The 144,179-nt window shown below is 43.7% G+C and overlaps 1 protein-coding gene across 2 annotated transcripts; it reads right to left on the bottom strand.

Moving 5' to 3' along the window:
* Positions 1 to 27,990: 27,990 nt before the first annotated feature.
* Positions 27,991 to 118,536, bottom strand: LOC146809774 (CD209 antigen-like protein C). 2 transcript variants are annotated; one of them, XM_085614384.1, is made up of 6 exons: positions 118,156 to 118,508; positions 104,937 to 105,047; positions 103,009 to 103,086; positions 85,380 to 85,531; positions 54,545 to 54,651; positions 27,991 to 28,558 (listed from the first exon to the last, which is right to left on the bottom strand). In XM_085614384.1, the coding sequence occupies exons 1-6, from the start codon at positions 118,304 to 118,306 to the stop codon at positions 28,417 to 28,419; spliced, it is 741 nt and encodes a 246-aa protein (XP_085470510.1). In that variant the 5' UTR covers positions 118,307 to 118,508; the 3' UTR covers positions 27,991 to 28,416. The 2 variants fall into 2 exon arrangements, with proteins under 2 accessions (XP_085470510.1, XP_085470511.1); XM_085614385.1 differs by having other exon boundaries at positions 28,274 to 28,558; positions 54,545 to 54,636; positions 118,156 to 118,536.
* Positions 118,537 to 144,179: the final 25,643 nt, after the last annotated feature.

Below are 144,179 nucleotides of genomic sequence, written 5' to 3'. Positions count from 1 at the left end.
ACAAGCAGAAATATCGCGAAGATGCGGAAGTTTTTTTCCGGCATGTTCGCGCGATTTTCTGCATGGTTGCGGGTCGCCAACTTACCCATGTGGCTGCTTGCGGGCGCGGCCATCTTGTTTTGAGTTGTTCTCGCGGTGCATGATCGCGAGAAGAAAGACGTGATCGCGCGACGCATGACGTCACTGCGGGCGCGAACTGTCGCGAGACAGCGCAAATGGCTAAAAACAATACAACATCTCATGGAGAACGCGACCGGATCAAGAAAACTTGTCGGCGAACGCAGGGATTCAGGTAAGGCGATCGCGCGCGCGCGAGAATGTATCATTTTACAGCGCGAGCAAGAAACAAATTATCGCCAAGCTGCGGAAACCGGAATTTTTGACATTTTCGCGCTCTCCGCGGAACGCAAAAATGTCAAAATATCGCAATTTCCGCGAACGGAACGAAATTTTTGCCCAGGCCTAGTTATTGTTAGGATTCTAATTTGGAATCCATGTAATTGGGGTATTACCGTTTGTTCTGCCATCAGCACCCTGGTGGTTCACAAATTTGATGGAACACTTGGTGAGGGTGATCATTTACCAAAACACCATGATGTTCATTTCTCAGGACCAGTTGGTATTGAGGACCCACTTGGCAATAGATTGGGAAAATTTAAGGTTCCTCCTCAATCAAACCAAGTTGTACTTGAGGTCCAACGGACCATAACGTCCTGAGGGTTTTCCACAGACTCAGAGGATGAAATCTTGAAACTTCTAGAGTTGAAAATAATTTGAAGAAGGAATTAAGAATGGTTCCGACAGCAAATTTAATTTCACTGTGACTCTTTGCCTGGATAGTGGGAATTCCTGCTCTTCCCATTTGAGAAATTTATTTTTGTGGGTGGTTATCTGAGTCATCAGGTGTTTAAAAATTGTGCACCACTTGAAAGCATTGATGCATTCAAAGGTTTTTGCCCTCTCCGAGGAAAACAGGTTAGAAATGTAGTGCTGTGTGTGTTACATGGATAGTTGGAAGGGAACAGGCGTGATAACATTGGATGTCAGCAGACTAAGCTGGGGTACTGGCCATGGAGTAGTTTCTACAGGAGATAAGTTGCATGTAGGAATACCTCATCAGATGTTGCATCCTGTTCAGTAGGAACAGTAGCGCCTCACACTTGGGGGGTCACCAGATCCAAACAGCTACCAAATCTGACCAAGGATGTCTGGTACATTTTTCTGGACTGGGAACTCTTGTTGACATTAGAGTACCTGTCTAGCAAATCCAACATTTTCACTGATTTTAAATCTCAATTTCTCAAGACTTCAGTAATATGAATTTGGATATGGGATTGTTTGCTGGACTTGTAGCTGGTTAAGGACAACCGACCTGTTTGCTTTAAAGCCTAACATCAATCTTCCCTCCTTCTTCAGCTGGAGTCCAGATTTAGAATGACAGAAGGGTTACCTCTCTCCAGGATTAGAGTAGAAATCTCAGCCTTGTGCTCTTTCTGTTCATTGTGATACCAAGGGTCTCAGTGCAGGTCAAGCACCAGCATTGTAGATTTGATGCAAATAACCCACATTTGGAATGTGCATGTGAGGTTTTCAGTTCTTATGGAACTTCCTTAGGATTTAAATGTCATAAGCTGGTCTGAGTGGGTGCTCTTTACCTAGTGGCATGGTTGATTTCTGGGGACTTTGGCAAGTTGTTCACAATAGTAACAATCTTCATTTTTGGTAGGTGTTAGAAATTGGGTTTCTGGCTCGCAGAGGTATGCACCCTGTCCATGCAGGAACCAAAGTCCTAGCCTGGTTAAATCAGATGCACACCCTAAGTTAACTTGTGCTCACCCTCAGGTAGCTTGGCACAGCGCAATCAGGCTTAACTTCAGAGGCAATGTATAAAATATTTGTGCATCACTTAAAATAGTAAACTAGTGAAAACACCAAACAAAAATATACCACACCATAACAAAACAAGTCCAAAGTGACAAAAATCCAATAAGTAGAACCAGAGTTATGAATTTTGTAAAAATATACTGCTTGAAAGCATAAAGTGCTAAGCCGGGCTCTCTGGTCGTGCTAGACTGGGTCAAACCCAAAAGTTCATGCCGACCATGATGGAGTACAGGTCCGATACAGGGTCCAACCTTGTCTCTCTGCAAAATACCTTGTTGCGCCATCGACGGAGGCCTGATGCGTGAAGCAGTGGAGGCAATCCATTGTCATTGGTCCCTTTGGATGTAGGCAATGGTTCACTGACACAGCATTGATGTACAAAATATCGATGTTAAAAATAGTGAGAAAAAAATATCGACAACGAAAATATCAACTCCTATACCGAAACAGGAAAGTACAAAAATATTGAGGTAAAAAATGGGAAAGAGTCTTTACACCGCAACCGTTACAATGCATGCATTTACCCTTCATGCTGTTGCAACGAAAAAGGGGTGTAGCAGTGGGTAGAAGGTGTTGGATTTAACTCCAACACCATCCCTACTGTTGGACACACTGGAGATCGAATAGAAATTATTATTTTCCAACTTCCAGTACTCCCCCAATAGCAAGTCGGGTAAAGTTTTGAGTTGCAACAGCATGCGGGGTAGTGGCATGCGTTTTAACGTCACATAACCATAAAAAAATATCGATATAAACAATATAGATCTATAAAATATCGACTTTTATATAAATATAAAAAAAATATATATATAAAATATTTTTTATATTAAATTTCATTTTAACAAACTTAAATACATTTAATATACATTTTAATAAAATATAAAAAATAAACTTAATTAAAAAAATAAACACACAAACATAATAATTTATACATATATATTTGCTGTAAAGCAATTAATAAAAGACACACAATTGATGGATGGAATGCAGAACAAATCAAAACATTCACCCCCAGTCAAGAGATCTGGGTTAAATCCATCATTCTTTTGCTCACCATGCCACCCCAGTTTAGACCTGGCCATATGCAAATCAGTCTTGAGCCTGTGCCTCATGGGAACAGTCCAGCCCGAACTGCCAAGCCAGGTCCTCCCTGGACCAGAAACTAGCATCCTAGGACCTCAAAGCAGCGATGCATTGGCATCAAAGGAGATGCGCCTGTTCCAAGCCACGGAACTGACGTTCCGTGGAGTTTTACAGTTGTAGCACTTTAAACCCACATCCAAAAGCCCAGAGTTAGATTGGCACCACTGGGCAGGGAAATACTCTCAGATGGCAGATTCCAGGTGCTGTTGGAGAGTTGTTTGAAACTTTGGATGAGACTTCAGATAAAAAGGAGACAATCCAGCAAGCCCTTGGAGTCAATTTGGTTCTCGTGTGGAGGTATGCAGGTCCAGTCCTTCTCCCTCACAGGCAAGGATGGCAGCAGGCAGCAGGGCAGACACAGCAAAGCAGGAGTCCAGAAAAGTCCAGCAAAGTACAGCAGAGTCCAGCAGAGGGACAGTCTTTACAGCAGCACAGCAGTCCTTCTTCCTGGCAGAGTATCCGTAGGCCCAGAAGTGTACTTAGATGGTGGTGTCAGAGGTCCAGTACTTATACCAAGTTGTGCTTTTGAAGTAGGGGAGACTTCAAAGAGAGGTCAATTTAATGTTTTAAAATTTGATTGTTGTTTCCAGTTTACAGAAAACTTTGTTCTTTTGAATATGTTTTTTAATGTAGTTTTGTAGCAAACGAGTAATGCTTATGACTGTTGTTTTAGGGTGGCCATTTGCAGTATGAAACACCTCATGCAAGTAGTGCATTCAGGTTCGTATGCTCACTGTAGGAAATGTCTGAAGCCTAGAGTAACTGCTTTGTGAGGCATCAGCACTGCTTGAAAAGCAAATGGTGTATCACGCCATTGCTGCCTGTCAATTCCATTCCAAGGTTCAGTCTTGTACAGTGAGAGTTTTTTAAATACTTTAGTGCCAGTCTGTGTACACCAGGATACAGTTGGTGAAATCCTTTAAAGTTGTTGACTAGTTTAAACAATGCCATGGAAACACTAGGTAGTGCCTGGCCTGACTTTTTCAGTTTTAGGAGAGAAATAATTTTTTCCTAAGCAAAAAAACGGGTATTAAGCTTAGTTGGGTTTTAATTTACATACCACTTTTCATACAATTTCAGAGACTAAATATAAGATGTCAGCTACAAATATACAGGAGAATATCATTCAAACAATTCTGAAAAGGAAAAGAAAGTAGTACGGAGAGGGCAATGATGAATTTTGGTCAGAGGATGATGATGTTGCACAAGAAATCAGGAGTCAAATGTTCTAAGAAAAAGAACCATATGGATGTATCTGGTGTCCATAGCGGCATTCATGAGATTAGCGCCAGGTGGCACACAGAGGATAGCACATCTTGGATGGTGCTTTACATCAGGCTTTTATACAAGACAACATTATTTCAGATATTGATTAACATATTTTACATCTACACAGTGAGGAATTCATTTGAAATGAATTTGAAGATGTTTAGATTAATAGGTCTGATAAGACCAGATTCTTGCCTACCTGGTTATCTCCAAGAATCCTCACAGGTCGCCAGGATCTTTTTATCTGCCAGATAGCGTGGAGGGGATGAACACAATTATCAAAATATATCTACCACAATTAGACTTCATTTGGAAAGGACCACTGATTCCAAATCTAAAATTTGTAGGATTTTATTACAATCAAAAACAACTGGACATACAAACACCTTAATACAAGGTGCAAAAGGTAAATGGGCACTAATACAAATGCAAGTCTACGTAGGATTCTCATCCGACTCAGAACGAAAAGAATTACAGATTCCAAAATCATCAAAAAGTCTATGGTTAATCCGATGTCTAAATTAGGAATCATTAGTCAAAAGAGAAAACATTAATCTATCCCTACTTTACCTCTAAGGTGACATCCCTACTTAGCATTCCCATCCCAGGCAAGAGAATCAAGAAAAAGGTGTCAGAAGTGAAGACTTCCTAAGAAGTACATTCACTTAGTTAGAGCTCGATCTAAGATGCTCCTTCTAGCTTTCCATCTAAACCTCTTCTGCTTCACCCACGGGGTACTGTCCCTAATACAAAACCCCAAATTCGTAGAACACGCCCTTTGACACACCTCTTCAGCCAGGTCTTCTCTCGGTACTTTTCCATCAGAAATTGTCTGTCGTCCAACGTCCGTTAGCTTGACCTTGGGTCCCAGGCACCTTCCTCGCTAGGAGTAACTTCTTCACATTCAAATGCACTACCCTGCTGGCTTCTCACAGTATCCTAACTCCTAAAACAAAGGCTTATTCTCACTAACGAGCTAAATGTCCTTGCACCTGCAACAGAAACATGGGAACGAAAAACCAGTTCGTCTCTTTAAAGATTTCACATTTTCCTACACCCAAAGCCTTTACCAAGGGAATCATTTTTCGGCCTACAACATTAGCTAACATAAGAAAATGAACAGGCCTTCTCTTCTAACGTATATGCGATCAGGCCTCTACAAAGTTAAATCACACTCTAAGCATTAGTTCATTACTCTCATGTACACAAATAAACAATCTACACGTATAATTTTAACATGGCACACGTTTAACCTAATGCATTACATTGCACGAAACTAATCATTATGCATTTTACTGAATACATTCACAATGATCTGCAGCGTTACTCTTCACGAAAAGCATTATTACATTTTAATCAACCCTATGTTAAACGATTACAGCAAATACATTTCTATGGCACTTCTAAACATACATCGATTAATATGCGGGTGCTGACTAACGGTGAATATAATGCACCCCTACAAATTTCCAGAATCTCATGGCGCTCTATCAGTTCTCCCCTTTGATGACAATTGTCATACCACCATCACAAAATATATTCCCTTGGATAAAGAACCGACCTAAACAGTGCTAGTTGCCATTCTCCCCTGTCGGAAGCTCTCCAGTCTCTTAAGATTCTGGTATTGACTGTCCTGCAGTCTAGCCATTCGCCTCTCACTCGCTCTAAGAGCTCTTTCAACTCTGTTTCCTCTGTACCCCTTACAGGCTCTGATGAGACACCACAAGCAAATCACACAAACCACAAAAATAATGAGTGGTTTCAACACAAATCCAAGGAATTCCTTTCCCAAATTCGCAAACCAACTTCCCACAAGACCAAATCCTTTACCAATCTTCTCTCACACACCTTCCTCAGTCAAATCCGTAATCTCTTGATGAATGGTGGTAATGTTGTCTATATATTTCTCCAGATCTTTGCTATTGTCTGGAATATACGTACAACATTCCTGAACTTTCAACAATTTACAGACTCCGCCCTCTTTTGCCAATAATACGTCTAAAGCAAGACGATTTTGCAAAACCATCGTCCTTATCGACAACATCTCTCCATCCACCAACAGCAACGACCTCGCAGTTTTCATTGACAACTCATCAACCACAGTCGCCAACTTTCCTATTTTCACATCATTCAGAATCACACCCAAACTCGGTATCAATGCTCCAAAAATATCACCAATCACTGCTCCTGCACTTGCAGCTCTCCGTACTTTAGAATGATGTCCAGTCTCCAAGAGATTTAAATCTTCCGCATGATAGATCTTCGGAAAAATGATAGCCAAGTAACATGTACCATACCAATTCGCAGGCAATCTCAAATAGGCATTCCTTCCGCACACATAATAATACACAGTTGGAATCACTTGCACCGGACCTTGCAAAATTTTCTTAGCAGAGTCCTCCATAGTAAAAGTATGGTCACACGTACTCTGTCCTACCGAAACCTTTTCATAATAGGTCTGAGGATGTCTCACACACAACTTCCCCTTTTGCGTCTGATCTAACGCTATGGGTCCATAACTCCTCATCAGTCCAATCTACTGGACTCTCACCTGTATTTCGTGTCTGGGTTAGTTTTCTATATCTATCTTCTTCTTGACCTATAAACTTCTTCTCAGTGTCTGACAATAAACATGTCAAATTATGTCGGTGAGCAGAAGCCGTATCCAAATTCAAAGTCAATATGAAATACTTCCGAAGTCTGTCCTCTGACTTATAATAGTCGTAATTATTCAAATGTTTATAGGCCGGAACTTCAGGAAGTACTGCATCGTAGTTGGAAAAGAAATACTGAAACTGTCTCCTCTCATAGAAGATGCTAAGCAATAAACTGCAAGAAATCCCATAGGTTAGTGGAAGATGATGGTATCTAATACCCTCATCCACGGAAGAAGGTAGCTGCATGCACACATAGCAATCTTTCGCATCCGTTGCATCCACATACTCATACAACAGCTTTGCATAAGCATTAAGTTTAAAGTCACTTCTAGACAGATCTACATGGAACCTACTACTCTCTTCAAGTAACAAAGCTCTTTGAGCTCCTATAGTTACCTCTTTCTGGCTAGAGGTGTAGGTGTCCCTTGTTCCACCCCTCCTGCTCATGTGAGAGTATATATGAAGCTAAAACTATCGCAACTATGGCAACTATCACTACCCCTAAGAGTGTACCTATCACTAATTTAGCCCTACGGTGGGTATTTGCAGCGTCGGCCATTTTTGCAAAATTCTCAAAATTCAGTTCAATAGCATCGTATAAGAGTCTCTTTCCTCTCTGAGTATTGCTTGTCAAACCAATTCAAACAACGCCTTGAAGCTGAAAATCCCCTTCTAATTTCAGTTCCTTATTTACACAGTCCCCGAAAAGACTTCCTTAGCCCTCCTCCTTGATCTTGATAGAAAGTCCCTAATTTTATTCTTCTTCCACTAGGGCCTAGGTTATCTTCTTTTTGACTTATGTACAACAAAAGAGTTCACCTTCAGTCCAGAACAATATTCGCTCCCAAAAGCTCTAAGACCCCTTGCAAAATTTCGAAACGAAGTATCACCAGCTCCTGTTGTGGCGGTACAACACCAAAATCTGGAAAAACCAGCGTCTCCAGAATCAACTCACGAACTTTACTCAGAAGCGGTGGATTCGGAATATTGAGAGTCAGTATTCCTTCGATTTCCAATCCTGGAACTCTCAGCAACACTTCTATTTTCAAGTTCGGAGAATTGTTGACCAGTGTCAAGGACCTCAGCCTCCCCGTGCTCGGTATACCTGGCATCAGTCACAGCGTATGTCCACTCTGGTGAGGCGTACCTTTGATACGGCACTCTTGCTCTCCTTGACCTTCTCATATTAACTCGAACTCAGATTCAGATGTTTCAGAAACTGGGGCAAGGTCTCTTCCTGGTGCCAATCTCAAGTTTACACGGGCCAAACTCTTTCTGCTTCTGTGACACCTCTGCTCTCCCTTTGACTACCCTGTGCACTACTTCCTTCTTCGGCAGAATTTGACACCACTCCACCCACAGCAACACATTCTCTGTCTGAGTCAAATTCGGGGCTTCGACTTGTGCATCCCATTTCAGCTCGATCTAGTGCACAACCAACTGCATCAGCAACCCTTACAGCTTGGCTTGCCCTCTCAGATGGCTCTGCCAACTCAGCTGGATTTTCATTCACGAGAGGGGCTGTATCTTCCAAGGGTGCTGGAACTCTGTGGGTATGGGAGGCATGCACCCAGTTTGGCAATCCCCCACACTTTACTGCCGTGTTCGTGACCAGTATTACTTGGTACGGAACACGCCAACAAGCATCCAGGCAACTCTTCCTTGCGTGTTTACGCACAAGCACCCAACCAATCCCTGGGCACAATTCGTGGCACAGGTCACTTGCGGCTGGAACAGCTGCTGCTTGCACCTGCTGAGATACAGAACGGACTACATCAGCCAGGCCCTTACAGTAGTCGAGAATTTAGTCATCAGTGATGTTGATCAAAGCAGTGGCAGGTATTACTGGCAATTGCATCGCTCTCCCCATGAGTATCTCAGGCGGTGACAACCCAGTCCTCCTATCGGGAACACTACGGAGGCTCATGAGAACTAAGGGTAGTGCGTCAGGCCATTTCAGAGATGACGAAGAACACACTTTCGCCATCCGTGCTTTCAAAGTCCCATTAACTTGTTCCACAATCCCAGAAGCCTCTGGTCGATAACTGCAATGCAACCTTTGATCCACATTTAAGGCAGCTCAATGCAATTTCATGATCTCACTATGGAAGTGTGTCCCTCTATCTGACTCCAAAGAGGTCGGGAAACCGAACCTCGGTATAAGCTCTCTCAGTAACAGCTTAGCTACAGTGAGTGTGTCACATCTACGTGTTGGGTAAGCCTCTACCCATCTTGAAAAGACACATACCACAACTAAAATGTACCTCAACCCATTGCACTTTGGCATCTCAATGAAATCCAACTGCATCCTATTGAAAGGTCCTCCTGACCTCCCGATGTGGCTCAAAGTCACAGCAGTTCTCTTCCCTGCATTCATCTGCTGACATGTAACACACCTCTGACACACAGCTTCGGCTACTGCACGAAACTTCGGATTGTACCATGTCTGTCGAAACACTCGCATCATCGCATCTCTTCCAAGATGTACTGCACCATGTATCAATCGTGCCATTGGGTTCAACAGGCACTCTGGCAACACAGCTCGTCCATCATTCGAAATCCACACATCCACATCTCCCTTCTCACATCCGGCTCATATCCAACTATCCCGCTCTTGATCAGAAACTTCATCCTGCAACCGTTTTAATTCCTCCCATGTATCAGCCATGGCTAACATCACGCTGAGATCGGTTCCTTCTTGGCTTTCTCCTACATGTCCTTCAGTAAATATGCATCCTTGTTCTGCACAAAACCGGGCAACTTCATCCGCGTAGCTGTTTCCCAGCGACACAAAATCATTCCCCTTGCTGTGCGCAGAACATTTGACAACTGCGATTTCCTCTGGACATTGCAATGCTTCTAACAACTGTCTCACATATTCCCCATTTCTGATAGGTGAACCAGAAGACGCCGTAAACCCTCTCTGTGACCATAACTGTCCAAAGTCATGAACGACACCAAACCCATACTGACTATCGGTATAAATCGTTATCCGAATCTTGTCAGCGGCCAAACAGGCACTGGTCAAGGCAATGTATTCAGCCACTTGTGCAAGTGTACTCCCTCTAAACAAGCAGCTTCAACCATCCCAGTGATGGTACATACAGCAAACGCTGCTCTCAGTCGACCAGCACTGTCTCTTAGACATGAACCGTCCACAAAGAAGATTTCATCAGGATCAAGGAGTGGTTCATCAACAATGTCTGGTCTCGGTTTGGTGCACAGTTCAGTCACATCGAGACAATCATGGTCCTCACAATCTTCATCGTCTACATTTGGGATAGGCAACAATGTGGCAGGATTTAAAACAGAACACCTCTTCAGTGTCACATTCTCTGCAGCAAGGATGACTTGCTCATAACGCGTCAACCTGTTGTTCATGAGGTGCTGTGTTTTAGCACTTGTCATTAACAATTCAACAGAATGCGGTACATAGATTGTAAGCAGATGATCCATTACAATGCTCTCACATCTTTCAATACTGACACCTGTTGCAGCAACGGATTTGAGACATCCGGGCAAAGCAGAAGCTACTGGATCTAAAGTAGCTGAAAAGTAGGCAACTGGTCTACGGACACCTCCATGACTCTGAGTCAAGACTGCCAATGCACAACCTTCTTTTTCACAGCCGAATAGGGTGAATGCCTTGTTGTAATCCGGCATTCCCAAAGCTGGAGCGCAACACAAAGCTTCTCTCAGCCTCAAAAATGACCTTAAACAGTCTTCGTCCCATGGTACCGGATCACTCACATCCTTGCGCGTTAGCCGCTGTAAAGGCTTCGCTTCAAAGGAGAAGTTTGGGATCCATTGGCGACAATAGCTAACCATTCCCAAGAACATTCTAACTTCTCTCTGAGTGGTAGGCACAGGCATATTCATAATAGCCTCAATACGGTCTGGGTACACCTTTTTTCTTGCCTTTCTCAATTCTGTGACCCAAATACTGCACTTCGCTCAAACAGTACTGCAATTTGTTCGGAGACACAATGTGTCCATTCTCTGCCAGATAGTTCAGCAAGGCAATGGTATCGATCCTGCAAGCGTCTTCAGTTTCTGACGCAACAAGCAGATCATCAATGTATTGCACCAGAACAGAATTCTGCGGCAACAGAAGACCTTCAAGATTCTTCTTCAAGATCTGATTATAGATAGACGGGCTCTCCGTATACCCCTGTAGGATACGACACCACGTTAACACACGATTCTCCAGACGGAAAGCAAAATGATATTGGCTCTCCTCATGTAGAGTAATCGAAAAGAATGCTTGACACAAATCAATCACTGTGAACCATTCAGCTTCACATGGGATCTGAAACAAGATCACAGACGGATTCGGTACCACTGGACAACATGGGACAACTATCTCAATAATTTTTTGCAAGTCTTGTACGATCCTGAACTTCCCACTTGGTTTCCATAATCCCATGATAGGTGAGTTGAATGGGCTACCCATGATCTCCTTTAGAATTGCCTGCTTGATCATAGACTCAATTACAGGCTTGATCCCTGCAATAGTTTCTGGCGACAAATTATACTGGGGCGTTCAAGGGAACTCTACATTTGGCTTAACCTGGATTTTCACTGGGTCTACAAATCCGACCAATCTGAGCTCTTCTCCACTAAGATCCCACACATTAATTGACACGCAGTCTCTCAAATCAAGTGGAAGTTCCTCCACTGTCAACGCTGGATACATTTATATGCACACCCGCTGATTTGCAACCTTAAAGGTCGCATCATCATCCCTCGTCTGTACTTCCACTCCCTTCGGGGTACAATAGATAATGCAATTCAGTTTGCACAACAGGTCTCTACCTAACAGGCAAACTGGACTTGTCGCACACCACAAACTGGTGCCGATCTCAGAAATTTCCTCTCTTCACTGGAATTGGCTCTGTCAATAGGCTAGTCATTTTCTTATTCGCTACACCAACGACTTGGATTGATTGTTCCGAGAGGGGTAGGTTAGGGACTACTGCAGATCGTACAGTAGACCGGGTAGCACCAGTGTCAACCAAAAAGGTTGTAGGGTGACCATCAATGTCGGCTTCCTCAAATGGTCCCCTCTGATCTGCTTCTAAGACTGCTCCAAGCGTGCCTTCCTCTTCCCCTCTCAAGCACGGTCGTGCCAACGGATCTGGGCCAAATTCCTCATTCCCCTCAAACATGGGCATCTGTAGGTAAATTCGGACTCCCTGTTGTATATTCTGTATCTTTGGTGGTTGAGGAACCTGCACCTGCGGAACACCAGGCCTCCCTTTGACCATCTTAGGTCGAGTCACTGTAGGAACCATTTCCGCCACAGGAACCTGAACTATCTCTCCTTCTTGCTGTATCTGATTCAACGGGTTCAAAGGACACTCTCGTTTCCAGTGTCCAACCTGGTGACAAAGATGACATGCAGTGGTATTTTTTAATGTCGCCACATCCATCCCCGTCTTAGGATCAATGGATTTCGGTCTTCCCTGACCTTGGACATTCTGATTTCCTCCTTGGTTATTTCCCTGTTTTCTTCCTAACGTCCCTCCATTAGGCTGTCCCTGAGCTGTTTGCATCTGTACAAGCATCAATTTGTCTTTCAACTTCATGTGCTTTGATTCTATCTCATCACTACAGTACCTAGCATACCTTAAAATCTCATCCACTGGCTTATTCTGCCAACAAATCAAATGCTGCTGTATCATGAGACTAACTTCTGGCCTCAATCCCAACACAAACTTCGAAATGAACTGTCCCATATCCTTTGTGTCTAGCACATCTAATCCACTGTACTGCTTAAAAGCCTGCAAAGGTCTCTCATAAAACTCATGCACCGTCTCCTTTGGCTCTTGCACTGTCCAATCTATCTTCACCCAATCAATATCCTGAGGTGAGATTTTCGACTTCAACCATGTGATCACCTGTTTGAACTTTTTCATCACCATGGGCGACGGATCATTCGAAATTGGGTCTCTATCAGGTTCTGAGGTTGGCCACTCAACAGCAATTTTACATGCCGACCACAAGTCACTCGGAACCACAATGTCAAACAATGTGTTCAAATCAACCCACAACACCTTCAGGATTTTGACAAAACGATCAACCTGCTTGTACCATTCCACAGGCTTCTCCCTTAACCGGGTAAAATCATTTGTAAAGGCAGCCAAGTCACCCCTACTCCAAGGTACATGCACATATCCTCCATTCTGTACCTCTCGCAGAGGGAAATTCCCTACCTCCGTCATCCCCCCACCTGGAGGTGGTGTCTCTCCTATTGTTCTCCTAGAGCTTTTCTTCTTGGACCACCTTTCTTCCCACTTATCAAGTATGATCCATGCACGCATTGCTATGATCAAATCCTTGATATGGGTCCTCAAACCTATGACCCTTTTCTCTTCCAATTCTAGATCGCTATACTGCAGTCTATGACTTCCTTGTAATGATTTTGGTTTAGACAAATCCACATCATACTTCTTGGCCAATTCTGACAACTTCTCATGTGCAGATCGTGCTTTGCGAGTCACATCCTTCGCTACAAAGAGTAACTCATCTTGTTCATACATGTCTGTCCTTTCGAGAGGCAAGTTTCCACTTATTATCTCATCTACTTCTGCCTTCAACCTTACAACATCTAACATTCTCCCTTTCAGGGCTCCCTTCATTACTTCTCGACAAGCTGCACCATCTCTTTCATCATAATCGCATTCCCGTTCCTGAGACCTACTCTCTTCTGACATACTCATAGGAACTGAACAATTCACTATTGTGCCTTGTTCGCTTTCTGCTGTTCTCACACTCTGGTTCTGATTTCTCACTGGTGGTGCCCACATCCGCAAGTCTGATCTTGACTCAGCCAAAGACTTCGGCCTCACTGGTCTCAACTCTCCCTGTCCCCTAGAGGAGTCTGCTGTAGCTGGCAATGGCGTACTCCATTCTATAGGCTTTGGAGTTTGTTCCATTCCACTCACTAATCCATTTCTTTCAATCACACTCCTCGCTCCTACAACTGACTGCACTGAGCTTCCAACCTTCTCTTGATCTGGGTCATAAACAGAAACAATGGGTCCAATGGTAACCGGTACCTTCAGAGCATCCGGTAACCTCACACCTCTCCCAACATCTGCGCTAGCTTCAGACTGATATCTAGTACCCTCAGCTCCTGTTGAAATCTTCCCTTCTACTCTCACTTTTGAATGAGTTGGTACTCCGCTAGTCCCTCCTGCCTGAGACAATTTTCCCTTGCAAAGATCGGGATTGTATGGAGGTGGTCTCTCGGACAACAACCTCTCTAGTAGACTATCGTCTGTATCACTGTCATCATCATCATCTACACTCTTTACCTTTGAGCCATCCGTTTTTACCAATAAGGGATATAACCTGTCTCCTTCTATTGTTTGTACTCTCCACCTTTTCTCTTCTGCATCCCATCTTGCATTCTGAATTGCCTTAATCGACTTTTTAACCCTCTCCTGGCTTCGATCTCTTTTCCTATCATGCGCTGCTCTAATCCACACATGCAATGCTTCAAACTGGATTGGTCCCGGCAAAGGTCGTAATGCCGCCATCACAGATTTCAACACTTCTAATCTGAATGAGCCATATTGCGGGAAAGCTAATTCTCCATCACCCTGGGTCATTATATGCCAATTTTCAAGCCAAATTATGGTATGCAACCCCACATTTCTTGCCATATAATGCGCTGGAGTATCCTCGGGAGGAGCCTCTTCTCCCCCACGAGTAACCACATGTTTATCACCTCTACATAATTCTCGGAAAACTTTAAAACATTTCATGATGAACAAATTTCGATCGCACGCAATGTTTTCGTCTACTTTCTGATGTCAAATCCACCAATAACAGCACGACACACAACAACAGGCCTATTGCAGCGCGGCACCTTCTGACGTCACTCTTCCTCCACTCGCAGTCAATCAATCAATCAATCAATGCATTTGTATAGCGCACTACTCACCCAGAGGGTCTCAAGGCGCTAGGGGAGGGGGGTCCGCTACTGCTCGAACAGCCAGGTCTTGAGTTGTTTCCTGAAGGCGAGGTGGTCCTGGATCTGGCGGAGGTGGGTCGGGAGGGAGTTCCATGTCTTGGCGGCGAGGTAGGAGAAGGACCGTCCTCCTGTGGTGGCTCTTCGGATGTGCTGGCGTGCGATGTCTGCGAGGGTGCTCATGTAGACGTTGAAGAGGGTTGGGCTGAGCGAGGACCCTTGAGGAACGCCGCAGATGACTTCGGTGGCTTCAGATCTGAACGGGGGGAGGCGGACTCTCAGTTCCCCCCCGAACGCAGCAGTTCCCCTCCTCACGTCTCACCCTTGCATTCATCCCATTCATACGCTGAAATAACTGTTTGTCCCAAACAAGTTACTTCTCTGACTGTCCGTCCACAGTCTCTTGAAATTGTCGACCTCGGTTGGCAACCGTCTGTCCACGACCGGCCAGACAATCACCTCTGATAGGTTACAAATACTCAAATTCCACGTACAACAACCCACGACCAGCGTCGGTTCCTCACGCACTCACACATTCACTCCCCCTATCTCGGTCCAGGTGATCGATGATGTCTCACGATCCCGTTTCAGTGGTCAACAAAATCTACCTCGGGTGTCTTCTTCTACACCACAATTGCATAAGCTACTCGTCGAGCCTAAGACTTTCCCGGGCTGCGCGCGCTCACAGCCTGATCTCACAATCACTCAACACTCACTCCAACTCCGCATGACATCACACAACAAATCAACATCGCAATCTACAAACATCTCACCCTCTTCATACTCACTCCTCCTAGAACTGCTGCTTTCTGCCACACCGCTACTCTCCATCAATCTCCATCAGCCGCCGTTGTCCGCTGCTCGCTCTCCAATGAGTCACCATCACTTGACTTCTATGGGCCTCAAGCATCTCTTATCCTAATCTAGATCTCCCCTCGCTATCGGAAATAACCATCCTACTCTGCTACCAACTGATAAGACTGGATTCTTGCCTACCTGGTTATCTCCAAGAATCCTCACAGGTCGCCAGGATCGTTTTCTCTGCCAGAGAGCGTGGAGGGGATGAACACAATTATCAAAATATATCTACCACAATTAGACTACATTTGGAAAGGACCACTGATTCCAAATCTAAAATTTGTAGGATTTTTTTACAATCAAAAACAACTGGACATACAAACACCTTAATACAAGGTCCAAAAGGTAAATGGGCACTAATACAAGTGCAAGTCTACGTAGGATTCTCATCCGACTCGTACGAACGAAAAGAATTACAGATTCCAAAATCATCAAAAAGGCTATGGTTACTCCGATGTCTAAATTAGGAATCATTAGTCAAAGGAGAAAACATTAATCTATCCCTACTCTACCTCTTAGGTGACATCCCTACTTAGCATTCCCATCCCAGGCAAGAGAATCAAGAAAAATGTGTCAGAAGTGAAGACTTCCTAGGAAGTACATTCACTTAGTTAGAGCTCGATCCTGGATGCTCCTTCTAGCTTTCCATCTAAACCTCTTCTGCTTCACCCACGGGGCGCTGTCCCTAATACAAAACCCCAAATTTGTAGAACACGCCCTTCGAGACACCTTTTCGGCCAGGTCTTCTATCGGTACTTTTCCATCAGAAATTGTCTGTCGTCCAACGTCCGTTAGCTTGACCTTGGGTCCCAGGCACCTTCCTCGCTAGGAGTAACTTCTTCACATTCCAATGCACTCCCCTGTTGGCTTCTCACAGTATCCTAACTCCTAAAACAAAGGCTTATTCTCACTAACGAGCTAAATGCCCTTGCACCTGCAACAGAAACATGGGAACGAAAAACCATATTGTCTCTTTAAGATTTCACATTTTCCTACACCCAAAGCCTTTACCAAGGGAATCATTTTTCAGCCTACAACATTAGCTAACATTAGTAAATGAACAGGCCTTCTCTTCTAACGTATATGCGATCAGGCCTCTGCAAAGTTAAACACACCATTAAATCACACTCTAAGCCAGAGGTCTTCAAACTTTTTCACTCTGAAACCCCCCTAAGCAAAATGTTTTGAGGTCAGGCCCCCCTCCAAAACTTTATGACAAGGATTGGGGGAGAGGGAGGGACATGGCTGCGTGCAGGGAGCGGGGCTTATGAGATGATTTCAGGAGTACTTTTTCTATAGCTTATGAACTGCACCAAATATGAGACTTAAAAAACAGCAAATGTATCAAACAAAAACAGATATCCCACACAAACTGCTCCCCATAATTGGGGTGTTGTGAGCCTCTCACACTCTTTGACCCCAATGCAACTATACCTGCTGCACTAATAATAACTGCAGTCCTGGGTAGTAGGCTATCTCCTTTACCTCTTTTACCTCCTCCCCTCCATGATGGATCATCACCTCTGTCCTAATGCTTGAAAGGACAATAAGCTCTGATTCCCCTTTTTTTAAAGGTAGACAGTCATAATTGTGATCCAGTGGGCCCCACAAATCCCTGGGCCCCAGTCCTGCTGCATCTGCTCCTTTATGATAACCAGCAGTAGCCACTTACACACTTGGCAGCAGTACCAGCTTCACTAATTAATGTCCCTTTTAAAAAAACAAAAACACTTATATTGTCCCCTTCTTTGGGGTATCTCGCTGAAGAAGCTGTCTCAGACCATAGCATTACTGCACTATTTTGCTATTTTTACACTTGTTAACCCCATCCTGGCTTTTATTGCCCCTCATAAGTACCACATTAACACCCACATATAGCAGTAAGCAACAGAAAGGTGACCAGTCAACATTTAGAAAGGGCCTTCCACTGTGAGGTAACATGTGTTGCTGCATTTTTCAATCTGCAAATTATACAGCAGATGATGGATTGTGTGGCAAATGCGGGAAAACCATAACTATGCGCTGTGAGTGCAGGGTGAGTATGAGGAGTGAGTTGTCTGAATGCAGGGTGAATTCCCAGACACTTTAAGTTAATCAGCATGTTATTGACGGGGCGTAGGGTTTCAGATATAAGTTAAACTATTGCCACTATGGAATTAAATCAGGGAATCGAGGGTGAAGGAAATAAATAATGTGCTGATCCTGCAACAAACTTCCAGTCTTATGATTAGGGTTGCCAGCTCATTATTTTGATGTTGCAGACGGTACAAAAATAAACAGTCACCTAAAGCCCTATTTTCAGCACTTATCTGTGCAAACTTGGAAAAGCATATATAAAGCACTTTTAAATGTGTTCTAGGGCTGCCTGAATGTTTCATGACTGAAAATAAAAGGAACAGACAGAAAGTCAAATTACAAATGAATACATACTTTTTAATTTAAGACCCTATTTAGCGTCAAAGCAAGGTCTTTGCAGGCTCTTTAAACATACACGGCTGGCCTTTTTTCTATTGGCAACCCTTTTTTATACTCATTTTCATGAAATGTATTTTCACACTACAGCAGTATATGTAAAATACAAATGTAAGGAGGAATAGGCAGAGTCGGGGCCCAGGGGGTACTGGAAAAAGAAGAAAAAAAACAGCCTCCATAACCAGTTTCCAAAGGTATGCAAATGGTCTTTAAAGACCTGTGAAAAACCGGGGCGTGCCGGAGTCTTAATAAGACTCCAGACACTGCCCAGCCGAGCCCCAAGCAGCACACTCACTGACCTCTGGCCCCACGGCACTCTGAGGGCTTCGGAGTAAATGAAGACAGCCTGGAAATGCAGCAAATAAACATCGCTGCACTTCCAGGCGTCTTCATTTACATGTCCTTGCAGAGGCCTTCGCGCCCCCCTGGGAACCCATCCACGCTCCTCCGGGGGGGCGTGCCCCACAGTTTGAAGAACTGTGCTCTAAGCATTAGTTCATTACTCTCATGTACACAAATAAACAATCTACAAGTATAATTTTAACATGGCACACGTTTAACCTAATGCATTACATTGCACGAAACTAATCATTATCCATTTTACTGAATACATTCATAATGATCTGCAGCGTTACTCTTCACGAAAAGAATTATTACATTTTAATCAACCCTATGTTAAATGATTACAGCAAATACATTTCTTTTGCACTTCTAAACATACATCGATTAATATGCGGGTGCTGACTACCGGTGAATATAATGCACCCCTACAAATTTCCAGAATCTCATGGTGCTCTATCAGGTCAAAAGCAACAAAATCTGTGAAGGATACTGGGGGGAAGCATTGTTAAATCCTAGGGATAAAAGACTACCCCACAGTTCAGAATGGTGGCCATTTTAACATGTAGTGGAGTATATCTGCCCTATAGATAAGGCTATTAGTTAAGGAAGGGGTGTAATGAGAGTAGCATTGTCTTACTCTGTGGTTGTTGATAAAGAATGTTTTACCAAGAAATGGTACCATGAGTTAATTATTACATACTTATTTAGCTCAGAAGGGTTCCCAGGAAAAGTCTAGAATTTCCGCCCAAACTATGCTAGGATACAGTGGTGGCTGCCACAAACAAGGGGTGTTGGGCGGGCGGAGGGAGCATGGGAGAGAAATTGTGGGGGGGCTAACATGGGGGTTAATAATAATTTTATTTTAAAAGGGAACTTACCTTAAGCTGCCAGCCACCTCCCACGTCACACCTCGCTTCCTTGTTCTTCCTGGTCTCAGAATACACTGGGACAGACTCCCTGTACAATCCCCGCGCTTCTGTCATGCTATAAGAGCAGCGTGGGGATTGGCCTGAAGAGGCTGAAAATATCCTCCGCTTAGGACAGGGAATCTGTGATGTTTCTCCAGCCAAGCTGTTCAATACAGTCGGGTTGGAGAAACCTAAGTGCGCATGCGTGTTTGTCCAGCCTGAGACGGCCTGTCAAACGCACATGCACACTTTGAAGTGCACATAGAACTCCTCCTTCCCCCTCCCATTGCCCGGCCCACCCCTTCCTACACGCGCTGGCTCAGAGCTGGCAAATGAAAAATAAAACAATGATAGAACATCGTTTTATTTTTCACTTGTTGGCTCTGTGCCAGTGGGGCAACACTCCTCCGCCATTGCGGAGGAGCTGCCCCTGCCAGGATAAGATCCTGGATGCCTTGGAGCTTCTTGCATACTATTTGATTTGGTGGGAGGAGCATAATTCAAAGGCAAGGAGAAGATTTAACATCTTAAAGAGAGTGATGCCCATGAGCCATGTGTGTTTTTGGAAATCCACATGCTGGCCTGATTGTTAAACAATGTAAGTCTGTTTTATTGAAAATCAAGTTGGGTCTCCTACCTATAAAACAGTCTAGTGAGGAGGCAAAAGGACTCCTGTTTAGCAAAGGCATTGCATGTGACGACTTTTACCACTCCAGATAAGGCACACATTTTTGAAAGGGGCAGTTTTTTTAGCAGGGCAGATAAGAGATGGCAACCTATCGGCCGTGGATAGTTTAAAGCCTAAATTGGTGAAGGAGAGGCACTTATTGAGCCATCCAGCATAACTAGGAAGTGTTCCCACAGAAAGACAAATGAGGAAGGAACAGAGCCTTAAGAAATTGAGGCGAGCAAGCGAGGGCCATTCAACATAAGCATGGGGACTTCTTTTGGTTCTTCCTACGAAAGAAGGGGAAAAGGTTGGAAGCAGATTAAATGATTTTATGGCAATTTGGCAAGAAATAACTGGAAAACATCGGGTGGGGATACAGAAAAGAGTTAGTTTGTAAGAACCAGGAGAGGAAATCCTTACTTTTAATGAAATTAGTTAATCAAAGTTCTTGGGTTTTTGGTGGTTTGGGGGTGCCACGGACCTAACTATTATATGAGATGCTAGGATACCCTTATATTACTTCTCCCCAAATTAAACAAATTCTAAAAAATAATTTTTCAATAATAGATATAGATGGGCATTTTTGTACCCATTGAGTACATATTCATGTTTTTGGAGATGCTCTATTTAGGACCTCTGCCCTAATGCCATGTTACAACTATTGACCTAGAAATAAGACAAATGTATACTTTTTGATCTATACATCACTAAACAATGCACAGTTTGGGGATGATGAGTGCATACTCAATTGTTTCCTTAATTGAGACTAGATATGTCTCCTCTGACGTAGCCAAATATTTCCATGCTGAACTTTCTAGAACTCAGTGGCAACAATTTAAAAGGATTGTAATTTTACTTTATATATTTAACGCTAATCATTTTAATATATAGTCATTCCAATGTTTAGTGCTTTTCAAATGTAAATAGTCAATTTGATTGAGTAATAAAATAAGCAAATAATATCAGTGCATTTGGTGCAGGCATACCGAAAGGCAAACATGCAGTAATATATCCATTGTACATTTCTTCCTAAGATTTGGATAGATTTATGTCTATCTCCAGGATTAACAACATCCAAAGGAGCAAAAGTCAGAAATCTACGCAACACATACATTACAAGGTGAATATCTGCTCACCCACCCTTACTACTGTGAATTGTTTGTTGCACATCTACTCCTGAATAGTAAATATTGCAGAAATATGCATTTGGGGAGATGAGGTGCAGCATAGACCACTGACACCAGCTTTGTGTGGAAAAGGCCACTTTATTGAAACAGATGCTCATCACAATTAAAAACCCTGGGCCTTACTATGCCCGACTTTACACAGCCGGCTTGGAAAAGGAACCGGAGGCACTATGTGCCTTTTTTGACATCATCCAATTGCTATGGATAGATAAGGGACACAGGGACTACTTGGATTAGCCAATTACACCACGAGACATACCGCAGGTTTTAGCCAGCATGCCAGCGGACATAGCCCCTGGATTAGACGGACTCACGCTTTCTACAAGGAATACCCCCCCATCTCATTGAAATGTATCATGAGTCACTCACGATTGGGAGACTCCCTCCCTCATTCTGCGAGGCAGTAATAGTGAGCATCCTGAAACCAGATAAGCCGCTGGAGCTTTGCGACTTCTATCGTCCGCTTTCCCTCAATAATGTCGACAACAAGATGTACGTGAAAGTCCTGCCGAATCGCACAGGCACAATGTTTACACCACTGGTTCCACCCAACCCCTTTCCAACCACACCTGGTGATTACGCACAATCAGGTGGAACTGTGGCCGCTCAGAACTGCAATATTCCAGAAATACACGCCCCCCCCCCCATAACAGAAATCAGCACAGTTGAATGCCTGCGATGGGCATGGACTGGCCTCGGCAAAAGAGCGGGCCTTAGGACGATGAATGCATCAACCGTCCCCTGGCAGCTAACCCTGCATTCCCCCCACTGCAAGATCAAGGTGAGGCCTGGCGCCCTGGAGCGCGAGGTATTAGGACATATGCCAATTTATATCCAAGGGGAGACTTTACCCCTAGCTTGCCAAACCCTGGCCCAGGGGAGCAGCCGCTTTCAGACGCAATACTATACTACCAAATCCGCTCTGCCTGCCGCGCAACACATGAATTATGTTATTTTATGTTATCACTATTTATATAGCGCGACAATTACCCGGAGGTGTCCTGGCGCTGAACCACTAATTCTCTGAGAACATAAACAGGAGACTAGGATTAGCGTGTAAAAAGCCAGGTTTTCAGTCCTCTCCGAAAGGTGAGTAGATACGGGGCCTTTCTCAAACTAGGGGGAAGCTCATTCCACGCTTTAGCTGCGCATACCATAAAGCTTCTCCCTCCCCATATGGCTTTTTTAACGAGTGGCACAGTCACCAGCTTGGCTCCTCCGGAGCGCAGGGTTCTTCCGGGTGTATACCACTGCAATTTCCGTTTCAGGAAATCTGGGCCAATTCCGTGGAGCGCCTTGAACATGGTACTAAGGGGCTCATTTATGAGCCCCTGCGTCACTTTTGCGCCACCGGTGCGTCACTTTTTGTGACGCACCAGTGGCGTAAAACATGCGCCATGTTGCACCATATTTACAAAGTGACGCATCTAGGTAGATGCGTCACTTTGTAAACCCCTGCGCTACATTATACCTGCGTCAGGTATAATGTATGCAGGGTGGGCGTTCCCACCTAAGTAAGCATCGTAGAAGTAACACAGTGAAATCTACAAGATTTCACGGCGCCACTTCTAGGGTGCAAATGCGTCAATATCTTGCGCCTGCCTCACAGCAGGCGTAAGACTGACGCAGGCCCTTTCACATGGGGCTTGCCCCATGTGAACGGACACATTGCTGGAGTTGCGTCACTTTTGTGACAAACTCCAGCAATGCGGCACTTTTGCGCCTACAGATACGTCAGAAATACTGACGTATCTGTGACTCCTTGCGACATGATGCGTCATACTGTAAATACGACGCATCATTGGAGTCGCAGGAAGGGCGCAGTGGAAAGTGACGCATCACTGCTTTCACGCAGTGATACGTCACTTTTCATAAATGAGGCCCTAAGAGTTTTAAAAAGCACTCGATTCTTGACTGGCATCCAGTGCAGTTTTCTCAATTCTCAAGGAGTCATTCCCATCCCACCCCATCACATTTAAGGCGCTTGAAAACATGTATGCAACAGCTTCCCCGCATAAGTTCGTAACGCACCTCTATGCCATAGAGCAGGCCGAGCACAGTGCTGACACCACGAGGGCTAGAGCAGCTTGGGAGGGAGACCTTAATTCGAACATACCGGAACCACAATGGGCGTATTGCTGCGCACAGATAGAAAACCTTCCACCCAACTACAGGCTACGCCTGATACATTTTAACTACCTACAGAGGACATACAAGACACCAGCACAGTTACATAAGATTGGTTTAAGAGGCAGCCCTCACTGTGCACGATGCTGAGCCCCTGAGGCCACTTTCCTCCATTTAGCCTGGTCCTGCCCCAAAGTGGCAAAGTTCTGGTCCGACATAGGCACCACACTGATAGATATTGTGGGGAGGCAAATCAAATTAGATCCTTTGAATTGCCTACTGGGTTATGTGGAAACCATTCTGAGACCACACCGCAGACTAGCGGCGCTCCTACTGCTACTGGCCAAACGCAGAGTGGCAATGCACTGGGGCGGCGCCCTGCACGTACTATACAGGCCTGGATGGTTGATGCCATTTACTGTCAGGAACAATTCTCGGTTTATTGGGACCTGATGCAAGGACATTTGGTAACCCTTTGTAACTCACTTGAGAAGTGTATCTGGGGGAGGAACGAGTATGCCCAGTGCGCCTGCCAGGGACACTAGTTAGCTCCACGTGGCTCACTACTGCTGCACCGTTACTCCAATCAGGAGGACATGATGAGACTGTTGTCAATGCTTGATACAGATGTAACGGCCACTGTTAACTGTCGCTCTAGAAAATACCTCACCTTACGCAACTGCTGGACAACCAGAATACAATGTATACTGTAACCAAGGGGAAAGTACACTGTATGCCTATGAATGGCGATGTTTCTTTGTGAATTGTGTTTTTTCAATTGGAAAATCAATAAATATATTTTTTTTAAACCCTGGGCGTTACGCCTTACAAAACTGAACCTCACTATACAAAAATGTTCATCCATGTCAAACTACCCCCACCGATAAATGTCCCCCCCTACAACTTAAACCTGCAAGCCTCTAACTTTGTCTTGGCTGAACTTCAGCAATTGAGACTTTTAACCTCCCAACCAGTTTAACTGCGGCTTTCAACCTCTACCTAACTTAACTTCATAATGAACTTATCTCACTGCCTCGTCCAGGCGTGAGCTAGACCCCCCCATTCTCCCTGGGCCTGGATTAATGCCGTCAGCAACAATCAAAGAGGCGTAAACTCATGACAACTTCTCTGCTAACCGCCTATGCACCTGATTCAAAGCAACGACAATCATACATGCTTCCCTTCCCTGCACACCTGTTCCAACTACTGTGAGCCTAAGAGGTATAAGTAACCCTAGAATCAAACCCCACAATGTGCCCCAGAAAAAGGAGAGGGCAGGTGGGGCACATTTTCCCTATTTGTCATCAGCCACCGTGTCACTGTTAGACCTGGCACCTTGGCGTGAGTCTCCCTTCCACTTTTTGTCGCTGTGCCTCATGTGTTTTTATGGTGTTGGCCGCTCAGAGCACTGTGCCACTGCCAACCAGTGCCACAGTGCAAGTGCTCCCTATGTAAAATGTATATGTTGGTTGGGTTCCATGATTGGCTTATTTGGTTTACTATCAGACCCCAGTAAAGTGCACCAGGAGTGCCAGGGCGTGTAAATGCAAATGCCGCTGGTGGGCTTGCAGCACTGATTGTGCCACCCACAGAAGTGGCCTGGTAAAATATGTCTAGGTCTGCCATTGCAGAACCTGCGTGCAGTCTGGTACTGACATGCTGACTGGGCAAGTGCACACACTTCCCAGTCCCTAAACCTTCCCTTAACTTCATGTTAGTCACCCCTATGGTAGGCCCAAGGTCAGGGTGCATTGTAGCATAAGGTAGGACACGCCCTGATGTGTGTGGCATGTCCTAATAGTGAATTACAGCCATTTTCGTTTTTCACTATTGTAAGGCTACCCTGTTCTCATAGGTCAGAATGGGCTGTTAAGATTGTTACATCCTATGATCCTAACAGGCCCAGGGAACATGGTAGAAAATCGAGTTTAGTATGCCTGAACTCAGAATAATAAGGTACGTCTTTTAGTAAGGTTTATTTTAATATTCTGCGTTTGCAAATGCCACTTTTAGAAAGTTGGCATTTGCTTGCCTAACCATTTCAGCCCGCCTCTGCATGATGTGTATCTGCTGTCTGGCTTGTGTGAGTGACAGGGCTGGGGAAACCCAGATGGGCAGGGCTAGGTAGCCTGGTGGTGAATAGGAAGATTGACAGATAGATGGGTGGGAGGAGTACACCTGGACTCTGACTAGGGCTGTGCTCTGCCACCACAATGCTGGCTTCGCCCCCTGTGGAGCGTCTGATGGCTCTGCCCTGCACCCTGAAAGAAGAAGCCTGCATCACATCAACAAAGTGCTCCAGAACCGGACTGAACTAGGCAAGGGCCCCCCTGGCCTGAGAGAACAAATGATTTGTGGTATAAATGTAGGAGCCCTGCTCCTAAGAAACTAGATCCTGTCCTGCCAAGAAGAAACCTTTGTCCGACCTGAAGGAACTGGAAACGCTGCATGGAGGAGTACTGTCCCTGACCTGGGGGATTGGCCTGCAGTGGTTGCCTTGCTGCTGAAGAAGAGGAAGAAAAGACTCAAGGAACTTTTATTTGACTTGTGCTGAGAGATCTCCAAGGGCTTGTGAGTGAGCTTGCCCCCTGAACGAAGTCCCAGGACCAGTAGACTTCACCGCCGTGATATCGCCTTGGAAAACGGACCGTTTTCCCCGCATCTTCGACTCAGACTGCTGCGTATGTCTCGCTGATCGCAGCGTTCCCCCTGGAAGCTGGTATCCCGCTATCCAGCCCGAACAACGTGACTAAGGCCCCTCTACAAGCCGTATCTCGCACCGCAAAGGAAGGTATCCTCCGGCCTGGGAAACGCGACTAACAGGCCCCTACGAGCCATAGCTCGCACCATAACGGAAGGACTATGAACCGTACTTGCTACTATCACCTACGAACCGTACTGCTGGCGTACGCTCCTTTCCCCTGCTTTGGAAAGGCTGCAGTGCGTACGGTAGTCGCGTACGTCTCCCCTGTACGAAGCGTACAGTTCGCTTGTACCCAGCGCTTCGAATCAAGATTGCTGATCGCATGGTACGGCACGAACGCCATGACTAAATTTGAACACACCGTACCTACGCATCGTCCCCTGAAGCCCTACACGCCCAAGGTCTAACGTACCGTAGTACGCATCGCACCAGGAGGACAACACACCGTACATCGCGCTTGATGTCAGCGCAGCATCCGTGACGAACTCACCAAGTAAAGGTACTGTGCCTGTTCGCACTGTAGGGTGTACGCTTCATCCCAAAGCTCCTACAGTGCGTGTGCGACCCGTTCCAAAGCAGTTTTTACCGCATACGAAGCGTACGGACAGAAACGAAGCGCACAGAACTTTAAAACTACTCTAAAACCAGGAACTCTTTGTCTAATAAGTATTGTGGGCTGTTTTTACGTTATCTGGTCTTGTGCTAAGCCTAAACTACATATATAAAGTATTATTTTTCTATATCCCAGTGTGGAGTCCATTTGTGGGGTTGTCACTGAGTTACTGTGTGTGTGTTCACAGATGCTTAACCTGAACGCTCTGAGATAGGCCTTGTCTGCTCGCGCCAAGCTACCTAGAGGGTGAGCAGGGGTTATTATTGGAGTGTACCCCCTACCCTGACTAGAGGAACGGTTCCTTGCTTGACACAAGTACCTACCTGTGTCAACCAGAGAACCCGGATTCTAACAGTCACCTACAACTAAATGGTGGCTGGTGAAAGTTTATCATTTTTCCTGGCTTTCTTCACATGGAAAACCCCTTTCTATGCGGAAACAGGCCTTCACGTACCTCACGAAAATATGGTGGTGTTTGGGACACCCCATTCTCACACTTATTCGAACCTCTTACATGGGTAAGAAAGTTAGGTGTCGATAATAGTGTGTTAAAGTTGTTGAATATTTGTATGATTACCTAGTGAAGTAGATTATCATATTTTTTCGAAACATTCTCAAAAACCACTCATCTGGGTACACCTGGGGACTTCCTTTTGATTAGCCATTTACCAGATTTCTTACTGCAGCCAATTCAGCCAATTTATTGGATTTTCTATATTTGGAAAATACAGGAAATACTGGTTTTGTGAATGAGAATTTGGAAATGTTGACTTCAAACGCCGTAACAAATGTAATTCTGTGTCTGAGGCTCAAGGAAAGACTGAGGGGTAGATTTACAAGCCCCTTGCGCCACTTTTGCGTCATTTTTAACATGGGAAAGTGACGCAAAAGTGGCGCAAGGGGCTTGTAAATCTGCCCCTGAATTTCTTTGCCCCAGTGGTGACAGCCAGCCCATCTCCCCAACTCCAGAACAGTCTGTATTACTAAGGCATCATTTATTGGGAAACGTCAGAGGTTGAAAAGGAAAATGTCCATCCAGCTATCTGAGATGTGTCAAACCATGGGAACCCTCAGGGCAGTTGGTGCAGAGAGCTGGTGGGTACATTCTCAAATTGGGAAAACTCATTTAAGAGCAAAAACTATGACGCAACTTTGAAAACATTTGCGGAGCAAAATATATAATTAAGAAGTATAATTTTAAGTATATTTTGAACAATTTTTAGTTCGTGCACAATGGCATATAAAGAATGCCAGGAGAGCATAATAACAGTTCCCATTCACTGTTAAGATTAACCATGCATGTCATACATTTTGTCATTCTGCCCTCTATATCACGTAATATTGTCAATTTAAAAACAAAAGTAATCAAATATGATGCAACTAGCAATGATACAATGAGTTCATATAAGCCACAATCTGCTCACAAAACCAAACCCAAAGTGAAGAAGACGTTTGTAGGAAAGGCTGGCGTTGTTTATTGGATTTGGTGCTTGTTTGCGGTATGGACGATCTGATACAACATCATTATTAATATATATTTCCTTGTCAGAAAAACTTCAAAAGGTCCATCCGTACTGAGTAACAGGTTGGCTTAGCGCACTCCTTTAGGATTGTAAAGTGGCGGCTGTTTGCTTGCAGATGCTGAGCCTTTCTCGCCGACAGCCGCTGTCGTTCCAGCCTGCTGAGTTCATTTCCACGCAGTCTTCGTTTCTGAACTTGTAGTCTGGTTGGCCGTTCTGCCAAAAACTGTAAAGGAAAATTACTATTTAACAGAAAAGACATTGATGTAATTATTTATACATTATTTTTTTGTTAAATTGTCATGCACATTTTGTTTATGCCCACCACAGCACTTATCTTGAGACAATGGATCAGACCACTCATGCCATTGGCACTCATCAATGTTGTTGACAGCATTAGGATGCTGCAGAATGTGACCATTCATCATAAAAGTAGTCCTCTTTGGTGCCAGGAGTAATGGCCAATGTATCCTGTTTTTAAATATTTTTTTTTCACTTTTGCAAGCTTTTACTTTTAGTGAAGGCTCCCCACACAGTGCCACTCACCACTGCTTACAGTGCACCTCATCCCGCAGGCTTGGTGGCCATCTCTGAATCATTCTTTACTATTCTGTACCATTGCAACATGTTCTTTTCAACACGTCAACCATCTTGCAAAGCTAAAGAACGATAAAGTATGGAATAGAAGCATTCCAAGATGGCCTCTGTTAGACCTGGCTTTTTCAGCAGGTTTATCCCCAGACTTTTTGCTTTTTGGCCTACTGTTTTGGATCCTGTTTTTGTTAGTTCTATGACTTTGGGCACTCTACCACTGCCGATTAGGGCTTAAGAGCATATCCTCTATCTGTAAATTGTGTTTAAGGATTGGTGATTCCATGATTGGCATATTTGATTTACTGGGAAGTCCCTAGTACAATGCAGTGTGTGTGCCCAGGGCCTGCTAGTGAGCTTGCAGCACTGATTGTGCCACCTACCTGACCAGCCTGTAAATGAAACTCAGACCTGCCATTGCAGTGTCTGTGTGCAGTCTAGTACTACCATGTCGACCTGGCAAGTGCACCCACTTGCCAGGCCCTAACATTCCCCTTTCTTACATGTGAGTCACTCCTAAGGTAGGCCCAAGGTACCCATGTGGGTAGGGTGCAGTGTATGTGAAAAGTAGGACATGTCCTGATGTGTGTAACATGTCCTGATAGTGAACTGCAGTGAATTTTGTTTTTCACTATTGAAAGGCTATCTGCCCTATAGGATAGAATGGGAGTTTATTTATGCCATCTTATACATATGTATGACTTCCCACTGGGACCAGATAGGAAATTAGGGTTTGGTATGCCTGAACTCAGAATATAAAGATATATCTTTTAATAAGGATGATTTTTATATGCTGGGTTTGAAAATACCACTTTTAGAAATTGGTTATTTTCTTGCTTAGCCATCTATTGTGCCTCTGCTAGGTTTGTGTATTGACTGTCTGACTTTGGAGTGATAGGGGCTGGGGATGTGCATTCACTGTAGATAGCCACTGGGGTTTGACGTGTGTCCTGCCTCTCCTGGATGAGTCAGGGCTGGGCTGAATAGACCTGTGCTACATTTAGCGTAGGGGGAGGAGATTTCCTGTCACCTGAATGGACCTGGTGTGCCTTACACAGTGCTGTGTCCACCTCCTGCCGGGCAGCAGCAGCACCAGAGGGGACCGAACTGGTTTGGACTGAGCACAGAGCCTCTCTGACACCGAAGAACAAAGAGAAATGGACTATAAATGTTGGGGCCCAGACCCCTGAACTTTAGATTACTTCTGGAATTCAAGAGGAACCTCTGCCAAGGAGAAGAGCTGGGAAACCTGAAGGAAAAGTACTGCCCCTTTGCTGTGTGCTATTTGGGGTTGGCGTGCAGTTGCTGCCAAGGAGAGGATAAAGCCTTTTCTGTGTGCTTTGTCTCCTGCTCGTGGAAGAACTCCAAGGGCTTGAAGCAGAGCTTGCCTCCTGTTTTGAAGTGTCAGGGATACAAAGACTTCACCACCAGCTCCCCTGACCTTCCTTGCTGGGAGTTCTGACCCGCCAGGAGGTGCCTGTTGCTGAATTGGGCCTCAGGTGGTTGTTCCTGCTGTTGGGAGCTAGAAAAGAAATGCAACTTCAAGAAGTGCAACGCATCCGCACCTGTTTCCAATGCATTGCCGAAGAAACCAACGCCGCGCTTGCCCACGGCTCGAGAAATTGATGCACGCAACTTCGAGTGCACCGATCTACGAAGTCCAAGATCACTGCCACGATTCCAACGCAAGCCCTGCTGTGTGGCTGCAAGAACCAACACAACATGGGACCGCGGCTGAAGAAAACAACGCAGCGTAGTTGCCGCCACTGCATTGAGAACCGACGCATCCCTGATCATCACACATTGCACCTGGGTGCCACATCTGCAAGAATGCCGGGTACGCAGTAAGAAACTGACGCATCACCTCCCCGCACAGTAAGAAACCAACACATCACCTCCCCTTCAGTGAGGAACCAATGCATCACCCCCCTGGGTGGCAGTAAGGACCGACACATCACCTCCCCTGGAGTAAGGAACCGACACATCACCTTCCCTGAGCATAAGAAACCGACACATCACCTTCCCTGCCGCAGTTTTTGTTTATGATTTTGACGCATATCAAGTACTTTGTGTTGAAAGGGCCTCAACTATAATTGGCTATGGACAGAACTGTTTCTACCTTTTGAAAGTCATATTTTGAATTTGATTACTGTATTGTGGATTTGTGTTGTTTTGGTTTTGTTTGGTTTAGATAAAGACTACCTATTTTCTAAACTGGTGTGGTGTCCATTTGTCTTTTTTGCACTGTATTACTGTATGTGTGCACAAATGCTTAACACACTGCGCTCTGAGATAAGCCTGTCTGCTCATGCCAAGCTAGCAAGGGGGTGAGCAGGGGTTATTTTAAAAGTGTATCCCCCTTACCCTGACTAGGAAGAAGGGTCCCTACTTAGAAAATGGGGCAAACACTTGTCAACTAGAGACCCCCATTTCTAACAGCCACCTATGCACGTGCATGCATTGGCGGCCTTCTTTCAGTCCGTTCACTTTTTTTAAAATAATCTTTATTGTTCTAGAGAGGACAGATGAAAGAGGGAATGAGGCGAATATAGTGGCTCTTGAATCAAATGTGGACAGTCACCGGGTTATAATGTTGAAAAGCTGAGCTAGAGGAGTCTGTTTTGGGGTTCCAGAGTTGTTTGCTGTAAGGCTGGGACAAAGTTAAGATGCGGGAAGATTTGACAACGTATGTGCAGGCCACAATATAATTATTTGTGTAGGGGAATTGGCACTGATGCTGACAGTTTGTTGTACCTGTTGCTGTACGAAGACTTTGCAGCAGTGGCTCATCAAGGTCCTACTGGTGTCTTTATTAGTGGACTGTAATGGATGCAGAAATGTATGAATACGTGGGAGGGCTTGAGGTATGCAGTCTTTCAGACTGTGCTTTTATGGTAATTGCAGGACTGAAGAAGTGTTCGAGTGGCCAGTCAAAACGCAGGCTGGGTATGAACTTGTGGAACCTTATCGCACTCAACGTGTTACATGGTAACATGCAGTAGTAATGATCCAATATAATTCCAGAAGGCTGTGGGAGGCGTTTGCAGACTTTGTTTTAAAAGGGCAAGCTAAGTTTTATGAGAAATTCTTTTGACAACAGTCTGTCCAGGGATGTGGAATAAGAACATATTTACATATTGATAAAATCCCCAAGAGTGTGGTCAAATGGACGATTTTATTGAGTTCTAAAACACATTGTACTCCCTATTTTGGCCTCTCTAATTACTTGACAAAAGGTGTGCCCTGGATAGTGTATGGTTGCTTTACATCATTTCACTTCTATGCACAAGTGTATTCCTGTTCACATTATTGTGGTGGAGGACAGTTTTTTGTTTTTTTTTATCTACGTGGTTTATCTATGTGAAGAAGATGGTTAAGTCTGAAGACGATAAGAGTAGAGTTTTTTTTATGTAAAAAGGCCCACAGCCAAGTCAATATATTTTGAGGTTGGAGATGATGTGAAGATAAAATTAACAGGCTGTGAGAAGCAGCTTGAGGGAGCCGGCAAGGAACATGGACGAAGTTAGGGAGGAGAACCTTCAATCTCTGCAGAGAACAAGGCACACAACCAGGTCACTGCTAGTGTGAAGTCACGAACCACCTGAGTGAGTGAGTGGAGAAATCTACACTGCCTGAAAAGCCAAGCCAAAGTGAAAATAGTTACAAAGATGCTCCTGTTCTGGAAAATGAAGGCATCCTTTTATGCAGTTTGAAAGTTGGGCTAGCAGACTGTGAGGACCAGACCTACAGGGCAACTAATTTGTGAATTAAGTGAGAGGTGTGGGCCAGATATACGACCCGTGCAATTTGCAAGTCGCATATTGCGTCGTTTTATGACTCGCAATTTGCGACTTGCAAATTGTAATTTACAACAATCTGGCACATGCATCAACAATGCCATTTGCGATTCCTTATTAGCGAAAAATAAGGATTCGCAAATAAGGAATAGCAAAAGGCTATGCATGTAGAAATCGCTTACGAAATAGCGATTTCTAAACATTCCTTAATTGCGACTCGCAAATTGCGAGTTGCAATTAAGGAATACCTCCCCATTCATTCCTATGGGCCTAGAGGCCCATAGGAATGAATGGGAAGACATTCTCAACTTGCGATTCTCAATTAGAGAATCGCAAATTGCTCATGCAATTTCAAGGGTGCCAGGGTGTCAAAAGGACACCCTGTTGCACCCCTGAAATCTGCATATGAGTAAATCTTGCACACACACATGCCCCAAGGGCATGTGTGTGTGTAAAATGGAACTTTGAAAAATGCACTTTAGTGCATTTTTCAAAGTTTTTGCAAATTACCATGGAGTTCAACTTCATGGTAATTTGCTCCCCCTATTAGCAAAATCGCTATTTTTTTTCCTTCAATGCATTGCATTTAAGGAATCTCAATTCGAGATTCCTTAAATGCAATCGCAATTTAAGTAATCACAATTTAAAGATTACTTAAATTGCGATTTTTGCATTTGGGATGATGCATCCCAAATGCAAAAATACCGGTCGCAAAGGGGCAGATTCTGAGAACCTGCCCATTTGCGACCAGATTTTTCTTTGATGCATGTGCCTGTAAGTCTCAGACACTGTTTGCGATTCCTAATGGGCTCGCAAATTGCCTGCCTCATTAATATTCATGAGGCAGGTGCAATTTGCAACCCCATTGGGAACGGCTAGCACTCTCAGGGATGATGGCCTGCTGGGGTCAGCAGACCACCTCATGTGTTACTGCTTTTTAAATAAAGCAGTTTTTAATTAAAAAAAAATGCAGGCCTTTTTCCTTTAAGTAAAACGGGATGCATTTCAAAAAGAAAATTAAACTTTACAATTTCATTTTTTAAGAGCAGACAGTGGTCCATGGGACCACTGCCTCCTCTTAAAAAATATTTTCACTGCCAGTTACAAAGGGGACGGGGTCTTCTTGGGATCCCTTCCATTTGAAATGGGTGGTAAACTGCAAGTGTTTTGTGGCCGCAACACAATCTTACCTTGGAGTGTGACTCGCTCTTAGGAAGGGACGCCCTTGGCACGCCCCTTCCTAATAGCAAGTCACAAACCCTATTTTGCGAGTCGGTAATTGGTTACTGAGTCGCAAACTAGGGTTTGTAAATAGGGCAGACCTATTTTGCAGTCGCAAACGGGTCGATTTCCCGTTTGCGACCGCAAAAAAGGTCGCACATCTGGCCCTGCATCTCTAACCACATCAACATTACATGGATAAACACCTGCAACAGAATGAAAAAGTCTCCTTCCTTACGCTGTGTTCATGCCCGTCCACAGATATATGTTATACTAATGCAGACTTTGACGTGGATGCAGTAGCTGAGTTGAGGGCTGAGCTGAACCGAGCTCAAAGCCCAGAGTTATCCCGGAGTACTTGTAGTCAGTCATTCAAAAATGTATTTTATAGGAAGCATAGACTGCTAAACTTTTGAAAACCTTTGAAAGCCATTATATTTGATACATACACCTTAAAATTCAACAGTTATATCGTTATTCAAAATACATACCATCTAAATAAATAAGTTTCCCTTATTTTTTCCAGTCATTTTGTAAAACGTTTCCAACTGCACATTTTATACTTCTGATGAATGCATAGATTATAAATATCTCAGTGCTCTCTGAAGCGTTCTTGTATCATATTTGATTAAAATAGGTGTTTAAAAGTTTGCCTTTCCCCTATATAAACTGATAACCCAATCAAATATGTACGGTTGAGCATTCCGTATTCATACCGCATTTACAATGTCCTCCTACTTTCTGGGTAATACTAGCAAACTCCATAAAAGACAATAATAGATTTATTCCTAGCTTGCATTTTAAAATTCTATATCTCATACCTTTATCTGATAATCTAGAGATGTAAGGAAACAGATCATCATTACACAATGAATCAATTATATGCAAAACTGTGACCTTTGATCGTAAATGTTTTATGTCCTGATCTCTAGACATTACTTCAATTTTCATTTTTAAATTAAGATGAGAGATTTTCACTGGACAGTCTCAGGTGGGAGTTCAATTATTGTCTATATTTGTCCACTTATGATAGCGACCCAACTCCACTCGCTACTTAAAATCTCCTTTTTTACCATAAAAAGCAATTTTATTTTCTCCAGCCAAAAATAATCTACCCCAGAATTTCAACATTAATTCCACTGTGAAGTGCCAAGTGATCAATTTTGTTTCTTTACGGCTTGTACCATAGACGATTGAGGGAGCTTCAAGTGTTGTTTCAAACATGGCCCTTCCAGCTTATTCCAATTTTTAAACCCACTCATGAATAAAATGTTTGTACATATAAATATTTTATATCTACAATTGTCTTAAATGCTTGTAAAATTGATAACAGGTCTTCCACAATCCCTTCAGAATTAATGCAGCCCTCTTATACGTGTCTTGTCAATGCCTGAAGTCTCATAATGTCTCATAAACGCATATCTCAAATCTAATTTCTAAATCCAAGTCCAGGAAAATGGTCACCCATGCGCTCGTCTGCTGCAGGCTCAAATACTGCAACACACTCCACGCCGGCACCACCCAGAAACTACACAAAAAACTACAGTCTTTCAAGTACACCTCTGCGAGTCTCATCCTCAACATCCCACGCCGCAACTAAATCACCAGCCACCTGAGAGACCTCCACTGGCTACCTGTCAACAAAAGAATCCCCTTCAAGCTTCTCACACATGCCTAAAAAGCCCTCCACAACGCCGAACCTGCATACCTCAACCCTGCATCTCCTTCTACACCCCACCAGACATTTCCGCTCCGCCCAACTGGACCTGGCCCCAATCCGATGGATCTGCAGGACCATGAAGATCCTTATCCTACCTCACTTGGAAGACATGGAACTTCCTGCCTGTGCACCTCAGGCAATCACCATCGCTGCTGCAATTCAGAAGGGACCTCAAGACCTGGCTCTTCAACTAAACCGCAGACCACTCCCTCACTCAGTGCCTTGAGACCCTCACGGGTGATTAGTCGCACTTTATAAAATTATTGATTGATAGATTGATTGTTGGATTGCTTAGAGTCCTTCAGCCCTTCTTGGCGTATAGGATTTGCTTTATGATTGTAGAGACTGTTGACATTACAAGTGCCTTTTCATCTGCTCCACTTTGCTCACATGAATTCTACCTGTTCGTCTCTGCACATATCTGCATACATATATAATAGCTCTTCCCCCGGCACCACACCTATCCCTAGAAGAATGGGTGTCCAGACTGTTTAAGGGTTTTGAATTGTTAAGACCTAGCGTCAGAAATACATTTCCAACTTGGGACCTGATTCTGGTTTAAGAAGGCTTTGCAGTGTTCCACATTTGAGCTTCTATCTCATGTATCCCTTAAACTCTTGACTGTGAACATATTTCTTTGGGTTACTATTGTTACTGCTAGAAGAGTGGGGTATTTATTAGTCTTGTGTTGTACTCCTTTGTACCTTAGGGTGTTTGAGGATCGTATTGTGTTAAGATTAGGTCATCACTTTACTCCAAAGGTAAATTCAGTGTTTCATAAATCTCTAGAGGTTGTTTTGCTGGCTTTTCCTTTTCTTTCACCTTCCGATGTCCTTTTGGATGTAGTGAGAGTGACCAAAATGTATGTGACTAGTCTGCTAATTTTAGAAGGAGTGTTCCACTTTTCATTCATTTTGGTCCTGCAAACGGGTAAAAAAAGTTATTTTCTGGATAAGGTAAGTATTTTCCATATTCTACTCCTTTGCACACCTTGTTCATCCAGGTTCTGCTCAAGGACCCTCAACTCTTGAATCGCTGTCTCTTGGGAAGAATGGGGTGTTGTCTCTGTTCTAGATATTTGTGTGGCAGCTACTTGGGCTTTGTGGGTCTGGCTCATGAATCGGAATTGACTTTTGGTACAACAGTTTTAACTTCTGAACCTGTACAGAGCTGTTGTTTCTTTCTTTCTTGACAAATTCATGTTATTTGTTTGAAGGTATTGATTAAAGGTTTGAAGCATGAATTTTTTGTTTTTTCTACCTTTTGTATGGGCTTGGGTACTCTTGAATCTAGTAAGGAATGGGACAAGGAATGGATGACAAAGTAATGCACATTTTACTTACCAGTAAACTTCATTACTCTGATTCCTAATTCCTTATCCCGGTACTTAATTTCCCTCCCTCCCTCCCTCTTTTTCTGTTGGGTTGTGGCTGTGAAGGTTTGGTATGTTCAGAATGTGCTTTATTCCTGTCTCCCTTTAATAGAAAAGTGGGCGGTGCTGTTGTTTTTTTGTTTTTGGTTTAGATTAGAGTGTGCTTGGTAGGTGTGGCAGTGGTGAGGCCTTGCCTCACATAGTGCATATAGCAAGTAATGAGACGAGAGATTAGTAATTGGAGTAATGGAGTTTACCTTTAAGTAATCAAATAATTTTCTTCTATGGAGTTTCAGCTTTTGGACTGTAAAGTTAAGGCTTCATTCAATGGTTGGAGTGAGAGATTGTCACCATAGTCAGGTTAGGCTTCATGGGTGAGTCTTCCATTCTTATTAGCTACTCTCCAAAGAAGGCTTTGTTCTGCCTATTCGAAGTTGCTAAAAATCAAGCAACTACCATTCGCAGACATTCCCTTTCATCTTTTTCCAATCTTCACAAATTGTGACGGTTCGACCTAGCATCCTTGGTGTGGTTTTCCCGTCTTTCTGCCTCTACCTCCTGTATTTTTGACTGTGTGCTTGACTTCGTTAATGCTGGTTTTTGACCTCTGGGAACTTTACCACTGCTAATCAGTGATAAAGTGTTAGTTCCCCCTGTGCAAATTGTGATTATGATTGGTTATCCACAAGTGGAATATTGGATTTACTGGTAAGTCCCTAATAACGTGCACTGCGTGTGCAAAGGGCCTGTAAATCAAATGCTGCTAGTGGGCCTGAGGCACTGATCGTGCCACCCACTTGAGTAGCCCTACAAACATGTCTCAGGCCTGCTACTGCAGTGTCTGCAAGTGCAGTTTTAAACTGCTATGTCGACCTGGCAAGTGCCCATTTGCCAGGCCCAAACCTTCCTTTTTAGGTCAAGGTTAGCACTTGCGCTGTCGCTTAGCGAGCTGTTGTAGATGTTTGTGGAGTTCAACTCTGTCTATTGCTTGGATTTACTTTCTATTTGTCTATGTCAGGGTCCTTTAAAAAACTTGTGTTTTAGTGGTCAATCCTGCCTCTTTGTCCCTCCTTTTTCTTTTCTGTTCCTCCCAGGCAGCAGGGACTAAGTACTGTATCATTACGCTATAGTTCTTCGTCTAATCTTTGAGGGACTATTTTTTTTCTTGATTTCCTGCTCTGTTACTGTTTGTCTGTGTTCAGCTTCTGTGCCATAACAGCTTGCATTTTAATATTACATTCCTCCCTTCCACCGCCTCTTGATGTAGCAGTTGTGTTTGTGCAACCTCCCAGGTGCCTCACGCTGTGTTGCTTGTATAGTTTTAGCCTTTTTCGCGATTGGCCTCAGTTGAGCTACTTTTGCAAGATTTAAGTTTGCTTTTGGGCTTCCTTATGGAGGGAAATTGGGCTTGTTTTTAGCCTTTTTTACAGTGCGGACACACCTTCTTTCTCTATATCCCTTGCTCACTTGGCAGTCATTCCCGTTTGTGTCTTTGTTATCTTTCTCTATCCCCCTGCTCAACCGGCAATTATTCTCGTTTCATTCATTTTTTTTTGTGTGTTTTATTTTGTAGTTTATACAACGTGAACTAGACAGGAGGTATCGAGGTGATGCCGAGGCTCGAAACTGATTCCCCAGTATCAAAGCCAGTAGCACTAACGTTACTCCACATCCTCTATGTGTGTTTATTGCAGCATTAGTCCCTCCCACCTCCTTCCAAGTCGGAAAAGACCAGCTGTTGTACTTGGATCAGAGTTGCTGCAGTGGAGGTGTTTTGCAGCTCAATAAGGGCAGGTGCGCTCTCCCATAAAAGAAAGGTGGAGATGTGCTCTCCATTGTCATCTTATTTCCCTAGCCATTTCTAGAAAAGGGTCATTTCTAGGTCCCCAATCTCGTACCTAGCAAATCATCCATCTAATCTTAGGTAGTGGTAAAATAAAAAAGGTACAACTGTTCATTAACACTTTACTTTAAGACGCACACTTATACATTCTTACACATGCCTTAGCCCTTACACCTTGAATTGCATACCCCCTACTGCCATTTGCTCAAAATCATCCCTGATACCCCATCACCCACATGCTCGCTACTCACGCCACACAACCATCAATCCTGTACGATCCACATCCATCAGCCCTGCCCCTCCTCCATAAAGACTTCAGTCCCTTGAAAGGCCTGCAAGGCATTCACGCACTCTACAGCAAGCAGCACTAGGTTCTCTCAAGCAGCAGCATGCGCGACCACTCTGCAAACCCCCCCCCACAGCAGGAATTAGTTATCCCTCTGCACTGCCCGCCCTCCACAACAGTAACAGAACAGGTATATTCCCACACATAACACAGTATTGACTGGGTGAACTGAGTAACCTCACCTGGTCCACTTCCGCTGCACAAAGCACCAGCCGTGGTCCCCTGTGTCCCCTCAAATGCATACCCTCAAAACTCAGCAGCACAATCACTGACGTATTACAGTCTACGTCAGGGGTTTCTAACCAGTAGCCCAGGAGCTACTGGTAGCTCACCAGCACCCTCAAAGTATCTCTCAGAGGTGTAGCCAAATATCTCATTCAGAGAGTCTGTGCATATTAAAGAAGGCAATACTGCTAATCTTAAGACCCTTATAGTAACATCCAAGCAAACCAATGACACGCCTCTTGATGATCCTATACACACTCTCCAAGCCTATTCAGTCTGCAAATTCACCATCTGTCTCCAGTCTGAATCTAGCTAAGTACCAAAAAGATTGTCGGCCCTGCTTTGTAAGTCACACACTGTGCGTGAAGACTGGGCCATGAAAGAAGAGTGACAGCAGTTGCCTGAGCAGTAACCCGTGCAGACCCACCGAAGTTTTGGACAACTGGAGGCACAGTGGAAAAATGTGCAGGTGCATGATCAGTCAAAGAGCAGAGAAAAACAGAGTACGGATACAGAGCTGAGACAATTAGATGCCACATCTGGATGTGTGTATGCATGTGTGCACATTTATGTGTGTCTGTGTGTGTGAGATTGTGTCCCTCCATAATAAACAGTATTGCTTCCTAAAAGCTGTGCCTGGTGTCAAGAACAACAGAAGTATAAGCTACCCCCCTCCCATCATAAAGGGTTAATCTCTGGCATAATTATGGTTATCCACGACTATTTGGGGCATACTTGGTATAGTTGTGGCATTCTGGAAGCCATCATTGACCTATTAAGAGCAATGCCTGACAGTTGATAGTTGAAGGATAATTCAAACTGAGTTGGGGTGACCTATTGCTGTGGATATGTCCTTTGTGCTGGATGGCATGTGATGGTTTATTTCAATAATTAGGGAGAAGCATTTAATACTGATAACATTAACCTGGTGTTAATTGTGGTAACCTCACCTGTATTGCTTGGGTAGTCACTAATGACATCTTGTGTAGGTTGTGTCGTGTATCTGGTCACTATTTTACAGTGATAAAATATGCTAGTAGCTCGTGAGGACTTTCCTTGAGCAGAAGTAGCTCTTACTACAGAAAAGGTTGGAGACCCCTGGTCTACGTTAACTACAGTCCACCTGGCACAGGTTCCCTGTAAGCACTGAGGTGCACCATGATTTCTAACACAAACTGTGTTCGCAGCTGTGAAAACACAAGAAAGCGAACCCTCCCACTAAATGCTCCTAAATAATCTCATCCCATATGTACTGTGCACCTCCACCCCCACCCCTTGCGTTATTTACAGTAGCACCACATGTGCCAAAAGAATCCCACTCTGCCTAGTATCCTATCCATCCGAAGACCTACAGCTCCCCTAGCCCCCCACACAACTCCCACCCTGCACACTACGCCGCAGCAGCACCTCTCTCTGCACAATCCAGCTGTTTAGTAGCTCTTTGCTTGTCGGAGCCTGTAGTTTCAATTTTCCTATTATAAGTATGGCCCTGCAAGTTCCAGAATGCAAAGCGCAGTTGGGTAAAGCATCAGAACTAGATAAAGGTGTCACACAATGCCACAACACACAAATCCAAGCTGCATAAATCCACTACAAACAACTTATTTAAATATCTCATAACATGCCACACAATTCAACTACGCACACTCCCAATCAACATCCTTCCACTCCATACCACATCTATTCCTCTTTTTAGGGTGTCTTCTGCATACACAGAAGCTCCCTCTTTATGAGTCTATGCCTGTGATCCCCATCTCTCTCACATACTCTTTCTGCTCTTGTGTCTGGTGTTTACTCACTACTTCCCCTCTCTACCTTCCTTTCCGTCTATTCTGTGCAGCTCTCATTCCTATCTGTTCAGCATGCCACATAATTCCACTACACAAGTACACTACACATCACACAATTCTAGAACTAACAATCCAATTCAACCCACATAATTTCACTCCACACCACTTACATCCACTCCACTCCCCAAAAAACAGGTAATTGTTATTTACAACATCAATGGCTTAAACTCTTGCAAATGTGAGACCTATTGCATTGCAAATGCTTGTTATTACATGTAAGTCAACCCTAAGGTAGGAAATCCAATTTTCAAGGGAACATCGCACCATTTATTTCTTGGTGGGACAGGGCTCACTATCTAGTCATACCTGCCCATATGTGTCATTTTAATCTGTAAAATCAAACAGAATAGAGCAGGCCGGTGAGCCCACAACACTTAAATAATGAAGTGGGTCTAAAAAGCATAAGGTGGGTCAGGAAGTGCCTCACGTAAACAACACCAGCTACTGGTAGGTCCACACCACTTGGCTCACTGTCCTCATTCACTGCAAAATAAGACTTACAGCAAAGGCTTGGGCAAACGGGACATGCATTTGGATAGGCACAACACCTCTAGCATGTCACCGTCATAGAATTCTCTTTGGTAACACTTCCTCAATGGAGTTTCATCATTTATACAGTTTTAGGTTTAGGCTTTGTTCAATGTCGGCAATGAATGTTTGTCTCCACAGTCAGGTTAGACTCAATATGTGAGCCTTTCTTTATTATTAGCTATTCTCCAATTAAGTATTTGTTCTGTCTAATGCCAGATGTCTATTTTCACACATTCCTAACATTGTCTTCCCCACTCTGGGAGCTAGTGGCAGTAATTTCCCTGACTTCCTCTCAGGCCCAGAGGTAGGTGGACTAGCTGGGGACAATGAAGGAGAGTGATCCCATTGGACATTGTGGACTGGTCCTGTTGGCATGACCCAGGGCATGATAGTACAGGTTCCTGCTGGCCACATAGGCACCCTGAATGTGAGAAAAGTGCTGGTGAGGATGGGGAGTGCAGGCGGGAGAGATGTCTACGATGAGGCAGCCAGAAGCTGTGAGGAAGCACCTAAAATCCTAAACTAAATTTTGGGGATCACGAGGCTCCACAAGATCACTTTATATGTCTTCAGGGTTCCACACTGAGCGCACCTACTCCAGATTGACTCACTGTGACCAGATATCTGCATGCATGACTTTGCTAGAACTGTAGTGGGTGTCTTGAGAATTGGAGGCGCCCACCATGTTGAAAAATCCTTGGTGAGTTGAACATTTATCTACCAAAATGTATGTGGAGAAGTGCATCCCCTTGGGGGAACCCACAACGCAGCTGTGCATAGTTTTAAAATTACTACTGGGTATAGGTTGAGAAAACCTCACTGGAATTGGCAGTGCTGCTGCTAGAGAGCATCTGGGGCAGGGATCTTCGGTCCTAGCCATGTAAAACGGTGGGTTCCCTCTCTGTCACAGTGCCATCATACTCTCTCCCTTGCTCCCCACTTTCACGGTAGGTGACTTGAAAATTCCATGCCCAGGTTCCAGTAGTAGAGTCCTGGGCTGGCAGGGGAGAGCAAAGCTGGTGGCTCCACTGCCTGCTACTACACCAAGTCTGCTGGCGGGTGAGGAACCAGCACATCTGTGTGTGGTTCCCCAGAAGGGCAGGGACACACACACTGCGTCCAACTGGTGGAATCAACAATTAGAAAAAAGCAAGAGAAGAAAAGGGGATAAGCTGAATGATGTTTGGCCACATCAAAAGGTTTAGCTGACACCCACCATAAGGAGAACCCAATAAGTGAACATTTGTGTTTTTCAGTGGTGCCACAGAAGGAGCACATGTGGCACCCCAGCGGACCCGTAGCAGAAAAAATGGCAGCCCTAAATCTCCCCGGAGAAAAATGTTGAACTATTTATTTTGCCAGATGTTTATAATTTCTGAAAGATAATAGATGTGACTTTTTGTTAGTAATGACCACTGGTTTGAAATGTTGTGATAAGGTAAATAGTCTTATAATTTAACATGTCACAAGCATCGGTCAAGACAGTTGGCCTGATGTTAAAGTTATGAACACCCTTGCCAAAGCCAGTAAGCTTAACAATTCTATATATAGCATATCTGAGTATGGTTTACTGTAGGAATCTCTAGTGGTATTGTGATTTTAGGGGTTAGGGTCTGGTGACGCATGAACGGTCCAAGAGGGCGCAGATCTTTGGGGTTAGTCTAGTTTTGAGACCTTACCTGTAAACTTTTCAGGATGCATACAACTTAGTTTGTGAGTTTCTTTAAAAGGAGTTCCAACTGGTTTTTCCAGCTGCCATTTTACAAATATTTGTAATTGTGTACATAATATTTAGTTGTGTATATATTTAAGTATTTTTCCCATTTAATAGAAAAACTCTGATTGGACTTTAATTATTGAGTTTTTTTGTTGCATTACTGAGTTCTTAGTTTCATGTTCAGAGTACCTCATTGGCTTGTATTGCCTTGCATTGCTGCTCAGAGAGCCTAGATTTAAAGGGTGTACTGGTCCCACTTTTTAAGGTCCGTAGGACAGGGGTCCAAGACAAGAGAAGCAAAAGACTCCAGATGAGATGATTGGAGTCCAGTAACCTCTGATTGCCTATGGACCTTCCATCCCAGATTTCTTGCAGGTGTCCATTACTGACTGCTAAAGAAATGTATCTCCACTATTAATCAGAAGAACAGCACCAACAAGTGTTTTGCCTTAGAGTGTAAAGGTAGAAATAGCAGTACATGCTTCTGCCATTAGGCACATAGCAAACATTCTAATGGAACTCGGGTGGTTTGACTAATATAACTAGAGATGCAAGTATGAATTTAGATTTGCAAATATAATTGTGTGAAGGAGTACAAAATGTGACATAAGAAAGAAAGGAAGCTTTGGGCATTGGTTTAAAAGATGACTATAATTCTTCATGATTACTTTCATATTGCAAACTCATACAGTCATGGTAAACATTGAGAAAGACTGAAACATGTTGGCCTTTCAGCATGTCAAGAAGGTGTCCGAGATTTATATTCTTTGATCTATATTTGAATCAAGAAGTGAGCTTTTGCTGCTGATGCGAAATATGGGAGCTGACAGGTTCAAACATACTACCACCTGCATGACATATTGCTTTTAATTTGTTTCTGCGGCCAATTGATGACATACTTCGGCTTCCCTGATGTGAATTCCAACAGAAAAGTGATGGCACACCAGGCCTTCCTGTAGATTCCGCCTCAAACAATGTCAGCGGTAATTTACTACTGAGACTGTGTATCTCCTATGACTGGCTGGGTGGAGGGAAACAAAGAAGAACAGAAAAAGTAATCTCAAAGAAAGACCAAAGGATTTAAAAACCCTTACTGTGTCTGTGTTTTCAGTATTGGTAATAAATATTGATCAAGCATGGCATAGTCAAACATGTGGAGAATAATCTTCTCAAAGTCCCCCCTGCATCATCTGATAATTGTTGCACCGTTTTGCCTTCCAAGCTCCTCCTTAGTGCCCATCTTCTCTTCTCCCCTGGACTTCTACTGTTGTCTTGTAAATTCCCTCCCTCCTTTCTTTCACAATTTGCTTTTTCATATCATAATTCTATCTCTTTCTCCCTTTTCATAGGCCTTGCCCTAATTGTAATGACTAGTGTTAGATTCTCGCTGGTTTCTGCTATTTCTCTGTAGTGGAAGTCTGACTTCCCCTCGCATATTATATGTACACCGAGCTCATACGTCCAGGCTGAGCGTGCTCTATACGAATCTATGAATAAATACACAAGCAAACGCTGTCAAACCCGGCAAGCCTTGCTATGGGACAATGAAAAGGCTCAGAGCATTCTGGTCTAAAGTTGATTTCTAATCTGCCGTGCAGGCCATCATTGATGAATGCCACCACATATTTAATACAGCAAACAATCATAACATGAACTTTATTGATTGATAAACTTATTTTTTTCCCAACCAGTTAAATACAATACTGCTCTTGATATCTGCTGGTGGCCTGACAAAGGCAAGCAGAGGCCCATCAGCCAGATAGTCTGGCCTCCAGAACTCTTCGCAAGAAAGCCTTCCGGTGCTCAATAGGAGAGATGGTTAGAGAAATAGTAATACTCACTTGTGTACGACTTCCCTGCTATTCAAGCTTGGTAGAGCAGAATTTTCCTGGAATATTGGAAATGAGCTAAGAAGAGGTCTGATTCAAGAAACCCAAGCTAAATTCATAAAAGAATTTACACACACCAGCCCAGGCTGGCATCTGTGCCCATTGCGCTGCCAAGACAAGGGCGGCATGTTTATGTCTACATTTAAAGAGGCAGCCTTGTGTTTACAAAATACTGTAACTGACCCTTACCTGTGTCCCCAGCAATGAGAAAGAAATAATGAATGTAAATCAGAACGGAAATAAATCCTCTGCAGAAGCTGCATCATGCACCCGACTCAAAATGAGCCTATGGAGTACCCGTAGAACCATGGAACCACCCAAGAAAACAATGCCACTAACTCTGCTTGTTGAGATAACCTCATAACATGAATAATGACAGGAAATACCCAGATCATGTCACCAAATCTGAGAAGGTGCAGCAGAGTCAGAAGCTGATGGTTAATCACATGTGAGGGTGGTCTGTGCAGCTCTCTCATTTATGAAAGCTACCCCACGCCGTGCAGAAGAGGAGTGAGGAAGAGGAGGAACTGTCAATCTAGAGGCTCCTTCTGCTCCTGACTCTCATTCTGGTTGATGAGTTTATTCAAAAGAATCGCCAAATGAGAATGAGTGAAAAAGAGCTGAATTTAGTATTCCCTCTGATATTATTGGGGGAGCTACTTGTATCATAATTGATGTGTTTATCCCGAAAACGTATTTCAAATTGTGCTACATTTTGAACAAGATGTGGTCAGGAGAACCTAGGATGGTCTTCATTATAAGTAAACGGGTCGAAAATACCGCACCCCCTAATTATCGAAATCGTATGGTGCAGTAATTAGTAAAAATGGATCTGCCTCTTAATTAGGGATTTTGGTATCAGAATGAGTGTTGACCTATTACCTCCCTCTTTCTAGTCTCCTCCACCCTCCTTAACATTGAACCAGATATTTCTTGGTGAAATGTGAGGGTAGAAATATCCGCATTTGTGTTGTTTTTCCCGGAACTTGTAATCTTCACTTGGATGAAAGCTCTTGTTCTTGCTTCAGGTCATATCAGCATTGTAACAAAACTCAGAATGAGCCCTTAAGTATTTCACTGTTTAAGCTGGCCGCTTTATCCCTACCAAAAAGAATCGTACCAAATGGTTAGCTTGGTATGACCCTGTTTAACTTGTAAGCTCTGTTAGCTCAGGTGACATAACACAGTTTAGATTAGTCCTGGGAGAAGTCCAGGAACTCTGCGAAGTGACTAAAAAACTCTGCTGTGCTACACAGAGTTTCTCAGGGGGCAGAGTGCGTTTGGTCACGCCGTTTGCAGTGATTTTCTGGCCGGGTGTTTTTCCCGCCTTGTAAAATCAGTGCGAATTGCACCATGCGCAGCGCAAGAGGGCGCTACTTCTTTTCTGCTGCTCGAGTAGATTTTTTACTCGAGCAGCAGTTTTCTCAACGCGAGCGGATGGTTTCTCTCTTTTTTTTTTGCGTTGTTAATTAACAACGTTATTAATTAGTAAATACTCAAGTGCTTTTAAGTAATAAGCGTAAGCATCTGACGACATATTATTGATGTAGGAATTTACTTTGTAATTATTGATTGATACCATCATATATCCTAACAATAGTATTGATGCGACCATCCACATATTATCGGTATATTTGTATATAATCTAATATTAACTGCTTGTGATATATACCATAATTATAATCTCCAAGAATACCACCGGTTATCATCTGATGCTTATACACGCTAAAAAACAAATATTTTTATTTTTAATTGAAATCCATATATTACATAAATTAGCATCTTAATATTCATACGTCAAAATGTCAAAATTCATACAACAAAATTCATTAATAACATCGGATTCGCAGGAATTGAAATTTCACATAAACACTTAATCAAGAATTCACCAAGCTAACAAATCAGAAACAACACTTCAAGCCCAACAGCTTAAAATGGCTGTTGCCCTAAAATATCGTCCATTGCCCCATAATTCCATCAATTTTAGACATGTTCTCAGATCTTCCGTTCCTAAAATATGAACCTAGTATAAATGTATATCAAAAGTATAACTTGATCCTAAATTGTTCACTTCCCGAAAAACTCTTCTAAGCGGAATATAGTGCTATTACCTTTTTCCTAAAAAATCCTAAAAGTCGGGATACCACTGGTAACAGTATCCAATACCAATTCTGTCGGATTAAGCATTCCCATTGAAAAACTCCGCCCAGATCTTATCAAACTTTTTCAGCCCACCCGTTTGTAAAGCATACGCTTGTTCACTTCTTTTGACCTGTGCCATCTTCCAGATCCATTCATATTTTGATGGTATTAGATCTGATCGCCATCTTTGAAGAAGAAGTAATCTGGCAACTGTCATTCCAATATAAAGGAATTTAATCGTTTTGTCAGGTAGGCTGAGGTCTGAATCATAGCCAAGCACTATCAACAAGGCTTTGGGTCCACTTATTAATATACATTCTGATGTTAAATAATCAAAAATGTCGATCCAGAATTTCTGGATCAGGGGGCACTGTGATATTATGTGTGTCCAATTGGCAGAGGGATGATTGTGGCACCGAAAACAACTGCCCTGATTGATTTGGTTAGGCCTTAGCTATAAAGCTTGGAGTTCTATACAGTAGCCACTTACTAAAGAATAGCATTATTTGCCAATTGGCACCTCTGACCGTGCTAAAATTTAATTTATTAATTGTAGACCAGACATTTGCAGTAATTTCCAGCTCCTCGTATTTTTCCCACTTAATTATAGCCTTAGCTTCCAGATCTATCCCCTTGATTGAGGCTAGATGTTTTTTCCATTTCCCCTTATTTTTAAAAACCGTATCTTCTAATAAATCATAAACTAGACTTTTCTGATTAATAATCTTGACCAAGAACTTCCTAAGAACATTATTTGTCCTCAGGAGAAGAAAATTACTGGGAATTAAACAAGACATTTCCTCTATATTCAACCAGCTATCATTCCGCAGGAAATCTGAAAGTTTCCGAAACCCTGCCTAAGTCCAATTTTGAATGATTGTAGATTAATCTTTAATTCCTGCAGAGAAAATAAGACCTGCTGTAGGAGTTGAACTATTAATTGCTAGGATAGAGTATCTTTTATAAAAAGTGTGCCGTTTATGGTAAAATCAATGTAGACACTTATACTGTACTAACTTGGGAGAGCTGAAAATTGATAGTGGGCAATGGATCAGGTTTTCTTTGCAGATTAAATTCATTAAAAAATGAACAAAGAAACCTGAATGTAATTCCTGCTTAAATCTTGACATATATTGTGCAAAGTATGCATAATAATATTCCTTCAAATTGGGGAGAGCTAGCCCACCGTTTACTTGCTCCTCATATAACGTGCTCAGTGCAATTCGGGAGACCATTTTACCCCAGAGAAATGTTGTAAACATAGACTCTAGTTTCATAAAAAAGGAATTGGCTAAAACACAAGGAATTGCTGAAAAGAGAAAGTTAAAAAGTGGAAGCACTGACATTTTAATCAGCGCCACCCGGACTAGAAGAGATAATGGAAGAGAATGCCATTGGGTAAACAGAACTTGAACTTTTCGTAGTAATGGAACAAAATTTTAATCTTATAATTCCAAAATCAATAGTGAAAAGTAAACCCCTAAATATCTCTTTGGATTTGTGTTCAAACATGAGATAATGTCGGGGTGCAAGTCCCTGGATGCCCCGCCGCCACAAAGCAAAACTTCAGTTTTTTTGTTGTTAATTTTCTACCCTCCAAATGCCTCATACCGTTCAAAAATCTGGAAGGCCTTTGCCTGCACTTCCTTCTCTGGTTTTATAATGAGCATAATGTCATCAGCATATAATTTAATTTTATCCAGATTTGGAAGCGGGGGGCAAATATCCATATTGTTCCTAATGGCTATCGCAAGAGGTTCAATGAAAAAGGCAAATAGCACCGGGGATAGAGGGCATCCCTGTCTGGTTCCTCTTTTGAATTTTACTTGGCTGGCATTAGCTGCATTAATATTGATATTGGCCTCTGCATTCAAATATAGCTTTTCAACCAACCCCGTGATTTAGGAGGGAATGCCGAATTTGCCCAAGATACAAAATAAAGATTCCCATATCACCAAATCAAATGCCTTTTCGGCGTCTAAAAAAAGCACCAAAGCTGGTATCTTCTGGGTATCAAAATAATCAAGTGCCTCCACTAAAAAGTGCGTGTTCGTGCCAAGTTGCCTTCCAGCAATAAAACCATTCTGATCCTGATGAATTAAATATGAAGCAGTTCCATTAAAACGATTAGCTAAAAGTTTAGTAATTATTTTGTAGTCAGAGTTTAAGAGCGTAATGGGACGATATGAGTTAGGGTCTTCACTTTTTCACCTTTTTTTAAAAAACTGATTACACTTCCTTCTCTAAATGACAGAGGGATTTACTCACCCTCAAAAATTGAATATATAACTAATAATAAATAGACCCCAATTACACCTGAAAACGTTTTAAAAAATTCGGCTGGCAGACCATCCGGGCCGCAGGCTTTGCCATTTGGAAGATTTTTAATAACCTCCCCTAACTCATCTTTTGTAAAAGGGTTTATCATGTGCTCTTTGTCCTCCTCAGATAGACAAGGTACTTCATATTGCTGCAAAAATTGTCCAAGGATGAAATACCAATCGGTATTTGCTGGCCATAAATATTCCTGTAATGCTGGACCATTATCTCTCCTATTTCACCCGAATCCTCCGTACGAGAACCAGAGGTAGGGCATCTCAATGCCAATATTTGATTACTTGTGGCCCGTTCCCTAGCCTGCCAAGCCAAAAATCTCCCGGTGTAGTTACTTTCTTCATAGGTCTTTTGCCTATCCTGCTGGAAAAGGGTATCACTTTTAGCATTATATACTTCGGTCAGGTCCCGCTTAGCCTGAACCCACTGACATTTATTCAAGGCCGAGGGATTGGAAAGAAATCTTTCAAAAGATTCTTGCACTTTTTAATAATAACTGTTTTTCTCCCTTCCTTTTTCTTGAAATCTCTGCATCTTTACCTATAACTAGGCCTCGAAAAAAGGCTTTAAATGAATCCCATACCACGTGGGATGGAGCAGAACCAAGATTTCGCTCAATTTTGTATTTTACAAGAAGACACCCAATCCTCTTCTAGCAAAGATTGTCAATTTAACGACCACCTTTTAGTAAATGTACTGCCTTTTACGCAATGCTAACTCCAAGAGCACCAGTGCATGGTCAGAGAATCCATTTTGAAGAATTTTCTGCTGTAAAAAGACCAATTTCCTGGAGATAAGAAAAACATTGATTCGTGAAAAAGTGTGAAATCTCCCTGAGAAACAAGTGTAAGCAATTTCTGTTGGAAATGCTGTTCACCAGGGGTCAATAATATCGAGCATTGAAATATAACTATGTACCGTTTTAAGAGTTTTTCGTTTTAACTGTCTTTTTGAGCTAGATGAGGAATCGATCCTGGGACTCATTAATAAATTAAAATCGCCTCCCACAATCAACTCTCCTGGGGCTTGGATTAATGGTTGGAAGAGTTCCTCATATGGGAGGGGATTATCCTCAACTGGGGCATATATACTAGCAAACGTCAAGGGCCGATGGTATACATTACGAGTAACCCAGCACCATCTACCACTTTGATTGCTCACAGAATTAACCACCTCAGCCTGAAATTGTTTGTTAAGTAAGATGGCCGTCCCCCTATGTGCTACTGAGGATGAAGAGAAACCCCTATAAGCTGCCCAGGCTCTGAACATTGCAAAATATGAGATTTTCCCCGCTGGTATATGTGTTTCTTGTATTAAGATGACCGAGGGATTCTCTGTTTTAATCCAAGCCTCAATGGCCCGCATTTTCTTTTTATTATTAAGGCCATTCACATTAATCTACACTACTTTCATTATGTCCTTATTACCCATTACGTAAAAAGAGTACGTTTCTGAATGTCTCCATGTTCAAAAATGTTTCCCTTTGCTAACTCTGGAAAAGACCTCCAACCAGAATCTAGCAGAAGTGACAGGCTATCCTTTCTTGCTCTCGCATAGCAATCAACAAATGAGTATGAACTTAAGATATGGATTTCATTTTTTCCCCCATGCTCCCTACCGAACCCTAGACCCATTGTTGCCAGAGCAGATAGCTGCCCCTGCTCAGAGTCCAACAACCTGGCCCACCCACCCACCCTACTACAGGCACACTGACTTGGTGCCTCGTGCAGCTGAATGACGCCCTCCCCCTACCCTCACTTCCCCTTCCTGAACTACAAAAGCTGCAGTTAAACCGCCTTATACTATCATTAACCTTCTACGCCCTATGTTGTCTCCTTATCTTTTCACCTGCTATTCTCATTTGACCAAGACTCAAACAAAAAATATAGTGTTACAGTCATCAAAGGATGAATAGCCCATTCCTTAACCCAAAGATGAATACCTCCCAGCCTGCCAACCAAGTACTGGCTTCAAGCCGCTAAGGTTTATCCGTAGAAATCTCTTGTAGCAAATCTTGCGCCTCTGCGACACTACAAAAGATATGAAATTTGCCCTTAATTAACACTGAGCTTACTCTGCTGAGCTATCATGGCTTGTGCCCCTTGAGCCTTAAACAAATGATGCATTTTGACGAATTCTTTCTGCCTTTTTGCTGCAGAGGTTGTCATGTCTGAAAAAATACGACACAATGGCACTTCTGCCGAGGAAAACTGTCTTTGCCTGATTGATCTTGACAAAATCTGCTCCTTAACCCTAAAGTCTTCAGAGTTTACCAGAACCTTCCGGGGGAATTTTGCATTAGGAGGGAGATGTGCGGGTACCCGATGAGCTCTCATTATTGTCAAATCCCCATTAAATTCTGGAAGAACATTTTCTTTATAAAGGAATAAATCCATTGCAGCATCTGCTGGCCCTCCAAACCCTCCGGAATGCCCAGGATTCGAAGATTTGAACGTCTGGAATGGTTCTCCAACTCATCCAGCTTCATTTCTAGTGAGGCTCTCTGAGACTGGATGGTAGTCACTTTATGGTTCAGAGATGACATTTGATCCTCCAATTGGGAGATCCTGGTTTCGGCCTCTAAGAGACGTATTGGGACCTGAGCCATAGATTCCTCAATCTTCGTCAAGCGGGTATTTATTGCAGCGATCTCAGTAGATTGGGAAGCTTTTAGGTCCCGAATTTCTTTCAGAATCAAATTAAGGAGGCTCTTAGCGTCCCATTGTATCGAGAAGGAGCCGCCACCTTGAGGGGGATCAATCTGAATAATGTTTGACCTATCCTCCTCATGGGAATCCTCTGGGTCCGTCAGATCAGAGACCACTGGTGAGGTTGACATAGACACTTCTGCGACCCCCCGCATTAGAAAAAAAAAAGGGCTCTCCCCCAACTGATGGATTGAAGAGACCTGAGGATGGAATAAAGGGGGAGGGAAGGGGCAAATGCCTGCCAGACTCAGAGATTGAAGGCTCTGGGCCGGCAGCCAATAAGTTGTCTACTACCAAATGGTCGTCACCTTCCGTCTCATGCATTGCTTCTGTTTCAATCAAAGGCCCATCAATCAAAGGCCCATCCTGTTTCGCTTTGATAAAAATAGGGTACTTTCTAGCCTCTAAAGATTCGCTCGCTGCCTTTCTGGAGGTCAAAGTCTCTTTAGTGGAAGCGGCAGGAATTGATGAAACCACCTTTGAAGAAACCGTCTCACTAGGGATAATGGGGGAATCCAAGTCCGCCATATCCACCATATCAGCCTCAAGCTGATTCTGTTGGGCAGGATCAGCACTTGCCATCCCCACAAGCTTGGATGAGAGAGGGATATCTTGTCCTGGAGTGGAGTGGATCCCTTTGTACCTTTGGCAGGCTTTCGCATAATGTCTTCTTACAATGCCCCTCTACCAATCACTGGAAAAAATGCTGCCCAAGACTCTACCAGAGTCATTAAATGGGATCTACCCAGCGACCCTCAACCAAGACAGGTGTGCAAGGAGAAAATCCACACCTACCTGCTCTTGGTGAGAAACCTGGGTCCCTAACGATGCTCCCACTGTCACGGCAGTCTGCAGCTGTCCGTAGCTGTCTGCAGCAGAAAGGAAGAAAAAAAAACCTGGCTGGCTGCAGTCAGACCCCCGGCCCGCTCTCTTGAGATTTTCAGAACGGTCTTTTTCTTTTCAGGGACAGTGTAAATCTCCTCATAGCGGGAAAAACCACAGGGCACCAGAAGGAAATTAATCGGCAGTCTGTGGATCAAAGAAGCCGCTCTCCGGGGGTCCATGACTCCGAAAACATCGATAGTGAATTTGCAGCTCCACGCAGCTGGCGTCTGACATCAGAGGAAGTGAAGGGGAGTGGTAATGGCCTGCTCTCTTACCCGATCGGCATCCTCTCTCCGCCAATGAACGGATGGTTTCTCAACGTGAGCAGTCGCGACCATCCGCAACTGCCCGCTTTGAGAAATCCGAAAGCTCGCACTGAGAAGTCTTACCCGGAGGTGGATTTCCTCGCATGTGCTCAACAACTTGATGGTGACGAGCGTGAGTGAGGAAAAAATTCCGCTATGCGAAGGAGAGTTTTTCAGAACTCCGAGTGCTCCGCCGAGCGCGGAGTGCAGAAATCTCTCCAAACTCTGTGAACAGAGCAGAGTTTACCGCCCAGGCCAATTTTAGATAAGAATACTATACCTGTTGTTTGTTACTTTAGCTAGTGTGGCTCAAAAACAAGAGTGCATATAGAAAACGTGACCTTGAAGACATGTCACCTTCACTCTCATACCTCCAGGACAACAGCCAGAACAGGCAGATAAAGTTAACAATTAATGAGCTGGTTGCAGGTTCAGTGCTAACTGTGTGATAATTATCACACTCTTGCATTTTTTCCCTAATAGATTCCAGCAGGGCAAACCTACTGAAATGTATGTGTGAAGAGATATAGGAAAGGAAAAACATGTAGAAAGTGAACTTAGCATATTATACCTTATTTCCAAGTTGTAAACTCATGAGATGAGGTACTTATCGTATCCACTTTTTTCAACAAAGATTACATCTCTAAATTCAAGGGATAAGCATTTAAGTAATCAGAGGTTCACATAATTAGTTCCACCAACGGAATATCTTTGTATCTCCAACCTAAATACTTACGCAGTTTCATTAATCAAAATTGTTCCATCTTCCCATATAAACAAGCCCATGTGATTCCTTGACAGTCCGATCCAGGTGATTCCGTGGACTCTCTGGGATAGAAATATCTGAAAGTTAAATGTTTAAGAACTCTGCTCAGAAAACTAAGTGGCAATAAAAGGCTTCATTCACATAAGCAAATTCTGTGTGGATATTTTCTCACTTTCTGTCCATTCACTGAAGAAAAACAAGCATTTGCAATGCAATAGGTCTCACATGTTTTAGAGTTAGAGCTATTGGCCTTGTAAATGATAATGTCTTTTACCTATGAGTTTTGATTTGGAGTGTAGTGGATCTATGAACAGAGAGACAGCAGCACTGCTAGAGGTCTTAGAATGAGGAATTACCACTGGGACCACAGATGGGTGCCGGAAGGCATCACTCGAAGTCACAATGAACCAAACAAGCATTGGAAATGCAATAGGTCTCGCATTTGTTGGAGCTGGAGCTATTGGCATTGTAAATGGCAATGTTTTGTACTTTGCAATAGGTCTTGTATTTGTTGGAGCTAGTCACATTATAAATGGTAATATTTTTTATTTATCCTTGGGGTTTTATATAGTGTGAACTTAACAGCCTCAGTTGTGAATTTCGATTCATCAAAGTTTTGTGAGTCCTGAAATTTTCACAAGTAAAGTGCTAACCGAATAAATATGGGCACTGCTTAACAAACGAAGCCACTGCAATATAGGTGCAAAGGTGACCGAGTGACTGCTTCTGGGTTGACGGAGTTGCTTACAGTCAATGCCCGTTAAAGCTAGCTAGCCCGCTACTATTAATTTTTCAATGTTATGCTATGTTTTGTTATGCTATGCTAAGTTTTGTTGTGTCTTGTTATGCTATGCTATGTTTTGTTGTGTTTTGTTATGCTATGCTATGTTTTGTTTTGTTATGCTATGCTATGTTTTGTTTTGTTATGCTATGCTTTGTTGTTTTTTGTTATGGTATGCTGTGTTTTGTTATGCTACGTTATGTTTTGTTGTGTTTTGCTTTGCTATGTTTTGTTATGCTATGCTATGTTTTGTTGTGTTTTGCTATGCTAGGCTTTGTTTTGTTATATTATGCTATGCCTTGTTTTGTTAAACTATGCTATGTTTTGTTGTGCTTTGCTATGCTATGCTTTGTTGTGTTATGCTATGTTTTGTTATGCTATGTTATGTTTTGTTTTGTTATGCTATGCTATTATTTGTTATGTTATGTTGTGTTAGGCTAGGCTATGTTATGTTGTGTTAGGCTAGGTTGTGTTATGTTGTGTTAGGCTAGGCTGTGTTATGTTGTGTTAGGCTAGGCTGTGTTATGTTGTGTTAGGCTATGTTGTGTTGTGCTGTGTTTTGTTTTGTTATGTTATGTTTTGTTATGTTATACTATGTTTTGTTATGTTATACTATGTTATGTTACAATATGTTATGTTATGCTATACAATGTTATGTTATGCTATACTATGTTATGTTTTGTTATGCTATGTCATGATTTGTTATGTTATATTGTGTTAGGCTAGGCTATGTTTTGTTATGTTATTTTATGTTTTGTTAAGTTATGTTATGTTATGCTATGCAATAGTATGCAATGCTAGGCTATGTTTTGTTATGTTATGTAACAGTGGCGTAACGATAATTGAGTGGGCTCCCCTGCAAGGTACGTGGAGGGGCTCCCTCCGGACATTGTCAGGAGCTCCCCGGCCGAAGTGCAGCGTTTAGGGGGCCCCACCGCACTGCAGGGGATGCGGGGGCTTGTGTTACGCCCCTGTTATGTAATGGTATGTTATGTTAGGCTATGTTTTTTTATGTTATGCTGTTATGTTGTATTAGGCTCGGCTAGGTGATGTGAAATGCTTTTGTAAAATATCCCCACACCCGCAGGGCCTCATGGCACCAAACAGCAGAAACTGCTGAGAGGAGACTTCTGCAATATGTGCAACGGCACCTGCTCCCCATCGCTGCTGTGGTGTAACTTTTGATCCATAAAAAACAGTAACAATGTGTTTGCTAATATCTGCAGATTATGCAGCAGACGGTGGATTAAGTAACAAAGGTGGCAAATTCATAATCATTCGGTAAACGCTGTGGCCTCAAAAACGTAAAATTCCAGTAACCCTGGCATAGGGGCATACCCAACATAGGATTGGGCAGAGTCACTGCGTTGAAGAAGTCATAAATATACATGTAAAATGGCCACATGTCATTATAAAGATTGCAATGAGAAACAGCAACTGCATGTGCCCTGCCTGATTTGTCATTTCACATTACCTCGCTCCATGCATTAGAAGCTGCCGTGGGAGAAGCTTTAATAGGCCCATTCAGTGACGTAAAATTAAAAAAAACTTAGTTTTACTCAGTTCTGCACCATTAACAATCGCCAACAATAGGCATTCTAGAACGTGCCTTACTACTGAGAAGTATTGTGACTTTACTCACCTGTTGGACACTAACTACATCTCTGACAATCTACACTTCACTATAAACACTGCAGGATGAACCTATAATGACATGCCCAAGAGCTGCATGTCATTATAAACATGGGTGAGGTCCTAAATGCATGTATAACATCTCCAATGCCCTTATAAGCAGCAGTGTGCAATGCTTACATGATTTCCTTTTGCTTAATTCTATACAATTTCAGAAAAAATCTGCAACATTTCGAAAAAATTGCACAAGATTATTTGAAATGCAAATCTGGCATTTAGCGCTATATTTGAGTGCCAAATGCATCATTGTGGCCATTTTGAACGTGAGGACACATTTTGAGCCAAAATAAACCGAAGTGCAGCGATCGACAGTGGTGGTTTGCTTTGTTCCAGTGCTCCCACGATAGGATTTTAAATTAGGTGATGCAGCATAATGTCAGACATTTCACACAATAAGCGTAATGCAAAATGCTGGAAGTTACACAAGATTATACTGGCGTAATGAAATTTGTGTGTGGTAGGATTATAATCAAAGCAAAGTATGGAGAAGCCTTAATGACAGGAACGATCATCATACAACATTGCGACAATGTAGATACACGTGTGCTAGCCCCTTGCTTTTCTAACAATGTCAGGAGACGCCTTAATTACAAGCAAACTAGCCGCAGTCCATAATATGCAGTGCGTGGAGGCACCGTAATTACACGTATACTAGCCCCATACAGTTCCAAGCAAAGCATGAGGCACCGTGATTACATGTACACTAGCGCCATGGTATTACAAGCTGTGCGCTGATAAGCCATAATTACATACATACTTTCAATGTACCATTTTAACCAAAGCAAGGAGACTGCATAATTACATGCACATAAGCCTCATGCCATTACAAGCAATGCATGGGAGAAGCTTTTATCACACCTATGGCAGTCTGAATACCGTTATAAACTGCGTGGGAAAATAGTATATATTTGTACAATTTCACCATATTATATGCATTGCCTAGGAGATAGCATATTTATATGTGAACTAGCTTTATGAACGAATTACATGCATAGCAGATCCTATACAATTACAACCCAGAACCGTAAGTAACCGTATGTAAGACCCAGGCCAATTAGAAGTGGTGCATGGGAGAGTTGTAATTACACATATATACCCACCCAGGGCAGGCCATACCGACGTTTCACGGGACAAACGGCCGCTCCGAATGCCCCAAGCACCTCTGTGTGAAGTGTCCCGGGAGCTGCGGGACAAGACCACCCTCTCTCCGACCCTCTGCCAGTCCCCACACCGTCTTCCCTGCCGCATGCACCACAAAACAGCGTTCACCACGAGGGTGAAGGGGAGGACGGATTACCACGGGCTGGTGGCAGTGAATTACTGTAACAGGGAGGGGAGGCCGACTCACCTTGCTACTTGTAGGAGTAAGACGGGCTAGATGACAGGCTGGCAGGGGGATGAGTCTGCATAGCACGCCCAGCAGCTGCAACGCTAGTGGTGGTCTCATGCAGAGGCAGCTGCCGGGACAAAAATAAACAAGAAGCGCCCGCCATTGCCAAGAGTGTTCTGTGTGGTGCCCACTGCTGCCATTGCACCGACGAACAAGGGCAAAAAAGAGTCCTTAAACACACAAGTTAAAGAGCTGAAAGAGCACGAAAGCGGATGAAAACTGTAGTTAGACTGTGCTGCTTCCGTAATAAACAGAAATGAAGCATCCTAACTACAGCCAATAATAAGCCCCATAAGAAAAGCTATGCCAACGTTAAACAAATGGCAAGCGGAAGGAGAAATTACCTGGCAATAGGCGGAGTTTCTCCCAACATACTGATTACTTCATGCCTCGTACAGGCAGCGCATGCGCTGCCCTATGTGAGACCTAATGATCTTTAATAGTAATCCCCATTCTTGCAAGGCATTTAAATTTAGAATGATTTGATTGCTTGAGCATTTTAATGTGAAATGCGGTGCATAGCTTTACTAAGCAGTGCATCAGAGACAGTCTGCATAAACTGAGGTGGTGGTAGGAGGCAGAGCACCTTGCCGGTGTGTCTGTTCAAGAGAGTTCATAGAAACAATCCAACCAAATCTATGCAAGATATAGACCCAGTGGCAGTGAGCAGGGATCGGGGGGGGGGGCGTTGTGATTGGTGTGAGCGCCGTGGATCAGTGCTCAGCCAGGGAATGGAGGCCTGGGCATGTTCTCAATGAAGGCTGTAATGCAGCCTGCACTGCGGACATGGAAAGTGCGCATGAATGTTTGGCCGGCCCAAAAGACTGGCCAAACATTTATGCGCAGGCTGGGAGTCCAAACCACTCCTCCCTTCCCCCTGTTTTGTAAGCAGAGCAGGCTCACCGGCCCACAAAGCTGCAGCTGCAGGGAAACATAAAAGGATAATACCAACAAGTTATTATGATTTTATGTAAAATGATAATAACAACAAGTTATCATCATTTTATGTTTTCTTTTTTTCACTGCTGCAAGCCGTGGGTCGAAGCTCCTCCGCATTAGTGGAGGAGCCGCCACTGGATAAACCCAAGCATCTGTAATGAACCTTGCAGTAGGGGCTAAACAGAGGTGGGGCTGAGAGCAGAGGAGCACTTTTTAACCCAGAGTGAGCTATTGGAGTACTAGGCAATGAACTGTTTCCATAAACATGAGTCAAGAATTTGTGAAGGTCTCTAAATTGTTATGAGAGGCATCTGCCCTACTGTCAGGTAGAAACTGCATGAAAAGCATAGAGGAAGTTGATTAGATCATGGCAGGCAACATTCAGAATACTATCGATTTGGAAGAAGGGGTAAAGATGTTGACTGATAAAGAGGCTATAGCAACAGGCAGCAGCAGATATTGATTGAATAGTATCAAAGGGGGGTATCTATTATACATGCAAGGCACTGGTGGCAACGTTTCACCCCGGCAATATGGTAGGAGTCAGGACATATGGTGGTTGAAGGAGCAAGAAGCAAATATTTGGAATATAAACAAAATGAGGGGATGAAGAACGCAACATAAAATTAAGGAATTCATGCATTCTATCGACTGACCACCATCATGGAAAGGGTTTCTTATAAGGTTTGATCACACCCTCATTATAGACATCCTGGCTCTCACTTGGGAAGCGAAGAAGAATCCCAAGTTTAACATATGTCTTCCAGCACAATATTGTGTATAACTGCTGCAGCTACACGTGCTCTGAGTGCTGCTTAGCTGTTGCCACATCTTTGTTGTGAGCCATGTAGAAAGAGGGAATTTCAATGCCAGTCCATCATTCTACACCAAGTGGGAACAATAAGAGGACGAATAGGAATCTCCAACAGGATGTTTGTAAAAGGCAAAATGGGGATTTGGAGCAAGTATGAAAAAACAGACTGGAGTGGGATAAGTAATAGTGGTGACAGAATGTAATCATCTCCAACCTTTTTATCCTTGAGGCCTGCAGCGCTTCATCCACTAAGTTGGAGGAGCACCTGCTGGAGCAAAGTTTTCTGTTGAAAATCTATTGGGTTTTTTAAGCTCTGGTTTGTCTATTGTCGAAAGAAATTAAAATTATTAATTCATAATTATTAATTATTTGTTTTGTGTAAATGTTCTGACTAACCAATACGGATTAATAAGAGAAATCTATACGTGGGGATGCGTTTGTGTGGCTAACTAATAATATGCATGTTTTATTAATAAATGTTGCTGAGTGCTGTTTATTTTAAAGCACAAAAACGCTTTTTAAATGTTGTGTACTAATGCTTTTCTTGTGTTGCAAAGGCTAGATAATTACATACACATAAGGGTATTAGTGGGGTTAACACTGTTTAATCACTGTGCTGTAGTAACGTTGTTTTTGTCTCTTTTAATTAAGATGATACGTTTTGGCCTAGTGAAAGATGGCTGCCGTTTAAAGCCTATATTTGGGTAGTCGAACTCTGATGAGAAGGCCTTGCTGAACATGGTCGAGAGTCATCTGACCACAGTCTTCGCCTGGTTAAAAAGTTTTCCGTGAGGACAGCAGCTCTGGGCGGACATCCAAACGACCTTGGAAGACAAAGGAGCCTCAATGAATATTATGATCACCATGCTGGTTCCGAGGAAATATGAATATGAAAAAGAAACATTTCAAGATTTAGTTCCGTCTTCCGTCTTTTTATTTTTGTGGTTTTTCTGAGCGGAGATTTTTCCAAATGTAGCGATGCTACATCCTTTCCTGCTCGCTCTGCTCAGCGGTTCAGCGGATATCGAAAATATTTTATGTTGCCTTCTATTGTTAAATTCATTATAAATATTGTTAGCTTAGAGAGGGTTCGTTCGTTGCATTTTGGATTCTGAGGCCACTTCTTTCCGAACTTGCGTTGGTGAGGATCGATGCTGTGAGGACGGTGACCTAAGAGACTTCTATTGAGAGACCTGTCCTGACCCATTTATGACATTTAAGCTAGAATAGGTAATTATGAGAATAATGATTTTGCTTTTGAATTGATTTTTCATTTGCACTAATTTTAGATAAAGAATCATAATTTAAATACAGTGTTGGTTATTATTTCTTGTCAATTATTGAGTACTCTATTTTGATTATTGTTGATTATTATTGGTTAAATCATGACTCAAGACAGTGTCAATTAGGTCTTATCGACCGTAGTGTAGATGCAGGGTGTTTAGAAGGTTTTCTTTCTACAGGATCAGTGCTAATAGAGTAATCTGAGTGTATGTTAGTGAAATGGGCCCAAGCGTATGATGAGTGTATGTGCGTGTATCTGTGAATTTACTCTATCCGTGGAAGTAGGAAGAATTTGTACACCCCAATCTGCACCAATTTCCTGGTAGCAGAATTTGATGGTTTTGATGGTTGTCTTGATCTGATTAGATTGCTTGTACATTGGCTTTTTGATTTATTGATTATTGATTGATGTTGGTATATGTACTAATACTATATGTTGGAGTTGTCGTGTTGAGTTTTATGTAGTGCTTCTGGAATTTGGGAGCTGGTAGCAGTTCCGTAGTAGGGCAGAGGGAAGTATATGCTGCTCTCGGGAAAGACGGGATTGTTGGTCCTGTACGTATGCAGGGAAAACGTGTGACAATTGAAGTTGCGCGTCACATTGTCTGTGTTCGGAATTAATGACATCGTTATGTGTTACTATTAGCAATATTCTGGTATAAAAGGAGTGTGTATGATAGTGAAGGTTATCTATGAAACTCTGGTCTTAAGTCCCAGGGATCCGTAAGGTTCACCGTTAAAGCTTATCACGGGAGGAGTAATAGGTATTCTCTGAGCTTGTCTGAAGGACTGGGCAGAGGTAAACACTGCTTGGTTAACGTATGTTATAATTCTGTAGTGGAGCAGATTGTTCGCTGTTCTCGGGAAAAGCAGGATTCTGTGTGTATGTTCTACATTTTCTTGTATGAATGTGCGTGAATGCTCATACATTTAGTTGGTTGTAAAACTCTTTGGATAAGTCCTAGAGGAAACAATTGATGAATGCATGTTAGAAGGGCAGAGTAGAGGGATGTGCTACTGTGTCAACGGGATTCTTGTGAAATAGATTTTCTTTACTATTCCTTGGTTAGCGAAGCAGACAATGGAGATGTTTATATGTTGTAACTAATAGGTTTTGTAGAATCTGACACGAAGTCTACTGAGAAGTTTTGTAAAGGAGGGGTAGACGACTGACAGGAGACAGGAGTAGGAGAAACTGCAGCGACTGGTGACGTCAAACAGACCGCGCTCTGATTGGATATTAGATCAGAACAGTGCTCGCGCTGAGATTGGTGCGTTGGTGTGAGCCGCGCAAGAATTGGATAAAACATCGTACTATTCAGTTGTATTACGGAAGGGATTAGAAAGTTTGGTAAAAGCTAAAATGTATTACCAAGAAGAGAAAAAGAAAAAATCTTTGTTCAGAAAGATTAAAAATTGGTTTGATAAGGATAAAGATGTTAAAACGAGAGAAGGTGAATTGTTACCTCCATCGAGCCTGCATCCTTCATGGCTGCGAGATATGGGTATCATACCTGTATATGGTTGGAGAATTGGGTTAGGTATACTAAGGAAGATGGTGTTCTAGCATTTCCAGAACATGGTTCATTTAATTTGGCCGTGTTGAAAAATTTACGGGAAAAGATGTTGTGTCTTGACCCAAGACCAAGGCCGACACAGTTTGAGGCTTTAGTGGAATGGGAAGAGGAAGTACATGAGCGAGAAAAGCAGAGGTCTGGGGGAAATTATAGGTACATGTTTGGGAGGAAACATGATTGTGAAACTCATCATGATCGAATGAAGAGATGGCGAGATGCTAGTATGTCAGAGGGATTATACCCTATGAGAACAGTTGAAGAGAAGGGTACAGAAAGGGTTCCTGAGGCAGAAGTGAGAAGATATGGAGTTAGCGATTATGAGGATGAGGTCTTGAATGACATGATTTACAAGAGACCACCTCCATATAGACCAGAACCAGAAGAGAGCACACCAGTTGTTTCTCCGATAAGAGATACATTGCGCCTTATTGAGACAGAAAATGTGACACCTGAGTTAAGAAGTGGTAATCCTTTCAGGGAGAGAGAGATTCGAAGTAGTGGCGAAAATACGAGAAAATTAGCCAGAACTACATCGGAGTTGACTGAAAAGATTAGAGAGTTGACAAAGAATCTAGACGCTGTTACGGTGCCTGTAACCATAGGTCTGATTATGCCTGTTTTTGATAAGCAGAGGACAGGTGAGAATGGTTTGGTGATTCCATATGTTGGGAATAGATTGACAAATTTGGCTGGTCCTTCAGGAGATTCAGGAAAAAGGACAGAAAGTAGTGATCTGAGACAATCCAGACATGAGACATGTAGTGAAGGATTAGAGATACAGTCTAATTCAAGATTGGATGCTGGTGAAGCTAGTTGTTCAGGGATGCCGATTTTAGAACCGCAGAAGAAAGTGGTTCCAGTGAGAAAATCTACTGAAATAACAGCTGAAGATTTGAATGAATGGATGAAAGTTCTTCAAAAGAGGGATAAAGATTCACAGGCAATTGATGTGGCTAGGTTACGTGTAGAATTAGAAGAGCTTGTTGTAGGGACAGTTCCTACAGAAATTCAAAAAAATCATCATAATGGTGAATTGTTATTTATGTGTAAAAATATCACCTGGAGAACTAAAAATACACATAACAGGTTAAGAGCAATAGCGAATGAGCACGGAGTTGACATGGATAAAGTGAAAGCTTTGCAGAAGTCTTACAGGATGGATTTCACAGACAAAGACATTGAAAATCTGAATGGTACTGGTAGAACAGGACAGATTAAAGAGATGATCGCATTGTTGCGAAAATGGGGTGATGTTGAGAAGTGGAAGGATAGGTGGTACAAGAAAAGAGAAGAATCAGGGGATAAGACTTATTCAGCATTTCCTGTGAGAGAAAAAGAGAAAACAGTGGATGCTTATCCTATGAGAGAAATACCTGGAGGAGGATATGTACATGTTCCATGGACCAGACAGGATATTTTATCATTTACGAATGATTTCCCTCGATTGAGAGAAAAGCCCGTCGAGTGGTATAGGCAGGTAGACAGGTTTGTGAAATTGTCAAAAGTGCTGTGGATTGACCTGAATAGTCTGTTTGATATAATTGTTCCAGCAGATTTGTGGGCTGAGTGTAAAATAGTTGTAAGTTGGCCTACTGAGGAATATCCAAGAGATCAGAGAACAGGAGCACCAGATCCAGAGGTAATGAGAAAGTACGAGCAGGTGATCGTATACCTGAAAAATAAAGTACCTCCGAAAGAGACAGACTGGGTTAAAATAGATCGAACACATCAGGAAGCAAAAGAATCAGTTCATGCTTTTTATGAGAGGCTGATACTGGCTTTTAAACAATTCAGTGGAGATGAGCACCTGGGTGACAAAGATTTGAGTCATTTTGTATACAGATTTGTATATGGCCTGAGACCTGAGATTAGTGAGAGAATTCGTGAGCATACAGTGGATTGGCAGAGTAAGAAAATAGATGAGATTCTGAGACATGCAAAATACTTCAGTGATGAAATTGAAGCAAAACAGAGAAAGCTGAAAGAGAAAGCAATGTGGGCACAAGTGAAGGTTGCGGAAAGACAGGAAGCACAGTTGGTGGAACAGGCGAATAATGCAGGGAATAATCAAGGGAATAGGCCCAGATATGCAGGGAAAGGAAAGGGGAATCTTGAGGAAGCCAAAAAGAAGTTCCCGTGTCACAACTGTGGCCAACTGGGACACTGGAGATCTGAATGTACCAATCCACCATTAGCGAATAATGAAAGTAAACCCTTAAATCAACAGGTGCAGAATGAAGGGAATAATCGACAGCAGCAACAACCTTCTGTTGTGAGACAGCAGAGTCAAGATCCAAAACCGCCCTTGCCGCAGAATAGAGGATCACAAAAGTATAATCAGGATTCAGGATTCTACAATGATGAGCAGGTAAACAAACAAAGGCGTTCTAACCAGGTACAGCAGTACTTGTTAAAGAATGAAGGGAGTGAGTCTGAAGGTGATTATTGACGGTGCCGAAGAGAGGAGGAAGAGTGCATACTTGGTGCAACTCTAGAAATAGACCAGGCAGGACCATTTGTGGATGGGAAAATAAATGAAGAAGGTGTTACTTTTTTAGTAGACACAGGTGCGACAAGATCAACTGTCAGGTCAGCAGATATTAGAAATCTTCCTCTCTCGGATGAAGCAATCCAAGTAGTTGGTGTAGCCAATACACAAATCAAGAAACGTCTTACTGAACCAGTAAGAGTACAAATAGGGAAATTTTCAGACATGCACAGATTTATTGTCTGTGACACTAGTCCAGTGAACTTGTTAGGCAGGGATCTGCTTTGTAAAATGAACTGTACAATTTTTTGTACACCGGATGGAATAGCTTTTGAAACACCAGATGAGGATGTTTTGTACCGAATGACTCTAGAAAATAGAGAGAGTGAGTTAATTGGTGCATATGCTGTGTTTGATCCGGAGGATTTGCCTCAAGAGCTGAGAGACACAGTGAAAAGGACAGTTTGGGATTTTACTGGAGAGGATGTGGGATTGATGAATAATGTAGATCCTGTGAAAATTGCAGTGAAAGAAGGAATTACTTATCCTAACATTCCTCAGTACAAAATGACACCAGAAATAATTGAGGGAATAACTCCTATAATTGAGAAAATGATTCAGCAAGGAGTTTTGAGAGAACTATTGAGTAGCCCGTGTAATTCACCGATAATGGGGCTAAAGAAACCTAATGGGAAGTTCAGGATTGTACAGGATTTGAGAAAAGTTAATCAAATTGTGGTGGCATGTTGTCCTATTGTGCCAAATCCGTCAGTGATTTTGTATCAGATTCCACATGATGCTGAGTGGTACACAGTGATTGATTTGTGTCATGCTTTCTTTTCAATTCCATTGCATCATGACAGCCAACCGATTTTTGCATTTAGGTTTGGCCAGCGTATTTTAGCATGGTGTCGTATCCCACAGGGGTATACGGAGAGTCCTTCGATATTCAATCAGTTATTGAAAAAATCATTGGAGAGCTTGATTATGCCTGAAAATTCAGTACTAGTGCAGTATATTGATGATTTGCTTGTGGCATCAAAGACACGTGAAGCTTGTGAAGTAGATACCATAGCTTTACTGAATCATCTGGCAGATGGAGGGTTAAAGGTATCTCCAGCTAAATTGCAATTTTGCAAGAAAGAGGTGCATTATCTTGGACACAATATTGAAAAAGGTCTAAGAAAAGTGACTGATGACAGGATCAGAATTATCAGGGAAATGAAAGCCCCAAAAACCCAGAGAGAAGTGAGAATGTTCCTGGGAATGGTGGGTTATTGTCGTCAGTGGATAATTAATTTCTCTTTGATAGCAAAGCCACTGATTAAGCTGACAAAAAGTGAGATGACAGATCCATTGGAACTAGATGGAGAACAAATGGCAGCATTTGAGGAGCTGAAGAGCAGAATGTGTGAAGCCCCTGCTTTGGGTATGCCAGACTATGAGAAAGAGTTTGAATTGTACTGCAGTGAGAGAAATGGATGTGCACTTTCAGTGTTGATCCAGAAGCATGGATTACTGAGAAGGCCTATTGCGTACTTCTCATCGACACTTGACCCTGTAGCTGTGGGTTTACCAGGTTGTCTGAAATCTGTGGCTGCAACATGCAGAAGTCTGGAACAGAGTGAGGGAATCATAATGGGATATCCTGTAAGGGTATTCGTACCTCATAATGTGGCAATTCTTTTGACAAGAAGCAGAACTCAGTACATGTCACATAGTCGGCTGACTAAATATGAGAAAGTCATTCTGGGAGCATCAAATGTGACTCTGGAGAGATGTGTGAATGTGAATCCAGCGACATTGTTACCGGATATTGAAAATGTGGGTGTGAAGACAGAAGATGATCACAATTGTTTGGATGTGCTGGATTACTGTACAAAACCGAGACCAGACATAAGGGATCTTCCCTTGCTTGAGAGTGATCATGTGCTGTTTGTAGATGGATCATGCCTGAGGAATGATGAGGGTGTGCTGAGTGCAGCATATGCAGTGTGCAAGGTTTCAGAAGTGATGGAAGCGTCATCATTGAAAGGAGTGAAATCCGCACAAGTTGCAGAATTGGTGGCATTGACGAAAGCTTGTGAAATTGGGAAAGATCTGAGAGTGACTGTGATGACTGATAGTCAGTATGGATTTGGAGTTGTGCATGATTTTGGCCAGCTTTGGCTACAGAGAGGTTTCTTGACGTCGAGTGGGACTCCAATAAAGAATGCTGAAGTGATTGGAAAATTGCTTGAGGCGATACAGCTGCCTAAAGAACTAGCAGTTGTGAAATGTGCTGCTCATGGACAAGGAGATGATTTTGTGACTGTTGGCAACAGATTTGCTAACGACATTGCACAATATTGTGCTAAGAACAATCACTCGATTAATAGGGAACGAGAAGGGGAAATGTCTTTTTGTTCTGTGATGTTTACTAATGTCCTAGAGACGTGGGATGAAGTGAAACAGTTGCAGGATGAGGCAGGAAAGGAAGAAAAGAAAGACTGGATCAAGGCAGGTTGTGCCCCAAGAGAAACAGACCATGTTTGGGTCTATAGAGATGGCAGACCAGTCATGCCAAACTCTATGTTGTCGACAATGGCAAGGATGTATCATGGCCAGGGACATTTGGGAAGGGATGCGATGATCAGGTCTTTTAAACAGACTTGGTACAATGCAAAGTTCAGGACAATTGCAGAGAGCATCTGTCAGAGATGTTTGATTTGCCAGCAATTTAACACTGGGAAAAAGACAGTGGTGAGTCTGGGAACGATAGGTAGAGAAGGTGGTCCTTTTACGAGAATGCAGATAGATTTCATTGAAATGCCCCAAGTGAACAGACTGAGGTATGTTCTAGTGGTAGTCTGCTTGTTCTCAAGATGGGTGGAGGCCTATCCGACTAGGAGAAATGATGGAATAACAGTTGCAAAGTTACTGTTAAGAGAGTTGATTCCTAGGTACGGGTTTCCAGTAACGATTGAGTCTGATAGAGGTGGACACTTCTATAATGAACTCATGAGTTTGATTTGTGAAGCATTGGGCATACAGCAAAAGCTACATTGTGCATACAGGCCAGAGGCTTCTGGTGTTGTTGAGCAGATAAAAGGCACAATCAAGAACAGGATTGGTAAGATGTGTTTAGCCACTGGAATGAAATGGCCTGATGTCTTGCCTCTAGTGCTAATGACTATTAGATCTACTCCAGATAGAACTACTGGTTTGAGTCCACATGAGATTTTGATGGGACGTGCAATGCGTCATGCATTTGTACCTGTCAATAAGTTGATGACAATAACTGATGACATGATTTTGGATTACTGTAAAGGCCTGGCTGACGCAGTTCATTCTGTGTTTCACCAGATTGGAGAAGAAGCTACTACACTTGAGAAGAAGCAAGCTCATGATCTGAGTCCAGGAGACTGGGTGAGGATTAAAGTACACAGAAGAAGAAATTGCTTGGTTCCAAGGTGGGGAAGGCCAAGACAAGTTATTCTGACTACGACAACTGCAGTGAAGTGTGCTGGTGTGAAAAACTGGGTCCATGCGAGTCATACTCTGAGAGTTCCAAACCCAAAGGATGGGACTGGTAAGGAGTATTTTGAAGAGTCAGATTCCAGTGATGATGAAGACCCAGAACCAGTGAGAAAAAATCAAAGTTCAGGAAAAGAAGCAGAAAAGACTTCAAGAGAACCATTGAGGGTCTCAGAAGGGAGATCAGATTCTGTAAGAGAGCCTGAAGTTCCAAAAAGCAGTGGAGGAAAAAGAAGAGAAAAGAGTAATTCCACAGAGACTACTCCTGAATCAGAAGAGGAGATTGAAGAACCACTTGAGATTATACCTGAAGAAGTAGGGTCAGAAGAAGATAGAGAGGGACAGATTGCGGAAGACCCCCGAGGAGGTGTAGGGAATATTCCTGATAAGCTAGGTGAAGGGACAAGTAGACAGCAAGAAGATTGCGTGTTGGAGACTCGAGGAGGGAAAGAAGTAGGGAAGTCTCAAACAGTGGTGAAAAAGACTGTGGAACGAAAGAAAACTGCTGAAGAGCAAGAGGCATTTGAAACAGAATCGGATGAAAGTGAGAATGAAAAATCAGAAGGTCGAGTTCTGAGAAAGAGAACTTGGATTGGAGAAAGAAATAATACAGAAACAAGACCGAAAAAGGTTGTAAGAGGAGATTTTTGGCCTAACAACAGAGTAAAGAGGCTGAGATACACACTGATAAGAGCAAATACATCGAAAGCTGAACAAGTGAATGAGGTGTCGAGTCAAAACGAAGTAAAAGGAAAAGAGCAAAAGGAGTCAAGAGAACCCGAGGAGATAAAGAGAATTAGAAGACCCAACCAAAAGTACAGATCACCGGAATGGTCTTATGTGGCACTGTCTGAAGGAGGAGAAGAAGAAGAAACAGTGAATCGAGACAATCCGGAGGGGATCTTGAGACAAGTGGTTGAGGAAAAGGAAAATTCTGTTGGAATCTTAAAAGTTATCCTGACTGACATTGGAGAAGAGTCGGATGCACAAGATGTTGTTGATGATCTGATACAATTCGATGTTGCTGAAGAAGGAGTGAAGAGTGATGAATATCCAAATTGAGTGAACTGAAGAAATCACTTGGAGAAAGTGAAAAGGAGAAAGTCTGAAATCTAGCTGTCGGAAGTAATCCAGAAATAAAGAATAACAGTAGTGGAGTAGTAGAAGCTAAGTCAAAAGACAAGGTCAAAGTAGTAAAATGGCTAACATAGAGAATAATCAAAGTAGATGTGCCTTCTTGAAAAGATGGTGTAGAATGTGCTGTTGCTGTACTGCATTATTAATGCTACTATGGGGTGTTTTAGCTTTATTAGTTACATTTAAAGTTACAATAGGTACATTTGAAATACATACTGAGAATGAGACTAATGTAGAGAAAAGTTCACAAAAAGTAGTTCCAACTAGAATTAGTAATACTTATATGCATAAAGATAGGTCAATTAATGATTTTTCTAGTAATGTTTTTTCAAAGTTGTTGTACGAATATGTGAAGACAATGGAAGTGAGGGATTGCTATGTTTGTATGCAATTACCTGCATCCGTTTCAGAGGGTGTTACTTATCACCATTTACCAGCTACGTATGGAATTTCTTGTAGTGTGTTAAGTAGTGTTTTCTATTTGTTAGGGAAAATAGATTATGAGATGTCTAACAAAGATAGTATTTTTGGGCAATTGCCTATGAATGAAAAGCTGAATCCAGCTAAAGAAGCTAACATTTTTGGTGAGATTTTTATTGAGAAAGAAGAATTAACATTAGATTACATTTTTAAGAATAATTTAACTTGCAGTTTGAAAGAAGAGGAGAAAGCTTTCCTAAACATGGTGGAGGAAAGGAGATTGAGCATGCATGAAAAGGCAGGGAAATACAAAGTGAGTGAGACAATTTGGGACATTGAGATGGGAAAAGAAATGAGAAATGGAGCTAGTCCAACTTTAGCTTTAGATGCACCACAGAAGGGTAAGCTGTGCATTACAAGAAGGAAATCCCAATATGATACATACTTTGTTGGGACTAGTGAGTGTCATGATACATACTTCATTGCAACAGGATGGGGTTTTAGAGGAGGAGAGGATCCAGTTTTCCCAGGAGTGTATTATGTTTGTGGGAACAAGGCTTATTACAAGTTGCCTGACCATTGGTATGGCACGTGTTATGTGGGCCTGGTCTTTCCAAAGATTTTTCATATAGATAGAATAGAAGATGTAGAACATATTAATTTACTAACACGTTTTAAGAGAGAAACTTGGTCAGAAATAGTGGGTGACATTTTTGGAGCTTTAATTCCAGCAGTGGGAATTTCTTTGAATGCTTATGGAATTCGAAAACTGTCAACAGTGGTGGATCGCTTATCGACAAATACCGCTGGAGGGTTTGTTTTGGTGAATACGGAATTGATTGCCGTACGTGCCATGTCTATGCAAAATCGACTTGCCCTTGATATTCTATTGGCAAAAGAGGGTGGGGTCTGTGGAATACTGAAAGTTCAACATTGTTGCACTTATATTCCAGACGAAAGCAAAGACTTGAAGATCTATATCAAAAATATTACTGATTTGCATGAAGAATTAGTACCACTGAAAGCTGAGAGTATTTGGACTAAAATAGCTAATAAAGTAGTTGCTGTTAAGAATTTTATTGCAAAAATAGGTAGTACTATTATAGGTAAGATATTGTTTCCTTTGACTTGTATAATTGTTGCTTTATTGATACTAAGATTGGTGTGTTTGTGTTGTAAAAACAGGGGAGGGAAAAAGAAATTAATCAAAAGAAATATTGAAAGGAGAAATAAAAGAAAAAGAGATCCACAAGAAATAGAATTAGAAGAATTGAGGGAGAGTGTTTATTTGGAGACAAAGAGGGATGATGAAAGGGAGTCTGGTGTCTAGTGTTGTCAAAAAGAAAAAGACATTTCCAGTTTCTCCTAAAAATTGGGATTAAAATTTTACAAATTTTTTTTTTTGGGTTGTTTATTTGGTGATAATATCACCAAAGGGGGGATTGCTGGAGCAGAGTTTTCTGTTGAAAATCTATTGGGTTTTTTAAGCTCTGGTTTGTCTATTGTCGAAAGAAATTAAAATTATTAATTCATAATTATTAATTATTTGTTTTGTGTAAATGTTCTGACTAACCAATACGGATTAATAAGAGAAAACTATACGTGGGGATGCGTTTGTGTGGCTAACTAATAATATGCATGTTTTATTAATAAATGTTGCTGAGTGCTGTTTATTTTAAAGCACAAAAACGCTTTTTAAATGTTGTGTACTAATGCTTTTCTTGTGTTGCAAAGGCTAGATAATTACATACACATAAGGGTATTAGTGGGGTTAACACTGTTTAATCACTGTGCTGTAGTAACGTTGTTTTTGTCTCTTTTAATTAAGATGATACGTTTTGGCCTAGTGAAAGATGGCTGCCGTTTAAAGCCTATATTTGGGTAGTCGAACTCTGATGAGAAGGCCTTGCTGAACATGGTCGAGAGTCATCTGACCACAGTCTTCGCCTGGTTAAAAAGTTTTCCGTGAGGACAGCAGCTCTGGGCGGACATCCAAACGACCTTGGAAGACAAAGGAGCCTCAATGAATATTATGATCACCATGCTGGTTCCGAGGAAATATGAATATGAAAAAGAAACATTTCAAGATTTAGTTCCGTCTTCCGTCTTTTTATTTTTGTGGTTTTTCTGAGCGGAGATTTTTCCAAATGTAGCGATGCTACATCCTTTCCTGCTCGCTCTGCTCAGCGGTTCAGCGGATATCGAAAATATTTTATGTTGCCTTCTATTGTTAAATTCATTATAAATATTGTTAGCTTAGAGAGGGTTCGTTCGTTGCATTTTGGATTCTGAGGCCACTTCTTTCCGAACTTGCGTTGGTGAGGATCGATGCTGTGAGGACGGTGACCTAAGAGACTTCTATTGAGAGACCTGTCCTGACCCATTTATGACATTTAAGCTAGAATAGGTAATTATGAGAATAATGATTTTGCTTTTGAATTGATTTTTCATTTGCACTAATTTTAGATAAAGAATCATAATTTAAATACAGTGTTGGTTATTATTTCTTGTCAATTATTGAGTACTCTATTTTGATTATTGTTGATTATTATTGGTTAAATCATGACTCAAGACAGTGTCAATTAGGTCTTATCGACCGTAGTGTAGATGCAGGGTGTTTAGAAGGTTTTCTTTCTACAGGATCAGTGCTAATAGAGTAATCTGAGTGTATGTTAGTGAAATGGGCCCAAGCGTATGATGAGTGTATGTGCGTGTATCTGTGAATTTACTCTATCCGTGGAAGTAGGAAGAATTTGTACACCCCAATCTGCACCACACCCCCCACTGCTTTTCAGCAGTGCAAAAAAGAAAAAAGAAAGTGATAATAAAAGGATGTTATTACAGTGCGAGCCAGGTTAGGGCGGGCGGGGTGGGGCTGGGCTGTCCGAGCAGGGAGAGGAGGAAATATGTGCACTTAAGTGCGCATGACGGTTTGGCCGGCCGTCTTGGGCCGGACAAACAGTCATGCGCACTTAGCATATTCTCCACCTGGCTGTATTCCACAGTCTAGCTGAATAACATGCATAGGCTCCTACTCCCTGCCTGAACGCCGCATCAGACCTCTCGGACCAACCCCAATGCTGCTGCCATACTGGTAACATCCATCTTGTGATGTCTTAGGGGAGCCTGTGTGCTTCCTGCTTCCAGGAGTCAAGAAGAGACGCGGAGGAGAGACAGAGGAGAGACGGCGGCCGTGCAGAGGTGAGTGTTATATATTTTCTTCCCACCCTCCTCTGCCCGCTACCCCTGTTCTGTACCAGTCGCCACTCCTTTATGTTCTGTAAGAGAAAATCAGTAGTGAACCCGGGAAGTACCCAGTTACCTTCCCCAAGCTCTAGAATACCAGGAGATGCTGAGAAGTGGTGCTCGCACCCAATGTCAACATAGATGAAAGTCAGTCAAGAGTAGATCTTCAGAGGCATGTGAAGGAAAAACAGAATGAAACACAAATGTAGAATAAAATAAAGGTGCAGGGAAAAGCTAAAATGGTGATTGAACTAAGTGAGTGGTAACCATGCAAATAAGCAGTTGCAAGGGAACATGCAACTGCTCCAGTCTGCCCTGCCTAAATTACTGGGGATGTGTTCATACTGCAATCTGATTGGCTTCTCTGGCCTGAAAAGCTTGTCTCTCATCCCTACTCGTCCACAAACTAGTCTCCAGAGTCTCTATGCTTGTAGAGTTCTCTGTTTGCCCTTCTTTCAGATATTCCATCTTCTGGTAAAGGAACTTCATCTGCTTTATCCTTGAGTTATGACAGGTTTGCAAAGCATCTCAAGATGCGCCCCAAGTCAAATCAGTCAATACTTCTTCCTCTTCAGTCTGCACATGCATGCAGCTAGGCAAACCACCAGCTATTAAATACCTGGTATGTGAACTTATTGCAGTCAGATTTGCTGACCTTCTCTGTCTGGCTTCGAAGATGTGCCTCCAGTCCCTCAGTCCCATTCTCCCATGAACTAGTCTCTACAGTCTCCATTCTTATAGCGTTCTGATTCTACCCTTATTCTAGATCTTTCTCATTCGGGTAAGGAAATCTCACCAGCTCTGTCTCTGAGTCAGCAGTGAAATGTCACCGAGTCAAGACTGCCACACCCTGAGCGCACCATCTCAAGATGCACCCCTTGTCACATCAGTATTTCTTCCTCTTCAACACAAGAAGGCCTGCAGTGAGCCTTTACCTTTAATTTTGGCACATATGTAGTAGTTGGCTAACTGTGTCTAAGTTTAGGAAGTCAGAGTCTTCCAGCACAGCACTGTCTAAAGCTGTAGCTTGCAAGGGTGCCTCAAAGTTGCCAATGCCACCATCAAGCTCCTGCTCAATGCGTTGCTTTAGCCGACTGCCGCCCTCTTTTTTTAAACATTTTATTTCACGATGCATTTGGTTGATGGCTATAAACAGAGTGACCATTGGTATATACTAAGAGCATTTTATTGGCAGGAAAAAAATAGAATTGATAACCATTTAGGTCACTTTACTATTGCAACTGATTTGATGCTGCGATTGATTTGCTGCATTGTCCCGGCCCAAGAGGTTACCTTTGAAGATAGATGTAAGAAATCGATTCATTGGCTGAGGGGGGTGACAACCTTGTTCAAGCAATAACCATATCCTTGTTAGGGTGAACCACATAAGTCACTAAATTAACCTGTGCTTAACCCTCAGGTAGCTTGGCACAAAAGCAATCAGGCTTAACATAGAGGCATGTGTAAGGTGTCTATGCAGCACTCAGACAGTAATAAAGTGAAAAAAAACACAAGAAAAATCCCACACCAATTCAGAGAATAAAACAACACAAATACTATTAGTAGAACAGGAGATCTGCAGTCTTAAAGTGTTAGTTAAGTATAGCACCTAAAAGAACAAAGTGCCACTTTCAGTCATTTGTTTGTGCTAGACTGGAAGGAAGTCACAAGTTCAGGCCTAAGTGGGATGGGTATGCCCAGACGTGGGTCCCGTGCTCACTACGCCACTGGAGTCAAGCTATCCTGGCTGATGACGGCTGATAGCCAGAAACCGGTCCTAGGATGCTTGATTCCAGTCCAGGGAAGACATGGCTTGGCAGTTCGGGCTGGACTGTTCCCATGAGGCACAGGGTCAAGACTGATTTGCATATGGCCATGTCTGAACTGGGGTGGCGTAGTGGGCAAAAGAACGATGGATTTAACCCAGATCTCTCGACTGGGGGAGAATGTCTGCATTGTCAGCATTCCGTCCATCATTTGTTTGTTGTAACGCTTTTCGCCCTAAGTGGTATGGGTATGCCCAGACGTGGGTCCCGTGCTCACTACGCCACTGGAGTCAAGCTATCCTGGCTGATGACGGCTGAAAGCCAGAAACTGGTCCTAGGATGCTTGATTCCAGTCCAGGGAAGACATGGCTTGGCAGTTCAGGCTGGACTGTTCCCATGAGGCACAGGGTCAAGACTGATTTGCGTATGGCCATGTCTGAACTGGGGTGGCGTAGTGGGCAAAAGAACAATGGATTTAACCCAGATCTCTTGACTGGGGGAGAATGTCTGCATTGTCAGCATTCCGTCCATCATTTGTTTGTTGGTACGCTTTTCGCCCTAAGTGGGATGGGTATGCCCAGACGTGGGTCCCGTGCTCACTACGCCACTGGAGTCAAGCTATCCTGGCTAATGACGGCTGATGGCCAGAAACCGGTCCTAGGATGCTTGATTCCAGTCCAGGGAAGACATGGCTTGGCAGTTCGGGCTGGACTGTTCCCATGAGGCACAGGGTCAAGACTGATTTGCATATGGCCATGTCTGAACTGGGGTGGCGTAGTGGGCAAAGGAACGATGGATTTAACCCAGATCTCTTGACTGGGGGAGAATGTCTGCATTGTCAGCATTCCGTCCATCATTTGTTTGTTGAAACAATAGCGTGTGGGCAGGATACAGGGCCCAGGTTGGTTCTATTGAAAAAATTACCTTTGCAAAGTTTGGCTCGAAGTGTCCAGTTGACGGTGGAGAAGGCTGTAAGGGGCAGGGAGAGATCACAGGTGGTGTCTGTAAAACAAAGATATGGTCTGGAGCCGCAGACGGTTGTTCCTGGAGCTTCACATTGGCCATTCCCACTGACTGTCATTGCTTTAGCCTGAAGCGCAGCTCTCGCATTGCCGGTTATCACTGGCCGTCACTGTAGCACGAATAGTCGGGTTCACCAGAGCTTTGCTTTAGAAGTTGTCACAGGCAGCAGAATCTTAGTACGCACTGGCCCATTCTTGTAGAGGAATGCACTTTGATGCCAGCCAATGGTCCCGATCTGGAGAGGCACCTTTTGGGGATCTGGGAATCACTCTAGCAGAGGCCAGCAGGGCTGTAGTTCAGACAACTGACCCATTATGTCACTCAGGAAGCCTGGGATAAAGGCTTTTTTCTCAGAGATCAGGGCAGGCCTCGAGCAGCAGGGCAGTCCTCTGGGAAACAAGACATGCCTTAGGAAGCAGGGCAGGTCTCTGAGAAACAAGGCACTCCTTCTTCTGTAATGTCCACAAGTCCAGGAGTGTATTGTAGAGTGGCTCAGAAGGTCCATGTCATAAGCCACCTACCTGGATCCCAGATGATTCCAATGGGGTGGCGATGCTAGTTCACAAATCCTCCTGAGACTTGCTCTCGGTTTACAGGAGGTGACAAATCTCAGGAGGAGGGGAGGTTGGGTTGGAGAGAAGATGTAGAATCAAAAATGCTGAGGCTCGTCTATTCAACAGCAACACTGCAGCAGGCATTCACACCAAACTGGTGAATGAAACTGGCAGATATAGTACCTATAAACAAACAAATAATAAGGCTTTAGTCTAGTATTAAATCTATCTCTTAAGATATCACCTCACAAAAGCTTTTCAAATCTCAGCCAACCTTTAGTTTTGTTGCTGTTTTGTTTTTATTTAGATTGTCCGTAGAGGCTCCTTTATAAAAAAAAAATTGAAACTGTAATGAGAATGATTTCCGCATCAAACCCACAAGCAAATTTGGATGGGGTTAGCTTCACCCAAGTCCTGTCTGGCAGAGCCCTGCCAACAGTATGTACAAGTTAAACAAAAACACTGGTTACATTTGTTTGCAGCACGATGTTGCAACTGAGCTCAGTGCATAGTAAAATCAAGTCTGTTGATGTGTCTCTCCTTTTCTTCTCGTTTTTTTCCCATCCAGGTGAGAGTCTAATGCGGGACGTTCGTTGCGGTGAGGTCAAAGCGGGAGAATCAAGGGAGCTGGCAAGACAGAGTCGTGGAAGCCGGTAAACAGGCAAGTGGCAGGGGACGAGGCTAAGCGAAGGGCAGGAGTGTGGACAGTTTTTAAATAAGACTGTTTTAGAACGTTCATAAAGGTCACATTCTAATTGTTTGTAACAAGGAACAAGTGCAGATAATTAACTTGATGAGGCTGCTTCTAGAAGGTGCTTTAGAATGTTCACTAAGGTCGCGTTCTAATTGCTTATAGCAAGGAACAGGTAAAGGGGATTAATTTGATGAGGGCTGTCTTCTGGAAGCTGTTTTAGAATGTTCACATTTAGGTCATCTATGCCGGTTGCTTGATGCTTATTCTGGTGCATTTTCTGGATGTTTCCGTGGTGCCTGAAACCTGACCTTGCATATGCATGGTAAAACATTTGTAAAAGCTATTAAGACTTTTCAAACAAACCATTGAACATCAGCTGCAGCTAGCTATTACCAACAGCATGTAACATGTTCAAAAGTCAGGGTACAAGACGTTTGTTCATTTATAAGTGTTGGTAGGAATGATATGAATTATGCAGGTTTATTGTGATAGTCAAGAGAGGTGAGCTGTGGCAGGAATCCTGTCAGCCAAACAGAAGATCCAACATTTATAACTAAAGTGGGGACATTTTCTAGGCGACCCCCATATCTAGTTCTGGTACTTTCTTCCCTTCCCCTGCCAAGGCTCCAAGAAGTCTGGCCTGAGAAAAGAATAGTGTCAGGTTCTTGGGTGTAGCCCCTTGAAATATGAGTGGGCAGGGAACAGCTTCGCCCCATATATTATATTGTTAAGGTATATGAATATGCACATCTCTCAACCTATTGAATTGATGTGTCCCGGTATGAGTAAAGAGATTGGTTTATTATAACATTTTGTAATGAGTGTTCTATGACATACTTTGTCTTGTCTCATTAAAAGTTTGCCTGACCAAGTTGGAGGGTTCCTATCGAACATTCCTCTCAGGGACATTAAAGGAGGGGACTACCTTTAGGATAGGTGACCTTTAAAAGATGTCTGCCAAAAATACAAACATGGTCCATATAAAGATTATGGGACAGCATTGAGGCAGGTATCTTTTAAGGGTAAGTGGAAGGAGTTTTGACTAACCCCGGTGCTGGTAACTCCGCTCCGACAACGGAGTTTTGAATTTTTGCCTACACCGCGCTCTGTTCCAAATGCAGAGTTTAGAAAAAACTCCCCTCCGTGGCGGCACAGAGTTAGCCAGCCCCTCCACACTCCCAAATTAATAAAAAAAGAAAGCACTTACCTGCGTGGCTGCCTCCTCCCCTGCATGGCCGCTCTCCTTCCTGCTCCTTGCCGTCATTGCCGTCCTTCTCCTATGAAAACACACTACATTGTGCGTCTTGCACATGTGCAAGACACACAACATAGTGTTTTTTCATAGGAGAAGGACGGCAAGGAGCAGGAAGGAGAGAGGCCAGGCAGAGGAGGAGGCAGCCATGCAGGTTAAGTGCCTTCTTTTTTATTTTGTTAATAATTCGGGAGGGTGGAAGGAGCGTAGCGTATTTCCACTGAGTTTTTTTCAAACTCTGTGGAAATACGCATTGAGGCACTATGCCTGCTACACCCACCTTACTGGTGGATGGGGTAGCCCGAAGAGAGAGACCGGGTGGGTCTCCATCCTCAGGGCACCAAAAGCGATATTAATAATAATTTTTCTCCCCTTTCTGGGATATTAACAGACGTGTCTTACGGTGATAATAAGAGGGCATCATCAGTCTCTGCTGAATATTACTTGTATCTCAAATAAACACTAGCCAATTGGTTTGAGACTGCACACACTGACTAGTTAAAAGACTTCACTAACACTCCTAGGTGAACTAAGACCTTACAAGATGACTGCTAAAAAAGACTGGCTTGATTTCGAGAAGTTACGGCCACTTTGGAGAGTCACGTGACTTCATGGGGAAGGACGGAAGAGGATAATTACCTCCCTTCTTTGAGTAGTCCGCTGTCGATGGAGGGAGCAGAGCGGCGCTTTGGGCCACATTGCACTTTGACGAAGTGAGTAGAGGGAATCACTCCGTGTGGAGGAGCACATTTTTTGTCCCTTACTTGATAGCAAAGCAGAATGTTCTAACTGGACATATCGGCCCTCTAATTTTGTGTATGGGGAGTTTGACTTTTGAATCATCCGAAGGAATTATTGTGGGTATCTAAGTATAATACTGGGAAAGGAGTAGAGAGGTGGTTTACATTGATTATCTGAGTGGATCAAGAGCACATGACCCTAGTAAATGCTAAAATATACACTGCAATATAATTAATTGTGAACAGGAGGAGGCTAATGGATGTAATGAACACTCATTAGCATACATTTATTACCCTCATTAGAGAATGCACAATAACATATGATTCCTATGCCCTCTTGGTAATATTTATGTTATTAAACACCACCCTGCATTAATATAAACATCTTGTTGATGGGCAAATTTGTGATAGGATAGTAAATTGGTTTATACCTCCCATATTGATTGGAATATAGACATGTGTGCCTACATCAAAAGGACTATACTGCTGTTTTTATCATAAATATGACACTATCCTTTTGTCTTTTATTTTGGCAGTGTGTGACTACAGGGTAGTGTTCCCACTCTCCCCCAGGGTTTGGGCTGCGATAAATGAAACTCGAGTACGGTATTCGAAGTGTGCCTACTAAGGTGTCTGATAAGGGCAAGTATGGACACAGACACATTCCCTAACATATAGTGAATAATTAGGAGGGAGTGTTACAGAGTTGAAGGGATCTGTATCCTGAGGAAGGCCTTCGACCTTGTTAGGCTTTTTATGAGGCTGAAACGTGTCAGTACAAACAAAGAGGATAATGGAGTCGTGGGTTCTCACATATACCCATTTATAATTAATTTTTAATCCTGTCAAGAGGGACACATAATAAATATATAGGCGGGTGCCCCCTTAGGCAGTTTTAATTCTATCTGTTCTCTGCATTTGGGATTACCTAATTTGAAAATATTGCATTTCATAATCCCTTTATGTTAATGATAGCGCTCCACGTTGAGCGTTGGACTGCGCCAGGGTGTGTCAGCGGGCCCTACGATAAAGCATGCTACTATCTAATGGGTCGGGGTAATAAAATATAAATGTGGTTTTCCCAAATTGACCTGAGAGTGTCGATTAGTTGGGTCTCCCCTCTGTGTATGTGTTGTTTAATTGACTTTGTGTCCTTCTGGTTGTGTGAGTTAGATTGATCTTTTGGGAGATCGTGAGAAGGGGTGATCTCTTGTCCCATCTGGGTTGTGAGCACAATAGTGAGTGCGGCCGCTGAGGGGCAGGGATGTGATTGATATTGACCTGTTTAAGGTGACTAGAAAGTAACCCTTAGTTAGGGTTCGGTCATATAAGATGGACGAGCAGCATATACCTTTTAGTAATAGATGCAGTGGCATCGATTTTAGCTAGTCCCTTCTTGTTGGGAGAGACCACACAGGAGGGTTGGGATATACTTACAGAATAATTAAGTTAAGACCATTTTACATGGTGCCATTTTAACAAATTTTTTAGAGCAAATGCGGCACCACAAGGATTGCTTGTAGTCAATGAGCCATTGACCTTTTTAGAAGACTCGTAATTCATAAGAGATTCGTCGCTCATTGCCTGGAAGTGTACCAGAGATTGGTTGATTTTAATCATTGACACAGCGAAGATAATCTCTGATTCACTATTAATATAGATCCAGACGAGTGAGAACAACTTGAAACCTAAATCCAGCTTACCATTTTTAAAAAGAAATTAGATGCAGCAAACATGGAGGTTAATGCGTACAAGGACTATTTGACGCGCTCAAAGATTAATACGTTACAAAAGGACCTGAAGGGGTTTTTATGTGAAAAAGTGTATCAATATGTGAGTGATCAATATGCACATCAGAAGGAAGCCATGAACACAAAAAAGAAACAACTGGGAAATAAGATACTGATAACTCTAGTTCAGGCAATGAGAGTTTGGAGAATGATTACAGACCAAGGAACAGGGGACGTTTTGTTTTTTTCATCAAGCAACACATACCTTTCAACAGATGCCCTCAGGGCCTGGCTTTGGGTGACCACCGATATATCCCCCAATACAACCATTTCAGTATTACCCCAATCTCAATCCTTTTTTAGGGAGAGGCAGGGAGAGAGGCAGAGGCAGACAAAAGGGACAAAGAGTCCAGTTGGAGGACTTCAAATAGCTAGTCACCAGGAGTATGACCCGGGAAACTCTACCAGGAATGAGCAGAGAAACAGTTTGATTATGAAGATGACTGATATTACATTGATTGAGGCACAAGAGGATGTCCTTAAAAAAGGCCTAGGCTTTGTCCCTACAAATCACGTGGACTTTATTAAACTCAGGTGCAAACTTGCAGATTTTTTTTTTAGGAAGGTCCGGCTTAATGTGTTTTTTGAGGGTCATGATAGAGATATTTTTCAAAAGGGTGGGGACACTGGACTCCGGCCAAACACCACTTTTGTTCCATTGCTCGTATATGTTCTGCCTGAGATTGTGGTTTTTGAGCAAGGGTTCATCAGGAAGATAGAACAATTTGATGCAATGAGTAAAAAAACCTTCATTTTTCCAATTTGGAACAGAAGACAATCAGAGAACTTAAAGAGGACCCACGTATTATCATAAAACCAGCTGACAAGAGTGGTGCCTTGATTATCCTTACTAGGGTGGCTTACGATGTGGAATATCAATGACTCCTAGGGGATAGGAGAAACTATGAGGTCCTGGCCAGAGATCCTACAATAGAACTACATAAAAGCAACAACATCATTGTGGAAGAAGCCTTGGCTAATGATTGGATTTGTCAAAAAGAGGCGACCTTAATGCGGAAGGAAAAACCGAAGATCCTGTACTTTTATATACTACCTAAAGTACATAAGCTTGTAAGACCTCCACGGGTCGACATATAGTGTCGGTGATTGACTCCCTACTTGAACTGTTATCCTAATTCTGTGATTTCTTTCTAAGGCCAATGGTCCAGAAAATGCCAACTTACCTATAAGATACAAGGGAGGTGCTTAGTCTGATAAAGGATCTCAATTTCAATCTGAATGAAGAATGTCTAACTGGTTTAGACATCAAATCACTTTATATAAATATCCCTCAAAAAGAAGCATTGATTGAATGATTGAGAGCATTCTCTTTACTGAAGATTGGAAGTTCGAGACTCCAAGGCACTTCATACTATCTCTTACAGAAGTGGCCCTCACCAGAAACCTTTTTCAGGACCATGAGACTTTGTATTTACAAACCCATGGCACTTCCATAGGAAGTTCCTGTGCACCAAGTTTGGCTTGTTTATATGTGTCGCACTTTGAAAATGAGTACATCTATGCCAGGACTAGCCCTTTTGCAGACTCTATAAAGTGGTGGCATCGATATATTGACCATGTCCTCCTAATATGGCGGGGGGACCGGAGTTCTGCAGATGAATTTCTAAGGTGGTTGAACAGTGGGAATCTCTCTGTCTTTTACAGCCAGCCATTTTTGGACGTAATCATCAAATCAGAGGGGCGAAAACAGATCAGTGAAGTCTTTCACAAACCCACTGATAAAAACAACTTGTTATCCTTTCATAGTTTCCATCCTATATCCTTTAGGGAGAACCTCCCATTTGTCAATAAGGACTATACTACTGTTTTTATCATAAATATTACACTATCGTTTTATCATTTATTTTGGTAGTGTTTGACTACAGATCAATGTTCCCACTCTATCACCGGGTGTGGGCCGCGATAAATGAAACTCTGGTACGCCATTCGAAGTGTGCCTACTAAGGTGCCTAATAAGGACAAGTATGGCCACAGACACACTCCCTAACATATAGTGAATAACTAGGAGGGAGTGTTACAGAGTTGAAGGGATCTGTATCCTGAGGGATGCTTTTGACCCTGTTGGGCGATTTAAGAGGCTGAAACATGTTGGTACAAGCAGACAGGATAATGGAGTTGTGGGTTCTCACAGACACTCATTTATAATGAATGTTTAATCCTGCAAAGAGGGAACCATAATAAATATATAGGTGAGTGCCCCCATAGGCAGTTTTACTTTTATCTGTTCTCGGCATTTGGAATCCCTAATTTGAAATGATTGCGAATCATAATCCCTTTATGTTAATAATAGCACTCCACCCTGAGCGTTTGACTGCGCCAGGGTGTGTCAGCGGGTCCTATAATGAAACATGCCACTATCTAGTGGGTGAGGGCAGTCAAGAAAACACATAGGGTGTTCCCAAATTGACCGATTAGGTGGGTCTCTCCTTTTTGTAAGTGTTGTTTAATTTACTTTTTTCCTTCTCATTGTGTGAGTTATATCAATATTTTGGGAGAGTGAGAGAAAGCATAATCTGTTGTCCCTTCTGGGTTGTGAGCATAATAGCTTCAACCAACGCATCCCAGCACAATGGCACCTCCTGCCCACAATTGGGTGCCCTATCGGTCACTGTCTGGGCCCAATATGCATTCTTAATGGGGAGCCATTAACAGGCCAAGGCAGCTGGCTATTCCGAGAAGGCCTCAGTAGATTTTAGGCAAGAAAATGGCAACTTTCGAAAAGTGCAAAAAGAACAATTGATGGACAGAATGCAGAACAATGTCATACATTCACCCCAGTACAGAGATCTGGGCCTAAATCCATCGTTTTTGCTCACCATGCTATTCCAGTTTGGACCCAGCCATATGTAAATCAGTCTTGACCCTGTGACTTATGGGAACAGTCCATCCCGAACTGCCAGGCCAGGTCCTTCCTGGACTGGAAAGAAGCATCCTAGGGACCGGTTTCAGCAAAAAGAACAATTGATGGACAGAATGCAGACCAATGTCATACATTCACCCCAGTACAGAGATCTGGGCCTAAATCCATTGTTGTTTTGCTCATTATGCCATCCCAGTTTGGACCCAGCCATTTGCAAATCAGTCATCCATTTGGAATGGCATGGTGAGCAAAAAACGATGGATTTAGGCCCATGTTTCTGTACTGGGGTGAATGTATGACATTGTTCTGCATTCTGTCCATCATTTGTTCTTTTTCAACTTTCTGAAAGTGGCATTTTCAAACATGTAATTTAAAATCTGACTTTATCATTAGAGAGGGTTTTAAATTACAGTTCATTTGTGGCCGAACATGACATTTCTACATGCTCCCAATCAAACATTAGCACTTGTTAAATGTAAAAATGTAACTCAGTGTTAATCCATGGTAGAGGTAGAAATACTTTTGCTAAAGATCTTGGATCCAAAAGTATGAAGCTCTTGTCGCAAAATAATAGTTGTACTTTGTGCTTGCAACACAGACAGCAGGAGGGGGGCGTACATTAGGGAGACAGATGGAAAGACAATCTCAGGTAAAGTGCTTAAACTAAAAGAAAAGAGTAGCACCTAATAAAATGATCTTTGATTGACATAAAAACCATAGGAGAGGCTGCACAGTTTACAACGGTTTTGGAACATACCAAAGTCTGCTCATGTGCCAGCTGTAGCCTACCTTATTTACTCTTGAACAGTTCACTTTTTTACCTGTTCCTGTTGGCTTTTGATTACCACAAGTTGAGACACCATCCGCTTGCAGTGATCTTGGCTGTCAGTCCAGTTCATTTGGTCCACAGTAAAGAAATAACAGTTTTCAGAATACTGGAGCCAGTTGACAGGGCAGTATCTGCATTGATTCTCTGTCGATTTAAGGGGGCACAAAAACAAATGTAGATTTTATTATTTTTCAGGACCAGGTTCAGAGAAGATAATAATTTTAAAGCCAATGAATGTGATTGTGCTTACTTTGGTCTTTGCTAAGGATGCACGAAGAAAGGCAATTTAATGTTGCATCTTGTTTCACGAGTTGCTAATACCACAAACTCATTGGTGGGCCTGTGCATTTATCTTTAAGAGTGCACAAAGAGTGAAGGGTTGAAAGATGCCTGTTATGGCACCGGATGAATACATTTAACCTTTCAAATATGAGGTCTGCAGGGTGCATGCAGAGCCAGGAAGGACTGATAGTGTGACCCAGGCCTCTTCCCATCACATTAGAGTTCTAGCCTACATTCTCTGGTCCTGGTAAATGCTGTCTTGGCCGGGAAGGATTTGGGTTAGTCAAAGTAAGCTCCAGGCAGCAGGGTTTGTAGACTTACTCCTGGCTCGTATGTTGGGCATACGAGTTGTGAGAAAGTGGTTCTGGCCTTCTAATCCGCCTAGATGTTTGCTTTTTGATCACTCGAGCGAGGCACCGTTTTTATCGGGAGACCCAGGGGAACGCTGGGTGGTTAGAAATTTGTGTCAGCCCGGTGATGCCACAACGTTCCCACACAAAAATGTGTGAAAAAATTGATTTTTTTCAGCTAAATTTGACGTTTGCAGATGATTCTGGGTAAGGAAACGTTGGGAGATCCACACAAGCCATACCTCCCTGGAGTCCCCCGGGTGTCTAGTTTTCAGAAATGTGTGGGTTTGGTAGGTTTCCCCAGGTGGCCGCCAAGCACCAGGCTAAAAACCCAGGTGACCCCCTTGCAAAACCAGGTCGTTTTCAGATGGGCAATTTTGATGTCGCCTCACGAGTGAGGCACCATTTTTATCAGGAGACCCGTGGGAACGCTGGGTGGTAGGAAATTTGTGTCAGCCCGGTGATGCCACAACTTTCCCACACAAAAATGTGTGAAAAAAGAGATTTTTTCAGCTAAATTTGAGGTTTGCAGGGGATTCTGGGTAAGAAAACGTTGGGGGATCCACGCAAGCCACACCTCCCTGGAATCCGCTGGGTGTCTAGTTTCAGAAATGTGTGGGTTTGGTAGGTTTCCCTAGATGGCTGCCGACCACGGGGCCAAAAACTTATGGGACCCCCCTTGCAAAACCAGGTTATTTTTTGATAGGATATTTTGATGTCGCCTCAATAGGTTTTGGGCCCTTGCCTGTCGTGGGTACTTGACCCACCCACGTGAGTGAGGTATCATTTTTATCGGGAGACCTGGGAGAACACTGGGTGGGAGGAAATTTGTGGATCCACGTACATTCCAGAACTTTGAGAAGAAAGTGATTTTTTCAGCTAAATTTGAGGTTTGTAGGGGGTTCTGGGTATGAAAACGTTGGGGGACCCACACAAGCCATACCTCGCTGGACTCCCCCAGGTTTCTAGTTCTCAGAAATGTGTGGGTTTGGTAGGATTCCCTAGATGGCCGCCAAGCCCGAGGCCAAAAACTCATGGGACCCCCCTTGCAAAACCTGGTTGTTTTGTGATAGGTAATTTTGATGTCGCCTCAATAGGTTTTGACGCAAGTGAGGTACCATTTATCTCCGAAGACTTTGGGGAACGCGGTGTTTGGGGAATTTTGTGGATCCACGCAGATTCCAGAACTTTCCACCACAGAAATGTGAGGAAAATGTGGGTTTTTCTACCAAGTTTTAGGTTTGCAAGGGATTGTGGGTAACAGTACCTGGTGAGAACCAGTCAAGTCACCCCATCCTGGATTCCCCTGGGTGTACAGGTTTGCTAGGTTTCCCTACACGTCAGCTGCGCTAGGGCCCAAAATCCACAGGTAGGCACATTGCTAAAAAAAAGTCTGAGCCTAGTGGGCTTTCTGCCGAGCTGGGGGGGATCGGGGGAAGGGGGTTTGTTCCGATATGCCCCCAAGGGGGGCAGAAAGACTGTGGCTATTTTTTGTGAGAGTGGAGGCATTGGTATGTCCATTTTGGGCAACACCCACCCCCATGCATAAAAAAAGCCTGCATAATCGCTGGCGCCTAGTGGGCCCTTCTGCCCCCCAAAGGGCAGATCAGGGGCCACTGTCCCCATCTGCCCTCCCGGGGGGCAGAAATACTGGAATTTCTCTGGGGGTGGGGGTATTGTCATGCCCATTTCGGGCAGCCCACACCCTAAAAACAAATGCACAAAAGAAATCCTTGGCGTCAAGTGGGCTTTCTGCCCCTCCAGGGGGCAGATTGGGGGCTACTGTCCCCATCTGCCCCCAGGGGGGGAGAAAGGCTATAATGGTGGCGGGGGTGGGGGCATAGGCATGCCTATTTCGGGCAGCCCCCACCCTAAAAACAAATGCACAAAAGAAATCCTTGGCGTCAAGTGGGCTTTCTGCCCCTCCGGGGGGCAGATTGGGGGCTACTGTCCCCATCTGCCCCCATGGGGGCAGAAAAGCTGTAATGGTGGCAGGTGGGTGGGGGCATTGGCGTGCCCGTTTCCGGCAGCCCCCATGCTAATTTTTTTTTTCAAAAAACAAATCCCTGGTTTTAGTGGCCTTTCTGCCCCCGGGGGAGCAGATTGGGTGCTACTGTCTCCATCTGCCCCCCAGGGGGGGCAGAAAGAATGTAATGATTGCAGGGGTGGGGGCATGGGCATGCCCATTTTGGGCAGCCCCTATCCTTATTTTTATATTCTAAAAAAATCCCTGGTGTTTAGTGGGCTTTCTGCCTCCCGGGGGGCAGAAAGGCTGTAAAGGTGGCAGGGGGTGGCGGCATTGGCATGCCCATTTCGGGCAGCCCCCACCCTAAAAACAAATTTGCAGAAAAATCCTGGCGTCAAGTGTTTTTCTGCCCCCTCGTGGCAGATTGGGGGATACTGCTCCATCTGCCCCCCAGGGAGTGCAGAAAAGCTGCAATGGGGGCAGGGGGGTAGGGGCATTGGTGTGCCCGTTTAAGGCAGCCCCCACCCTAAATACAACTGCGCAAAAAAAATCCCTGGCGTCAAGTGGGCTTTCCGCCCCCCCCGAAGAGGCAGATTAGGGGCCAATGGTGGCAGGTGGGTGGGGGCATTGGCGTGCCCATTTCGGGCAGCCCCCACGCAAACTTTTTATTCTCCAAAAAACAAATCCCTGGTGTTTAGTGGGCTTTCTGCACCCCGGGGGGCAGATTGGGGGCTACTGTCTCCATCTGCTCCCCGGGGGGCAGAAAGACTGTAATGATTGCAGGGGTTGGGGGCATGGGCATGCCCATTTTGGGCAGCCCCCCCTAATTTTTATATTCTAAAAAAAATCCCTGTTGTCTAGTTGGCTTTTTGCCCCCCCCAGGGGGCTGATTGGGGGCTACTGACTAAATTATGCCAAAATGATAGGGGGGGAGCAAAGGCCCTTGCCCAAGGGGCCGCTCCCCCCTCCCTGGTGTCTAGTGGGTGGATCCCTGCTTGGGGATTGCCCTCCTGTGGCGATCCCCAAACAGGGATCCTCTGGGAGGGGTACCATTGGAAAGGGGAGATTCTCGCCTTTCCAACGATACCTCTCCCGTCTTTCTACGTGCTCAGGGGGCTGAGATAGCCCTCTGAGCACGTAGAAAGGGAAACTGAAATGAGCCTCTTGGCTCATTTTAGTTTCGGTTTCACTGAAATGATGTCAGCGCGACGTGCGCGCCGATCGTCATTTCAAAGAAACCAGAGGGGTCCTCGGGAGCTGCGGAAGCTGCGGAAGCTCTTCCCCAGCTCCAGAGACTCTTTTGGCATAAAGTGAATCCCTCTGGTGCCCGCACGGGAGGGATTCCGGGGACGATGTGTCATGTCGGCCTGGAGCCGTCATGAGCACATGCCCCCGTGCATCATGATGGCTCCAGGCCTTCATGAGCACGGAAAGGGTTAAATGATGAGACTGACAGCCACTCATGATCAAAGCTTGCATGCTTTGGTGCCAGTATTAAGTGCTCCTACTCAGTTATGTTTAACCCTGGCATTTAGGGATAGGATAATGCTTCAACATGTGAGTTGTGGTACTAGACCCCCCTCTCTTGGGAGGAGTAAGAATGATTACACACTGTTATCCAAAAGTAATTCGATCAGCTTGTGCATATTTGTAAATTGCTTCATAGTATTGAGTAGTGTGTGTGGAATAAATGTTGTTTTTCCTTTTTCAAAAGAAAAAGCACAGACTGAAAAATCATTTATTGAGTGTTAATACTGTGTGTCTGTGAATGGTGATAACTAGCCCACAACACCTCTCTTGAGTAGGCCTTGGACTGCTGTGCTTCACTATCCTGTGAGAGTCAAGCGCTACAATGAGGTGGTTGGTTCCCTGTGAAGGACAAATGTAGATCCATTACTTGTGCAGGCCATACAACTAATGACTCATTTTCTAACACTTGTACACAATGCCTGTATCTCCTGATCACAACCTTCTTCCAGTATATTGTGCGTCAAGCTCCACTTCTGAAACCATGCTGAATTATGATTGGGCCAAGAAGCAGATGAGCAAGGCCAGAATGTAAATAGAATGGAAGGCAAAAGGTCATGTCAGTGCTACCCCATCTCATTTATGGTGGTCCACGTCCAGTCAGGATTCAGTGGAGACGGAGAGCTAGACCATGAATTGTCTAGAGGTTGTATTCATGCCCTCACATCTCCCAGCACATGTATTGTCTGCCCATGCTTCTCCCTTTAGATCAACAACTTTCAACAGGATTTGTTAGAAACGGGATTTCTGGTTGGCTGAGGCATGCGCCAAAGCCAGGCAGAAACCACCACTCTAGTCAAGGTAAGGCGAAACACACAGTAGATAACCCCTGCTCACCCCCTTGGTAGCTAGGCATGAGCAGACAGGCTTATCCTCAAGGCAATGTGTAAAGTATTTGCACCATCACTCACAGTAACTTAGTGAAACACCACAAATGTACACCACACAGGTTGTTATAAAAATATAAATATCTTTATCTAATTAAAGCAAGATCAAAACAACACGAATCCACATGTACCATAAAAGCTGTTTCTTTAAGAAGTGTTCTTTGGAATGCTCTTGTAAAAATAACTGTACTGGTAAAAATAAAGGCACTTGTAGAGTCAGTATGGCTGTAAACTCTGTCTTCCAACGTGTGAAAAGTCACTGTAAAAATGTGCTCCTCCCAACAGTGGGCACTTGTACCTTGTGCGCGGGGCCTCGCTCACACTACGATCGGGTTGAGCTAATTATGGCATTCTTGCAGAAATGCTGCCTTCCCTGTTGTGTTTCTCCCAACAATGCCCCCGCAGTACTGGTAGACCAAAAAGAATGCGGCACTTGTAGAAAAGAACTCGGTCCTTCACGGATGCCAATATGCCCCGCTGCCCTCGTAGCAAAGCATGCTGCCCCCAAGATTGGTTTAAACAACAAGATGCCCCCGCTGTATTAGGTCTCACCAGCAGGACGCTTTCCTGCTTCTTCTAATCACTTTCAGGGGGAAGCATCCGGCTCCTGAGAGCGGGCCCCGGTACTGCAGCAACTCAGCTGTGCTGGGACAGGCCATCGGAAAGGACTGGGCATGGGGGCTACACTGGCCTGGAAACTGCCTTTTCCCCACCCCCTTCCAGGTACTTGCACACAGCCGCGCTGGACCGGAGTTCGAGCAGTTACCTGGGGGGGTTGCCTCATCGATTCTGCTTTTCGGGTAGGGCACGCACTCTCAAGCGCCAGGACGGTCCCTCAGAGGATACGCGCTGGGGGCAAGACAGACCTCACAATTAGCACCAGCTGTGCGCTGACCAGCACACCGAGTCTGGGAACACCCGGGCAGGCAGGACAGAGTGCAGGAGGCCACAGTCAGGGAGCAGAGACACGCGCTCAGCGTTGATACAAGTAGTTGCTTCTTATAAACTTTAGTGTCCCTGAGTTTGTAACAGGAGGCCAGCTCTTCCCAGGCCCTTGGAGACTTTTGGACACAGCACACAGCAAAGTCCCTTCTTCAAGCAGGTGGGGGGACACAGCACACAGCAAAGTCCCCCTTGTCCTCTTCCTCAGTGAAAACAGCAAACTGCAGGTCAGCCCCAGAACACACAGCAAGGGCAGTCCTCGTCAGTCTCTTCAGCTGATCTTCTTGGGCAGGGATTCCTCTTGATTGCAGAAGTAGTCTAATTTTACTGGGGTTTCAGCTCTTACTTTTATAGCCCAAAAGTATTTGTTCTTACATGTGTGAGGGGTCCATAATCCAGTCCAAACCAGTTCTAGGTGCCCTCTGCCAGGGCATGTCTTCATCCTTTGTGAGCGTGGGCCAGGGCTATCTGACGGACTGCAGGAGGTGGAGCCAGCATTGTGGGAGGCAGGCACAGCCCTATGCAGACCCAGGTGCTACTCCTCCCCACCACTCTACATTTTGAGGGGCCTATTCAGCCTATTGCTGACTCACCCAGTCTCCTGGAGCCACTCCCAGCCCCAGTCACTCACAAATCAGACAGTCAATACACAAACAGGCAGAGGCACACAGAAAGGTTGAACAGGAAAATAGCCACTTTCTAAAAGTGCTATTTTCAAACATGGAATTTAACAACCACCTTTCCTAAAAGATGCATTATCAAATTCTGAGTTCAGGGATACCAGACTTCAGCTTCCCATCTTGCTCATATGGGGAGATATGCAGGTACACATGGAACATAGCATTCCCCATTCTATCATATGGGCAAGATGGCCGTTCAATAGTCAAAAACGAAATTGGCAGTATTTCACTATCAGGACATGTCACCCACACTAGTACATGTCCTACCTTTCACATACACTGAACCCTGCCCGGGGGGGAGGGGGGGGTACCTTGGGCCTACCCTAGGGGTGTCCAATGTGTAAGAAAAGGGAAGGGTCAGGACTGGTCAGTGTGTACACTGGCCAGGACAACATGGCAGTTCACAGACTGCGCACAGGCACTGCGGTGGCAGGCCTGAGACACCATTTTAGGGCTACTCATGTGGGTGGCACAATCAGTGCTGCAGGCCCACTAGTAGCATTCGAATTACCAGCCCCGAGCACACTCAGTGCACTTTACTAGGGACCTACTGGTAAAACAAATATGCCAATCATGGATAATCAATCACAATAACAATTTACAGAGAGAGCATATGCACTTTAGCACTGATCAGCAGTGGCAAAGTGCCCAGGGTCCTATTGCCAACAACCACAGGTCAGGAAAAACAAGGGAGGAAGAAGCAAAACGTTTGGGGATAACCCTGCAAAAAGGGCCATTTCCAACAGGATTCATCAGAATTAGAAGGAGTGGGCTAAAGTGTTAATGCTCCAGGTCACAATTTCCTGCCTCCTACCTCCAGGATCGAAGGATTCAGGACATATACTCTTGGAAATTAGTTACCTGTATCACTGTATGTATATGAAACAAAAAGTAAAGTGCAGGGGGCAACAGGAAGTGGAGCACTGTCATAAACTCACAAGTTGTAACATGGTCTCAAGGTGAAAAAGCCTTCTTGCAGCTTACGCCTTCTTCAAGAAAGTGAACAAGCTCACAGAATCAGTTTGCTACTGTGTTGAGTATGTACATTTTTGTGTTTAATTTTGTAACACTTACACACCATCTATCCATCCTTCACACACTCACATTTAGCCAAGTATTCATCCATGTATGGACAATTTCACACATCCAGCCAACCAGCCAAATATGTACACATTCACCCCTCCTTCATACACCTACTATTGCACCGATGCTCTCATGTCTGTACATCCGTCCTTCTACCACATATGCAACTAAACCCATCCATGGTTTTTGGGGAGTGAGTTTATAGTTTTTAACCTCTCAGGACCCAAGACACCAAGAGGCACATCAATGAAAAAGTGGCTCAGGGCAGCACAGCAAGACACCTTGCTGTGCCACCCTGCATCACTAGGAAAGGACAGGAAGGAGCCGTATTTAAGACCTACAGCAAAGTCCTGTCCATTTGCCTTGTGTTGGCGACATTTTGGCAGTCTAGTGCTAATGCAAGCAACCTTGTACTATGATGCAAGGGTACCTCCACTGCATGCAGGATTATTTTTGTGCAGGATGGGACACCTTCTTGCACATAAACAACCCTGAGAGGTTTTTTCTTCTCTCTATGTGTGTGTTGAAGAATGCAGCACACGTAAAAAGCAGATAAACAAGAAGGAATAAAGATATTTCTCATCTTTGGGCCACACCTGGAGATGCTTGAGATTCTGGCGCATTTCCAAGTTTGCAAGTCCATGTAAATCTGGGAATGTGCCAAAACCATGGGAGTTGCATGGGAACACCCACCACAAAGCCCATGGAGCGCCTCCCTTGCACAGAGTAAGGCAATGCAGTGATTTGCACTGTGCTATCTTACTCCAGATTTGTGAAGCCATTCAAAGTCATGCAAAGGGGTTTTGCATCACTTCATATACTCTGACTTAGAGGCCTGTATTACTCGTGTGCCACTTTGCATGGTGCAAACGTGACGCAAGCCTATCATAAATATGTCCATTAGTGTGGAGCTGAGCTGCCAGCTAGAAATTCATAGTTAGCTGAAATAAAGCTCATGACTACACAATCAGTTGACAAGTTGACTTTGGAAGAGAGACCACGTCTGTCTGTTCTGTCCCTAGAAGAGGACTGAAGCCTGGGTTTTCTTTTCCAAGGCTACAGGCTTCTGGAATTGTGTCAGGGGTCAACCAGTGGCAGGAATCTACCAGTCCAGCTGAAAGTGAACTGCACAGCACTCTGCTGGACTTCCTATCTGGTTAAAGTGACATTATAGTGAGAAATTGCAATATCATCTTACTTTAAATTATAAAGAAATCTTAGAAATTCACTGAAACAAAGAGAGGTTTAAGGACCTTATAATAAGGTGAAAATGTCAGTTAAATATAGTGCTTTAAACTAACAAAACCACTTAAAATCACTAGTTATGTTTATCTCAAGTAACAATAACCAATGCCCTAAAGTAACTATAACTTGTACCCCAATCATGCACAGTGTTGTCATGAATGATGTAATTTGAGATGTTGCAATGATGTTATCAATGATGTCTTAGAACGTCATGAGTGGTGTAATATAAGAGATCATTAGCAGTACATGGTATAAACGTGTATATAGGGATGATTTTCTTGCACAGTTGTATAACAACCCATATTTCACAAGGAACCTTTAAATATGGAAAATGTTTCACAGTTTCCTGTAAATTACAGATATTATCTCCTACGGACAGCCCCATAAACACTCTGCATAGCCTTGCCATGGTGAGCGCTACTAGGCATATGCTGCATGGAGGACCAAATTGTGTTGAAAGGTTATCTACATTATGCAGTTGAAAGGATAGCTACATAGTGCAACACATTCTCTGGCAGTCTCATTTTCATCCATTTGAGCAAGAATTACAATTTTTGTGAAATCTACAAAATATATGGCAAATATGATAAATCCATAATGAAGTAGTATTAGCTGAAGCCACAGAATTTCATATATCCACTGTCCATACCATTGTCTACTGTTTTATCAACAAATAATTCATAAAAGGTAGCAGATTTTAAATATTCTCATTTTAATCAGTGCCACTGTTGTTAACTGTAGTTTTGAGAAAACAGTGTTTACAAGCTAACTGTCCCCAAATTAACATGTATTATAAAAAAAGCCTAATTGCTAACAGGAGTGATGTGGTCCTATGTTGCCATCTAGTGACATTTACACAGCAGCGAGCCTTGTGATTTATGCCAACGGAACCTCTCTCAATGCCAATATTGGGCCATATTTCATTGTTATTCGTTATATAGTGTGTGTGCATGTGCATCTGCATGTGCATATGAGTGTGTCTTCCCTTTTATTTTATTTGCCTGTTTTGCTTTTTTGTTGATATATTTGTCACCTATAAAATATTCATGCTCACCACTATTGACCTATTGAATTGTATTTATTGGCTGTAGTGAACCTCTTGTTTAGTTTGTGAACATAGCACAAACTTTTCAGACGCTCACCCCCAGTCACAGATCTGGGTTGAATCCATCATCATTCTTTAGGTCACTTCGCCACCCAGTTCAGACACAGCTATTTGCAAATCAGTCTTGGCCCTGTGCCTCATGGGAACAGTCCAGCTCGAACTGCCAAGCCATGTCTTCCCTGGACCGGAAACAAGCATCCTGGGACCGGTTCCGGGCTAACAGCCAGGCTAGCTTGAATCCAGTGGCAAAGTGAGCAAGGGACCCACGTCTGGGCATACCTTGCCAAGTTTGTGAACATCACCACGTTATGTGAATTACTGACATAAACCACTAGATGGAGTAGATTACCAGGATATATGTTCCTGTTTAAGCAAAATGAGATACATGCTTAGGTTAGATACAATTGATGTCAAGAACTTCCATAGAAATCCTAAAAAATAAATCTTTTTAAATTGCTACATTTGAAAATACAATAGACATTATGAATTAATGACGAAAAGAAACCTAGATAGTTCCGTTTGGTATTTTTATTAACCTGAAGAAGAGATCTCATAGTTTGAAAGAATGTCTTTTTGACCTTTAATAGACTTACCTTTCTAATAAAATAATAAAATAACTTGAAGACCCTTGGACCATGGAACATTTTTAATGTGTACTATAGTTTGGCTACGTATGGGAGTTCATGTAATCAAAAACAACAAAAAGAGAACTATGTGGAGTAGTGTTTGGGTCAGCCCTCTCAAGCCATTGCCTTTCCAGCTTGTTTCATGTCAGGCATTGCTTGGATGGCTTGCCCCTCAAGGCCACAGCATCTTGTAGATGTATACCTTGTGATCTTGGCTTTATGGTAAGTGTTCAGCCATTAAATAGTTTGTTACTGTGACCACATTTATTACAGTCCTTGGAAATAGACAGCGTTTTTTGCTCTTTAGTGTTATCTTACTCCTGCTGACTGTGCTCTCTCACACATAAGTAGTCATTCTCCCATTCCTCCCCAGTAGGCCTCTCACTTAAGCCAGTTGCTCTAGCTTAGCACTGGGAGAAGGAAGCAAGCCCCCGGGGACTACTGCTCCTAGCTTTTTCGGTACCTGGCCAAGCCGAACTGGCCAACCGGGCAAGCGGGCAATCCCCCGGGAGGCTGGAGCCCCAGGAGGCCGGTTTTGCCACATGGAGGCCGGTTTCTGACTCCGGGAGTTGTGGTGCACATTACGCGATTCCAGCGGCAACTTTAAAAAGTTGCTCTGGTTCTAACGCACATAAGCATGTCTGCACACGGGGGCTGAAGCTAGCATTTTTGCCAGGGCTGTTTTCAATTCCCAGTCCGGCCCTGTACCTGGCGCACAGCACTTTGATCCAACGCAACCTCACATTCGAGGAAATTAAGAAAGGACAAAAGATCTTTTTCTCCTCATCCATATTCAGTTTTGATACTGGAAGAGGTGTGCCCTTTCTTTTATTCTTAATTTCCTATACAATTCACCTCGAAATTAATGAGTTTAGACTCTGTGGTATCTCTCATGTGTAGCATGTTCCGAATTTTCATATACTAGTACCAGCTCCTGCAGCTCTACCTTTTTCTTCATTCAGTTCCATCTCTCAAATGGCTCTTCAGTCATTTGTCTGTATCGTACTGTGATATCAAAACTATCAGCAAATCGGAACACTCATACTACACAGGCACTGCACACTATTCTCCTTGGGGTCATTCAAACTCACATTACCTCCTAATCTGCCTTTCACCCAGATGGCACTGTACAATCGGCATGCATAAGGCTCATACTTAGGGTCAGATTTACGATTTAATCACGCAGTGCAATGCAGCAGACAAAAATGTTGCACTTCAAAAATATGGCACTCTCCTCCCCTCTACCTAGCGCCGGCTCTGAAATCATCAGCCGTGCGCCACAGAGAAACCTTTGTGCCATGGTGTAAGAGTGTCGCCGTGAGTCTAGCATAGGGTAGCCTTCCAGTACAAAATAGCATGCTTAGTTTTAGCCATTTACCCTCTTTGTATGTGTGCTGTAAAGTGCAGCACAGGTACAAAGTTGGAAAAGGAAAGAGAAATTAAGGCATTTCTCCTTCCTTGCGCCTACTTCAAAAGGGCACAGTTTGCTGATGCTAAACACTGTCTACTTTATTTAGTTAATCGGGTTAGCATCAGCAACCTTGGATGTTGCAATGGGACGCCCATGCACCACTCATGGTACACCCCCTTGGCTCTAAGTAGTGCAAAGCAGCGCTATGCTCTGCTTTGTGTGACTGTCACATTTATTTCCTGTACTAAACACGTTTAGGACTGGAAAGTAAGTTGGAAAAAAAGATTTGACGCCGATTTGTGTCACTTTTGCGATACAAACAAGGTGTAAAATCCTAGTAAATCTCCCCCTTAGTGTCACTTCATATAGGGTGGCCAATGTCAGGTCCAGCAAGGTCTTCCCATATACAATCTATCTACCAAAACGGCAGTCTCCCACCATCACAGAGGCAACTTTGAGTGCCTTCAAAGCTTCCACCAGTGATATTGCCTCCATTGGCTGGTATGTGTTCTCTTTTATTTTTTATTTTGCAGTAATGTGCTGCTGTGTTAATAAGGTCTTACCTCTTTGATTGTGTCTTTTCAGATGTCTCTCTTTCTCTCTCTCCATCCCTCAATCCAGCAGAGTTCCTCCCTAAGTGAATTCATCTCCGCTCCTCCATGCCATAGTGGTATAAAGCCCAGGAAACTCATAAGGATCTCTCTCAACCAGTCTTGGAAGATCACATACTGGTAAACAAAGCTTTTCTACACAGCCATAATTGTTGGTAGGCTACCTCCCATAGAAGGGCCACTTCTAATGGACTCTGTGTATAACATATAGCCAGTGTACACCGGGAAATGCTCTTTTAGCAGTTGCATCCTACCTCAGCTAGATTTTAGTCTAGTCTCTGAAACTATAGAATTCAAGAACTTGAATCGTTAAAGAGTTAGGGTCATATTCATACCAGAATGGCGGAGCGCAGTGTTATGCCACAATTGGTAACACTACACTCCAACATTCTGAAAATGCAGGGATGTGCCGTATTTACAATAATGTGACACACCCCTGCGTTTTCCCTAGTGCTGGCGCTAAATTTAGCTGCCTAACGCCAGCGCAGGCACCGGCGTGGCAGGGAATGATTGTTCATTGTAAGGAACGTGTCCCTTCCTGCACATAAACAATCACTAATGGTGATCTGTAACTTCTATGTGTGCTGTAGAATGCAGCACATATAGAAGCTGTAACTCATCATTATTTAATGATTGTTTCTGTGCAGAAAGGGACACCTTCCTGCACATGAACAATCACTAACGGCTATTTGCTCCTTCTATGTGTGCTGCAGAATGCAGCACACATAAGAACAGCAAAAACGAGGAAAAATTAATCATTTCTACTATTTGCGCCAGTTTAAAACTAGGTTTTCCCTGGTCTTATATTTTGCACAGCCCCATATTTACAGTAGCCTTGTAAATAGGGGGCAGTGTTAAAAAGCAATGGGTGTTGCGGCAGAACCCATTGCCTGTCCCTTTCACACTAAGTGCTGCGTGAATTGGGGCACTATTTACGAGGCAACGTTAAGCCACGTTAGGTGGCTTAACGCTGCCTTGTAAATGAGGCGAAGGGGTTATAGCCACCAGAGCTTCAAAAAAAGTGACGTTCTGGTGGCGATAACTCCTTGTAAGTATGGCCCCTAGTTTTCACCCTGCCCTGGATCTTCTCCTTCCTCTCCATTCTCGACAGATGATAGAGACCTGCCTCCCATCCATGGACCTCCTCTGTTGCCATTCTAATGGCATCACTTGGTTCACCCTGTGGAGTCCCAGTACTGACGGAAAAGTAAAGTGCCTATATGAAGACCACCTTCATAGTTGCACTGCTTTGCAAGGTGCGGTAGAAGGACTCTTGCCTTATAGCTATTAACCAAGCAGGATTTCTGCAAATCTCTGCAAACAGCCCCTTTGTGCTGCGCTCAACACGTTTATCCTGCACAGCACGGATACCTGGCCATGGTGCTGTCTTCGAGGCTGATGGTATATCTCGCTCATTTTATTCTCATTAAAACCTGCAGAATTCAGGCTGAATTATTCGCCTGGGTGGCTTCTTGGGCATTCCAATGTTTGTCTTTCCGTTTCACCCTGGTTAGTCTAGAACATTCTATCCACAGTGAGTGGAATATTGTTATAGTCTTAAAGCGCTGCAGCCTCAGGATACCAGTTCTTAAAGGCCCTTTCCCTCTTTATAGGACCTCACCTGTGGCTCTGGCCTTTAACCGGAGTTTAGGACCTTTAACAAACAGCAGAGCCCTTGGCGGCGAGCTATAGGACTTTGGTATGTAACAGACTCGACCCTACACTAGAAGATCATAATTAGACAGCATCTTCTTCACGTGTGCATAAACCCAGGGGGTAAAACATACCTGCAGATAAACGGTTACTGCACCTTGTGTTTTCCCTCCTGGAGTATTACCTATCCATTCTGAGTTCCACAGGTCAGATGAGGATTAACATTTGGCTTTTATTTGGCCACACAGTAAAGTCAGGTTATGCTTCATTTAAAACTACAGAATATGAAATGAGCTTTTTTTGCCCAGAAAAACCTTACTTGGTATTATTTGGTGGCATTTGCATGGGGGAAAATCAAAGGTCACAGTAGGAATCGGAATGTCAAATTGGGCATAAGCATCTATTGTCCCTGATTTGACATTAAACAACGTCCTTGGACGGATGTATGGGGAAGGTACAATTAGAAGTACCTCATTGATATGACAACTCACAAGGCAGACTCTATTATCCAGATAGGGAAGCCAAGATTGTGATGACTTCAAAATGCAAGGTGTGCCAATTTAATTTCCTTCTACTTAGCCATCTGCAACTTATACAGCCTTCTCCTTGCTTCTAACATATGCTCCCTTGCTTCCTAAACATTGTCTCTTGCTTCAGATACGTTTCCTTGCTTTTTATACAACGTTGAAAAACAAAAACTTTGCCAAGCAGGTGCATTAAACATGACTCCAATTTGGAAAAGCTTCAGTGCCTTCAGCAGAGCCACCAGAAGGAGGCTGTGGTGAGTCGCAGGGCTCCATGACTGCCTGGCGAGGCTCTCTAAATATGGTGGACGATCTTCTCGCAGGCAGTGTAGGACATCTGTGGAGAAGTGTGGCTCAATGGTTAGAGCGGCAGACCTTGATGCAGAGCACTGGTCCGGGACCAGGGTTCGATTCCCGTCGCGGCAGGGTCTCGGGCTATAAATTCCGCGGACCAGATATTCTCGCCTCAGTGCCTATTCTAATCATGAGTCCCACGCTGCAACTCTGGGCAATAGCTTGCTTAATCTCCACAACGGCCCCAACAGTGCTGGGATGCCTGGCCTTCACCATGGAGGTGCCCAGGAGTGGACACCTCACATGGGAAGCCAGGAAGGGTTCCTTCAGCGGTATGAATACAGCGCTGAGATACCCATAGAGGTGATCAGCGCTATATAAGAAACCACACATTTACATTTACATCCCACCACTGATCTGGCCCGCCAGTGTGCTGCATGACAAACTACAAATGAGACCCACAGAAGGCATTTTCCTATCTAGACTCGCCTCCAGGTCCTTTCCCTCCTGGGGTTTCACAACCTAGATACAGTTTATCGTCCCTTCTACAACAGGATGATTGCTTCTGTTTTACCAGTGATTAGCTGGAGTTTGCCACTTACTGTTGAGATTTGCATATCATTGGAATTTTCACACAAAACCCTCACAAGTTGTGAAATAGAGAAATGCCATACACATTAGCCATCACAGTGACCAGTGGCCACCCTTCAGACGTCCTATACTTGAAAGTTGATTTTTGTTTTAAAATGTGTTATTGCTCCTGAGACACCACCAGTGAGAATTCGAAATTATACTTCAAATATTATGAAAACTAAGCAGACCATCTTGACAATTCCCTTTGGTAGCCGTGACTGAGGTTGAGTGGTACAAAATCACAATGGATGGTTTCAGTTCCTATAAGAAAAGGGAGATACAGCCAACAGTTATGTGCTGTAACAGGAAGAGGGGATGTCTCCTAGGATAGGTGAGTATGCAAGGAGGAAGAGAGGTTGAGTGGTAACATTTAAATCTGGATAAAATACAGAGGAATCGATGGTTTGTGGAATATCTGGAATTTGTCCAGTAATGCGGTGCTGTGTACGGTTATTTGACTGATTCTCTGTGTCAGTCATAGAATGTGTAGATATATAGTAGATCTGCTGAGATGTCATATGTTATCTTTGATGATGATATCAAGATGCTGGATTCCTGCCTTGGCCGGCTGTACCAGCTTCAGACAAGACAGAGTCTTCTTGAAATACAGATATTTGTTTTGTTCAACATATTAGCTATGTGGCAATATCACTTGCCTACTTACTGTTATACAATATAAGCCTCTTTCATGTTTTTATTTGCCATAGGGCAGCGCCGAAGGCCTTGCTGCTGTGCTGCCCTGTGGCAAAAGGAAAGGGCAGGAATGGGACATATCTATTGGATATGTCGCATTCCTGTTCTTTTCACCTGCGCCGGCATACAAAGGGCTGCTGTGCGCCAAATCAGGCACCTTTGCACCATGATGCATGGGTGCCTGTGTTGAGGGATGAATATTTTTGTGCAGGAAGGAAAAATCTTCCTGCACAAAAACAATCACAAGAGCCTTTTACCTCTTTCTAAGAGAAAAAACGAGGAGAAATGAAGATATTTATCCTCGTTGTGCCGCCCTCACGCCTCCCCTGGGGAGGCGTATGTTTTTTGGAGCCCTTAGACTTACGATTTCTCATAAATCTGGGGCAGTGTCTAAAAGCCATGGATGTTGCTGAGAACACCCCCAGCAACACCCACGGAACGCCCCTTTCATGCAGTTTTCTGCATGAAAGGGGCACATACTTATTAGGCTATGAAAAGCCATGCAACATGGCTTTACGTGGCCTTATAACTATGCCAGTGGCACATTGCGCCACTGGAACATCAAAAAAGTGACGTTCCGGTGGTGCAAAAGTGCTGGTAGTGTGCTTCTACAGACACTTATGCTGTGCCTCACTCTCATTCGCACACACTCCCCGCATCCATCAAAGGAAGACTTGAGGTGGCTCATTATCCTATATTGAGCCCAAGATATGGAATGATCTCCCCCAATACATCAATGCCTCCTCCTCACTTCTTGAGTTCCACAAGAATCTGAAGACCTGGCTCTTTGTATGGGCACTTTGGGGACCACACACCTACACACCTGCCCAAGCACCTGGATACTCTCTTGAATGATTAGTGCTCTATACAAATCAACAGAACATAACAAATTGATCAAAAAGCTGCAAGTGGTTGAAATTTCCCCTTTTCGGTCTTATCAGGTGTAATTGTTCTGCCTAGACTGAACATATTCGAGCTTGTCCCATTTGTTCCCACTATGTTTGTAATACTGTTCAAATACTAAAACAGTGCTTTTGTTTTGAGAGGTTGGATAACATACACAGATGCTGCTCAGTCTTTCAATGATTTGTCATTTACTAGAGAGTTACCTTTATAGAAACACACAGTCTCTTGTAGCTGCTGCAATTGCGGTGACTCCTGTAGTTCCATGCTCTCTTGAGTACCACCTACAAATACATAAATTACCATTGCACATCTTAAAATGAATTGGGATTGTCAAGATAAAGCCGTGCTGTACATCAGAGTTAGTTTCCCATAACATGGGATTGTATGGATGCTGCCCTATGAATTGGTAATTATCAGAGCCAAACGTTTTACCTTACAAATTGAAAATGTAATTTGGAAAAAGTAAACAGCATGTTACAACTCATGCATCTTGTACTATGTATGGTGCATTAGAGTAACTCATAAACAAATCAAATATACCACTTTCTTAATAAAAATGTAAGCTGACACAAATCTTATTGCAACCTCGTGTTGTAGCCTTTTGGCCACTGCAACTTATCAGAATGAAACTCCCAGTGATGGGCAACAAAAACCTGCGCTCTGCAAGAAACCTTGCTGTACTGAGGGCCTGCCAACTCTATTGTCACTGGTGTAGTCATCTCTGCACAGTCGAATCACAAAAGTGATGACACTCACTACCATATAAATTAAACTGTTTAATTATTTATTGAAGTCAGACTTACTTCCTTAGAATCTTAAATCTTTTTAGAGTGCAAATTAATCGCACTATAAGAACCAATCAACAGTATTTCCTCATTGCCTCTTATGCAAGAATCAGCGCTTCCAAAGGTGCCACATTTAAACCAAAGTGCTGGTGCTAAACACAATTAGGATGTGTGGGGAGGGGCGTGTGCAAGAGGTAGGGATGTACCTCAATGTGTCCAGTGTCCTTTTCACTACCACCGTAATACCAACCTGACAGGCAGTGTTTGGGACTGATCCTCGTGCACTTCCACTCTGGGCTTTAAGGCCGTGGTTGTGTAGTTTTAAAATGTTTTGCCTTGTTCTCCAGTTTTAAAAAGTCCTAATGGGCTTTGAACCCTGGCGGATTGTGTTCTTCACTGGCATCACTCTTACCATTTCTGCTTCAAGCCTCCCTCCAGCACTCACAAACCCCGTTCTGAATAAATAAAACATTTTAAACTCAGGACCTGATGCACAAAGAGCCCCCGCACTCGCGAGGGAGGGCTGGCAGTGGTGGTGGAGTCTCCTTACTTGGGGTGGAATCTGCGGACTGAGATTTCTCATTGCGGAGATTCGGCCAGAGACTCCCCCATGACTGTGGTGCCTCCGCCACGAGTGAGAAGACTCCTCCACGACTGCGGTGCCTCCGCCACAAGTGAGAAGACTCCCCCACGACTGCGGTGCCTCCGCCACGAGTGAAAAGACTCCCCCCACGACTACGGTGCCTCCGCCATGAGTGATAAGACTCCCCCACGACTGCGGTGCCTCCACCACAAGTGAGAAGACTCCCCCACGACTACCGTGCCTCCGCCACAAGTGAGAAGACTCCCCCACGACCGTGGGGCCTTCAACACGAGTGGGGAGGCCCTTTGTAATCAGGCACAAAGACAGTGTGATCTGAAATTGGCGTCATGGGACGTTTCTGATTATCTCATTATTCAGATGCAGTCAACCTTGAGGAGGCCAAGTAAAACATAACGACAAATTATACTTTTTGAATTAAAATTGTCAGGTGCATCTTTTTAGGAGTGCATTTTAAAAGACATGGGAGGGTAGTTGTATAAGATTAAAGACGTTTTTAACTATAGCAAGTTGCAATGTGCAGTGGCATGCCAGGCCAATATCATTGAAGCTTGTGTGAATCACTGTGAAGTAAAAAGCAGGATGATTGAAGAAAAATGGAGAAGAAAATGAAGCAATGCAAAATACATCCAGGGAATGTAGAAATGTAATTGTCCTCCACAAAAGAGGCGCTCAGAAATCACAAGACTCCCTTTTGAACTTGCAGACATATTTGGTTGTTCTGATTTGTACATAAAGGACTTACACTGAGTTAAGAAGATGACGACTCCAAGTGCAATGATCAAAACGATGAGCATGGACACAGTGCTGGTTATTATCTTCCAGATGAGAAGATTTCTTTCAAGTAATTTTATGTCTGTGAAGATAATCATATGGCATCAGTAACATCTTCCTGTCACACAGTTTCTTCAAAGAATCTCTGAAGGGCACCCTTAAGCTATGGGGCAGCAGCAAGCTCTTGTAGTCCCTTGACACTTAACCGTGCACACTTCAGCATCATTAGCATCAAATCCCTCAAACTCCATTTTGCATGCAAGCCCACCCATGTGTGTGTCTTTCTGCCATCTTAGATTGTCCATTTCCTGTTTTCTTGTATACTTAGAATGAGATACAACTGTCCCTCCCTGCACGACTCAAAGCCAAGGTCACATCCACTGCCCAATTCTTTTCTTGTGCACTCTTTCCCCTTCAGGCAGGCAAAGATGTTTAGGATTAAGGATAGGCCAGCATATTGAAACCATTGCATCACAAGTTTCCAATGTAATGGGCCAGGCCGATGCAGACGTATAAATAAGAACTGAATAGGTTTTCGTCCTAAAGCTCGCTTCTTATCTTGAATCGGGGCAATACCAACAAATGGAACAAGGTGGATCAGTGATCTCGGGATTGGGTTTGGGATGTTCATGCAGTCCAATCACTCATATGGAATGGTGCGGGTTAGTAATAATGAGTGCGGATTATGTACATTTTCAAAACATACTCAATAATTTGCAAAGGTGTATTCAAAATAATGACCTTAACATAAAGAAAAACATTTAGTCCAAACAGAAACTGCTTAAGGATAGCTACAATGCCAACTAAGTACTCATTTTTGTTAGCATCTTGCAACATTTTAGAAATCATATATTCAACCTGATATATGTGTCTGGCTTCAACAATAGTAACTGGCTTAGTCTTACTCCAGCCGTTTTTGGTTCGGTAACAGCACACCTGGGAAATGCCATCCCTATAGGGTGCTGTGGTGACATTAACTCACCTTTGAGTTGGGAACCTTGCCACTGGTGATAATGCAGATCCCAGAATGTTGAGGTTTTCCCCTGAACAAATTCAGACAGATTTTAGTTGTAAAAATTAGGCATGGAAAAAACTGCGGAGTTCAGTAATGCCCCCACATCTAGGAATCAGGATTTGGGCACAAACTCTCATGCGCCAGAATGAGTCTCAAAATGAGAAGACAAGTCGATTGGAGATACATTCAGATTCATAAGGTGGCAAACCTTATTGAAAGCAAGAAACATACTTTACAGTGAAGCAGAGCCCGACAGAAGCTGTGAGATACCAAAATGAATTGTAAAACAACGTATTGATTTGCCTGCTTTAAATTAATAACACTGATGGTACGAGTCTGATCACTTTTTCTTAGAGCCACAGAAGTTGGCGAGTTTAAAACCATCCTAGCTGTAAAATTCTGAAGGAACTTATTTCATCTGGTTGACTCCAAAGTCATCATGAAAATGTGTTACTTCAACTTAGGTTGTTGGTTGCTAGATCAACAAATGGTTTAAGCAAGTTTATCTTGAAACATTGATAGTAAAAATAAATTCAGGGCATGAAATCAAGTTTGCACTACATCACCAATGTACAGGATATCTCAGGCTCAAATGTTTTGTAATAGTCAAGCACTTTCAGAAATATTTCAGCGTTAGCCATTAGTCAATGAAATAAGTGTCATACGAGTCATACTGCGCCAATATTTATTCCACTTTGAATGTATTAGCCCCTGTTGATGTAACACAAACTAAAACAAAAATACAAACACTCTCTCTGGTTCACTAATTAGCTATCCAGTCTAAAACATGAAAAACATCGTGCAGAACACAGCTTGCGGCACTTGTGTAGGCAATTAATGTCACTATTCAGATTGAAATTTGATTGCGGACAAGAAGTAAAAGGAATTTTTAAAGATTATCATTTAACTGTCAATCTGCAAAGATCTAGATGATCCTGCTCTTTACGAGTTTTGTGAACTTGTCAATTTTTGCAATGCTTAAAATAGAACTAACAGAATAAATTAGAGTCTCTATTGCTAAGGATTCTGCTAATTGAAATGCAGTTGGACTCTTCAACAATCCATCCTACGACATTTGGTCAGATTTCCGGAGCTTGGACCAGACCATGCTTCTTCTACTACTCACCCAGTGCAATCCAAGATCCCCCTCAGACTAAGTTCCACCGAAATTTCTACCAAGATAAAAATAATTTCTGGTGCCATTGCTGTTGGAGATCCTTATATCGGAAGGTCAGGTTCTTCATTCATTGAAAGCGGATATTGTGATTCCTCGTTAAAAAAACCCACAGGGTTGGAGCTGCTGAATCTTTCAAAGTTGTATCTGTTCCCGTACATCTATCTGCATCTAGGCTTCTGGAATCAGCTATGTGCATACTGAAAACAGTGATATTTTGGATGATGCTCAAGCGACTTTTTGACCAAACCGAAGTACAGAGCTTGACAAGAAGGTGATATTAGATGATCTCCGCATAGCAACAGATGTTGATAGTGTCAATGCTCTGATATTATTAGATATCTCTGCAGCATTTAACACTGTTGACCACAATGGTTTGTCTGTTTTCCAAAGGGAAGAACGCAGTCGGTGGCTCTGGTCCCGGCCTATAATTGGTTATTAAGACCTCCTTTGAGGTTTGTTGAACCTAGCCCACTCTACAAGGTCACCCCCAAACGTTTTGCCTTTTTCCCTCCACAATTTGCTGAATTCGTTTTTGTTTGCCTTAGGACTCTGTGCACTTTACCACTGAAAACCAGTGCTAAAGTGTTTGTGCCCTCTCCCCTAAACATGGTTTGATTAGCATTTACCTAATTAACATGGTTAATTTACATATAAGTCTCTTGTGGATTTGTATACCATATACCCAGCGCATGTAAATTAAATGCTACCAGTGTACCTGTTGCCCTTATTGTACCACCCATGTAAGTAACACTCTAAAACTTGTACCAGGTCTGCTACTGCATCCTGAATGCAATGGTTACACTACCAAGTCGACTTGGCATTTAAACCCCCTTGCCAAGCGGCTAAATTGCTAGGATCCTCTAAACCGGACCAATGTTGGTTTCCTTGCATGATGACTATCATTGGATTTTAAGGAGGTACCTGCCTCCTGAAGTGCTGACTGCGACAGACTTTGTCCGATTATTTTACTTTTATTTTTTCCCTTTCACATTGTTTATTTAGTTTTAACTTCATTCACCAGTATACACCTGGCTCCAGGAAGCCTGAAACAGGTGCTAGCAGTTGCTGGACCTCAATTTGAATCATTCTTTTGTCCAATCACTGTTTTCCTGCAAGCTCTTACTCATGCCTCTCCCATTGGACACCCACGGGCCACGCCCCATGCTGGCCCTGAAATTGACTTGCACACCACTACTCATGCAGCAGCTGCATTGCTGGCATCAGCTAAAACCAGACCGTTTGAAATGGCCCTTTTTAGGGTGCGTTCCCTCAACATTTTTTTTTTTTTTTTTAATTAATGTAAAAAAACTATTTACTAAAAATCAGTTAAAATCAGTAAAAGCCAATTGGTCTATGCAATACATTGGTGAAATGAACATTTGTTTAGCAGCGTCTGACTTTTTTTCCTTTTAGCTATATTATAGTTATATCCGAAAATGGTGGCCGGTGATCCGGAACTAGATATTGTGGCATTCTCATCTCCACTTGTCTCAAAGATTTTACCAGGTGGCAGTTCAGCTGCGTGTCCTCATGTGCAAAGCACGCCAGCGCAGCCTGCCTCCGTGTGTGGATACCTCTTTGATTAAAAAGTGGCTTTAAAAGCTGTTTCTGTTCCTCTGTTAATTATTTGCACATACAGAGAAGGTGCAGCATGTCTTTCCTGCGCTGAACCGCACAGGATGCAGATGGAGTCAAATTGATTTGTCCCTCTTGGTTTTCTGCTGATCTACGTCCTAGCCATTAGACTTTGAGTGCTTTAACACTGCCATTCATTGCCAAAGTGCTGTGCTTGTCATATACGAATATAGCACGTTACAACGCATGCTTTTACTATGCGGTAGGTCACAGCACGGTTGTTACAACGACCGCGTTGTTACAACGCGATGCCATTACTACGCAAGTCACTACATCGACTTGCAGTAGATGGTGCTGTTACATTTGGAATGTATAATTTACTATTCCAACTCCAGCCTACTCAACAGTAGGGAAAGTGTTGGAATAGTAAATTATACTATTCCTTATGTTAGAGCGCCATCTACTGCAAGTCAATGTAATGACTTGCGCAGTAATGGCAACACCTTGTAAAAGCATCGCAGTCTAATGACTGCTATGTAAAGGTTGTTTCCCGTTATATGCATACTGGTGATTGGTGTATACATGACTGGCTGATTTGAGTTAGCTGTGAGTCCCTTGTCCAGTGGTAAGATATAAACCAAGAGCATGTAACTCAAATGCTACTAAGTGGGCCTGCAGCACTGGTTGTGCCACCCACGGAGGTAGCTCTTCAAACGTACCAGGTGTTTGTCATGGCAGGTCTGTGTGTGTTCAGGTTACTGGTACTCTGCTTGTCATTTAAAAGCTACTTGCCAAGTTCTGCATGTCTCTCACTACATCTGAGTACTCCCGGGGGTAGGGTGTGGATAGTGGTGCAGCAAGATGGTACCCTAGCAATAAACGATTCCCCTGACTATACAAGAGATGGAAACACTGACATTACTTGCACTGATGAAGAGACCTTGGTCACACCACCAAACTGTAGGGGGAGATCCCTGCAACATGTATGGACAAGACCATTTGACAAACTGTGGCCGCAGATTGGCAGCCTTTTGAGAGATGGTTTTGAGGGAGTAACATAACAGAACAGAACTCATCCTTAGCTTATAGGTAGTGCTCATGTAGAAGAGCTTCACATAGCCGTGTGAAACATCGGAGACCTCAATGCCTATAAAAAACAATAGAGGGTCCATATTTACCTGTGACCACATGGAATCAATTTTGCAATGCTGCAAGAGACACTCTTAACTGACAAGGAAGCGACAAGATTAAAAAATAAAAGGAGATGGTTGATGCGCTCCCCAACGTACACCTCATACGGGAGGGGATTCACAATTTGGCTGGTCCCTAGTGCGCACTTTCAACACAGACACAATTACACAGATGTAGAGGGCAGATATATGCTTCTATATGGGCTGCTGGATGGTCGGTAGATTTGCTTCCTAAATGTCTATGCAGTATAGATGATAAAGCCTTGTACTGAACCCTGCTGGGCCTATTACTCCCAGACATAGATCTAACACTTACATGAGGGGGTGACTTCAATAGTGTAGTGTGTGGGAATATGGACAGGTGCCCACCTCAGCCCAATACTAATCCAGGTATGAATGCAGCGTTGGTGGAGGTGATAGGATGACTGGGATGTATAAATATCTGGAGGGCAATACCCCCCCACACACACAATACTCCTGTTACTCATGCATACAGTAGACTAGACCATGTGCTGGCTTTAGCACCCAGTCACAACACGCTACATATATGAATAGATTGTTTTTGGACCACACACTGCTACTGGTGACATATATGGGAAATAGTAGGGGGGACCAACTGCCCCCTTGCAGACTACACCCAGGTGCCCTGAAAGACATTTTCTTTTGTTCGGTGCTCAGAACTACCCTGGATACATAATTAGAGTATACCAGAGTCCACGACCAAGAGGGCGAAAGAGTGGGAGGCGTACAAGGCAGCAGTGAGGGGAGAATGTCCATCCAAGACATATGCTATCAGAACGCAAACAACTCAGGAACTGGCACAACATGTGGAGGCGCAGACTAGGGAAACTGTAGAACAACCTCTGCTGAAGGCCATCATCAAACTTGACAGTGAAATAGCAGCCTTTTGGGACACTTTAGATAAACATATGCCTCAAGAATATTCACAGGAGCTAAATGTTGAATGGGATTAATCAGCTGGCTACCTGCTTTGCTCTTAAAGACGGAAACTACCCTCCCCTTTAAACCTACTGTTAACTAAGCCAGATGGGAAGACAGCTGTAACACAAAGATGGGGTCCTTGCTGACCCAACCCTATCAGACAACAGAGGTAAACAACCAAACTTGCATAAAGGCCTCTCTACAACATCTCCCCACACCGAAAATCTCACCGGAGGATAAAGCAGGGCTTGGTTAGAAGGGGAGATCATCTGGGAGGAAGTCGTGTCTGCCATAATCGACTTGATAATGGGTAAGACAATGGCAGGTAATGGTTACTCATCTGAATTCTATCAAACTTACACTGATACTGGTGGATAAACTCCTGGCCATCTACTTGGAGGCTTTCCGTACTATAACCTTGCCAGTTACCATGATGAAAGTCATAACAGTTATGGTACCAAAACTCAATAAAGATCTAGAGGAAGTGGCCTCTTACTGGCCCCTGTTAATGTTGAACATGGTGCACTCCCAAGCAAATCTAACAGACTCATGCCCATGGTGGGGCCTTTCATTCACAAAGACCAATATAGATTTATCTCAGGCTGTAACACAATGGTGAAGATCTGGTGTATGAGACATGTCCTGGCGTGCATGAGGGATGTGAGACTGGGGGGTTCTCTTGTGACCCTTGACATTGAGAAGGGCTTTGATTCCCTCAACTGGGAATATATGTTTGCGGTTTAGCTCCAATTGGGTTAGGCCCAAATATCCTGAAGCGGATACGACTCCTGCATACAAGCCTGACTTTGAATTTAAGGACTGTAGAGAATGGGGCACAAGACAGGGTTGCAGCCTGTTGACCCTACTTTTTTCCCTTAGTGAGGGAGCCTCAGGCCATAAGATTGATCTTGACAATGCAACCCTGAGCTATGACCGTAGGAAACACAGTACATGTGGTTTCTATGTATGCTGATGATACAGTGGTATACTTGACTCACCTGGAGGAGTCTGTCATTGTCCTCTTACATTAAATAAAAGCTTTCCATTGGTATCAGGCCTCAGGGTAAACAAGCAGAAAACAGTGCTCTACCCCTATGCAAATTTGGAGGGTGACACAAAGGTGTAACTACAAAACATTGGGATCCTATATGAGTGAAGACAGCTTTGATATATTTTTATCTGAGTGACTATCATTGACACCCTCCACCATCAGCTGAATATTGGCAGATTTATCCAGGGCCTGCGGGTGGCAATAATATTCTGGAACACACTCCCTGTATCGCTAATGGGCAAGGTGGCACTTACAAAAATAGCCCTGCTACTCAGATGCCTTTATGTACTACTTAATGCCTTATATCCGATACCCGGAGAGACATTCTGTGCATTGGATAGCATCCTGTTTGCTTAGTATGAATGGGTGGGAGGAAAAGAGTCCAGCTGTGTTGCAATTGGGTTCAGCCTATTCAGTAAGCCCGTATTTTCTTTTGCTTTTTGGATCACCGGGTTTGGGACTTTTGTTTACTGTGGGTGAGTCCCAATACATGTGTCTCACCCACAGTAATCACATGAAAAATTGACTGCGCGTGTTCACCATCAGTGTCCGCCTTTTGAGATAAGGCCACTGTGACGCAGCAAGGGTAAGGGGAACTTGGATGGTTACACATGTACACATGTGCACACGTGTGTGCACACATATGAGGGCTGCTCATGGGAGACTACTGTCATGCGCAGCCCGATAACTGTGCACAAGTAGCCTGGTACAGAGGGGGCTCTGCAGAATTAGATATTGACATGAGTTGAGCCTTATAATGTTATTGTACACTAACAGGGAAAGTCAGTGTGATTTACTATTTTACTTGTAGTGCCACTTTATTACACATGTAGGGAGAGTTCAGTTTCCCTTCCCTTTGGCCTACAGAGATCAGTTATGTATTGAATTGGGATGTAACCTGTGCAAGAAAATCAAATTCCACAATGATATCTGAACAACTTATAGGCAGTGGCGTAACGAAAGTTGAGGGGGCCCCCCTGCCACACAGATGGAGGGGCCCCTGCTCCGGATTGAAACTGAGCTTTTGGGCCTGAGTACTGTGCTGAGGGGGCCCCCATCAGCCGCGGCCCGTGGAGGGAGTTCTGTGGGGCGGTAAGGCGGGGCGGGGGAGGGGCAGGGTGGGGGGTTCTAAAAAACGGAATATGGATAATTGCAGGTAAGTAAACAATTAAATAAATAAAACGAATTTCGTAGCGCGTGCTGCATCGCAAAATGCGTAATTGTTTACTTACCTGCAATTATCCATTTTCCGGTTTTTAGAACCCCCCACCCTGCCCCTCCCCCGCCCCATGGAACTCCCTCCACGGGCCGCGGCAGGGCCCCATGCAGCTCGAGGGCCCCCCGCACTGCGCGGGCTGCGGGGGCCTGTGTTACGCCCCAACTTATCGGTCATACAGAAATGCCATATTTCTCTGGCTCAGCTCAGGATCAGATCCCAGGCCTTTTGTCACTCTGCTGTACCAAGTTAATTACATTTCTCTCCAGCAGCTGGAAGAAAGGCCTCCCCACACAAAGGGAACAATTAACAGTGCTTCACTCATCTCCGGAGGAGGAAAGGAGTGGGGCGGAATGGTCTGCATCAATCAATCAGCTGTAATACTGTACCAGGGATGGAGTTGTCCAAGCCCACTCAACAAAGGAGGGGACCCAGACTTCTCGAGACAACACAAGCGGGTGCTCCCCTTTGAAAATCTGATGAAAAAGGGTCTGGCAGTGATGTTAGTGAGCATTGGAGCTGAGGCCCCCAGGGGAGATGTGACTAGTATCTCCTGGGTGACACCTGGGGTTGGTCCAGGATTGCATATTTAAGTTTTTTCCTGGCAGAGGGCATGCCTGGGCGCACTCGTCAGACTCCCAGTATTTGAAATGGAGGGGGACGGGCCCCAATCCAAGACCCCGAGTGCCAAAGGGACAGGGGGAGTGTTGTCACACACTTCCTTTTGGTGGTGGGCTTGCCCCGCTCCCAGTGCTATTTCTGGGGTGGAACGGGAGGCCACCACAAGAAAGAATGTCTGCCTGCAGAAGTGGGCAGAGACAGAGAACTGCTGGCTCCCGTAGCTGCACAGAGGAATGCTTCCAAAGTGAGAGTTGGCCGGGGAAGCCAGTGGAGGGCTCCCTAGGCTGCCCCCAATGTAATAAAGGCATGGGAGTGCCTGGGTGGGACCAGGCACCCCTAAAAATGAGGCGATACAAGAAAGAAATAAAGACACACAGCTCCTGGCATGGCAAAATACTTCTTGTTATAATATTCACCCTCCTGGAGGAGCATCCCATAATGCCCTGTGGGGCATTTCTCATATGCCTAATTTATTATGTACATAGCAGATGGAAAATTCCATAGACAGCATTTCATAGTCACCTTTGACCCCCTACAGAGGTCGTGCAAACATATAAGGTAAGTCTATTGGCTTAGTCAAAGGCGCAAGAGCAGCAAACCAAATGTTAGGGCATCATTTTGTACATAAATGCAATCATCAATAATAATAATTATGTGTAAATGCACGTATTAATGTAAATAAAGCATATGCACCTTGATCAATAATCATTGTAAACATTAGTATCTCAATAGGTCATTTAAAATTAGCAAAACATGGGTCTATGTATTTTTTTATACATTTTCCAATCATGAAAATGCAATCATAAAAGCAGCCCCTAGAAGGCATCACATTTTGACGATATTACATGTAACCATATACTCAGCCCCTAGAGTGATATCCAATACATATATCTCTTTTTAATACTTTCAGGCCACCAGTGGCGTAACGATAATTGAGGGGGCCCCCCCTACAAGGTACGTGGAGGGTCCCCCACGGACTCTATCAGGAGCTCCCCGGCCAAAGTGCAATCCTGAGGTGGCCCCCTGGAGCTTGAACCCCCCCCGCACTGCGGGGGATGCGGGGGCCTGTGTTACGCCCCTGCCGGCCACAATAATTGCAACCCTACACTTAGCCCCTAGAGAGTGCCAAAGCTCCACCTGCCTGGTGAGTGCTTTATAACATTTCTGGCAACTGAGAGCTGTCCTGGATTCCGTAACCCCACAAACATAGGGTCAGTCATTCTTAAAAACTCCTAAGGGGGGTCTGCTACGTTCCTGCAGCACCTCACCCCCACGCTTCCTTCATGACATAACATCTGTATTTGTAAAGCACACTACCGGGCCATCTGCTAAAACGGGTAACAGAGGAGAGAAAGTGGAATTGGACCGAGGCAGAGGCTGAATTCTGACCACTCCTTTCTCAGGGCCAGATTCACAAAGGTAAACTGAGATGAAAGTCTAACTGTCCGACTTTTGGTATTCACAAAGGACATTTACGAGTAGTAAAGTTAGACTTTTGTCTTAACTTAAGTTTTCGTCTTAAGTGTAACTGAGTGCAAACTTAAGTTAAACTGAGCTAAAAGTCTAACTTTACTACTCGTAAATGCCCTTTGTGAATACCAAAAGTCGTAACGTTTGACTTTCGTCTCAGTTTGCCTTTGTGAATCGGGCACTCAGACTTCAAATTCTTCACTGTGGGTCACATGGCAGTGCTTAGAAGCAGGCTCATCAGAGCCCGTTTGTGCACGATGATGCTCAGTCTCTCCTGTGGAGAATAACTGATCGGTGCCTCTCTCCGGCTGGGGATACAACCCTCGCGCGTTCACCCTTGGCAGCTGTGCACCTAGAAATCCACAGCAGGGCGCACGATCACATCACTGGTGGACAGGAGAAGAAGCGTGACATGAGTGTGGGGTGCAAAAACAACAGTTGATGGACAGAATGCAGAACAATGTCATATGCAAATCAGTCTTGACCCTGTGCCTCATAGGAACAGTCCAGCCCGAACTGCCAAGCCAGGTCCCCCCTGGACTGGAAACAAGCATCCTAGGACCGGTTTCGGGGTTTCATCCCTCTTCAGACAGGATAGCTTGATTCCAGTGGCATGGAGAGCATAGGACTCATGTCTGGGCATGCCCGAACCACTCGGGGTGACAAATGTAAAAACAACATTTGATGAACAGAATGCAGACAAATGTCATACATTCACCCGAGTACAGAGATCTGGGCCTAAATCCATCGTTTTTTTGCTCACCATGCCATTCCAGTTTGAACCCAGCCATATGCAAATCAGTCTTGACCCTGTGCCTCATGGGAACAGTCCAGCCCGAACTGCCAAGCCAGGTCCTCCCTTGACTGGAAACAAGCATCCAAGGAGTGGTTTCGGGGTTTCACCCCTCTTCAGCCAGGACAGCTTGATTCCATTGGCATGGAGAGTACGGGACCCACGTCTGGGCATGCCCGTCCCACTCGGGGTGACAAATGCTAAAACAACAGTTAATGGACAGAATGCAGAACAATGTCATACCTTCACCCCAGTACAGAGATCTGGGCCTAAATCCATCGTTTTTTGCTCACCATGCCATTCCAGTTTGAACCCAGCCAAATGCAAATCAGTCTTGACCCTGTGCCTCATGGGAACAGTCCAGCCCAAACTGCCAAGCCAGGTCCTCCCTGGACTGGAAAAAAGCATCCTATGACTGATTTCGGGGTTTCACCCCTCTTCAGCCAGGATAGCTTGATTCCAGTGGCATGGAGCGCATAGGACCCACGTCTGGGCATGCCCGTCCCACTCGGGTGACAAATGCAAAACCAGTTGATGGACAGAATGCAGAACAATGTCATACATTCTCCCTAGTACAGAGACCTGGGCCTAAATCCATCGCTTTTTTGCCCACCATGCCATTCGAGTGTGGGGTGAGCCAGAATTAACAGATAGTGACAGGCCACCTGGTACCTAAACATTGGATAACACAAGGCCTTTGATATCACAAATGACAAGAACGCAGAGACTGTGGAGAGTGGAGGCTAGGAAGAGAGACAGAGGCAAAGGAAGGAGACACGAGGGGAGGAGACAAGGAGAAACAAGGAGTGAGAAGAAAGGTGAGACAAAAAGAAGCGTGGTGCTGGAGAGGGAGGTGGTGGCAGATGAGATTGTGAGGGGCAAAGATTCTTTAAAGAGACAAAGGATAGAGAAAGAAGAAGAAAGGAATGGAGAGAACTGAGTGGCTCAGGTACAAGTCAGGGAAGTGAGGGGAGCAGAGAAAAGGAGAGGGTTGGATTGGAGTGGGGTGATAAGAAAGGAGGAGGGGGAAATGGGGGTAGGTGAGGAGAGAGACGGGGAGGAGGAGGAGTGCTGCAGGAGAAAGGAGACACGGGGACAGGGAAGCAGGCAGACAAAAGGAAGTGAGAGGAAGGATTGCCAGTAAAATGGGAGGGGAGAAGAGCTAGAAAAGAAGAAAGAGGAGTGAGGAAGGAAGAAGCATAGGAAGGAGAAGGGTGAAGAAACCAGATGATGTAAGAGAGCGGATGAATTTAGAGCGATTGAAGAAGGGAGAGAGAACTGGGAGAAAGTGAAAGGAGACACTTGGGGCCAAAGAAGGAGAAGTGGAGGTAGAAACTGAACGTGGAGATGAGGGAAAGAAAAAAGGATGGTGATGAGAAGGAGAGAGGGCGTTGGTAGTGTTCTGGTTTGTAACAAGAGAATGACGGGGAGCGCCTCACTTCCCGCACCTCGGGTCTCTTGTGGCCCAGCAGTGTAAGGGCTTGATCTAGAGGTGGCCAGTAATTAACAATCCTTTGATTCCTGGATTAGTGCTAAATGTGGAGGAGAATCTACCCACGGAAATTTCTTCACAATATGAATAATAATGGGGTAAAACTCAACACGTTTACTGTTGGGCTATTCTTTGACTGTCTGTGGTTCATAATTATGAATTATATGAAGTAAAAAACACATTTTACCTTTTTGGAATAAATATAACACGAACACAAAACAGAATGTCAGCAGTTATAAAGCATAGTTAAATTCGATAAAATCCACTTAAAATATCTGAAGTTAAAAAAATCAAGAATGGCTGGTTATAATCTTACAAAATTACAGATGAGCTATTTGAAGGAAAAGCTATGAAAATGGGTCACTCTATCTGTCTACCCAAAGTCAGATCTCTCTATCAAGTTGGAGTCCTAATTCCACTCACTATGGGGCAGATTTACAAGCCCATTGCGCCACTTTTTTAACATGGGAAAAGTGACGCAAAAGTGGCGCAAGGGGCTTGTAAATCTGCCCCCATATCTTTTACCAGGATGCATGCTTCAATGTTGTATTCACCAAGGAAAAGAACAACCTTTAAATAAGTAGCATTTCAGAAAGGAAGGTTTGAAACTGAAGTCTTTACCTTGTCTTCAGTCTAACAGTACCTTACCTTTGGATGGGGTACTGTCCCGCGACGGCGTGTGAGTCACCCCCGGTGTATTTACGACAGAGTAGATATTTCTGTCTTTGAACTCCAGGTCTTGGTAAGGAGACTCCTCTGGCATCTTCCAAAGAGCAGCTTTTGTCGACTCAACATGCATACACGCGTACAATATTATCCGTTGGTTCCTGTGTCTTTGTGTCCCTCAAGGTTCACAACATTCGGGGAGACAGAATGCTGGTAATTTAGGAATAACGTTTAGAAAATCAATAGCTTTTGACTTGTTCTCAAAACCTGCTTTTACTAGCCTGCTTGTAAGACACGTCTCAGAGTAGGGTAGCTACCTCCTGGAAAACTGGAGCAAATAAAATGATTCATAATTGTATATATATATATTTATATATAAAAATATGTAACATCCGTTTCATTGGTGATCTAAGTACAGGACACCACAGAATGTGCACAGATTCCGGTCATGCATAACATCACCCTTGTCGCTACTTAGAATTTACCACAATCATGTTGTAAGCAGCAAGAGCCATGAACAGTTTCACTTCCTCTCATCTTGCTCATTTGATGACGCATTTCATTTTCCCCACTGCACTGGACCCCCCACCCGAATAACACAATATAAACTTAGATGCCTCCTTTTATGCATCTGCACATTTTGATTATCTGTCCGAAACGGTTGTATCCGTTTTCCTAGATTAAAATCGGTAAAAAGGAAATGTCATTAAATTAGCTACATTTCATCACATCTTTGCAGATAGCATATCTCGTCTCTTCCCGTCTATTTTAATGTTTACTTCATAAGCCAGTTTTTATAAACAGAACTAAAAGTCAATCAGCTCATAACTAAGGCACATTTATTAAACAGAACTAAAAGATAGACAATCACTAAGGCCAAAAGACGCTCGCACGAACTCTATTGTCATAGAATACATTCTCGGAGTGAAAGCATGTGATACAGATCAGGGTATCAAAAATATGCCCACTACCACAGATAGAGTAATCTCACAGTTACACGCACATACATTCTTCATACGCTAGGGCCCATTTCACTAACATACGCTCAAATACTCTACCGGCATAAGACCTGTGGGAAGGAAAACCCTGCATCTATATCTAGGACGATAGGATCTGATTATAGTGGTTATCCTTAATCATATTCTATACAAACTATACAACAACAATAATCAAAATGCACCCAATAATTGACAAGAAAGAATATTCAACACCATGTTTAAAAGTTATATTGCTTTATCTAAAATTAGTCAAAGTAAATCAATCAGAATAAATCATTTCTCATAGTTACCTATTCTAACTAAGTGTCAGAACGGGTCAGGACCAGTCTCTTGGTAAAGTCTCTCAGGACAGTCCTCAGCATCAGGCCTCAGCAACGCAAGTTCACGCGGCAAAGGCGACGAAAGAGTGGGGAGAGCCCTCCCTAAGCTAATAGTTTTTATAATGAAAACTACAATGGAAACTCACATAAAATTGGCAAGAAAAACTGTATCATTGAGCAGAACGAAAAGGAAGAGATGTAACTTTGCAACATCTTGAAATCTCCGCTCAGGAAAAGTCACAATACGTAAACCACGGAACAGGAACCAAGAAACAGAAACTATTAAAGTATCCATCTCGTTCATTTCCCTCTGCAACCCGGCTTCAGCACATTGTTCATTTCAGAAGCTCCTTTGTGCACCAAGGACAAATCTTTTCTTTTGGAGATCCTCCAAACTGCTGATGTCCTCATGGAAAGTTTTATAGAAGGACTACGGTCAGTTGTCTTCAACCGATTTCCAGCAGGGGTCTCTCTTGCCACATCACAGAAATATTCACTCGAGGCCAGGCTTTCAAATCAGCCGACAAGAATTAGGCCTCCATAGGCCACAATAGACCATCTCAATTTAAAAGAAATAAAAACAACGTTAATACAACATAATGATTAAACAGTGTTAACCCCACTAATACCCTTATGTGTATGCATTTATCTAGCTTTGCGACATAAAAAGCATTAATTCTGACAGCGTTTTGTGCTCAAAATAAATAGCACACAGCAACATTTAAACATGAAAACTTGCACGTTATTGTAAATACATGAACAGCACACATAAGCTAACCCTTATGTAACTTTCTCTTATGTTAGAACAAACGAGTTGATTATTGAAACATACCTTCACAAGACATATAATTAATTGTTAATTATTAATGAAATTAATAAAACGCATAGACATGCCAGAGCTTCAAAAGCCCAGAATTTTCTAAAAGAAAACTCTGCTCCAGCACATGCACTTACTCTAGAATGGAAAACGTCATTGTTCTTGCTCTTACATACTACAGGGACTGCCTTTGATTACCCCATCTCTCTTTGATCCGGCTAACGAGACTGCCTGCTGTTTTAATGATCCTGGGGGCTGTGTGCTCGTGTGACTCCAATCAATACAAGGCATTGGGTGGAAGTACTTACCATTCTAAAACCCTGCAGACGCAGTGCAAAATTTCACGCAGCCACACAAGTAGCTGGGGTGGCTCCTCTGCTACGGCGGAGGAGTGTCGTCCCACTGCTCTTTGACCAGGAACATTTAAATGATAACGTGGTTATTATCATTTTATTTTTCACCGGTTCAGGATGGGTTAGGGCGGCCCCGGAGGGACAGGGGGAAGAGTGGTTTTCACACTCCAAGTGTGCATGACTCGACATGGGTTCCCAGGGCCCTCGCACCACAGTGGACCTGATGTATTTCTGGAGCACAAAGAAGGTTAGGGGCTCAACGTAGAGCAAACACAGAGGAGCTCATTAAGATTTGTTAATGGAGGGAGCGTGGCCAACCGCCGAGCAACATGGCCGCACCTTGAGGCGGCTCTGTCCGAGTGCGCCCATTCAGGGATAAATTCGAGCATGTATCCGACTAAGGTGAGGCATAAACGCAAGCTTCATGAGCAGGAAACCAGCGTGAGCTTTTTGAACCATGGCACAGCGGGCTCCAGCACGAACTGACCGAGATAGAGTGGACGGAGCATGTAGGCTGTGACTGCGGCCGAAACGGTGGGCGAGGGGTGTGTGAGCCTCGGTCTACACCAGCCGCTATTCCCCCTGAGAGGAGAACCTGCACGGCAGATTGAGCACTGATTTGCCCAGCTCATCGGAGGATTGGAGCAAGGGTCCCACCGGCCTGGGACAGATCCCATCAAGTTGTGGAAATCGACTGCCAAGGCACCAAGTATGTGAGCGGCCCTGAGAGTGCAGAGCCCCGAAGTGGCAGGAGTGTACGCGAGCTGCCAGAGTCTGGGCCTGGCTGCCAGCTAGGGGAGGGCATAAAATAAAGCCGCTGGCTCCTGCTCGCACTCCTGGACCCGCGGGCTGAGAAGTAGAGGGGGGCCGTAGCCTTCCGGTGCGAGTTGGTCTAGCGGTAAACAAAGAAGAATTAAGGCTGCGTCACATGCCTCTCCAGAACTTGGGAAATGACCTTAGCAGACCCGATTTTGCTCACCCTGCTCCCGTATCCACGTCGTGCTGCGTGCACATTGGCTTGGAATCGACCTAGAGGAGGCAGGGGGCTCCTGAAACAATCGTGGGGGCAGTAACAAAGGGGATAGTCTCAGGCCGTCTTGCTAGGTTGGCCACACGCACCTTACAGCTTTTGGGGTGGGCTATAGGCACTCTGCAAGTTTGGGGTGGCGGGAGGTTCCGGAACCGCCATGCAGGTAGGCAGGGAGGGAGGTTTGGTTGTTAAGTTCAAGGGGGTGGGGACAGGGGCGGCTGGTGACATTTGAAAGTGGCGGGGCGTAAAATGATTGCAAAGCAAGCAAACGAACGTGTGAGCAGTCGCGAGAAGGGGGGTCACGCGGGGGGGCCGTCGCACGTGAGAATAAGCAAACGAACGTGTGAGCAGTCGCGAGGGGGTGGTCACGCGCGGGGGGGTCGCACGGGAGAATAGTATGTAAATTAAAAAATTAAAAGGAAAACTTACCTGACTGCCTCTGCTCCTGGTCCGCGTTGGCGCCTCTGCCCTCTTCAAACTGGATGGAACAGCACATCACGTCAGCACTGCAGTGGCAACCCCTCAGCCAATGATTGGCTGAGGGCACAGCCTACTCCTCACCCGCCGCCTGCCCATTAGGAGACAGAGGGGCTCCTAATGGGCATGCGCAAATCTGTGAAAACACAAGTGCGCATGACTGGGCACGGGCTAAAAACTAGCTCACCATGCCCACTCATGCGCACTTGTGCTGCAGTGCTGCCTGGTCTGACAATGCATGTCAGTCAACATGACGCCGGACCGCCCACGGTCCGACGTCATGCTGACTGACATGCATTGTCCGTTCTCCCCACCCTCGGCGTCTATAAACTTAAGTAAACTAAGTTCAGAGACACCGAGGGAGCTGCGGGCGCGGGCGGGTGCGCGGGGGCGGGGGGGCAACACCCCCACACCCCAATGGACGCACCGCGCCTGGGTGGGGACCGGTGCATGCGGAGTCTCCGTTTTAAGATATGGCCATAATGTGTTTAAGGGACCGTTTCAACACTGTGCCAGGAGGGGGGGGGGGGCAAGGAAAAGTTCAGGCTGGTATATGCATGCTTTAGACAGGATTGACAATGCGGTTGTTATCAGTGACACATTGCTTTACATGCTTAGTGATGATCCCCTGATGTATATTGAGGCGGGGGTGTTGCGAGCACAGCGCATACCAGTGGTACAGGTGGGGGGTTCCCCTCACAGCCTAAGGCACGCACTCAGGGCAAGGGTGGGGACTGCAGTTAAGCAAGGGCTCAAATTGCTGCTGTGGAATGTGAACGGTTTGGGGGACAAAATCAAGAGGGGAGTAATACTCCAATTTATAAAACAACACTCTCCAGACGTGATTTTGTTGCAGGAAACACACCTACTCGGAAATGCCTGTAAAGCAATGTCAAGGTGGGGGTTTAAACTGGTGGCACATTCCGCATTTGGGTCTGGGTCTAGAGGAGTGGGAATAATGATGCGGAAGTCCTTCCCTATGACAATTGACCACATTTGGGCAGACAGCCTGGGAGGATTTGTAGCGACCTCAGGGACATGGGAGGGTCGTACTCTCAATTTGATCTCTGTATATGTTCCGCCAGGTCTCCTCGCCCAAGAATTTAAAGACCTTGGGAGTCTCCTCTTGGAGCTGCCAGAGGGCAGATTGTTGATCGGAGGCGACTTTAATTCCATTGTCTGTGATTCCCTAGCCCGCTGGCCCCAGAGGGTCCTGCCTCCCTCTCGACGGCAGATTCATAATTTCTTGGGAGCAATGGGCCTGGTAGACGCTTTGCGAAAGCTTCATCCAGTAGAACAGCAATACACTTTCTATTCTGGCGCTCTCCGTAGTATGTCCAGGATTGACTATATACTAACTCTGGAACACCAGGTAGACAGTATTAAAGAAGTACACCACTTGGCCAGGGGTATATCAGACCATTCACCTATCCTGTGCTGACTGGAGGTGGGGGAGCCCGCAGTGGGCAGAACGGCTCAGATTAATCCATGGTACTTTAAGGACCCCCAGATTAGGGACAAAATCACACGCGAATCGGAATCCTCCTTTCAAGAGAATGAGGGGTCGGTAAAATTGGCGGTAACACTATGGGAGGCCTACAAGGTGGTGATCCGGGGGGTAGCATTGGCTCAGATTGTGGGGTCAAGAAAGGAACAACGAGCGGCCCTGATCCGCCTCAAAGGTGAGATATTGCAGTTGGAGGGGCTACTTCGGGCACGTGACTTGGATGAGGTACAGCAGGCTCTGCGCATTAAAATCAAGTAATATACTAATTTAGCCACTGGAGCAGCCACAACACAACATAGAGCCACGCTTAGCAGAATTTACGATGTCGGTGACAAGGCCGGCAAATTGCTGGCCTGGCTGAACCGGAGCGACCAAGCTAGCCGTGTCGTGGTGGGGATAGAGACTGAATCAGGGAACCTACTCACTGCTCCGCAGGAAATTGCGGATGCCTTTGGAAAATACTATCAAACTGTCTATATGTCTCAATCTACGCACACAGAGGAAGAGGCATCCTCCTTCCTGAGAGACATCTCTCTCCCGGTACTCACAGATGAGGAACGCTCGGAGCTAGATCAGGAGATAACCAGCACGGAATTAGAAAAAGCTATTCACGACTTAAGCGAAGGAAAGGCAACAGGCCCCAATGGTTTACCCATTGAATTGTTTAATCTCACATCGTGCAAGACTGCGCCCTATCTCACTAAAATGTTCCAGGACAGTAAAGTTGCGAGGCTGCTTCCAGAAGACCAGAGGCTGGCTACGATCCTGGTTATCCACAAACACGGCAACCCGAAAGATAGATGCTCCTCCTATCAGCCGATTTTGCTGCTCAAAAGTGAGGCCAAGGTGTTGGCGAAAGTCCTGGCCTCTCGTTTACTTGGGGTCATTACCAAATTGGTCTACCCGGGATTTATGCCGGCAAGAAACACCTCCCTTAACCTGCGCAGACTTCATGGTGTATTGAGCCGGGCCACGTCGATTAGTGAAGAAGCGGTGGTGGTCTCTCTTGACGCTGCCATGTTATTCAATACTATTGAATGGCCCTATCTGTTTGCAGTGCTCAGCAAACTTGGACTGGATGAGGGATTTATCGGTTGGGTTAGGCTCCTCTACTAGCAACCGCTAGCCCTGGTAGTCGTCAATAATCGAAAATCTTGCACTTCCACACTTAGTAGCGGCACTAGACAGGGCTGTCCATTGTCCCCGCTGATCTTCGCTCTGACCCTCGAGCCACTAGCAATGTGGGTTCGGAGAGATCCCGTTATTAGAGGCCTTAAGTGGACACAGGGTTGGGAGGATCGCATTTCGTTATATGCTGACAATATTTTGCTCTACTTAGCATCACCGGCGGCCTCCCTAAATAGGATCTTGCACATATTCTTTGTATTTGGCAGATTCGCCGGCTAAAAAATAAATTGGACCAAGTCAGTGCTCTATGTCCTTCATGGAACAGCGCCCGCGCTTCCCCGGGGATTCCAGATAACGGAAGCGACGGGTAGCTTTAAGTGTCTGGGAATCTGGGTCTCTATGGACCCAGTCCGTATTTCGGAGCGCAAACTCCTGCCCCCCCTGCAACGACTCAAGAGTGATGTCCAGCATTGGAAATCGCTCCCTTTGTCATTTCTGGGACGTGCAGCCCTATTCAAAATGATGTCCCTCCCTAGGTTTGTATATGCCTTGGAAAATGCTCCGTACCAGGTTGAGTCAGCATACTTTAGGGAAATCAATAGTACAGTTTGCGACCTACTCTGGGAGGGCAAGCCGCCTCTTATCACCACTCACTAGATCACACCTGGGTGGTATGATGGGGGCATTGGCCTCCCGGACATTAAAAAATATTATTGGGCGTCCCACCTCGCAGCTATTAACCAGTGCACATACAAACCGCAGGGAGAGCCCGCATTCCAGATTGACAGGTGGCTCCTACCGGGGTGTAGGTTCGAAGGCACACTATATTCACATTCTATAAAACCCAAAACTGACGAGACCTACGAAACACGCAGTGCAGGTGTGGAAGGCAGCCACGAGGAGCCTTGGATAGGAGGACAAGACTACACAGGCCACACCACTCTGGTACACCGAACAACTGGGCAAGTTGATTCACACAAAGGGCTTTCACCGGTGGGACCTAATAGGTATCTCAAGAGTGGGAGACTTGTGGAAGGCGGGTGATGTGGTTCCATTTCCCCAGCTACAAGTTGAGCACAAATTGGCGGACACTGAGTATTTTAGATTCATTCAAATTAGGCACACTTTGTTAGCCGTGCTGCCCAGGGGGGAATCGGTGCCTGAATCCTCCCCGCTTGAGGATAGGGTCTTAAATGGGGATCTGCCGGAAAAAGCCATATCACTTATTTATAAAAAAACTAATCAATAACAATGCTGACCCCCTGCTCCAGCTGCAGGCAAAATGGGACTATGACGTGGCAGGGCTTGACGACGAAGAATAGACCACAGCGGTGGCCTCTCCTAGAGAAGTGGCCATTTCCTCCAGGCTCCGATTGGTGCAATTGAAAATACTGCACAGGTCCTACCTAGCTGGCCCGTTACTGGTGCGGATGGGTTATAGTGCAGAGGGAGATTGCCCTAGGAGCTGTGGGCAAGAGGGCACTTTCATTCATATGCTCTGTGAATGTATGACTATCCAACGGTACTGGTCGGGGTTGTTGGCCACATTGAAGAAGTGTTGGGACAAAAGATTGACTGCAATATCATTATCAAGCTATGTATGCTAAATGTCTGGGGTCCGACTGACTTGAGTTCCAAGGAGCAAATATGGGTGACTCTGGGCCTGTTGGTAGCGTAGCGCAATATAGTGCGCAATTGGAAAGCGGGAGCCCCTCCGCGTTTAGCCGATTGGTGTAATGATATGGACTGGTGTATGATTACAGAAAAGACCATATACGAAGGCAGGGGGTGCCCCATCAAACGGACTCAGATTTGGGAGAAATTGAATAAATTTAGGGGAGAGATATGCAAACCCCTGCAAGAAAGAGCCGCAATCGAAGCACCAGGGCCTAGAAACGGGGAACTATGACTAGTACGCTGCCTGATAAAGTGCTTATGTAACTGATGTCTGCACTGTGTCATGCATTCCTGCTGATTGTCAATTCCTGTTTTCTCAATAAAAAGAATTAAAAAAAAAAAAGATTTGTTCATGGAAAGTCCATGGTTTTGGAGACATGCAGAAAGATAATGAGACCCTGACCTTCTTTCAAAAATTTGACTTAATATTATTATAAGAAACATGGAATTTAATACTGAGAGCCATAGCAGATTATGAGGAGCACACTATACTGGCGGAAAAATTCTCCAACTGCTTGCTCAAAATATAATTGGATCTCAGAAGAACTGGCTTGAAACTTGAATGTCTTGAAACTTGAATGCAAATATAGCACCCAAACCAGGATTGGGCAGTTAAACATCATAAATGTATACATTCACCCGGAAAAGAAAATGGAAGAAAGAAGATCGATAAGTCTGTTAAACCTGATAAAAGTGTTGTAGACATCGCCAAATGATTGTTTCAGGGGATTTTAACATCAATTTTGTAAGGAGTAATTCAAACATGAGGCAGGATCAAGCCACGCTAGAAGCAGCGAAACTACAACAAGAGCTGGAAGCACAAGGCCAGACAATTTTGAACAGTAATTCAAAGGCTAATAGTCCAGCAGCAGTCACGTTTTTGAGTGGTAAGAGGCAATCAACTATAGACTACACCCTTGTTAGCGAAGAGCTTCTCAACATGGTGAACTCCTTTAAAATGTACCCGTCGGGAGAGCTACCATCTCCCCCAAGTGTTGACCATTCAACTCAAGCTGCAGCAGACAAGCAAAATAAAGGACCTAATAGAAATACCAGAAAGTTACAATTAAAAAGAAACTAAAATTACGCTTAACTAACACATAACAAATCATGATCGCTGTATACGAGCATGTAAATAACACAGGAACCCAAGTGAGGAACATATCGTGAACGCTTGGGTAAATCGATGAAACACTCTATTAAATACATTTCCAGTAAAACTGGCAAGACAGAGGAACATTGTCGGACAACAAGCAATGAATGAGCCATGGTACAATAAAAACCTGCACACAGATAAAAGGCATATAGCCAGGGAGGTAAGAACTCAGGCAGCAGCAGCAAGAAAAGGTATTAAAACGGATAAAAGTAAAATCGCAGCAATGAAGAAGAAATATAAGAAAGAATGCAGGGAGGCAAAACAGGTGTTTAAGGAAGACCTCTGGGGAAAACTACTCTGGGCCAGCAAACTGCCAAATAGTAAGGGATTTTGGGGTATAATAAACAGCCTAACAAAAGAACAGGCACAGCACCAAAATTTTCCTCCAAGGAGCAGGGACTAATTACAATATCATTACGCTTTGCTGTGTTCATCTGTTCGTGGGGGGAATATTTTATTGTTTTTTCCACCTCGTGTTACACTGTGGGTGCACAGGCCTGTAGTTGCTTACATTTTAATGCAACATTTGTCCCTCCCAGTTCCTGCCATGTGGCTGACATTCTTTTGTTTTCTCTTTAAAGGCAGCTCCCATGCTGGCTCGTTTACAGTTTGCTGGTAAACTGTGCAGTGTAGGGGGCAGGTTATTTTCTCCCGTGGATGCTCACAATACTTTTTCATGTAGGAGCATGTTTATTTTTGTCATATGCAGCTTACAGAGGCAGTTCTGCTTTCTGCATGTGTATTTGGTTCTGCTCTTCTAGAAAAGGACACACAGTGTTGTACGTGCTTCTTCTGAAGCATACACATATCTGTAGCTGAAGCTGCCTCTTTAATGCAGATACAAGGCTCTAAAATGATTTGTATTATTGTGTTTCCTTCTCAGCCCCTCTTTCCCTCCCCCGCACAACCCCAAACTCACAAGGCAGCCTGCAGCCCCCTCCCACGCGGTCTATGCAGACACATTCACGCTGGTTTCTTTCATGTCCCTTTTCTGCTTTATTTCACTTTCATATTTCACAGACATTGATGATTGTCTGGCGGGCAATGCAGGAGACTCTGACCAACAAAAGAGCACGCCCGGAATGGTGAGCAGCAAGTATAGGCGCTAAACTGAAGATAGGTATGTGTACAAGTGTTCCCCGTGTCTGTGGAGGGTGTAGGGTTCAGAGGAATGAGGCACTCTCTTCCCATGCTGTAGTTAATTCTATGGACTCAGGCCTTAGACTCATAAAAAGGAAGGCAACACCTATTGTTAGATTACAACTGTCATTAAATAAATTATAAACCAAACTCAATCAAATACTTCTCTGTTTTGGAGTTCCGCTCACGGGGAAGGGGTGAACTGGTTTAATGTGCCCCACAGCACCATTTCTCATGTGTTGCGAGCAAGAGAGCGAGCTCGGTTTTTGCATGTCTTCCAGGACCTGCATGCTGCCAGCTTCTTAAAGGAGGTTAATAAGAGGTCAAAGTAAAGTGTACGTCCAGGAGAATGACGACACGCTGCAGTGAGTATCACCGGGGCTCTTAATTGTATGCCATCTCATGGGTGGAGTTAGGGTAGTTTAACATACTCTGGTTTCAGCTGCAACTTGCCCAATGAGTTTGCGTGATGCATTAAAAATTCTGTAAAAAAACTGACGATGTATTTTACAAAGAAACTCCTTTGCTTCTCATTGTTAGTCCTTTTCGCGAGACACTGTGCTAGCTGGTGTTTGCTACACAGTGTCTATGATGGTGGCCTAGTGTTCTAGGTTTGCGTACATGTTAGCATCCCTCAATTTGTCCCTTTGCCTTCTCTCCATTCTGTACCAGCCAACTCCTCCTCCTTTACATCCATTTCCTCATCTGCATCCCCCACCTTACCCATATCCAATCTCTTATGTCATCTCATCACCCTTCCTTTCTCAACCCCTCTCTTCCCTGATCACGGAGGAATGCTTGAATGCGGAGCAGACCTTGGAAGTGTATTCTCGGAGGGGGAGGGGTGGCTAGCACCCGGCGAAGATGGTGGTGTTTCAGTGATCCGCTCGGTAATGGGTGAAAGTCTGGGAGGTTTTCTTCCTCTCTGTCACAACGGAATGCGCTTTAATTGAGGAATCGGACGTCGGAACACCTAGTGACACTGATGGAGTATGTTTTTTCAGCAAACTGACAGATTCTGTCATCTGGCCTTCATTTTTCTTCTCCTGAAGGGAATGTCGGTTACCGCATAACCTGTCTCATAACTTCACACAAAGACGGCGTTTTATATACAGAGTCCGAACGCCGAGAAATGTACTAATTATTATGGAGGCAATTGTACATTGACATTTTACTCTCTTTTTCCTCACTTATAAAGCTGACAGAATATTGTGGCTTCTGCGCACCTGATTATAGCTCACCTTTCAACCATTTGAAAACGCATTCTGTTTCCTGAGGAGCATACTCTCTTTTTCCTCACTTATTAAGCTGACAGAATACTGTGGCTTCTGCGCACCTGATTATAGCTCACCATTCAACCATTTCAAAACACGTTCTGTTTCCTGAGGAGCATTTTCTACCGCACGGATGCTATTTCCTCATACGAGCCAACTGTTTTTTCTTATTGAGCATACATATTCACCAATTATTTTATTATTCTTTTGACTCTATTGGATTGTAGCAATGTGTGGGCTCTCATTTTTGTTTTTTTCAGGTGATGTCTCTTTCAGCGTTGACAGCATATAGGTTTCAGTACTCTTAACAATACTAATCTTATCAAGGCAAGGCTTTTTACCATCTTGAAATTTCACGCAGTTTTTGAGGTATTCAACATCGCCACTGGGTTGTATGGGTAGATTGAAGAAAGCAAAACCAGTGTTGGCATCCATAAGTCGCACATTTATTGTTCGCCCAAAACTGTTCGCCCAAAACTACGTGCCTCTCATAGCCTAATGGAAGATTCTGCGACCCCATCTCATAAAGCAGCCTCTTCATCTTTATCAGCTCCCATGAATACTTCCTCCACCATCACTAACGCACCACCTAAAAGACTGAAAAAGGATCCTCCTTCTCCACCAAAACAAGCATCGTCTGTATCCATGGATTTGCTCTTGGAGGAAATTCGGGCACTGCGCCCTTTCGTTGAGGAAACAAATTCCAAATTGCAAATCTTAATGGATTGATGGACAAAGATGGAAGAAAGAATTTCCAACATAGAACATAGTGTGGAAGTGATGGGCTCATCCCTAACCAAGGTAGAGAGTCTTCACCCACAGATCACCTCTCTGCAGAAACAGGTTGAAAAACTCGAAAACAGGAACCGGAGGAACAATCTTCGCATTAATGGTCTCCCGGAGGGCTCGGAAGGCTCTGACCCTATAACGTTTTTCCAGCAGTTCTTGCCAACAGTGTTACTGTCGTAAATAAATTATTACGAGTTTCTGAATTTCTAGATATCAATACAATTATACATGAAGCAAAAGGCTGAGTCCGTGGTATCAGATTCAAAAGGGCTTTATTCAAATAACTCGAGTTATAGGGAGAATAGTTCCATCACCACAAGGGATCAGGACCAGGGTTCTCAAAAAGGTATTCTCAAACTTTATTCACAGAGTACAGTATATATATGTTTGTAATAATATACGTAAGCAAGAGAGAATGAGATAAGAGCATGTGGGCGTGTAAGTAGGCGTGAAGGTGGGCGTCCACTTGATGATAAGAGGTAAGTGTCATAGGTGGGTGGATGCCTAGAGGGGGTTGCGTGATCAGCTGGAACTTTACTGGAACTTTGCCTTACTTGTGTTCAACTCGAGCATGACTTGTAACTGACGTGTAAAAGGGTTGCTATGCAACCGGGAGTCTGGAGTCTAGAAGTGAGGCCTTCAGTGTCAGGGTGACCAGCACATCTCGTATTATCTGATATCTAAAGTTTGGAGCAGGGACTGATTCGTGACATAGGTTGCCCATCACCAAGGGCCAATGTGGCATTTATTTCTTCGTTTACTGCTGAAGTCTTGCACGGGGGCTATGGGCTTTTCACTGACGTGAGCTTTGTAATCACATAAAAAGAGACAGAAAGGCTAGGCTTTTTCCTTTGCAGATGTCATGTTTATCCCTCCTTCTCCAGGCAGGAATGTGGTTTCGGTAGGAGTAAGCAGATAACCGTGCTCAATACTGTCTCGGACAGGGCCCCTTTGGCTGAGGCCCAAGTGTGCAAGGCCAAGGATACGCAGCTACAGCTTTCAGAGCGTTCTGAGGCCTGAAGCCTCTTTTCGGCTCTGGCTGGGCCACAATAATGGAAATGCAGGAAAACATGATGCAAAACGTGTAGGCCTCAAAGCAGATTTGTCGTTTCTCTCATGGGAGACTGGATTATGGCAGGCCACGTTATAGCATAAGCATCATGATAGACAGGCCATGGAGGGGAAATACGTGGGTGACATGTATGTACACATGAGTGTGGGGGAACACACGGGGACACATAGGCCTCATGATATTTTATTTTCCTCATTACACCTACCTGAAGATACCCCTCTCAATATTCAATGTGTGCACAGATTAGGTCCTCCACATTCATCATCTTCTGGCACGAGGAAATCAAGTGGAATTATATTATACTTCCTTGAATACACAGATCTACTCAAGGTGTTAACAGCTGTCAGATCCAGCAAATGCATCTCCTCCTCCGGATCTCAGCTTTTCTTCTCACAGGATTATGCGAATTCCACGACTAACAGACGCAAAGAGTTTCTAGCATTGAGACCAGCCCTACGTTCAATTGGAGCTCGTTTCTGCTTATTCCACCCTTGCCTTTTTAAAGTCACTTTTAATAACAATACCATCATGTATGAAGATCCAGTGAAGCTACAAAGCTTTCTTAACATGCATTGTCTGGAGAAGATGGATATTCCCAATTCCCGTTTTACGTGACTTTCTTCTGGCTTCATTTGAATGCATACACCTCTATTGACTTTAAATACTTGCTATAATGGCATAGTTTAGGATTACATGTTAAGTTTGCTGATATTGTGTATATCAGTCCCGGGATGCAACCACCACATTGTTGGATGAAAAAATCATCGTAAGTCAAAAAGTAATCAGTTTTAATCCACTTTCATCATTTTCTTTATAGGTTTTATTGTCCATTTAATTGAATAGGTGAAACATGATAATTCCAATGTACAAATGCATGTATAATGCCACAGCCTTTGTATCGTGAATAGTTTCTCAAAACTTAAATACTTTCCTAATAAAGTTGCTCAACATAAGGGTTTAACAACAAAAGATGATTTTGATTTAATGCGGTTATTTTTTTAACGTTATGGGTTTTGAACAAATAGCGGATTGTACTTATTCATAAGAAACGGGGGATTATTTATTGGAGAGTGTTTTTAAGTTTACACGTTAAGTTTATTAGGAAAGTATTTAAGTTTTGAGAAACTATTCACGATACAATGTTTTTCTTTACTTCAGAGTTACCCCTGACGAAGGCCGAACGGCCGAAATGCATTGGGTCAAATATAAACTTGAAACGTGAGAATCCGACATGCTGTATTAAAGGCTGTGGCATTATACATGCATTTGTACATTGGAATTATCATGTTTCACCTACTCAATTAAATGGACAATAAAACCTATAAAGAAAATGATGAAAGTGGATTAAAACTGATTACTTTTTGACTTACGATGATTTTTTCATCCAACAATGTGGTGGTTGCATCCCGGGACTGATATACACAATATCAGCAAACTTAACATGTATTTTCACAGTGCTCCAGGACATAGCACTTACCAGGATAGCACCCCAAAATGACTATACTCGATGAACTTTGAAGAAATGGGAGTGCGGGACGTATCTATAATAGTTTAGGATTAAGAATTATATATTTGTTTAGTTGCCTTCTTAACTTTTTCTTTTCAGGTTACGCTTTCACAGCATTTGCCTCAAAATGTTGACAAATGTTCTCATGCAGTAATATTTTTTGAATATTATTAATGCACTTTTTCTCTTTACAGGATCCCAGTCTTGTATGTCTGCTGTATCCGTCTAACATATTGTCTCCTCTTGGAATCTTTCTACCCAACCCCACGGAGTCTGAACGTGTCATCCCTCCATGTGGCTTCCTTCCCTCCCTTCCTTGCATGTTTTGGATTTTTTGTAGGTATAGTCTTTCTTTTTCTATTACTTTTCACTCCATGTTGTTTTTCCTCTGTCACTTTTTTGTTCCTTTTCTTTGACTATGTTTTCTATTATCCTTTTTTCTATCTCTGCTCTCTTCTTTCCCTCTTTTATATCTTTAGCTCTTTTCGAATGGTTTTTATGTTTCTCATCTTCGTACTCACTATAAAGATTGATCAGATGGTTTTATTGGTTGCTAGAACTTTTGACTTTGTAATTATTATAATATTTACCCTAATGGTTCTCACTATTCATATGTTTGTGTTTATTGCACGCTATATATGTCATCTACTTTTTCTCCGAATGTTTTTCTTATTGCTCATTAACTGTTTTTTATTTGGAAATGTATATCCTACAAATGGATCAATTGAATTCTCAATTTATTTGATTTATATATGTTCCTAAAGATTGTCACTTAGAATGTTAAAAGACAGCGAGTTCTTTCCCATTTATCTAAACTAGATGTTAACATAGCTTTGCTACAAGAGTCACATCTCACTGAAAGTGAATCTTTAAAACTCAAGAGAAATTGGATGGATGAAATCTTTTTCTCACCAGGGGATGGTAAAATAAATAGAGTCACAACCTTATGTCACAAAGCACTGAATGCCAAACTCCTCTCACAGGAATCAGACACCGAGAGTAGATCTTTTGATAGGGAAAACTCCCATATCTTTATTTACCATATATGCTCCTACCACTGGGGAGATCTCCTTTTGGACCCATATTTCCCAACTACAACATCCCACAGAGAACCTCATTTTTGCAGGCGATTGCAATTAAGTAATGGATACCTTCCTAAATCGGAACTCCAAGGTTTCTTTCATCCCAAACAAATCACACAAAGCTTTTTTACGATCTATAGAACAAAGAAATTTGGTTGATGCCTGGAGACTTTGCAACCCGACCTTAAGAGAATACTCTTTTTTTTCTCCACCACATGAGACGCAATCCAGAATTGATTATATCTTCACCACGCGCCATATCTCTCAATCTCTACTCTCGGCAGATATAGGACCTATCCTCATTTCTGATCATGCGCCTGTTGCGATTCAAATAGATATCCTCCAACAGTCCGCTTCCCCCAAGAGATGGCGTTTCAACAGCTCCTTACTTCTTGATTCCAACTTTAATACATCTTTTACCACTTTTATTCGCAAATTTTTTCAAACTAATCAGTCTGACAATCTCATTTTTCGCACAATCTGGGACGCTTTTAAAGCAGCTGCTCTGGATTTTATTATTAGGTATTTGTCAAAAAAATGCAAATCTTCTAAAACAATCTATAACACACTCCTTAATGAAATTAAAACATTAGAACATGTCTTTAACACCTCTAGAACTAAGGCCAGCCTGGAGGATCTTATCAAAGCAAAGATAGCGTTTAATAAATCTTCGACTGAGAGGGCCTCTTTATTTTTATTGAAGACGAGTGCGAAATACTATGGTGGTCAAAATAAATCAGGCAAATTATTAGCCAACTATTTTAAGATTAAACAAAATAGACTCCATATCGATTCCATTATAGTTGATAATCAAAAAACAAAGCATAAAGACTCTGAAATCCTTCAAGAATTTGTACACTTTTATGAATCTCTCTCTACACACCAGACAATATACCTCCAGACACAGCTATACTTCAATATTTCTCCAATATCCAGAAACGTGATACTCCCATTTCTAGTCTAGACACTTTGGAAGCTGACATTACACAAGATGAATTACTAGCTGCACTCAAGATTCTTAAAAAAGATAAAGCTCTAGGTCCTGACGGATTCACAGTTGAATTTTTCTTACACTTCGCCCATTTCCTTATTCAGTACTTGCACACTCTCATCTCCTCTTTCATTTCTTCCTGCAATTCATCTGGTTCATTTTTGGAAGCATTGATATGTCTAATACCGAATACACTAACCAGAGCGTGTGCGGAGCGACGGTTATGTGAGGATTCCTCCTCGAGACTGACCCGATGTTGATCTAAACAGAAACTTAGTGGAGAACCGGTGCTCGGATCTCATTGAAAGTACCTGCTGATAAGTTTGCACATTAGTTTAAAGTACTTTAAATGTGCCGTCTGCGCAGCAACGCAAGATAGAAAGAAGGAAGATACATTTGTCGTTTAACCCCTGTCCTGAAGAGGCCATAAGCAAATATTGGCTGAAACGTGGTCACGTCGACAGACATTGGATGGAGGAGTCACTAGATCTGTAGTGATTCTTAGATTGTTGTAGGGACACTTGAAAACTTTGGGCCACTTTGCCCTTTTTGTGGTTCCCCCTGTTTTTGACTACCTCCCAGTGGTCCGCCTATCATTTAGAGGGGGACACTGATGGGAATAATTTTCATTTGGGTTATTGTTATTTGTAGGATGTTTTCTGTGCATTGTATATAATTGATGTCTTGTGATATATGTCATTGTGTCTTTCTTTGAATAAGCGCCTGTTTTTGTGTATTTTTGAAAATTATGCTTGATGTACTCATAATGAATATTTGATACTCTTGAAGGGGTAATTAAATGTGCTCTCTTCATGAATGATTGTTTGTATTATTTCCTTGATACCTTTTTCTCTTATATATATATAATACCGAAAGATGGCAAGGACTCCAGATATTGCAAAAACTATAGACCCATCTCGTTAGTTAATGTGGATTATAAAATCTTTTCGAAAGCATTAGCTATACGATTGGAACCGCATCTTCCTTTGTTGCTTGGTAGGGAGCAATCAGGCTTTGTTAAAGATCGTAACATTACAGATAACACAAGATTATTCTTCAGTATTTTATCTAGGATGTCTCACCACTCAGATTCATTAACTGCATTTGCCCTTGATGCGGAAAAAGCCTTCAATAGAGTCTCTTGGCCATTTATTTTTCATACCCTTAAATGGTTCGGCTTTGACCCAAAAATTATTTCCCTGATCGCTTTACTTTTCTCAGAACCCAAGGCGGCAATTACTGCCAATGGTCTTGTTCCTTCTTACTCCACTCTTCACAGAGGTGTCTGCCAAGGTTGCCCTTTATCCCATTTGCTTTTTAATTTAGCGTTAGAACCTTTTCTTTCTCGAATACGGCAGAATCACTCCATTACGGATTTTACATCCCAGTCCCAACACATCAAACTAGCGGCTTACGCAGAGGATATACTGGTCTTCCTTTCCCTGCCACAATCCTCACTCCCTGTATCTTTACAAGAGGTTCAAGCTTATGGCTTAGTGTCGGGATATAAATTAAATACTGACAAATGTGAGTTCATGCCCTTAACCAAATATACGTTTAAGGAAGATTTTCAGATCTCCAAATTTAAATGGAACTCCAAATGTATAAAATATCTCAGACTTTATTTCTCTCCCTCCATAGTCACAACCATATCTCTTAATCTAGATAAATACATAGACAAAATAAAAGATGATGCTCACTCCTTTAGTTCTCTATACCATCTAATATACCGTTACCTATATCGGCTAAATACTTTCATAAGATCAATTCTATTCTGATATCCTTTTTATGGAATAACAAAAAACAAAGGATGGCAGTATGAAAATTAATACGACCTAAATCAAAAGGAGGCGTTAATTTCCCCCACTTCTCCAGCTATCATAAAGCATTCCAACTGAAGCATCTATCTCATTGGATCTCTGAACAATCACCCAACAGCCCACTGTGGGTTGACCTTGAAGCTTCATTTATAGCACCCTTTTCATTTCAAGAATATATTTCTTTTACCCGCAAACCACAAAAGAACTACACACCAGTAATTAAACATTCATACAAATTACTACAATCCACTCTTTTTCTGGTACCATATGATCTTAGTACTTTTTTCAATTCCACAATTTGGCATAACAAACTTTGATTAATAAAAAATAAACCTATATACTGGAAAATATGGAGAGCCAAAGGCTTATTTTGGATACACCAGTTATTTGACCAAGGTACACCTCTTCAATTTTCGCAAGCACTAGACCTATATCATTTACCGATTTCCTTCAAACCTACATTTTTAACCTTACAAACTGCGATTTCAAACACCTACGCTCAGTTCTCACATACTTCTTCTCCATCCTCTTCATCTTATAACACTTGGAACAATTTTTTCTGTTTACATCCTAAGGCCTTTACCATCTATTTTCGCTTAACACAAGTTCCTACAATCAGGGATAAATCTAAAATAGAACTCTCTTGGGAGACTGACTTGGGAGTTAACTGGCCTATATCTTTATGCAACAAAATATGGCTAAAAAATAAGAAAATCCTCCAGAGCGGCAAATACCACACAAACAATTTTTTTTATTTATAAGAGATTGCTTTTTACACCCGTACATTTACACAAGATACATGCTGATACATGCTGCTACTCCTAGTACACGCTGGACTTGTTCTCATGACATTGCTGACTTAAAACACATGCTATTTACATGCCCATATGTTTTCAAGTTTTGGACCCAGGTTTGGGCTCACATTACTACTATTTTTAACACCACAATTCCCTTATCCTTTAATAATATTATCTTAGGTAGCTTGTCCCCTGATTGGCAAAAAAGTTGTTCACAATTACGAACGATTGACTTACTATTAGCAGTTGCCTTTCAGCAGATAACAAAGAATTGGAATTACACCTCAAAACTGTCATACCTCACCTGGTGGTATGCAATTTGCCACAACCACAGATTAGACACGACTCTTGTCCATCCAATTTCACTTGCCGCAAAGTGGTTACATCTATGGTCTCCTGTCACACAATTTTTAGAAGATAGTGCAAAAAATTCATTATTTCCCAACCTTTACTGCAAGAAGTGGCTAAGCCTCCTTGACTTCCTTTATCTTGTATTAGATTTCCGTAATACTCCTTTTTAGAAATATGTGCATGATAACGTATTGAAATAACATTAAGTCTTCTTTTTGTTACATGCTATGATTAACATGAATCAGACTTTCTCTACATTTTTGATTTGCATATCTCTGAATGTGCTATTCTTTTCATTTCCAATGTAACCATGTATCATCAATATCCTTTATCTATTTATTTATTTACTTCATTTCTCCTTCAATTGATTACCTGTACGAAGTATTGTTGACCATTTGGTATTCTTAAATAAACTTGCTTTTGGAACTGGAAGTGCATTCTCTGTTTACCTACAACAAGGTTGGCATTACCTGTTTAGAGCACCCTTGCAAACTGGCATGCAGCCTTTTTATTTCTCTTCTGTCCAAACAGCGTTTTCTTTTAGTTATAAATGTGGGGTAAATGCAGAGAATAAAATGCCTTTCTGTGCTAGGAACCAAAGGGATGAACTGTTTTTACACTCTTACATTTCAATGTTCCCTCTCTGGCATCAAAAAGTTCAAAACAGCACTTTAGGCTGCTAAGAAAGCGCAAGATCAAGGTAACTTTGCCATGCTGTTTTTTTGGTAAGTTCATGCTATTCGTGAGCAGAGTGGCTTTGTCTTGACGAATTTCAAGGATGTATCTCTGGATTTAGTGATTACTGTCGTCTTCAAAGTCTGCTAAGGATAGAGCAAAATGTGATTATAGTTACCTCTATGGGATCGGCCCAGTTATTTTGGCTTGGAAACCTCACACACTACATGTTTTGCAAATACATAACTGCTGTTTAATTTTTTGGAAGTTTTTTTGGTATTACAGAAAGAGCTGAACCATATGAGACTTCCAAATATCCTGCTTAAATGTTTCTTTTGAATACAGTCTACAAAACATGTTTAAGTGCACATTCCACTGGTGGAATTCTGCACTTTTTATTTGTAGCTGTTTTCACTTTCTTATTATGTTACACTGTATAATCCATACACGGGTCCAAAAGGGCTGGATTCACCCCTGGAGCCATCTCTCATTTGAGACTCGTACCAACCAAATTATTTGTTTCTCTGAATATAAACTATGCACATTGCCATTCTTACCAAGTCCTGTGTTGCATTAATTGTGACTTTCAAGGCCACTTTTTGAGGACATGTGCAGTGGATGTCAAATGATCACTCTTGCTTGACCTACCCCGGGGGCTGCTGGTGCTGGTGGGGATTTTAACCTGGCTGTAGATGGCGTCCACTGGCAGAGTTCTTGTCCGCCGTGAGCTCGGTTGATGTCTAGAGGCAACTAAATCCGACCACCGTGCAGTGTACATTTCATTCTGGTGCCCATAACAGTCAATCGCGCATCGACCACATGTTCACCCACGCTCAAGATATTTGCATGTTTACTGACTCAAGGTGCCTTGCGCGTGGAATCTCTGACCATTCCCCCATTCTTACTCACTTTCGCTTGGCCAGCCCAAAAGACGTGCCAACCTTACTTTAAACCCATGGGCACTCAAAGTACCCCACATTAAGGAGGCACTAATCAAAGAAGCTGACTATTACTTTCTAGAAAGCGTGGGGTCGGTTACCTCAACCTGCATCCTATGTGGTGCGTTTGGCGCTGTTATGAAAGGCAGAGCCCTATCTTTGATGGTTGGCCATAGAGAGAACTTACCAAGAGAATCATAGAGAATATCCTATCCCGGGAAAAAAGCCCTGGCACTTACCCCTGATCTCGAGATGCAGCACTCACTCACAATGGTGCGTCTCAACTGCACTCAGCGCCTGACGGAAGCGGCCAAAGCGCGGTATACCTCCTTGAAGCATAAGATAACATGGGGAACAGACGGGTAAACTCCTTGCTTGGCTAGAGAAAAATGAAATCATCGAGATGGGTTCACTCAGTGCGCAGAACAAAGGGGGATTTAATTACGGATCACCAACAGATCGCTGATACGTTCGCTTCTTACTTCTCATCGGTGTACACGCCCTCTGTGACATCCCAGTCGTATGCGGCTGGGGACCACCTTTCGACCATTAAAGTTGCATATCTGTCCCCACAGGACCGTGATTCTCTGGAGGGTGCAATAACGGATGCTGAGATTCAGAAAGCGATACAAAATGTTACAAAATGTTCGCTCGGGTAAAGCTATGGGACCCAACAGGCTCCCTATTGAATTCTTAAAGCCACTGGCTTCCAAACTTGCTCCAAATGTACACTGAAAGTCTAGACGAAGGGGCATTACCTGCTGATGTTTGAACGACCTCTATTGTGGTCATCCACAAGCAGCAAACCATTAGATGACTGTAGGGCGTATTGTCCAATCTCACTCCCGACAGTTGAGGCGAAAATTTTAGCAACAGGCTGATTCCCTGCATTAAGGAGCTCGTGCACCCTAACCAATCTGGCTTTATGCCAAGGAGAAATACAGCCATGAATTTGTGGTGACTCCACGGGGTCCTGGGTAGACGCGATACGATTAGGGAGGATGTAGCTTTACTATCGTTAAATGCATCCATGGCATTTGACACTATTGAGTGGGAGTTTCTCTTTGCAGTCTTAGATAGGATGGGTTTTGGCCCAAACTTAATAAAGTGGATCCAATTGCTCTATGCTCACCCAACCGTGCATGTGAAAGTCAACAACCACGTCTCGAGTCAATTCCCACTGGGAGGGGTACTAGACAGGGGTGCCCTCTGTCACCCTTGTTGTTTGTCCTTGTGTTGGAACCATTGGCGGTCTGGATCAGGGGTGACCCGGAGATTAGGGGACTGAAGTGGCCTGAGGACCATGAAGATCTCATCTCCCTGTACGCGGATGATATCCTATTATATTTGGCCTCGCCCTCAAGGTCTCCCTGCCGGGTTCTCCACATATTCCATATCTTTGGCTCCCACTCGGGCTATACTATCAATTGGACTAAACCCCAGCTTTATGTGCTGTGGGGTGCACCGCCGTGCTGCCCCCGTGGATACGATAAACCAGTGGCAGCAAAGGGCTTCAAGTATCTTGGTATCTATATTACTCCGTACCCAAATTTGTTCTATGAGTCCAACCTGCTTGCACCACTGACTCACCTTCGGTCCAATGCTAAATATTGGCGATCCCTTCCCCTTACTCTGCTGGGGCGTGCGGCCCTCTTTAAGATGCTAGCACTGCCGCGGTTTCCCTATGTGTTGCAAAACACCCCAAACAAGGTTCCTGACAACTATTTTGTCGGTATTGAGGGTGTTGTACGTTGGCTATTGTGGGACGGACGGGCCCCAAGAATAGCTATGACAAAGTTGACAATGGGGTGGTATGATGGGGGTATTGCTTTGCCCGACATGAGGCTTTATTATCAGGCCCCTCAGCTGGTTCCAATCAATAAATGGGTACATGGGGAGTATGATGGCCCGAATTTTCGCACTGATCGTTGGCTTCTGGGTCAGGGGGGCTACGCTAGAGCACTCTACACAAATCCTTGCAAGATCACCCTCACAGGGCCCACGGTGCGCACAGTGGAGGTCTGGCACGGCTTATGTTTTTTCCTTTCTTTTCTTTTCTCAAAAAACAATGATCACTCTTATAATAGAATATTAAGCGTGTACTTCATGAGCACCACCTCAGCATCCCTCAGCACCAGTGCAGCTCCACCAGAGCACCACCTGAGCATAAGTCAGCACAGCACCACTTTAGTACCACCTGAGTACCACTGCAGCATCAGCGCCACCTTAGCACTCACCGCAGCACCACCTCAGCATCTGCTCAGCACCTCTTCAACACCAGTCAGCGTCACTCAGCACTACTTCAGCACCATTGAAGCACCACCTGAGCATCGCTCAGCAGCACCTCTGCAGAACCACCTCTTCATCAGCAGAGCACCACTTCAGCACCAGTCAGCGTCAATTTGCACCACTTCAGCAGCACCACCTAAGCATTACTCAGCAGCACCGACCTGAGCACCATCATAACACCACCACAGCTCCACCTCCACACCAGCACAGTAACCACCTCTGTGTCACTCAGCCCCAGCGCAGCACCACCTCAGCACCAAAGCACCACCACCTCAAGGACCACTGCAGTACCAGCACAGCACCACCTCGCAAACAGTACAGCACCACCTCAGCATCAGCGCACCAGCACAGCATCACTCAGCGCCACCACAACATCACTCAGCAACACCTCAGTACCAGTGCAGCATTTCCTGAGCATCACGCTACACTAACACAGCACCACTTCAGCTGCAGCACCATCTCAGCACAGCACCACCTCTTATCAGTGCACCACTAACTCAGCACCAATGCAGCCCCACCACAGCATCAGCACAGCCCCAGCTCAGCACCAGCGCAGCATCACCTCAGCACCAGTGTAGCACCACCTCAGCAGCAACTCAGCATCAATGCAGCAAAACTTCATCATTAGCGCAACACCACCTCAACACCATTGCAGCATCACCTCAGCACCAGTGCAGCACCAACTCAGCTTCACTCACCACAACCTGAGCACGGGCACAGCACCATCTAAGCACCACCAAACCATCACTGAGCACCACCTTAGTATCACTCAGTACCACATCCGCACACCACCACCTCAGTATCACTCGGCACCACCTCAGCACCAGTGCAGCACCACCTCAGCACCACTGCACTACAAAATTCTGTTACACTTAATACAATTCAATTACTATACACATAATTCTACAGCACACCAAGCCACATATTTCCACTATGCAACTTCACACCACACAATTTTACGCCACACATTTCCACGAAAACCAATTTCAAAACAACCCATCTCTCCGTCACACTTCCACCAACCCTGTCATCTCTCCACAACACATGCACTGCCCCTCTCATCTCTCCCACACACTCCCACTACCCCTTTCATCTCGCTATCCCACTGCCCCTCTCATCCCTCCCTCACACTCCCTGTGCCGTCCCTATAATACCTGCTCACACTTGCTGCCTTCCGGTACCTCATCACGCTGTGCACTAGTCCACATCTTGCCTCCCCCATGGCTGCCCCTCCCAATTGTCCCTCTCTCTCACACCATCGCTCACCCCTCTCTCTTGCTCTCTCATGAACTCTTCCCGCCTCTCTTATGTGGTTTACTTGAGGACTTTGAGCACTATCTCTTTCCCAAGCCTTTTCAAGATTTCAGTGCCTCAAACCCACACTCTCCTCCTCTCCTTCGGGTGTCTTCTGCGTACACTCTTTATGTGTCTATGGCCGTCTGTCCACTTCTTTCTCTCTTTCTAACACACTCTTTCTGCTCTTCTGTATGGAGTACATTAACCACTTCACACACAAACTACCTATTCCTCTCTGTCTCCTTTTCTATCTATTATTTCACCCCTATCTATTCACCATGCCACAAATTCCCCAAATTCCACCACACAAATACACTATACTCCACACAATACCACTCCACACAACTTCACAACTAAGAATTTGAATCCAAGCCACTTAATTCAATTCCACTCCACACCACACTACATCACATACATCCACAACGCTCCAAACAAAAACACATAGGTAAAAGACATTACAAAATACGCCAATAGCTCAACCTCTCGCAAAGGTGAGACCTATTGCACTGAAAATGCTTGTTC

Source organism: Triturus cristatus, chromosome 7, assembly GCF_964204655.1.
Source record: "Triturus cristatus chromosome 7, aTriCri1.1, whole genome shotgun sequence".
Taxonomy (NCBI): Eukaryota; Metazoa; Chordata; class Amphibia; order Caudata; family Salamandridae; genus Triturus; species Triturus cristatus.
The sequence above is the reverse complement of the archived record's forward strand: the minus strand, read 5'-3'. Positions and strand labels throughout refer to the sequence as shown.

Excerpts from the sequence above, each read along its gene's own strand:
- LOC146809774 (XM_085614384.1), bottom strand. The coding sequence starts at position 118,306 with ATGCATGTTGAGTCGACAAAAGCTGCTCTTTGGAAGATGCCAGAGGAG. Across the intron at positions 85,532-103,008 it reads GACTGTGTGTTTCTATAAAG|AGAATCAATGCAGATACTGC; the intron begins GTAACTCTCTAG and ends TTAAATCGACAG. Across the intron at positions 54,652-85,379 it reads TCAAAAGCCAACAGGAACAG|ATATTTCTATCCCAGAGAGT; the intron begins GTAAAAAAGTGA and ends TTTAACTTTCAG.